The sequence below is a fragment of the Panulirus ornatus genome, chromosome 64 (assembly GCF_036320965.1).
Source record: "Panulirus ornatus isolate Po-2019 chromosome 64, ASM3632096v1, whole genome shotgun sequence".
NCBI lineage: Eukaryota > Metazoa > Arthropoda > Malacostraca > Decapoda > Palinuridae > Panulirus > Panulirus ornatus.
This window is the reverse complement of record NC_092287.1, coordinates 6,209,739-6,316,441: the sequence shown is the minus strand read 5'-3', so window position 1 is coordinate 6,316,441 and position 106,703 is coordinate 6,209,739. Positions and strand designations below refer to the sequence as shown.

The 106,703-nt window shown below is 39.1% G+C and overlaps 1 protein-coding gene across 8 annotated transcripts; it reads right to left on the bottom strand.

The window, feature by feature from the left end:
• Positions 1–931: 931 nt before the first annotated feature.
• Esyt2 (extended synaptotagmin-like protein 2) lies at positions 932–103,860 on the bottom strand. Of its 8 annotated transcripts, none has more exons than XM_071657134.1 (18): positions 103,510–103,860; positions 70,304–70,345; positions 68,931–69,145; positions 68,351–68,417; positions 66,642–66,787; positions 65,607–65,727; positions 65,119–65,289; positions 59,036–59,136; positions 42,028–42,076; positions 40,789–40,878; positions 38,844–38,939; positions 29,739–29,882; positions 27,013–27,168; positions 25,921–26,200; positions 18,184–18,325; positions 12,402–12,500; positions 9,194–9,437; positions 932–4,278 (listed from the first exon to the last, which is right to left on the bottom strand). In XM_071657134.1, exons 1-18 carry the CDS (start codon positions 103,843–103,845, stop codon positions 4,192–4,194), a joined length of 2,586 nt encoding a protein of 861 aa, XP_071513235.1. In that variant the 5' UTR covers positions 103,846–103,860; the 3' UTR covers positions 932–4,191. The 8 variants fall into 8 exon arrangements, with proteins under 8 accessions (XP_071513235.1, XP_071513243.1, XP_071513237.1 ...); XM_071657142.1 differs by having other exon boundaries at positions 26,146–26,200; XM_071657136.1 differs by lacking the exon at positions 59,036–59,136 and adding an exon at positions 49,808–49,899 and having other exon boundaries at positions 103,510–103,814.
• Positions 103,861–106,703: the final 2,843 nt, after the last annotated feature.

Genomic DNA, 106,703 nt, shown 5'->3' with positions numbered 1-106,703 from the left:
TGCAACATGTGCAAGGAATATAGTGAATTGGAACCATGTATACTGGGATGGATGTGCATTTGAATAATTGAATTATTTTGGACAATACTTTCCTACATCAGTAAAGTAGTGCCAGGAACAGACTAAGAAATGGCACACTAAGAATATAATTATCTAGAAAGTTTTCTGTACAGTGTTAGCTCGATGGATATGGCATGAACATTTAGGTGGGCGACTGGCTTTCTCAGGATAGAATGGATTGGATCTGTGGTAAATGTCGGGCAACATGTTCTCTTGGCTGATCCAGAGAATAACGAGGCAGTCAAGGATAACCACACAATAGTCTGTGGGCTTTGTTGTAAACAATTGATTATGATTTTGGTGCATTATGCACATCTTAAGTGTTTATAAATTTCCTAAGAGGCAGGAAACACACATTTATGGAAAAAATGCCAAACCCATAAGTGCACTGCAAAAAAGTTCAAAATATGCTTGGCCTGAAAATATTTCAAATCTTGTTAATCCATGTACCATCCTTGTGTTAAAAAGTTAGAAGGTTGATGCAGCCCCCTTTTATAGTGGGTAAAACCTAATCATGTGTATGGTTCTGCCTAAAATCAACAGCCAGGAACATAGAACAAGTCTACTAAGTAGGGTTGGTGAACTGAAGGATAATGAATATATATAAATTCATACGCATTAAAGGAATATATTATAAAGAAATGTAGTCAAGTCAGGCATCCCCTAACACCAAATCTACAATATTAATTGCATATACTCAAACCTAGAACTGTTACTTTGTTCCATAAATCTTAAAGCAACCAGTCAACTGGAGATGCTTAAGTAGGTGACTGTACTAGATGCTATTCTGTGATGAAAAGTCTAATTATAAACTTTAGAAAAATTTTACTTTCTCATCTGTCCATAAAAAAAAGGGCAATAACAAACACTAAACATTTCATTAAGCTTTATTAATCATCTGTAATTACCTTCACCATTACATAAAAATTCACAATCATGTGTGCACCAAATCTCGGATATTCTTCAGCAATTTTAATGAAAAGGACAGGGCACTGCAAATGGACCAATGCCTAAATAGGAATAGATTAATGGTGAAAATAAGGCTTTTCAAAGTATCTCATGAAATTTTAACACTGGTCTAGTATAAAGTATCCATAGTATATGAAGTTTAATGAACTCTTCCTGAACTTCATTTTTAGACAATTTTACGGTTTAAAAATTTTAAGAAACATGTTAGTACCACAAAGTTCATATAATTGTAAAAGATAACAGACTTCCTTGAAACTAATTATAGTCAGTACACTCTGATAGGTCTATTTCATAAATATGTAAATGTGTGTATTAAAATGAAGCAATAAATATGTTCAATATAGTTTCATACTACACTCTAGTATTACAAAGTTATTACTATTCTTACTGAGGAAGAGCCACTGAATATTGGCAGGCAATGTATTAAAATTCTATAAACCAACAGCTGGAAATTAATTGCAACATATTTGAAACAAAAATCAATAATAATATCTAGGCAGCTACTTTTTTTTTTAGCTTGCTTCCTACTGTTTGAAAACAACTGTGGTCAGCACTGGACAAGTGGAAAATGGCTTGCCATCTAGAAATGCACATCAGTTGTATGTAAATATTTTAAATTTCTCAGATGTTATGATGCTGCAAGTACTACCAGCCATATCAGTGTTCTTACATGTTGCACTTTCATTTTTCCTATTCAGCACACCTCTGTTAGAGAAAATCTAATTTTTACTGCTTTAATAAACATCCACCTTTATATTCTATAAAAAAATTCTTAAACTAAGGCACAAGAATACAGATAGTGTACCATAACTAACCATATACAAGAAATCTTGAAAATCCTTACATATCTCCTGTGTCAAACATCAGCATTCCATTAAATAAGCACATTACAAAGAATAAATGTGTTAAACTGACTTTCAAACAGAGCCTTTAAAGAAAATATATTTACTAAAAGATAAGCTTATCTTTTTTTTTTTTTTTGGCAAAAACATTAAGAGATGCATTTCCTCCTACAACATGCAACCTATTAATCTAAGAAAAAAATCTGGAGAGGTGACTGGGTGTACATCAATTACTTCTACTATGGCTTGTGACAAATTATCTAAAACCAGGTATCAATTGCCTTGCTAACTTAATTCAAATGTACAGAAATATGCATGACCAAGCACCTTCCAACAGTATAATCTGATGCGTATATAAGGAAAGGCAGGGCCTTCCAAACCGTGTATAACTGGACATTTATCAATATATAGACACTTAGGATGTAAAGTACAACAATTTTGGATGGCAATTAAAGAAAAAATTAATTCTTACGAATAAACATAGCACCAATTCCCAAACACTATATAAAGACTTTATTAATACTACTTTAACTTCAACCTCACCTTAAGCTTAAGTAACTGAAGCGTTGTGTATATCACTATTGGTTATCAAGACCAAGTAACAAGCATAAGGTTTACTAACCTGTCACAGAAGAGAGCATGTAACTAATATGTATCAAGCCTTATGGTCACATTCATGAAATACAAAAGTTAATTGTTTTTAGTGGCTACATGTGCTGTCTTAGAAGAAAAAAAATCTTTGAACCATCAGGGCTAAAAGCCTCAAGTTATACATTATGAAAACAGTAGTTAAATGTATTCTCTTTTTATTATATATTCTTTTTATAAGATTTAGGGCATTCACAATATTAATCTCATTTAGTAAACTTTTGGAAAGCACTTTCTTATGAAGATTATTAGCATGAATATAAATAAATATCACCTATCACCTTGTCCTATTTCAAGTCTTGAAAGAATCCATGAATAAAATTTTGTCCCAATAAAATGTACGAAAATGTTTTTAATGAATACAATTATCAGTATTATTTAAGACAAGCCTGACACATTAGAAACATCAGACAAGCAACTGCTACTTTTGATTATTCTTTGCTTCTCTGACCAGTGGCCACCAATCATAATTTCATAATTAAGCTGGCAAATCATGAAATCAATATAAGGTTTTATCTAGTAATACATGATTAAAATAATGCAAGAAATTATGTGAATTTTATGATCGTTAAAGCTTATGTCAAATACAAAAATATCAAATGTTTAGAATATTGTCCACTAAAGGACAAAGTTGGCACGTGTATAACCTACAGATTACTTAAAAATATATTACTCGGAAACTTCATATTTTACACAACCTCAAGTACAGTATGAGTAATATAAAAAGTGCCAAATACTGCTCTAAATATGGATGGAAAAGAAATATATTTACTACATCAAAACATGTGGCAAGAAAAATAATTTGCTATCAATATCTCATCTAAGTAAAACTTTAAGATCAAGCTAATCTATCTGCACTGCATTAGTTACACAGCACTGCTACAAACTATAAAAACAATCCTGGACTGAAAAACACTACTTAAGGCCACACCATATAAATCTTAATTGAATAAAAAAAAAAAAAAAAAAAAGACATCAAAACATACATTCTTTTTTCCACATAATAAACATTCTCATACTATTTGTCACTTAAAATTATGGTATTTCTTGAAATACATTTAACTATAGTAAATTTTATCTGTAGGATCCAAATGCAGGTGCTCAAAACTCCATTACACTTTTTGTTATAAAAAGTGCAGCACAAGTATGAAAATAAACTGCTTCCATAATCTTCGAGTTTTCATCCATAGTTACAGAAGTGTGCAGGCCGAGTGTGTTACCTCATTCCAGGAATTGCATAATCACTTTCATTTTGTTGAACACTTACAGTTTCTTTTCAAAACAATCGGGGACTTTCTGCGTTATCTTGTTTCGCTTGAAATTTACCTCAAGCACACATTAATTCTCACTTGTTTATGTATTCAGCAGACTATCCCACAAAAGGTACAATAAGGCATGTAAATGCTTTCAAAATTCTTCTCAAAATATTCTAGAAACTTTGTGCAACTCATGAAACAAAAAGCAAAGAATATTGTACCTGAAGTAAAGTTTCAAAATAAATAAAACAAAGCTCACAAATGAAGGTAATGAATAATCACTTCACATTCTGCTGCTACATAAATTCTCATACTTTCTTCTTTTTCTTCTTACCCTTGGCCAGATCAGCCAATTTTGTTATCCTGCGTAGGCTACCTCTCCAGCTCCCTACTCGACCCAGCACACTTCGCCTTCCTCACTCATCATCATCATCCATGGCTGGAGCAATATCATACCACTGAGTCACCTTGTTTGCATCAAGAAGCCCACAGTCAAGGAGTACCTGAGTATACATCAAAGAAATGAGAGCAATTTTCAACAGCATCCCAATCAGACATGTATGACAATCAAATCATGGTTAATGTGATTATATCATGCAACCCTATGGCCCCTTGTAGGGGATTTCTGCAACTTTGAGGCTTCACAACATGGGAAAAGGGTGATGTAGGTTAATATGGGGCAAAGAGGACCTTGACAACACATCTGTTGGTAACATTATACCTTTCCCAAATGGGAATTCTTGCTCAGGATGTTACCACCTGCAGGTAGAATCTGCTAATACCATGTTAAAGAAAAAAAATTATGACATGTTTGATTGAGTAAGTAATGAAAGGGTGAGAGAGATGTGGGGAAATAAAAAGTGAGGTTGAGAGAGCAAAAGAGGGTGGGTTGAAATAGTTTGGAAATATGGAGAGAATGAGAGAGGAAAGATTGACAAAAAAGATATATGTGTCAGAGATGGAGGGAACAAGAAGAAGCGGGAGACCAAATTGGAGATGGAAGGATGGGGTGAAAAAGACAGCGATCGGGGTCTGAACGTACAGGAGGGTGAGAGGCATGCAAGTAATAGAGTGAACTGGAACGATGTGGTATACTGGGGTCAATGTGCTGTCAATGGACTGAACTGGGGCACGTGAAATGTCTGAGGTAAACCAAGTAAACTATGGGGCCTGGATGTGGATAGGGAGCTGTGGTTTTGGTCCATTACACATGACAGCTAGAGACTGACTATGAACAAATGTGGCCATTTTCTTGACGCTACCTTGCTAAAGCAGAGGGTAGTGATGCCATTTCCTGTGGGATGGATTGGTGCCGGAATGGATGAAGGCAAGTAAGTATGAATATGTACATGTATACACACACTCTTGCGAGCAATTATGAATATGTACATTGTGTATATATATATTTTTTTTTTGCTTTGTCGCTGTCTCCCGCGTTTGCGAGGTAGCGCAAGGAAACAGACAAAAGAAATGGCCCAACCCACCCCCATACACATGTATATACATACACGTCCACACACGCAAATATACATACCTACACAGCTTTCCATGGTTTACCCCTGACGCTTCACATGCCCTGATTCAATCCACTGACAGCACGTCATCCCCAGTATACCACATCGATCCAATTCACTCTATTCCTTGCCCTCCTTTCACCCTCCTGCATGTTCAGGCCCCAATCACACAAAATCTTTTTCACTCCACCTCCAATTTGGTCTCCCACTTCTCCTCGTTCCCTCCACCTCCGACACATATATCCTCTTGGTCAATCTTTCCTCACTCATTGTCTCATGTGCCCAAACCATTTCAAAACACCCTCTTCTACTCTCTCAACCACGCTCTTTTTATTACCACACATCTCTCTTACCCTTACGTTACTTACTCGATCACACCATCTCACACCACACATTGTCCTCAAACATCTCATTTCCAGCACATCCACCCTCCTGCGCACAACTCTATCCATAGCCCCGCCTTGCAACCATACAACATTGTTGGAACCACTATTCCTTCAAATACCCATTTTTGCTTTCCGAGATAATGTTCTCGACTTCCACACATTCTTCAAGGCTCCCAGGATTTTCGCCCCCTCCCCCACCCTATGATCCACTTCCGCTTCCATGTTCCATCCGCTGCCAGATCCACTCCCAGATATCTAAAACACTTTACTTCCTCCAGTTTTTCTCCATTTAAACTTACCTCCCAATTGACTTGACCCTCAACCCTACTGTACCTAATAACCTTGCTCTTATTCACAGTTACTCTTAACTTTCTTCTTTCACACACTTTACCAAACTCAGTCACCAGCTTCTGCAGTTTCTCACATGAATCAGCCACCAGCGCTGTATCATCAGCGAACAACAACTGACGCGCTTCCCAAGCTCTCTCATCCACAACAGACTTCATATTTGCCCCTCTTTCCAAAACTCTTGCATTCACCTCCCTAACAACCCCATCCATAAACAAATTAAATAACCATGGAGACATCACACACCCCTGCCGCAAACCTACATTCACCGAGAACCAATCACCTTCCTCTCTTCCTACACATACACACACATATATATATATATATATATATATATATATATATATATATATATATATATATATATATATATATCCTGGGGATAGGGGAGAAAGTACTCCCCACGTATTCCCTGCATGTCGTAGAAGGCGACTAAAAGGGAAGGGAGCGGGGGCTGGAAATCCTCCCCTCTCATTTTTTTTTTTTTTTTTTTTTTTAATTTTCCAAAAGATGGAGCAGAGAAGGGGGCCAGGTGAGGATATTCCCTCAAAGGTCCAGTCCTCTGTTCTTAACGCTACCTCGCTAATGCGGGAAATAGTGAATAGCATGAAAGAAATATATACATACATACATGTATGGCTATGTATGGGTGTATATGTATATCTGTATATACATGTACAAGTATGTATATACGTGTGTACAAGAGTGGATGGGTCTTTCTTCGTCTGTTTCCTGGCGCTACCTTGGTGATGTGGGAAACAGCAATCAATTGTTCTAATAACAATAATAATAAATTATCTTTGGGGATGGAGAGAAAGTATACTTCCGATGAATGCCCTGCATGTTGTAAAAGGCGACTAAAATGGGAGGGAGCGAGGGGCCGGAAATCCTTCCCTCCAGTTTTTGCTTTTCCAAAAGAAGGCACAGAGAAGAGGGCCAAGTGAGGATTTTCCCTCTCGGGTTCAGTCCTCTATTCTTAATGCTACCTCGCTAACGTGGGGAATGGTGAATATATATGAAAAAAAATAATACATACACACACACTAGGGGCTGGAAATGTTCCCCTTGCATTCAATTTCTAAAACAGGAAACATCAAAAGCCAGGTGGGAAGTGCTCATCCTCCTCAATGAAGGTTAAGGTTGGGGTGTCAATGTATGTGGATGTAACCAAAATGAGAAGAAAGGAGAGATAGGCAGTATGTTTGAGGAGACACACCTGGATGTTCTGGCTCTGAGTGAAACAAAGCTCAAGGTTAAGGGGAAGAATGGTTTGGAAATGTGTTAGGAGCACAGTGTGAGGACAAGAGCTAAGGAAGGAGTAGCAGTACTCCTGAAGCATGAGTTGTGGGAATGTGCAATAAAAAGTAAGGAAGCAAATTCTAGATTGATGGGTAAAACCAAGTGTATGACTTATGCCCCTGGCCATGAAAACAGAGATCACAAGAGGCAAGTGTTTAGGGGGTAGCCGGGTGATTGTGTCAGCAGTTTTGGTGCATGAGATCAGGTATATGTGATGGGTGACGACTTTAATGTAAAGGTAAGTAATGTGGCACATGAGGGTATATTTAGTTCACATGGGGTATTTAGCATTATGAATGAAAATGGTTAGGGGTTTGATAAGTTGTGCTGAAGAAAGATTGGCAACTGGAAATACCTGGTTTAAAAAGAGATACACATGTATATGTATGCGAGTAGGAGAGATGGTCAGTGTGCATCATCAGATTATATATCAAGAGGGATGTAAATATAATGAAAGGGGCAGCTGGTGGTATTCCTGATCTCTATCTTGTGGAAGTGAGGGTGAAGATTTGTAGTGATTTTCAAAAAGAGGAAACTGATAGAAATACTGGTGAGATTTAGCAAGCTTGCAGAGGAGACTTGTAAGAAGAAATATCAGGAGAGAGAGAGAGAGTATAATAGCAAAATGTGAGAGCAAATGAAGTGAAGTGGGTGGATGAGGTATGGCATGTTGGGGAGAGGGGAAGGTCTACAGTCTGTCGGGTTTGGAGGTTTCCGAGTTTGGGAGTGTGAAATAAGATTGTTTAAAAAGCAAGGCTACTATGTTTAGCACTTAAAAGAGAGAGGCTAATCAAGGCAAGAGTTTCAATGGAGAGAATTAGGAGGAAGTGAAGCGTTTTATATATGCTTCCTGCCCCCGAGAGTCCCTTGCATATTTATGAGGATCCTCAAGATCTCAAGCCACTAAATATTCACCAACTAGGATTACAGGTCATAAAATGCAGTGGTTATGTGTGTACATTTATGTGCTGAGAGTGCAAGGTAAACAAGTCACAAGTGCTTGGTGTCTATTATGGGAGATGAATTGTAGGCAGGAAGGTCTTTGGGATATGTTAAAACTGTTCAGAGTTTTCTAGGGATGGGCACTATCCAGGTCATAGATGGAAATGCATGACTTATTTGTCTGGAGAATCTTACTATGTATGTCTGATGGGGAGGAGTTTAGGGAAGTTGGATTGCTTCAGTGCACGTGTGTGTTTTGTCAATTATGTTTGATGGGGACGTGGGGATCTGCAAGAAAAGGTTACTTTAGTACGAGGTAGGGGTAAGCCCTTTATCTCCACCTGGAGGTTGGTCAGTTATGGAGAGTTTTGGATCAGAGGGCTCTAATGCTACTGCATAGACTTGAGTGTTGAGCATGCTGAGGTGGGACTGTAATGGAAGAATATGTTTCACTGTGTAACTGTTGAGCATTTGTGGTTCCCAGGCACCCAGTGATTGTTCAGATTGCATTGTTTTGTGTGGTTTGAAGTTTTGTTACATTTGCTTTAGAGAGGGGGGGGAAAACCTGACAGGTGAGGCAGTGTACAGTGTACCAGATGAATTATAAAGGATGTTAAGAAATTATTTTTGTCCAAATCTGACACCAGTTAGTGTTCAAAGGGCATTTAGTATGCTGTGTTTCTATGTTGATGTTTTTAGTTGGTGTTTTGTTCAGTGGCAATGACTGTCCATTCAAGGTGACTAGAGGGTGTAAGCTAGACATCTACAAAGATGCAGACTTTGTTCTGGAAGAGCCTTTGTTCCAACTATGTGATGTAGTGCTGAAAGTTTCTTGCTGCTATTGTTGTGTCAGGGTGTTGTGGTGTGATCATAAAATCTAAGTGAAAGAACTTTCGTGTTGTGGTTTGCCAGAAAATTAGAAAACTCACCTGTCCCATTTTTGGTGAGCGCTGTAGGAATAAAAGTCCTTTCTTGTTGATGATATTTACTTCTAAGGTACGCTGAGTCAATTCATTACTAGGAATAGCATACTCAAATCTCTCATCATACTTAGGGTTGCAGGAATCTTTGATCACATCAGTCTTGCGCTTACTGTCCTTTGAGCGATCAGGAAGGAGGTATAGTTTCACATATGGGTCTGGTAGTTCTCCATCTTCCTCAACTGGCAAGTTTCTGAATAAAGACAATAATTCATGTATTAATTTCTTCTTATGCCAATGTCAATGGGTTCAAAAAAAAAAAGTAATATGATATGTAATTAACACAGCTAGTCACTTAAGCTGAGGTATCACAGCAATCTCACACTTATGACCTCTGTGATGCTATGTGAAAATGGAAAGACCTATACACTAGATATTCTGTATTCTTGTTTACAGTTAAGCAACATGCAGAACCATTCCCATGAATCAGGTTTCTGTTTCTATAAATTGCTTTGAAAGATGTAACACCTACATCCTTAGTATCGTCCATTCTACCCTTAACTTCAACTAAGCCCATCTACTTCCCTTACAATCCTGCATTACTCCCCACACATCCATACCACCTCTATACTCCACCTTTAATTAAATCAATTTAAAACATGGATTCTTTATCTTCAAGAACAATCTCATTAAGGACCACCAAAAAACTTGTACTACATCAATTCTAGTGCTACAGAACTTACAACCTTTGCCATATTTTCTTGAAAGGCACTGGTGAACACAAGCATGCAGGGTGTAAAACAGAAGCAATATGGGACAGTAGTGCCTTACACATGCTAGCTGATATAGAAACCTCGCAGGGAACACGAGGTGCTATCATCGCTCTTCGTAACGAAGGATTACAAACATGTGGAATGAGTACAAAAAAAATATACATCCATACATCAATGCTGGCAACTTGCAAGGATTACAGGGCTGCCAACATGTTGCCCGAACAACTGGCACATCCTAAAACCTATCATCGCTGGTTTGCACTAATACTTTCTGGTGCTAGTGTACATAATCTCTGCAGCTTTGACTGCTATCAAGTTGCAATTCCAATTCTGCCATCCTGGAGTTTAAGTGCAAATAATGCCATTCCAAATGTGACCTATACACACCTTTTTATGTGCTCACTGTAAAACAAATTTTGATCATTTCCTATGTGAATCTAAACTACCAGATCACCATAATCTCCTACAAAAACAATCATCCTAAACAATTTCCACTACTCAATCTGATTATATATGCAACAATCTGTAGGGGTAACCCTGTAAGAGACATTCACAAAAACAAATGTGAGGTGGCAAATGTATAGTTACTAAACAGGTGTGAGCCATCTTGTGTATTCATATCAAATGCACTTTCATGTGGGAACATTTTACAGGAGCATTAGGCAGAAACAGTAGGTTGGAACATTAGGTAGGAGCTTCTGGAAACTGCATCAGAGTTGCCCTCTTAGGGGAAATGCACTAACGGCTAAGAAACAGCATTGGAATTCACAAGTTATGGAGAAACTTTAGTCGTGGCCACTCCCTTGAGGAAGTTCCCAAAGGTAACAGGTGTTAGACATGGATGGATGGATGCATGCACTTTAATGAAATCTGTTGCAATAAAACTTTACCAACTGTTCAAATAAAACGAAAAAAAATCTTTTTTTAATTTTATTTTGCTTTGTAGCTGTCTCCCGCGTTTGCGAGGTAGCGCAAGGAAACAGATGAAAGAAATGGCCCAACCCACCCCCATACACATGTATATACATACACGTCCACACACGCAAATATACATACCTATACATCTCAATGTACACATATATATACACATACAGACACATACATATATACCCATGCACACAATTCACACTGTCTGCCTTTATTCATTCCCATCGCCACCTCGCCGCACATGGAATACCATCCCCCTCCCACCTCATGTGTGCGAGGTAGCGCTAGGAAAAGACAACAAAGGCCCCATTCGTTCACACACAGTCTCTAGCTGTCATGCAATAATGCCCGAAACCACAGCTCCCTTTCCACATCCAGGCCCCAAACAACTTTCCATGGTTTACCCCATACGCTTCACATGCCCCGATTCAATCCACTGACAGCACGTCAACCCCGGTATACCACATCGATCCAATTCACTCTATTCCTTGCCCGCCTTTCCCCCTCCTGCATGTTCAGGCCCCGATCACTCAAAATCTTTTTCACTCCCATCTTTCCACCTCCAATTTGGTCTCCCACTTCTCCTCGTTCCCTCCACCTCCGACACATATATCCTCTTGGTTAATCTTTCCTCACTCATTCTCTCCACCACGCTCTTTTTATTTCCACACCTCTCTTACCCTTACATTACTTACTCGATCAAACAACCTCACACCACACATTGTCCTCAAACATCTCATTTCCAGCACATCCACCCTCCTGCGCACAACTCTATCCATAGCCCATGCCTCGCAACCACACAACATTGTTGGAACCACTATTCCTTCAAACATACCCATTTTTGCTTTCCGAGATAATGTTCTCGACTTCCACACATTCTTCAAGGCTCCCAGGATTTTCGCCCCCTCCCCCACCCTATGATCCACTTCCGCTTCCATGGTTCCATCCGCTGCCAGATCCACTCCCAGATATCTAAAACACTTTACTTCCTCCAGTTTTTCTCCATTCAAACTCACCTCCCAATTGACTTGACCCTCAACCCTACTGTACCTAATAACCTTGGTCTTATTCACATTTACTATTAACTTTCTTCTTTCACACACTTTACCAAACTCAGTCACCAGCTTCTGCAGTTTCTCACATGAATCAGCCACCAGCGCTGTATCATCAGCGAACAACAACTAACTCACTTCCCAAGCTCTCTCATCCACAACAGACTTCATACTTGCCCCTCTTTCCAAAACTCTTGCATTCACCTCCCTAACAACCCCATCCATATACAAATTAAACAACCATGGAGACATCTACAGGATTATAAACTTCAGTGGTAATTTCATAAGCATCTAATGATCACATTATTGTTGACTATAATGTGCTGGCAATAATCATAAATTTTCTATAGACAAATTCAGCTGTTCAATCCATTTTAAAATGATTACCATTCACTAACAAAAAGTTCAAATAAAATCAAGTGCAATTCTGCTTATCTAATTACTATATAACAAAAATTTACATACTTAATTTGGTGAACAACAGTAACCAGGTTATTACGAGGTCCATACTTGACGGTCAGCTCAATACGTCCTAAACCATGAACACCAGCCTCATTTGGAGATCTGAAATCAATAAACCGTCATGAAAATGTGGATTAGAATCAAACAACACAGAGACAGACAAAGGAAATCAAAGGGAATATATGAAATAGCCGAAATGATACTGCAGGGGTTTTGCAAAGAAAGAAATGTCTAATTCACTGACTGGAGATGGAAGGATGGAGTGAAAGATTTTGAGCAACTGGAGCCTGGACATACAGGAGGGTGAAAGGGATAGGGTGAACGGGAAAAATGTGGTATACTGGGGTTGCCTTGCTGTCAGTGAACTGAACCAGAGAATGTAAAGTGTTTGGGGTAAACCATAGAAAGGTGGTGTAGTTTTTATCACACATGACATCTAGAGAATGGATGTGAACAGATGTGGACTTTCCTCATCTACTCCTGGCACTACCTTGCTAACACACGAAGAGGAGGGAGGATGTGTAGGAAATTAAATGTTTGAGGACAATGCATGGCGCAAGGTGGTTTCATTACGTAATGAAAGGGTAGGAGAGATGTGTGGTAGAGAGAGCAGAAGAGGGTGTGGTGAAATGGCTTAAACATATGGAAAGTGAGTGGAAAAGGTTGACAAAGAGGATATAAGTGTATATGTATGTTTATGTCTGCACGTTGATATGTATATGTACATGGGCATTTGTGTGTGTGCATCAATGCATGGGCTGTTCTTTTTGTTTCCTGGCACTACTTCGCTGATGCAGAAAATGGCAATATATATACATATTTATCTATTTCATTTTATTATACTTTGTAGGTCTCCCGCGTTAGCAAGGTAGCACAAGGAAACAGACGAAAGAATGGCCCAGCCCACCCACATACACATGTATGTCCAAGCACGCACATATACATACCTATACAGTTCACCATATACATACATATACAGACATATACATATATACACATGTACATAATTCATACTTATTGCATTTATTCATTCCTGTCGCCAACCCGCCACACATGAAATGACACTCCCCTCCCCCCGCATGTGCGCGAGGTAGTGCTACGAAAAGACAAAGGCCACACTCGTTCACACTCAGTCTCTAGCTGTCATATATAATGCACCGAAACCACATCTCACTTTCCACATCCAGGCCCCACAAAATTTCCATGGTTTACCCCAGATGCTTCACATGCTCTGGTTCAATCCATTGATGGCACGTTGACCCCAGTAGACCACATTTCAATTCACACTATTCCTTGCATGCCTTTCACCCTCCTGCATGTTCAGGCCCCAATCGCTCATAATCTTTTTCACTCCATCCTTCCACCTCCAACTTGGTCTCCCACTTCTTGTTCCCTCCACTTCTGACACACGTCCTGTCATCTTTCCTCACGTCCTGTCATCTTTCCTCACTCATTCTCTCCATGTGACCAAATCATTTCAATACACCCTCTTCTGCTCTCTCAACCACACTCTTTTCATTACATCTCTCTTACCCTTTCATTACTTTCTCGATCAAACCACCTCACACCACATATTGTTCTCAAACATCTCGTTTCCAACACATCCAACATCCTCCACACAACCCCATCTATAGCCCACGCCTTGAAATCATATAACACTGTTGGAACCACTATTCCTTCAAACCTACCCATTTTTGCTTTCAGAGATAATGTTCTCGCCTTCCACACATTCTTCAACACTCCCAGAACCTTCGCCCCCTCCCACACCCTGCGACTCACTTCAGCTTCCATGGTTCCATCCGCTGCCATATCCACTCCCAGATATCTATAACACTTCACTTCCTCCAGTTTTTCTCCATTCAAACTTATCTTCCAATTGACTTGTCCCTCAACCCTACTGTACCTAATAACTCTTTCACACACTTTACCAAACTCAGTCACCAGCTTCTGCAATTTCTCACCTGAATCAGCCACCAGCACTATCATCAGTGAACAACAACCGACTCGCTTCCCAAGCCCTCTCATCCACAACAGACTGCATACTTGACCCTCTTTCCAAAACTCTTGCATTCATAATTAAACAACCATGGAGACATCACACACCCCTGCCACAAACCGACATTCACTGGGAACCAATCACTTTCCTCTCTTCCTACTCGTACACATGCCTTACATCCTCAATAAAAAAATTTCACTGCTTCTAACAACTTGCCTCCCACACCATATACTCTTAATACCATCCACAGAGCATCTCTATCAACTTTATCATATGCCGTCTCCAGATCCATAAATGCAAAATGCAAATCCATTTGTTTCTCTAAGTCTTTCTCATATACATTCTTCAAAGCAAACACCTGATCCACACATCCTCTACCACTTCTGAAACCACACTGCTCTTCCCCAATCTGATGCTCTGTACATGCCTTCACCCTCTCAATCAATACCCTCCCATATAATTTCCCAGGAATGCTCAACAAACTTATACTTCTGCAATTTGAACACTTACCTTTATCTCTTTTGCCTTTGTACAATGGCACTATGCAAGCATTCCGCCAATCCTCTGGCACCTCACCATGAGCTATACATGCACAATATCCTCACCAACCAGTCAACAACACAGTCACCCCCTTTTTTAATAAATTCCATTGCAATACCATCCAAACCCACCGCCTTCCTGGCTTTCATCTTCCCCAAAGCTTCCACTACCTCTTCTCTGTTTACCAAACCATTCTCCCTGACTCTCTCACTTCGCACACCACCTCGACCAAAACACCCTATATCTGCCACTCTAACACATTCAACAAGCATTCAAACTACTCACTCAATCTCACATCACTACTTATTACCTCTCTATTAGCCCCCTTCACTGGTTCCCATTCGTCCTCTTGTCTTGCGCACTTTATTTACCTCCTTCCAAAACATCTTTTTATTCTCCCTAAAATTTAATGATACTCTCTCACCCCAACTCTCATTTGCCCTTTTTCACCTCTTGCACCTTTCTCTTGACCTCCTGCCTCTTTCTTTTATACATCTCCCAGTCATTTGCACTATTTCCCTGCAATAATCGTCCAAATGCCTCTCCTCTCACTAATAATCTTACTTCATCCCACTGCTCCCTATCCTTTCTAATCTGCCCACCTCTTCACTTCTCATGCCACAAGCATCTTTTGCGAAAGCCATCACCGATTCCCGAAATACATCCCATTCCTCCCCCACTCCCCTTACATCATTTGCTCTCATCTTTTTCCATTCTGCACTCAGTCTCTCCTGATAATTCCTCACACAAGTCTCCTTCCCAAGCTCACATACTCTCCACTCTTCTCAAACCAACATTTTCTCTTCTTTTCTGAAAACCTCTACAAATCTTCACCTTTGCCTCCGCAAGATAATGATCAGACATATCTTCAGTTGCACCTCTCAGCACATGAACACCCAAAAGTCTTATCTTTCACACGCATATCAATTAACACGTAATCCAATAACGTTCTCTGGCCATCTCTCTGACTTGCATATGTATACTCATGTATTTCTCTTTTTAAACCAGGTATTTCCAATCACCAGTCCTTTTTCAGCACACAAATCTACAAGCTCCACCATTTCCACTTACAACACTGAACACCCCATGTACACCAATTATTCCCTCAACTACCACATTACTCACTTTTGCATTCAAATCAACCATCACTATAACCTTGTTTCGTGCATCAAAACTGTTAACGCACACACTCGGCTGCTCCCAAAACACTTTCCTCTCATGATCTTTCTTCTCATGCCCAGGTGCACAGGCACCATTAATCACCCATCTCTCTCCATCCACTTTCAGTTTTACCCATATCAATCTAGAGTTTACTTTCTTACACTATCACATACTCCCACAACTCCTGTTTCAGGAGTAGTGCTACTCCTTCCTTTACTCTTGTCCTCTCACCAACCCCTGACTTACTCCCAAAACATCCCCAAACCACTTTTCCCTTTACCTTTGAACTTCGTTTCACTCAGAGCCAAAACATCCAGGTTTCTTTCCTCAAACCTACTACCTATCTCTCCTTTTTTCTCATCTTGGTTACATCTACACGCATTTAGACACCCCTATCTGAGCCTTCGAGGAGGATGAGCACTCCCTGCATGACTTCTCCTCCTGTTGCCCCTTTTATAAAGTTAGAATATAAAGAGGGGAGGGTTTCTAGCCCTCCGCTCCTGTCCCCTTTATGTGAGTAGATGGGCCATTCTTCATCTATTTCCTGGTGCTACCTAACTGATGTGGGAAACGGCAATTACACAAAAATAAAAAAAATCAATATTCTTTTTATTATGCTTGATCGCAGTTTCCTGCATTAGTGAGGTAGCACCAGGAAACAGAGAAGGGCACATCCACTTAAACACACACACATTATAAACATATAAGCTTATGTACATACACCACTTATACAACTCACAGGGGACAACCAATTTCAACCTCTGTACTTTCAACATTCACTTTTGTACACTGTTTTCTTAAAACAGCACAATATAGCATTCCACCAAACCTCGGTCACCTCAACATGAGCCATACAGACAAAATCCAAACTAACCAATTAACAACACAAACTCCCTCTAAGAAATTCAAGTACAATTTCAACCACTCCATTTGCTTAGTTCAACTTAATCCTATGCAAGGCTTTCATCACTCTTCTCTTTCCAACATAGCAACTGCCATGACTCTGCATACCTCCATTTCCAAAACATGCCATATGTACCATCCTATCACTGATCACTCAGACCATTCTTCAAAATACTCACACAGTCTCTCCTCACTTCTGCCAGTTATTGCTTTTCCATTTGCACCTTTAACCAAAGTTCCCATTTGTTCTAGTTTTTCAGACTTCCAAAAGAAAATTTCTTATTTTTCCTGATGCTCACCCCAGCCCTTGTTTGCCCTCTCTTTTAGCCACCACATCTCAACTTGGTGCCATTTTCTCTTGTGCATCTCCAACACAACTTCCCAGAAAGTAATGCTTGTACATCTCCTTTCATCATCAACTTCCTCATACCATATAACTTTCTCATCTGTCCAGCAACAAACTACCTGTATGCCACACACTTCTTTTGCACATGTAAGAAGTGCTTCCCTAAATATCTCCTGTCCCTTACCTCCTCTCCCTTTTTATTCACCTTCTATTCTACTTTCCGTCTTTCCTGGTACCTCTACACACAAGCCTGATTTTCAAAGCTCACACATTCATCACTATCTTTCCATTCACATTTTCTTTTCCTAAAGCCTCTAGAACCCTTATTCTCACCTCCAGCAAATAATGAGACATCCCACCAGCTGCCCTTCTATACACATTCACATCCATGAGTTTCTTCTTTGCACCCCTATCGGTTAGTACATAATGCAACATTGGCCACTTTCCATCACTAATACTCATCCATGTATACTCACAGATGTCCCTCTTTTTAAACCAGGTATTCCCTTATCTGTATGCAATTCCCCATGGGAAAGGCAGTACTAGAAACAAATGAATAAGCTTAAAAGGGAAACAGCCTCACTTGGTTGCGAATGGTAGACAAGAATATTCCATGATGTCTTACATTTAATCACTAGAGGCAAATATGCTGTACATCTTGAAAGTCAGACAATAACAGGGACAAAAACCATGGTGAAATACTTGTTTATTATTCCAAAACTAGTAGAGGGCACTGCATAATCAATATCCCTCAGTCACCTTTTCTAAGGTACTTGTAAAACAAGTACTGTATACACAATCTGCACACACAAGATTTAATAGGTTAAATTTCCACAAACCTTTGTCTGAGAGAAGAGTCCTCTCCAGATGTCACAGATGGTCCCATGTGCATGAGAGGTGATGCTGCTGATGACATAACTTCATCTATGCATTCATCCACAGATGGCTCACTAACCTTACTTTCTGACTTAACTAACACACCTGGAATGTTAACAGTCTAATGGTATTATGAACCTGTCATATTTCTGCATATTCAAAAAGAATCTCAATCTAACAAGCATGACATCTGAAAAGAAACCCTTTCTCCTATGCAACAATCTGAAGAGCACCACTAACCCAATATGTTACCATAAAAGTTTCTGGGTTGATGGTAAAATAGAAGGCAATAGCAGGAGTTTTGTGAGTATGGTGGAATATGGGTGTTAGGTAGACATAAGTTTAACTACAAACACTTCTTAATTTCCACAATGAAATACTCTCTCCATGAAAACTTTCATTAGAATTTTACCAGATTCCACTGTGTATGAAAGTTTTTTTTCTTTTATCACTTCTGAAAATCAATTTGCTACCTTATATGTATGCTAACAGTGTTATCTTATTCTGAAGGGTTTTCAGTACCCACATTTATATCATATATAGTGTCAAGATGAAGTCAATTTCCTTAAAGAAGGGAGCAGCTCAATCTTCATTCTGTGTAAAACTATATCCCATTATAATGCACTGTTCTGCTGGAACAGGATGCTCAATTATTGGGGTTTTCAGCTTTTCTATCTTGCTAACAAATTGTTAACCTAAATTAGTAAAACCGATCTCCACCAAAACATATACACCTAAGCAATTGCCATTATGCAGCATACCATCCCTGACTACAGGTTAGGCCAATACCATGCGTGTCTATTCCACTTATGTCAACCCAAAATAACTATGTAAAGTTTGGCTTGGATATACACCTTACCACATAAAACCTACACAACTGATTAAGCAAGTCATGTAGATTAATTCCTTTGTATTCAACAAATGGGGGAAAAAAGCACAAGTAAAAACATACCAGTCAGGCCATCTTTGGCAAAGAGTGTGGAAAAAACTAATGAATTTCAGCTCTTTGGGCATTTGCAGACCACATCATTAAATTTTAAGGCAAGAAGGTCATAAAAAGAGGGTTAAGAAAAGGGAAAAGAATCACATAGCTTCCCTACAAGAAATACGGTGTCTTGATCATCTCTATCAACGTGTGTGGTCTCCACACAAAGATTATGGCAAACAGCATCCATATATCACACTGATGCAGTCTTTGGATGGCACAGACATCTCGAGAGATACTTGGTCAAAATAATGTTTTCAGAAAAGAGAGGAAAGTAGCATCAAATTAAATGCTCAAAGATAGAGCATTTAACCCAGAGAAAATTTCAGAGGTGAAAATAGCTAATATATGTCTGCATACAGATGTACTGTAAAAAACTTAAAATCCAATACATACACAAGTTCATAAATCAATGTACACATTAAAAACACTATGTGCATGTAAAGTTCTAACTAAAAGACATTCTTATGGCTTAAATGCAAGCAGTAATATATAAATCATTTCATAAATACTAGTCTGCTGTTTCCCACCATAGTGAGGTAGCACCAGTGATACCTATTTCATAAATACTATTCTGCTGTTTCCCCACCATAGTGAGGTAGCACCAGTGATACACAACCAAGACTGAAGAAAACTTTCCAGCTCCTTCCTCAGATTCTACTTTTTGAAATATAATACACTAAGGAAAGATTTTTCAGCCTCTACCAATCCAACATGTCTTAATTATCTGACACACATCATATGACTAGACAGTATTCTCTCTCCTACTATCCCCTGGGATGTGTGTATCATCTAAAGGCCTATAAACCAAACATGTATACTACAGTTCATGCAAAACAAAAGTTATGTAATACAACCTTCCTTTAACAGAATGGAAGAGTATAATATTTAAGGACACAAGGTTTAAAGATTATAGAAATTTTATGGGGTAGGAAAAAGTAATATGACAGGATATGAGAGGCCCAAGATGGTCAGCACTGCCTCTAAAATAAAGAACAAAGTATACCTTAAGCCTTACAAAAGATTACTAGAAAGGAGTCACAAGCCATGCAATCTGCTTAGGTTTATGTTCAACTCACTATCCAGGGCTCGAAAAAAAAAAAAAAAAAAAAAAAATATATATATATATATATATATATATATATATATATATATATATATATATATATATATATATATCAAAATCTTTTTTGCAATTATGGCTACAATAATGCATGCAGTAAAAAGTGAAGCAGTTTAACACAATTCAAAGCAGTTACCCTTAAATCTATTTCATACAAATTATACACTCAAAGAGTATCTAATCTAGATAGAGCATCTAATCCAGCAAAATTTTCACAATTCTAAATCTTTGTGAATTTTGCATCAAATTTTGGATTGCAGTACATGACATGCAATAAATTACCTAAATCTCATCCAATTATGACCAGGCCATATTTCTACAGATGTTTTTTGTAGTTATTTCAAACTGCATGATACAGTGACAATCAGGAGTAAATCATATATCTTATATTACTTCAAAATGATCTAATCCATGGCAACACTATTTAGAAGCAGAAATCATGCCTTTGAACTGCTTTATCCCTCCCCCCCAAAAAAAAATCATGACAGACATGGAGAAAAAACTGAAATGCCAACGTTCTTTAATAAAAACATCTCCTTCCACACTATCAATCACTTAACACACTCCATAAACAAAAATTCACTACAAAGGTTTTTGCCACAATGCTATAGGTTCATGTCAAAGACCACCTTTACTACATTCTCATCTACTGTACACTATATTCACATGCATCAGTCCAATGACTACTACACCCTTACAATTCAGGTAAAAGGCCATCTTCCTTACATCCTAATTTTCATTATATCCTCTTGGGTCAGATCAAAAGAAAATTTTCAATACACCCTTACATTTGCCACACCATTACCTTTATCATACAGAGCACCAATATTGTTTGACCAACCCCCGAGGGGTCTGGTTATTCTATGTTAGATCAAATGCCACCTTCCCTACTGGATCATAAAAATATCCTTACAGATCAAGTCAAACCCCATCTTTAATACACCCTTGATCCTAAATGCCTTTGACCTGTCCCTCAAGAGGTTAGGTCAAAGACCTTACAGGTCAAGTGAAGTCCACCTCTACAACACCAGCCTTCGACTTGTACCTGCCTTTGATCTGACCTGTCAGGATTGGAACCAAAACAATCTTTGCTCCAAAGTAAGGACCACTGGCCTTTAACCCAACCATTACGAGTTAGGTCAGAAGTCCAGATAGTGATGGCACAAGAAACCTAACCCTTATGAGTCAAGTGAAACATTTCCAAAATCTTTTGGTTCATATATGCTGGCTGCTGGAATGAATAAGAAACATTGCAAAAAAAAGTTTTCCTCACTTGGAGCCAAAAAGTGGACTTAAGAAAGAGATTTTGGCATTTGTGATCACTGGCTCACATGAGACAACATACAGAAAGTAGAAGCAACTATTTGACAAGATGGATTTACAACTTCCTCAAAAAAGAGGCAAAATCCAATACCTCTACAATAATTCCTTATATAATGCTTGATACTTTTGTTCATAGCGTGGCACACACAAAAAAAAAAAAATCCATAGTTTTATATCAAGTGGACGTATGATTAGCTCCAAAATCTTAACCAAAGAACTACTCAAGGGCTTCAGGCACAAAATATTTCATCTTCCATTATGCAACTAATTCGAATAACATGCAAATATGACTTGCATTCAAAAATGCAAAATTAATACTAATCCATGAAGATACCTCTGCTGGCATGGTTAATTACCAAGTGTGGGGGAAAAGTGGGTATGTCTGGATATGGCAGTGCCCAAGAAGAGAAAAGGTGGTTTTAATTTTTTTTTCTTTTCTTTCTATTCACCTTTGCTTCACACTACTCGGTTCATACACAGGTAGAGCATTAGGTGAAATTTTTTAATATAGTTAGAAATATTACATTACTCCAAATAAACCTGTCGGGAATAGTGGCTGGCATTGTGTGGAAATATTCAAACTCTTTACCTATCATGTTACAATATCCCCAATCAATCAAGGATTAAACTATCGGGTGAAGTACTATTTGGTTATGATCTGGATGAAAAACAAGGTTCAAGTTTTCTCATTTACCATTATAAAATGAAAGGGGTAAAAGTGAAAAAAAAAAAAAGTATAAAAAAGTTAACCAACTTTACCTATCATGTTACAATATCCCAATCAATCAAGGATTACATTAAACTAACCATCAGGTTATGCACTATTTGGTTATGATCTGCAAGAAAAACAAGGTTCAAGTTTTCCCCAATTACCAGTATAAAATGAGGTAAAAAAAAAAAAAAAAAAAAAAAATTTAAAAAGTTAACCAACTTTACCTATCATGTTACAATATCCCCAATCAATCAAGGATTACATTTAACTAACTATATAAGGTGACATACTATTTGTTATGATCTGGATGAAAAACAAGGTTCAAGTTTTCCCATTTACCATTATAAATTGAAAGAGGTAAAAGTAAAGAAAAAAAAATGTATAAAAAAAGTTAAACTCATAACCCTGGACGTTTGTGGAGAAAGTTGTGCTCACTCAAACATTTCATTTCCCATTAAAAAATAAAAGTATATATAAAATTTAAGGATGCATTTAAATAAATGATCAAACAAATGGCCATGGTGTAGTGCTAGAGTATAAGCATAGATACCCCAGATGGGTGTGGAGGGTGTGTATCACTAATTCAGTTTCCAGTTATAAAATGAAAAATGCACAATCCCCTAAGGGGGAGGAGGATGATAGGCAGAGGACGGTGCAAGTCATTTACATTTTCCGTTTTCCATTAAAATATGAAATAAATATAAAAGTAAAAGATTTGCATAAATAAACTAATATACCTTAAGGTTGTGGTGTGGCTCTAAAGTAGAAGCCAGATCCATTAGAGGGTGTAAATCAACCACTGTTGCTCCAAGTTGCCTTCCATGCTACACTTAGTAGCCACACAAATGTCAAAAACAAAAAAACAATGAAACTTAAGCTTTTCATAATTCCCAGCACTCCATACATGGTCAGCTTTTTATGCTGAATGGTATTTAAGGGTTATGAGAAAACTAGGGAGAGCTATGATACAATTTCTGCAAAAAGAGTACACAAGCTGAGGTAGTTAGGGTGGCAACCCATGCTGGCCTATCTCATTGTAATCCTCCTAATGTTACATTCACATTACATTTAGCATGATCTTCACTGTCCTCACCAAATGATACACATGATAAATATGCCTCCATTTAAGTCATCCCATAGCCTATGTATTTTCTACAAAGTCACTGTACACAACCTACAGGTTAATGGCCTTGCACTTCTAATGGTGGCCACAGGAGTACCAAAGATTTTTTTCTGCACCTTCCTGGCAAAGGACGAGTTACCTATATGCTATCAGTCGTATTAATCAGATGAACATTCAAAGAGGCAGGAAAATCGAAATCATGCTACTTACAATATCTTTAGAAATATCAAACGATGTCAGTAGTTTAAGGATTTAACTTTATTCTAACAGTTAAATCCAAAAGTGCAAAAGAAAATTAGAGAGACCTGGAGACTATACTGACATAACCCTTTTAGCAAGCACAAAATAACATTCATTTCTTAGGATAAGCCATGCCCCTACACCTTAAAACAGTGTAACAAATTCAATGAAATAAACTGCAGAGCTTCACAAATAATACTAATCTAAATAGAAAAACAGCTTTTGAGTATGTTCAAGGAATAGTCCGCAACTCAAAATATCAATACTATTATAATGGAAATTCAGAAAAAGGTGAACATTAAGAGAATTACAGAATATAAAAATGTGCGAAGCTAGCAATGTAAGGAAAAAGACTATGTTTGCACCAACTTACTGAGTAGTTGGATACAGTCTAACAAAACATACGAAACAGCAGCAGCCTAGACAGCATGGGGACAACCTAATAGACAAACTAAACGAGCATCCTAGGATACACTTTAGTGCCAGGCATGCTAACTCATAAGGGATGTGTGCTGGCCCTCAAAGCTGCAGGCTTAAAATCATCTTGAACCAGCTTACCCTTTTTACAGGATTACGAGAAAAAAAATCTTTTTAGTACTCTCTTGGTTAACAGCACATAAAAGCTAATGATACTTGAGTAACAGCACTACAAGTCATACACTAGCTCTAGCTAACATGATCAAAATTTCACGTGTTCAAGAATCTATTGCATCTATAAAAGCACCTAGAACAATCTAAGATTAGTGATACCACACTTCCAATTCTTAAATGAATGAAATTTGAAACTAGGACGAATGAAACATTCAAACCCAGTTACTCGGGTCAGGCTCATCTAAATCAATGTATACTATTTAAATATTTTGTGATCAGCCCTCAAAAACAAAAAAAAAAAAAAAAAAAAGGAAAGGATCAATTGAAGGGCTGTTTTTGGGACTGGCAAACCACATCAAATTATGTATCAGCATTTCCAATTATGTCATATCCATTAGTAGCCTAGAGAGATCTCTTTCACTGCTAGGAAAACGCAGAAAAAAGTATGCTACCTTGGTACCCTACTACTATCACCATTACAAGAGCATGGGTATTGATCTTCAGGTTGTGTGTGCACAGTGACTAATAAACAAGTAGACTGCTGTAAACTATAAGTGATAAACACACATATGTAAAAGCTGGTGAGGAAAATGAAAAAAGTGTGAAATTTGAAATGGAGATTTCAGCAGGATTGCATATGGAAGACAGACATCAATATCTTTCTTTCCAATTTCAAATTTTCCAAAAATATCTTAGGCCAGAAGAAAGCTAAAATGGACAAATCTCAAACCCAACAGATCTGATTTCCAACACATCCACTCTCATCCTTTCTTTAACAAAAGACCAAAGCCTTTCCTGTGCTACTTTTACAGTACTGTCAGGACGACTTATACAAAATCAAAAATATATAAAGGTACTTCTGTGTCTGTTCATCCTAAGCCTGCAAACACTAAGTTATCACATGCAAAACTAACTCCCATGCACATTTACCAATAATCTATCTCCTTGATGAAAATACATGCTGAGGAGTCACTGGAGCTGTCTGGAGGCCTCAGTAACCTGGTTGTGACAATATTTAAGCAGCTGTGTGCCTTTCCTATGGGATTTCTAAGTGTCGAGTGCCAACCCTTACCTATAACACCCACCGCTACACCCAAGCTAATAAGGTTAAATGGCCAATTAGGTAAATAACATAGTTCTAAATTTCCTGAAATATAAATGTTTAACTAATTCATATAAGAAAAAAGTTTTGATAGTTTACCTGCACATAAGTCATGAATTGAAAATGCATGTAACTGTGTAGACAAAACTGTACAATCTAGCTGATAATGTTCCTAAACTTGGACTAGTCGACTCAAAAAGATATTTTCTTTGTACATCTTTTCACAAATATGATATGCAATTTTTAGAACACTGGAGGAGGCTGGAAATGTGCACCACAAGGATTGAAGCATGCATAATAGCTTTAAAAAAAATGGAAATCTTTTAACTTAAGACTTCCAAAAACACAAATTATATTTTTTTTTTATCAAAAGTCATGCCTGCTATTAATCACGCCACTTATCTATAGACAAAAGCCTCACACCTTTAATGCTGATGTGACAAGCAATTTTTACCATGCTTATTCTCTGAATGAGCCCTGGATATAATGAGAGAACCTTACCAGCATCTGTGACCACTCCTGGGCCTTCACTTTGTTCTGCCAAGGGCACAGACTCCTTTATGGGGGCGGATTTGCTGTCAGAAACATCAGCAGGAACGGGAATGCTGGGGGTTTCTTTTGGTGGGATTGGGGTTGCAAGGGTGGGTTGTGGGGCTGACGATGGGGAGGTGGGAGAAATGGATTCAGTGATGGCAGCAGGAGTGGAGGAATCTATGTTCACCTCACCCTTTTCTTCTGGACCACCATCACCATCATCTTTTTTAAGAGCAGTCTTTAGAATCTGTGGAATACAAAATCACACTGTCAACTAAGTTCCATGAATTGAAGCAGCATACCATGGAACCTCCAAACACATTAACCGTGTCTAAACATTCTATCAAAGTAACTGCTAATTCAAGCTTTGTGACTCACTTGGATACCTGTAAAGTTTTAACAAGTCAATCAATGAAGATGCTTTTTCAGCTCTTAAGAGAAGTAATGAAAATGGGAACAACTCAAAGTGTGAAAAATCCTAAGAATCAAGGAAAAATACAATAGATATGAATAATTATTATCTGAAGCATAGATGCAGAATCAATAAATGAACATTATCATGTTAACCAAATTATGTTGCAGCTCAGAGTTCCTTACCAAATATTTCATCTGGAGAAAAAATTAACACATGAAATATATACGAGAGACATTTAACATTCCTTTACCTATTCCTTGTATATTCAATGTGCCACCGTATCTTTGAAACCTAATGGCCCATGAAAGATATAATGCCATCACAATAGTATTTCTCAAAATCTTTCCTATGTTATCATATGCCCTAGGAGTTTTGCTGCACTTGCAAAACATTCTGATGCATCCTATCTCTAAAGAGTTTGTCATAAAATCACCATGTCCACTTTTTCCTTAATCAATTTTTAAAATTCTTTCTACAGCCTGCTAACCTACTTGTCCACGTTCTCAGATAACATATTTGATGTAAATGCTACTTCAGCCTACTTTAATTCTGGTCAAATTTCTCGAGTCATTCCAGTACTCACTGATAGCTTCACTGTCTAACCATGAAAAAACAATATGCAATGAGAGCAACTAATGACTCACCCTCAAGGTAAGATTGAGCTTGAGAGCTGCCAGACCACCACTTGCACCACTTAACGTGTGTTCTTCATTCAGAATCTCTAAGTTCCGCTCCTTCAGCAGCACATTCAGATCCACTTCTATCTTGCCTTGTAACTGATTTGTCTTATGATCAAGAACCTGAAATTTAAAATTTAGTCATCACACATGAGGTGCCTGATAACTTTTATACATGTTCCAAAGAGGGGAAAAAAAAAAAAAAAGTCTAAACTTTAACTATCCAATCTTTTCCCATTTACATGGAATGGGAAAAAGTGAAAATAGGTTTCCAGCTCATTCATACACATCTTTAACTTGTTTCTTGTATATTGAGGTCATTAAGTTACACATTTCTAGTAAATTTCAATATTTTTAAAGCTTATTACTGTTCACTTAATTTTTTCATATTTGCTCCCGCATGGTCAGTACACTAAAGATGAAAAAAGTTCATTTTTCAGTCTTGCTACAGACTCTTCCCTTACCTATCAAATTCCTTCATTTATACATAAGGTAGTACTCCTGTAAATGGCCAGTTGATGTTAATTTGGTAGAACCTAATATCTACAGTAAAATAGGAGTTCCATCCCCAACCAACTAGATATCAAAGAACCCCTTTTGCTCAACTTCTGTACTGTATCAAAGTTTTCATGCATATGGTAAAAATGAAACATTTTGAATGTTACTAAATGAACATTGTAAACTAGTATGCTTAACTCAATACAATGTTTTCTGAATGAGAAGGGTGACAACCTGCAAGTGGACAAAAGTTAGTATAGGTGCTGGGCTTTTGTGCAAGGCCAAGCACTTATTCTCCATCATTCTCTAATCTATTAATGCCGTCTTTATCTCAAGGCTCAAATAACTATCACTCGACAAATCTTTCCATCTGCACTCCCAGCCATACCATGTCTCCTATACATCCCCTTATTACTGTCTTCATTCCACCTAGTCATACCACATGATCGATCCTCTCAAATAACTTTTTTCCAAAGCCTGAATCCTTAACCTCTGTAACTCATCCCATGTCCATGTTTTGGCTGCATACATCAGGGTTGAAAGGACTATGCTGTCTCTTAAACCTTTCCTCACTTCCATACTTACACCTCTACCCTTTATCATGTAGTTAAGGGACCTCATGACTCTCATACCTTGTACTGCCTTCTCCCTTACCTCTCCTCTTCCAAATACTTAAATTCTGTCACCTCTTCTTTCTCCCCATATGTGTAACACAAGTTAGTACACTTTCAGCTTTCATGCTGTAGGGCTTTGCAAAATCAAAACTTTCACCACTTCCTTTAGAACACCATTACTTTAGTTTTCATCAAATTTACCTTCAATTGGCTATGGTTACACACACAACACACAATCTTCTGCAATTCCTCTCAGCAAACAACACAGTATCATCCACAAAGGCTTGTCACTAAGTCACCATACCCCACCACCACAGTCCATCTCTCCACACCTTTTCCATAATTTTGCTTTCATCCTTATCATCACTCCATCAATGTTTGTTAAAAAGCCATGCTGACATCCTACAGCACCCAAAAGTATACCCAAAGTTTCACTCAACTCTCCATACACTCTTACACATGCATTTTATCCTCTATATGAGGATTTCACACCATCCAACAGTTGTCCCCCAACCCCATATATTTATTAATTCATTTATTATAATCGCCGTGTTCCGCATCAGCAAGATAATGTAAGGAAACAGGCGAAGAATGGCCAAACCCATCCACATACACAAGTATATACATAAAGGTCGATACATGCACATATACATACATACACAGACGTATACATATATACACGTGTTCACAAATTAGTATATAGGGCTTATCTGTGGATGGTGGGCTGTAGCTTCAGAGACAGGATCCATGGAAACAAGGCCCTTGTTTTTCCTGATGCCATCTCACCAAGACAAGCAAGGCAATCAGGCAAAAGCGAATATGATAAAGCAATTTGGCTTTTTTTTCCATTTTCATTCAAGAGTACAATGTTTAGTTTTGTCAAATGTATCATTTATGCAAAACCATGCAAGGCCAAATCCTGGCTAAGAATAAATGGACTTTAGGTAGTGAAAAGTTACTCATCTATGTGCAAATTTATTTTTGGAAAATCTGCTCACCAAACAGGGACCATTATAGCAATCTCAAAATACCCAGTCTCTACAGGTACATCCCACAACAGTACACACTCCTTTGAATACCTTAAACACCACAGTAAACACACCTGAAAACTCGTTTGAAATACTTGCATCAAGAACTCGGTGTTAAAAATCCATGCTTAACTAGTATTCAGCAATGAATGTTTCATCCTTACTACACCAATGACCAACTATATATATTTTTCTTTTCTCATTAAAGCTCCAGTCATTCACTAACCATCAAGATCTTTTTAAATCAATGCTTCAACTGCAATATTTCCAATTCTTACAATTTCCATCTACATGCATGATATCATACCACTGTTTCCTTGAATACATACATCTTATATGCATTATTACTTTCCTGCTGGTAAAATTGCAATTTCACAATCATATCCAATTACAACTTCCAATTCCTACAAAGACAAATCTTGTTCCACTTACAGAATTTCATAAACACAAGAAAATTACTTGCCATTTCACTAGCAATATATCAAACTTGGATAAACATGAAAATTACTTCCTTGCTTCCAGCCTTCACAAACATTTCCTGAGAAATTCTTACCTCAATCTTGAGCTCTTGTGTTCGTGGATTTCGTACAAGGAAGGTGAACCCTTCCTCAAATACTGGGTCATTTGTACGCTGACGGACAGTGGTTTCCTGCTGCGAGTTTCCAACATGTAGTCGGACAAAAGGATCAGGTATGTTCTGTTGGGAATGATTGTTTTCTTAGATCCCATGAAGAGATTGAAAATAAATGTTTGAATAAACAATCAATACTTTTGTCAGCAATGTACAAACAAAATTCATAACCAAAGTTGGTAGTAGTCTCCATCCATTTTCTATCATAAAAGAACCAAAAACTACTATTAAAGTCTACATATTAGGTTTGTTATTTCTACAGCACACCACAACATCCCTTTACAGACACACATACCTTTTGCATTATGAGACCACACTTTAATACCATCAATGCTTTATTGAGATCCTTGTGTTTGAAAAGGCTTAACATTAATCCCTCAAAAAAAGCTATTACATACATGAACCAAACCTTTTATTTCATACTACTATGCAGTAACTCATCCAACTTCTGTAAAATATTCCAGTTGCCATAATCTAACAAACCACTTTGTTGAACTTCTGGGTGTATTGAAATTGTATGGACATATGGAGAAAGCGAGTGAGGAAAGGCTGACTAAGAGGATTTGTGTGTCAGAGGTGGAGGGAACATGGAGAAGCAGGACACCAAATTGGAAGTGGAAGGATGGAGGGAAAAAGATTGGGTGATCAGGGCCTGAACATACAGGAGGGCAAGAGGCATGCAAGGAACAGAGAAAACTGGAACGATGTGGTATACCAGGGTCGATGTGCTGTCAATGGACTGAGGCAGGGCATGCGAAACATCTGGGGTAAACCATGGGAAGGTCTGCAAGGCCCGGATGTGGATAGGGAGCTGTGGTTTTGGTGCATTACACATGACAGCTAGACCAAGTGTGAATGAATATGGCTTTTTTGTCAGTTTTTCTGGCACTACCTCACTGAAGCAGGGGGTAGTAATGCTGTTTCTCTGAAGGGTGGGATGGTGCCAGGAATGGATGAAGGCAAGCATGAATATGTACATGTGTATATATGTATATGTATGTACATGTATATATGCTATGTATATGTATACATACATATATGTGCGTGTATGAGCGTTTATGTACATATATATATGTATGTGTACACGAGTGGATGGACCATTCTTCATCTATTTCCAAGTGCAACCTCGCCGATACGGGAAACAGCAATTAAGTATAATATAATAATAATTACATTCTAATTAATCATTATCATTAAAACTCATCATTATCACTGTATATGAGGCAAGCTGTGGGGAGGGGGCTATGTATGTTCCTGGCACTACTTCATTTATGGAAGGGGGCGAAAAACTGAAAAATATTAACTCATTTTCAGTAGTCAATCACCCTTAATACTATAATTAAAAATTTTATCATTAATGTTACCATAATCAATTTTTCTGTCACTACTATAATTGTCAATCTTTTTTATTTTCTTTTTCACAAAACATTATCATGATCATCATCATGAACGTTCACATCAACCTATCACGTTGTCATTTCAGATCAGAAAATACTTTATCATGTCATTTGATAAAACAATGGATTAATCATGGTTACTTTTCTTATTATAATCAGAGTTATAACCACTATCCTTGTCATTTACAATTATCTTTTACTCACCAAGATGCAAAAATATATCAAAATGCTATAGCTATATACCTCTAACATGGTAACATCACTGTACATTTAATAACTTACATCAGAAGACAGTCATTACTACAAATTTTAAAAGACATTAGACCAGCTAACTCGAAAATAAGTTCAAATCAACTGAAAATATGGATCCAAGCAGTTACAGGTTTAAAGTTTCATGTATAGTATTAAGAATACATTGTTATAGCTAATATCAGTTTTGTATAGATTTCACCATCTCCAGACTCACCGAGCCATTTCTAGCGAGTATTCAAGGGCTTAAGAAGAAGAATGAAACTATACAAAGCATAAACTAGTTCCTGCAATTTAAGTAGCTACTGGGTCAAGTTCATCTGAAAACTAATCACATTATATATCATACAAATATTTGGTATCTACCTGTCCATCTGTGAAACTTACCAATTGCATGAAGCCTTAATAATAAAGCATAACTTGCAGAAGGAAAAATTCCCAAACAGGTAGAAACACTGTGTAAAAGTATTTTACACAACTGGGAAAAATGAAAATAAACTTTTTTGCAAAATTATTCAAACTATGATAAAACAGACATATACTAATTGAAATGTATTAATCCACTACTAGAAAATCTAAGAAACTGGCTAAATTCTTTTTAAAGCAATCATTGCATTCTAATATTTCATAAACTCAGATTTTACTGTTCTCTTAATGGATTCCTTCAATTCATTACATATACATGCAAAAATACATACATATACTTATTCATTTGCTGATAACTACAACGAAAAAAGTGTCAAGTGTAATTTCCTGTATCACATCAAGTATCACTCAGGAATTTTCTCATTTTTCCACAGAGGTATCAGCACATACTTAGATTATGTGCATCATTGTGGTCTCACTGCCAACATCATTCTACTTCTATCTATAATCATTCCAGGATCAGTTTCTAAGAATGAGTCCTGATGTTACCCAAAACCTTTCTAAAGGCTCTTGCAGCCCAAGGGTGCACTACTTCCAGTAGCAGAGATATGTAGACTCTTTTGGAACAAGTTCTTTAAGGAAGGGAGTTAGTTGTTGTTCGCTAATGATACAGCGCTGATGGCTGATTTGTGCAAGAAACTGCAGAAGCTGGTGACAGTTTGGTAGTGTGTGTGAAAGAAGAAAGCAGAGAGTACATGTGAATAAGAGAAAGGTTATTAGGTACAGTAAGGTTGAGGGACAAGTAAATTGGGAGGCAAGTTTGAATGGAGAAAAATTGGAAGAAGTGAAGTGTTTTAGATATCTGGGAGTGGATTTGGCAGCGGATGGAACCATGGAAGCAGAAGTGAATCATAGGGTGAAGGAGGGGGCGAAAGTTCTGGGAGCCTTGAAGAATGTGTGGAAGTCAAGAACATTATCTCAGAAAGCAAAAATGGGTATGTTTGAAAGAATAGTGGTTCCAACAATATTATATGGTTGCAAGGCATGGGCTATGGATAGAGTTGTGTGGAGGAGGGTGGATGTACTGGAAATGAGATGTTTGAGGACAATATGTGGTTTGATTAAGTAACTAATAATAGGGTAAGAGAGATGTGTGGTAATAAAAAAGAGTGTGGTTGAGAGAGCAGAAGATGATGTTTTGAAATGGTTTGGTCACATGGAGAGTGAGTGAGGAAAGCTTGACCAAGGGGATATATGGGTCAGAGGTGGAGGGAATGAGGTGAAGTGAGAGACCAAATTGGAGATGGAAAGATGGACTGAAAAAGATTTTGAGTGATCAGGGCCTGAACATGCAGGAGGGTGAAAGGCGTGCAAGGAATAGAGTGAATTGGAATGATGTGGTATACTGGGGTCGATGTGCTGTCAATGGATTGAACCAGAGCATGTGAAGCATCTGGGGTAAACCATGGAAAGTTCTGTGGGGCCTGGATGTGGAAAGGGAGTTGTGGTTTTGGTGCATTATACATGACAGCTAGAGACCGAGTGTGAACAAATGTGGCCTTTGTTGCATTTTCCTAGCGCTACCTCGCGCACATGCAGGGGGGAAGGGGTTGTTATTTCATGTGTGGCAGGGTGGCGATGGGAATGAATAAAGGCAGACAGTATGAAGTATGTACACGAGTATATATGCATATGTCTGTGTGTGTGTATGTATACGTTGAGATGCACAGGTATGTATATTTGCGTGTGTGGACGTGTATGTATATACATGTGGGTGGGTTGGGCCATTCTTTCATCTGTTTCCTTGCGCTACCTCGCTAACGCAGGAGACAGCAACAAAAAATAAATAAATGAATAAATACAACCTTTAAGGTGAATTTTTATTCATAGCATAACCTTGAGCAGGCAATTCTAAGTAGCAACTACATATACATATATACGAGTGTAGCCATTCTGATGTAAATGAGAGTATTGGCGATTGGCAATAAGAATGAAGAAGTGGGTCATGTAGTAAAAGAGAGATAACAGGAAGGCATGAATGAAAATGATGAACAGCTTGTGAAAGTGTATGCTGAAAAAGGACTGGTGATTAGAAATGCCATGTTTATAAAGAGGGACACACAAATGTACAACTAGGCAAGTTTGGTACATGGTATGCAAGCATTACTGGATTATATATCCATTTTAAGGCAAGAAAAACAAATGGATGTTAAAGTACTGAGAGTGGTAACTGGTGGGATGTTTGATCACATCCTGGAGGAAAAGGTATAGGTTTGTAGATTCTTTAGGAAAAAGATTGAATATTATGGGTGGGAATAGGGTGGTGAAGTTAGCAAGTTTTAAGAAGAGAATTGTTTGAAGAAATACTCAAGAGGGATCAACGCAAGAAGGGCAAAAACTGGAAGTAAACTAACTTGTGGAGTGGGCAAGGAATGGAAAATATTTAGGATAGTACTGCTTACATGTGCAAGAGAATTGTGTGGGATGCATAAAGTCGAAGGTGGGCATGTGAAAAAATGTGGATGGTGGGACATGAAGTTAAATTGCTAATGAAAGAAGAGATCTGCATGGGCATTATTTGCAAGGAAAAGTGTACATGTATATGAAAGATGTGGAAGAGAAAGAAGAAAGGTGGTGCAAGGGCTGAAAAAGAAGGCAAATAAAAAGTGGGTCGAACTAATATTGGCAAACTACAGGGAGAATGAAATATTCTGGAAATGTGAGTATAGACAGAAAAATGGGAGAACTAGAGGCAAGATTTTAGTGAAACATTTTAGGGAGCAGATGAAATGGTACTAAGCAGAAATGGGAAAGTGTGTTTTGAAGGGCACGAATGTTTGACAGGGTAGCATATGTGGGGTGTTTTTGTTCATGGAGGTATACAAGAGAGAAGAGGTGGTGAATGTTTTGCATACAATGAAGTGATTGGAGTGGATGGCATAGCATCTAAAGTTCTTAAGAAAAGGGGCAGCTGTGTTGTTTCTTGGTTAGTTAGTATTTTCAGCACAAGTATGGATTGGCAAAATGCATGCGTATTGCCAATGTATAAAGACAATGAGAACAAAAGTTAATGTCCAAATTACCGAGGTAAACACTGTAAAAAGAAGTTGGATATGAAATGTCTGAGAACAGTATGTGGCATAAGGTGGGTTGGAGTGCAAAATAATAGTGAGAGGTGTGGCAGTAGAAGAGTATGGTTAAGAAAGCCTAAAATGTGCTTTTAGGATATGGAGATATGAAGAGTGACGAGAGATTAAAAAAAGAGGATATATGCGTCGGAAGTGGAAGGGAAAAGGAAATGGGGAGACCAAATTGGAGGCAGAAGAATGAAGTACAAGAAGTCTGGAGAAGTTGAGGCCAGAACAGGATGTAAGGCATGCACAGAATAGAGTAAAGTGGAGCAATGTGGTATATAGGGGGCAACATGCTGTCAAAGGACTACACCAGGGAATATGAAATTGGATAAAACCACTGAAAGGTCTGTGGGGCCCAACTGGGGATGGGGGAGAGCTTGTTTCCTTATACTATACATAATAGTGGATGCAAGCAAACTATTCCATTCTTCAACTTGTCCTAGTGCTATCTTGCCAAGTTAGAAACAACAAATGTGAGAAATCTCTCTAAGCATGTTTTACATCTTACAAGACATATACATTCCATTAGTCTAGGAGGGCTGCCTTCTCCAAGCTGCACAGTTCATTCTGTGTTTACATTCAACCAGTTCATCTATCTCATATCTCGGACACCTGCTCCCCACTGGAACTCCCTCAAGGGGTGGACACGGAAATATAGTCTCTATAACTAGTGAGGGTGGCCACAGAAATATAGTCTCTATAACTAGTGAACTCCAGTGCCACTTATTAGCCTTTAGTGCCTCACCTTTAACAGGCCACTGGCAGATGGCAACTAGTGCAGAGTTTGCAGAGGCTCCTACTTATATTCCTACCAACCACTTCTACCTAAATCTCCTGCCTAACATTCCTGCCTACAACTTATACCTATGTTTCTACTTCATGCTCCTACCTAAATGTTCCTACCTACCACTATCTATGGCTCTGTCCATTTTGCCAAAGGTCAGAGCAAACACACAGTTGTCACCAAAGGAAAATCTAGTCATGAAGAATGAGTTGTGCAAGAGTTCTCGTATTATGTATGATAAGGAGAATTGTACTTTGGTAGACAGAATGCCAATAGTCCATGTGTGGGTGACTACCCAGCAAGAGAGCAGCCATTCAACCCATGTCATTAACTCATTTCAATTCTGATCTTTTGAATTTATCAACTATCTGTTCATCATTCTTGTGCTTTATTTTCCCTTTAATTCTGATATACAGCAGATGTTTTTGAATAAACTACTTAACAGCTTTTTTCATGTTCATGGATAAAATTTCCAAAATGTTTTATCTTTCCATAGAAATTATGAATATGAACAGAAAGATAAATCTATAACCAAAACAAATGAAGGCATTTTGGACAAGTCTACAAAAAAGAGCGAGTGTTAGGACTGATAAATACTGCTTAAGATGCCACATCAGTGCAACTGGGTGTGAAAGAATTTCAAAAACCTGACTTCCATCAACCTGCTCAGCAACACGTTTCTGTACACAAATAGTTCAAGAATGTCCTAAGCCTCCCAAATCTAGACTGACATACAAAAGATTTGATATCTAGCCACACAGTTTCTAGATCTGCAATATTGCACATATTCTTCATTAAACCCAGATGATCCTAATTTTCAATGTAAATAATACTGTGTGATAATGATAATTTACTCAAGTACAACAAAAACATGGAAAAATTATGTACTTATCAAATACTTTCTGCTTTCCATAGAAGTTCCTTCAAGTTTTCATGCAAAATGATGCTACTGGATAAAGCATATTGGTTTTCAAATATTTCTTTTTCATAATGATCTTTGCCGTTTCTTATGTAATTCAGGGGAGAAAAAATTTCACATTTTCTGCATATCTTCACGTACATAATTCCTAGATCTAGAAAATATATCTTTTTAAACAGAAAAAGTAACAATGAAAAATTAATTTGACATTCGTGGATGAATGACATTTTGGGGGGGCAACCCCATGAAAATAACACAGAAAAGGGGTTCACAAAATAGGAATGAATATTGGGGGTGAATCTAGGATGGAGACTTATCATATTTAGTCTTATGCATTCACTACATTTACAATGTACTACATGTTCTCAGCTGGTACACTACCTAATCTCCAAGATTAAGAGAAAAAATTCTGGAAATTATGAATTTTAACATCTTAACCAGTTTCTTACGACTTTCCAAAATCTGTTCAAGTGTTATTTGTCTAAGCATTCGAAGCCAATACACAAGTCAGTGAACAATAGGTAAACATGCAAAAAATTGGTATATACAAGGTTACAATAGTTAAGAGAAACCAGTTTTACTATCAAAGCAATAAATACAGCTACAAGTTTGCTATTATCTACTAAATTTCTATCCATGCATGATCTTTTCTGAAAACAGTCAAAGAAATACATCAAACAAAAACAATGTACAGTACTAGTGCTAACCCCATGCAACAACCACACAGAAAGTAGTTTACCTTGTGTGATGGCTGTTGAGTGGACGAAGAAAATGATGATTAATAAACTGGTGACAATAATAATTAGCTTGCCTGAAATTACAGAGCATTGCCAAACAACTTTGGTAAATTCAAAATTAGGATGAATGCTACTTATGTTACAGAACAAGGAAACTGACAAAAATCGAATGTACACATGCTACAAGCTTGCACTGATGACAAATGAAGATATTCTCTTTCAATGTAGTTTTCCACCCAATGAAAGGCTAAATACCAGAATATTTGTCTTCCACTAACCTATTCATCATATAATAAGTAATCAATTATACTGCCTTCGACTTGCCTATTCATCACATCTTTTCACACACCTCGCTCATAATACAGACCTCTATCATATGCAGCTGTTGAACATCCACTTGAAATGTTTACATCTCACTGTTCTCACTTCAGCGACACTTCCAGACAGCAACTCCTTGATAACACCTAAAAATCTGTGATACGGAATTGGCAATACTCGAATGAAGCTACATTTTTACATACCGAGCAAGCAATGGATGATGCGTCTTAAAACATCTTGCCTGTTTTGGTTGCCATGCACTTAATGATGGCTACTACTGCATAATTAGTGAACATGCATAATCCCCTCTCAAACTATATTAACAGACTGTTTCCCTCCATGTAGATGCAGCCACACTTGTAATGATCTCCATTACAAAATATCTTGTGGAAACCCCTAACCACGTGCACTGACCCTTGCAGCAGATCCAGGTTTCAAGCACACATACACTCCATTTACAATGTATCTCTAACAATTTAATTCTATATACATAATGAACTTGCCATCCTGCTTTCTACTAACATCCTAAAACAATTCTACCCTTCAAGACTTTGGGTGATCCACTTCCCTTTCATGGCAGTCAACAGTAAAGCCCGTATTCCACATTGACTGTTAAATACTAGTTTTGCCTTTAGTTATCTCAACCAAGTATACAATTAAACTCATTCTTGGAATTTATATTGGCTAATCATTATTTGAACCAATTCATTCCTTCTACTTTGTATTTTTCAGAATCAATATTTACTTGCAAATAAAGTCATACCCAAATCTTATTCAACCTACTTAAGCATTTACACAAATTCATAGCTTACTACTCACATTATCCTCAATAATACATAAATGAAAGTATTAATGACAACAATTTGGACTCAAATTTGATTACAAATCAATTATGGCTGATATGATTAAAATATTAAGAAGGGTAAGAAAATGAAAAACAAAATTCTTAAAGAAGACATATCCCACTTAAAATATTTTAAACTACATTATTATCCACATTAATCAGGAAAAGGTACACTTTTCAGTATGCAATAGCCGAGACTATAAATTTCTTAATGAGTGAAGAAAGAACCAAATTATTGCAGACTACTTTATACCAGTCAAAAACAAAATTCACACTTACATTTAGTTTCTTGGCAGAATCTACCCAAACCATGAGAACAGCACTATGGAGAGGGTTCTTTGTGGAAGTTTGGAGTGCACGTATCTCCTCCAGTTGCTAGAAATCATAAGTTGTCTTAATCACAGAATGTATTTCCTTCTACAAACATTAGCATTCAAAATAAATATACTAGCATCTTGATCATGGATAAACTATTAGAAACATGACTACCAGCACATGCACAATATATACCTCTAACTTCCTTAAACTTTTCTAAGAACCAGCTGACTAACACTTCCACCATTTCTTGTCATATCTAGTTACATTTTACAACCAAACCAATTAAGAATATGCATATTTCAACACCGTGCTCCTTGCAAATGTTGTAAATCTTTCTTCCCTAAACTTTAAAAGTCATTTGGTTCAAGAAAATGTTTCATCAGATTTTTACCCTTCGAGTGCTCAAATTTATGACATTCCTCAACTATCTAACCTCATGCTAAAAAGCTTTGACATCCTCCTATCCTCAAACTTATGTCCTCTACTTTTGGACTTTAAAGTATACATGAAAGTAGCAGCTGAAATTCTACCATAAACAGTAAAAAGGGAAAAGGGTAAGAGTGGTGAGAGGGTCGACATCCTCACATTAACCATTCTTGATTTCTGATGATCAATAATGCCCCTCACATTGAAGACCATTACAAACACTTAACACAATTTGTTTTTCACATCTAATCCTTACTGTAGTCACAGAATCAGACCCAACTGATTAACCTCATAATTAATCTCTAATTGTTGCACCTTTAACTCCTAATAATGCCCCTTTATTTGCTTAGTGAAACTTTAGAGGTGTCAACTTCCATCATCTTCCTAGGGAGGAGTACTACCTTTGCTGAATTCATGTTTCCACCTCTACCACACACATAACTGGAGTTACCAGTGTATGAATGAGAACATTCAACTGTTGCTCTTCAACAGCTTTCCCAATTCAAGAATCAATCTTTCCTTCTGGGTCTAACTGAACATGGGATCACCGCATGAAATAACTGGAAATGTGCTTTTCATAAAGCAAACCACTACTCTAAAGGAAATATGAAAGCATGGGGCGATTTCTTGTCAAACTGAACCAGGGTACATGAAGTGGTAAGGGGAAACCACAGAAAAGTCTGTGGGAGTTTGGCAGTGGATTGGGGGTCTGATTCTGGTACATTATACTTTAAAGCTGTTGTGTGGATATGTCTAAATGAGGCCATTCTTGTTCCCTCCTGACACTATCTCACTACATGGGAAATAGCAACCTAGTATTTAAAAAAAAAAAAAAAAAAAAAAAAAAAAAAATTAAAGGCAGTGATGGTGATAACAGAAGTTGAAGAACGGGAGGGAGTTCACTAAGCACTTATATCCTTGCAAGTACTGGGTTCTGAACGTTGTCAATTTCTGGAATGCCGAGTCCCAGACACTGAACTGCCCATGGTTAATATGGTTACGATTGTAAGCAGCATATATGGTTACCACACCAACTGAAACTCTAATCACATTGAAAAAAAAAAAAAAAAAAGAATTAAGCTTAAGTTACTCAAATAATCATAGCAGTAGTATTCATGCCTCTCCCAATACGCCTCATCCTGCTGAGCTACAAGAGGTAAAGGCGGTTTTACATGGCAGCAGTGCACAAAGATTCACATACATTTACATTAACAAAAGGTTTTTATGTCTATGAGGCAAAGTTCAAATGGCTCAAAATATTTTTTTCAACATTTCAGATTGAGCCAATTCCATCCATCCTGAAAGTGTTAATATAAATCAAAATACTCAAAACTTAAGGCTATCTATATTTCAATCACCATTACAGATGTATGTCTACTATGAAGAATCACTGCCTTTTCATATACAATTTTGTTCAATACATATTCACTGTAACATTATACACTAAAGAAATAAACTACCATGCTGCTTTGATACAAACCAGTTCCAGGGAGCTAGCAGCTTCGTCCAAGTCTAGCCATGCTGCACGGATATGTATACGACCTGACTTGGCATCGGACAGTGGCACCCACTGGAAAAGAGAATATAATCATTTACCATATCTAACAAACATGTATTTCAACATGAACAGGATATTTGCACTTTCCTGATATCAAATTTACGTCTACCATTTCATAAAGTTGATATCAATTACACAATCATAATCTCTGGAATTCAATGATATTCAACTCCCAACTGGAGATATGTTAATACCAAGGTAAATATGGATTAACACACGGACATAATTGCTTTAGTTTGTAAGGGCATCTTCAGATAAAATACTATAGTAGTTTCCAAAAACCTACAAGATCCCCCCCCACCACTCTAAAGGAGAAATGTGGGGTTAAACCCTGCTGAAACCAAAGCACTAAGCAATTTCAAGTACCAATTCTTTAAATCTAAAAAGTACTCAATCCAAATGACACTGCAATTACAAGGGTAAAAATAAAGGCTGCTATGTTTTTCATTCTTAGTGTAGAATATGATCAGAAATACAATGTACAGAGGAAATGTTGGCAAGATATGGTTGTCTGGGTATTAAAATCCACAACAAATATGATATCTGAAGGTAAATCACCATTCTGCAAGGCAGACAAACTGCCAGAGTTTGAAGTAATTACACAAACACTAAACTTGGTGGTGTGAAGGTTTAATACTTGCTGGAAATTCTGCTGTCTCTTGCCAACAAAAGCAAACTGTAAATCTAACATTGCACTAGTTAAGTCATATTTCAGGCAATCTGAAAGCTAAGTGTGTACTTAAAACTTCAGGTATTAGAATAAGTAGAGGTACATTATGCACAAAAAGGCATCAAACCATCAAAAAGTTACATTTAAATGCAGCCAATTATAAGTAAAAACTGAAATTAAGGAGATATTATGGGGCACTTAAAACTTATCTACAAAATCCAACAATGTTCCTGAGATGTTATGCATCTATCATGTACCTCAATAGGTTTCAGATACAAAGTCACACAATCTTCGTGTTAAATATCAGTTGTCTATGGAGTACTCCAATCTCTACATCACATTTCAATATGTATTTCTCAATCTTCATTCCCTCTGAGACCTGCACTTGCACTTTCACTAATAATGGGATGATGTTGAAGCTAAACGACACCTCAAAATGTAACTGGCAAAGACTGATCTACCTTATACTCCATAACAAATTTAAGACTTACCATATCCACTTCTCCATTCTTCCAAATATCATGAACATCCAGATTGGCTCTGAAGGGAAAAAATCAAATAAATCACAAGACTGGCTACTTCCAGGATAAGCAGTCATAAGATTCTAAATACACTGTGAATTGCTATGGATTCTTTAATGTTAAATTACACTACTGATGCATCATGCCATCAGTATGATATCTAGCATATTACTAAATGTGTACTGGTTCATCTGTAAGTCCAGCATATACACAAAAATTAATTATTCAACTCAACAAATGGGTCATTCAAAGAGTGACTAAGCTAATTTTGTTTTAACATCTTTGACAATTTTGTTTATAACTTCATTAAAAACCTGCATATACTATTTCAATTATCCTTTTTATCAAAAAGTATTGAAATTACAGCAAATAGTTTGAATGTAAGGCAAAATCTTCCTTAAAGCATTATCTATTTATGTTTGTTCTGCTTGAAAGCAATTAAGACTACCCAAATCCTTATTAAGTAGCAGAGAACAAACTAATCACTACAAATCAATGCACAAGAAGTACCTTAATTTCCATGAGAAACTTATGATTGCAAGGCACATTTCAAACTTCAATTTTGACCTTTGTGCATCTTAAATCATTCCTATGGATATATGATCTTTAAGAGCACTAAAAACAAGATGTACACAATTTCTCCCGTAAAAGTATCATAAGTCTAAAAACAATCTATGCAGCCATTCTTTTATTTTATCAAATACACTATATATACTTGAATAACAGTAAATCCTCAAAGTAACTGGGAAATTTTTTATCAAAACCACTATAACATGACCATCAAAAAAAAAGGGGGAAAGGGGGGAGTTCAGAAACTAGGCTCAAGCCAGCCCATTCAAATCACCACTAATATAATGTTAATGAAACGATCCTAGATATCATATCTTTACATTTTGCAAAAATTTTATACTGGTTATGAAAAAATTACAAAACAAAAAAATGGCCACAAATTCACCAACCCACATCATATTTCCTTACTATCATTCATGTGGACAAAGGGCTTATTTACTAAAGCAGTGACTGTTGTACAAGCTTTCAAATATTATATACAGAAAGAAAGGATGCAAGTTCTCTGTCTTGCAAGCAATAAATGCAATATTCTTTTTAATTAACTAATTCTAAGAAATAAACTAATGAAGTATCAGAGTATTCTGAATTACTGCAAATTCAAAAAGGAAAATAGAAATTCAGAAAAAAAGGAAGGCAAGAAAGAGTACACTGAAGTAATGTCTGATGTGTCAAATCTTTATCAGTGATACTTAGGTCATGGTTTGCCAAGTTACAAAACTGCATACATATCACTTCCCAAATATATAAATTGTCAGTTTATTAGACTACCATTACTGTTTTTACTTGTCTCTAAGACCTACCAACTGGGGAACAACACACAACTCTGAAAAAATCATGCAAGGGAAAGACATAGACTTTACAACGATGTTTACCTTGCTTTTATTTGAACGAGCATGCCATGCATTATGAATTATCTAATAACTTCAACATGATTTGCTGTTGAGAACTTGGTACAACCTATCCCCTTTATAAAAACTATTCAAAATATAAACTTGTACCCTCTACCACTCCTAAGTGTACTAATAAGACTTCCCAAAATATCCAGGACAATGAGAAACTGCTCATGATAATCCAAGTTCAAACCTATGTACTGCAATCAAATGTGTATATAAAACATCAATACTCTCTCTAAAACCCTTAATTCTTTTTTTCTTTTATCCATGTTTTCATGCCTCCTACACTTAAGTTATCCTATTCTTGAGGCATGCACTTTTTTTGCTTATTTCTCAGCACGTCATTTACTTCACCTGTGACACTCAAACCAACATAAAAAAATACAGAACTACAGTTAGATCTTTTACAATAATGTGGAGATGCACGACAAAAAACTATGTGAACAATGCTATGAGCATCTTCTAATGTGTGAAAATGTGCAAAAACAAACTTATAATATTCTACTTGCTGTTATCAATAACCGTTATCATTCAACTACTGTGATTACTATGGGGTACTACATACTGGTGTGTGTTTTATTATATCACACTAAACAGTATACACTAATCCTTTTGAGTATCTAAATGCTTACATGCAAATACATCATATGGCTAATTCTAATAAACCTTTTCTGTTTATCGAATAATATATCCTGTTGAATCAAAACAGCACAAAGAATATTCTCCTTGCAATCCACTATATACCTTTGCTGACATGTCAAGAACCAAACAAAATCTAATTACTTTATAATGGTTCCCCAGATTTGTTTTGGACTCGGAATTTCTCTTCTGTCTGCAGCATATGCAGTGACCTTAACAGGTACATCTTTAATCCTAATAATTTCTGCAAATTCATCAACATGCCTAACTTCAATACAATGCAGCATCTTACAATTATCCATAATGCAAAACTTGAGACCATCTCCACTAATCCTCCTATACCCATACCTCCACTAATTATGAACAACCTGCATCCCCCTTACATTCACCTTCAACTTTTGCCTTTAATATTTCCATGTCTTTACTGGTCTACTTCTTCCCTTATCACAGATTGCCACCACCTTCAGCTTTATCAAACAATATCCCTTCAGCATAAAGTCACCTCTATCACACAAACTTTATCTCTTCTCCAGCATACTTGCACTCTTATGAACAATTTCTTTGAAAAGGCCTACATACTTTTTTTACTATTTGGAAAATCACAACTCCCACGTCCCTCTTAACAGTTCTAAGATCAATCGAAAAAACCCAACTACAATCAGTTACAACAGGAAAACTTTATATAATCACAAAGTTGTCAAATTTAGCAATCACTTACTTGTACCAGGCATATTCATTTTCTCATGTCTTTATACTGTAGGAGTTTGGATCGATTCTAGAAAACACAATTACAAACTAAAAACTTTTGTTTCAGAAAATAAAGTTTAAAGATGAAAATTATTATTACTTAACTGCAAACATTGGTTTTCTCTAAGGCAGCCAAAGTACATTTTTCCCTTGAATACAATAATCAACACAAGCTTCAAGAAACCAAGCTATATAAATATCAGCTGCCCATCCAAGCAACAATTGTTTATTCTTATTTCACCAGAGCTTAGTTATGTATACCATACAGAGATAATAGTCTATCGAGTATGAAGTTGTGAATGAGGGGATGGTGGCATGCACAGATTATCTAATGGAAGGAGCAATATGGCTTCAGGAGAGGTAGATTGTGTGGACAAGGGGTTTGCTCAATAATGTTTGAGGACACTTGAGAAAAAGAATGATATAAATAGATCTAAAGAAATAGGCTGACAGAAACCATGTGGAAGTAAGGGAGAGTAGTCAATGGGTCTCAGTGAAGGTGGGGCTGCATCAAGGATGAGTTATGTCACCGCAGTGCTTTAATCAGTTCATGGATGGTGTGATGAGGGAGGTCTTAATGAGAAGGGCACATCTGGTTTAATGAAGGTAGAAAGGGAAGCACAGGTAGTCAATCAGTTGCACTTTTAGATGGCACAGCTCTGGTGCCAGAATCAGATAGAAGCCCCAGAAGCAGGCGAGTCTGGGTGTATATAAAAATTTCCTGAATAAATGTGAACAAAACTGAGGTAACGAGGTGTAGCAGGGGGATAAAACAGGATGGTTCGAGTGCAAGCCAGAGGATCAAGAGGAAGTGGGGTACTGTAGGGAGTGGACAAGGCAGTGGATGGAACAATAAGGGCTGAAGCAACTCACAGGAGATGGGGGTTAGGGGTCATGTGTACACTAAGGTGCGTGTGGAGGGAGAGGTCAGCGCCTGTTAGGTTAAAGACTTGTTCATGCTTGAAGTTACAGTAGTCCTTACATTGTTGTATGGATGAGAGTCTTGTGCCTTACATGCAAAAGAAAGGAAGACAGACATGTAGGGAATCAAATGCTTGAAGACAAGTGATGAGAGTCCAGTTGATCAAGTAAATAATGAAAGTAAGTAGTGTGATATCAAGTTCATTCTAACTGAAAGAGATGATGAATGAAGTGGAGGAGGCTCGGGGATATGTATACGTTGGGTGGATAACAAAAACTGAAAAAAAGGTGGTAACACACTGTCAATGAGCTGAACCATGGCATATGAAACTCTCAAGGTAAACCACTTAAAACATACAATGGGGCTTTGGCTATGGATGGCAAGGGTTAGTTTCAGCACATCTTAATGATGCCTTGGGAATGGATGCATACAAATCAGGCCATTGTTCTGTTCTAGACATTTCCTTACTCTGATGGGAGCAGCAGTCAAGCACAAAAATTATAACAATGGCATGATAAATAATGCAAGCATTTATCTTACTCACATTTACATTTGACTTCCTCCTTTACACACACACACCCAAATGTCAACTTCAGAAGTTTCTCTTTAATCTGCCATCAATGTTTTGTTAACAGCAAACAACAACAGACTCGCCTCTTAGTCCCCCTCACCCCCTACAGACTGCATATTTACCCCTCTCTAAGACCCTTGCATTTACCTCCCCCACCACCACATCCATAGACAAATTTAGTGATCCTGGTGACATCAAACACCCATGCTGCAAACCCACCTTCACCTGGAATCATTCACTCTCCCCTCTACATACTCTCCTTTTGATAAAAACCTCCCACAGCTTCCTGTTGGTTTCCTCTCACTATACAGTCATAGACCTTCCACAAGGCACCTCTATCACTATAATATGCATTCTCCAGATCCATATATGCCACAAACATACTTTTATTCCAAGAACTTCTCAAATATTCTTTAAAGCAAATGCCTGATACATACAACCTCTACCACTCCTAAAATAATGTTTTTCCCAAAGCTGATGCTCTGTACATGCCTTCACCCTCGCAATCACCACCCTCCCATACAACTGAAGTGCACTCAAACTTATACCCTTGTAGTTCAAAGACTCATCTTTATCCCTCTTACCTTTATTTACTGGCACTATACACTAATTCTGCCACAACTCTGGCAACTCACAATGACCCACACATACGATGAAAATCCTTGCTAAATCAAAACAATCATCCCCATTTTTATCAACTGCAGTATCATCCACTCCAGCCACCTTACCACATTCCATTGTACACAAGGCTTTCACCACCTCTTCTATCTTCAAAACACCATCCATGACAATCCACATACCTCTCTGACCCAAACACCCTACATCTGGCACCATCTCATTTAACCAGCATCACACACATTCAACAATCCTTTAAATACTTGCTCCATCTCCTCCTCACTTCATCACTACATGTTACAACTTTCCCATTTGCCTCCTTCACAGACATGGATATATACATCTTTGCAAGGTTATGTTAATGCTATCAACTAATTGGGTAGGATTTAATTTTTTCACATGAACTAACATCTTTTTGGGAATTCTCCCATTATCTAATGAGAGCAAAAGGGTTAAACGGGATTACAATCTTTTAAGAAGTGGTAAGAACAAGCCGAGGAGAATCACAAATTGGATTCAGCCTAAAACCTTGAAACAAGAAAATAAACTTTGTTAAAAGGGCCATAATGTTACCATGTATCGTCCAACAGAAATGTTCCACCATGATGCAACAATCATATCTTCAAACTTTTTACATGTGAATCTGAACAAGTGTAAAAGATTGTGAATATAGCATTTACCCAATGTTTAAACTGCAGTTACCAGACTTAATCACCCTTCTAGCTCTTTTCTGAAATTCAATTATCTCATCCTTTCACATATCCAAGTAACCAAAGTTTCTGGGGTCATCGGATATTTACATGCTAATAACGATGCGACTGCAACTTACGATACACAACAAATTTACAAAAAATATACAAATGCTACCGATAATTACTGATGTATTACCGCCTAATTCCTTAGAAAATTGTCTTATATAGAGATAAGCAAGACTTATAGACTAGTAGGCATATTCTAAATCACCATGTGTATATCACAATCGCATCAAAGATCTGAAAAACCAGAAAAAAAAAAAAAAAAATTAAGATTCATATTTACAGTTTCAGTGCAATAAAAAAAAAAAAAAAAAGATGGAATAGGTTAGGCCGCAGTAAATGGAATTATCAATAAAAGTTCCTTTTAAGAAATAAAAACTTCCAGAAATGAAAAAACTTTATCGAGAAATGAACAAACGATTTTGTCAATCTCGTTACTATCAAAATGAACGAACAATTTTATCAATCTCATTATCATTTTCCTGTAGGGGTAGAGGAGAAGGGATTCTATCCATGTACCTCATGTGTGTTGTAAAAAGCAACAAACATAGATGGAAATACAAGGTTTGAAGCACTTCATTTTCATTGTAAAACGAAAAAAAAGGGCCAAGATTTCTACAAGACTCAGGCTTGGTGCTAATGTGCATGGATGTAACCTGGATAACAATGGAGAGAGATGGTGTGTTAGATAACAGGAAACTGGATATTCTGGCTCAAAGTTGAAGGGGAGGGGTAGAATGGTTTGGAAATGTTCTAAGAGTTAAGCCTGGGGTTTGCAGGGGCAATGGCATGAGGAAAGCATTGGGGAGGGGGAAGCAGCTTTCACATATGTCTGTTGAAATGTGTCAAGATGAATTAGAAATTGATCTGGATTAAAAGGAACAACTGAGAGGTAGGCAACTGCCAGTGCTTGCCTAGATGATGGCAGGTGCAATAAGTTATTTTGGGAGGAAGCATTTGTTTTGGCAGCTCTGACACAAGGGAATGAATCTTAGTGTTCAGATATCTGAATGCAAAAATGGACAATGTGACGGTAAATGGTTTAACCTTTTTTGGGGGGTAGATATGGTAGAGCTTGTAAAACCGATTTCAAAGAAAAATGGCGATTGGAAAAATTTTAAGAAATTTTCATGTGCCTGAGTGGGGCTACAGGTCAACAGGCAGTACTACATTGAAGAATAAGTGGAAGGCATGCAAAGAACAGGTTGTTCGATATTGATATACTAAAAAGAAGCATTTAGTCATTTCTTGGAGGATGCAAGTATGCATAAGAAAGAAAGTGTGGTCATGATACAAATGAAATACCTGAGGACAGCAAAGAGGCCACTTGATCATGCAAGGAATCACAATGTATGAGATAGGTAAGGTAAAAATTGCAATGTAATTGAGTGAGCTGACCTGGGTGTGCTGAAATTATTCAGATATTAGGAGATTAACCAAAATTTCACATACTAGGAAGGTCTATCTATCAGCAGTGGAGGAAGTGGAGGAGAGGGAAACTAAGGAAAGATAAAGCGAATGAGTATTTGGGGGTATACTGGGGCCTAAACTTTTTCAAGAGTCATGCATGGAAAAGAATTTCCTCAATGCTGTATGCAAGGGGTTGGAATATGTTAATGGGCTACACCAAGGAATGAGCTGCTAAAGGAAAACCATGGAATAAGTCTGCAAGGCTTGTTTGTATATGTATGCTCCAGTTTCGTGTATTATACATGACAGCTAGATTGTGTGTGCAAGGCCATTGTTTGCTCTCGATGCTACCTAACCAATAAGAGAAGCAATTAGTAATATAGATAAATTTAGTATGGCAAACAAATTCTGAAAAACTAAAATTCAAAGAGGATTTTTCAGTTAAAAAAATTAACCTTTGAAATTGAAAACACCTACAAGCCACCCTCATTCCTTTTTCAGTACCAAGTTAAAGATTCAACATTCAATACTGAAGTGGAATATGACATTTCAATTAGGTAAGGAAATTAATCACAGAGATGATTAAAAATATCAAACCATGAGGCAATTTTACATTTATTATAGTTACCTGAGAATGATGTCATCTTTTGTGATTGTGTCATGATCTAATACCTCTAATTCTATTTCCACGCCATATTTGGTATCAGATCTACAAATGTACTGTAAAAGCAGGAGAGGCTGTGTTAGTAATTAACATTCATTCATGCATGCCCACTCTAGTCCAAGTTAAAGTCTGCTTTATATGATGACCTGAATGCATCTTACTGACCAGTTTTGCAGAAAAAAATCTGAATCGGACACCAACAGGTTTCTTTCCCGTATACAATAAAGCAGATTTTAACTTCCATATATTGCCATTACAAGACTAAAGCATACCGAGTGCTTCACCAGTGCAGCATGCACCTAGAAGAAAAAGTCAGTCATAAAGCCATAAATAACATTCCATGGTATTAGTCTGATGATGCAACCTACTTGAAAGCTTTAAAAAAGCCTTTACATAAGCCAAAATCTATAAGTACAGGTACATACAGTGTGTTAGTAATCAAGCAATATTCAACATTCCACTTATAATGAAGCCTTCTACCTCAATGTTGTAGGTATTACTTTTTTTTAAGTAATAAATGCAAATTCATATACAAAATGTTTGAAGCATATTAAGTAAAGAACTAAGCAAAATACAAAAGTAATGTAATAAAGTGGCAGGTTAAATACTTAAAGTTTAAGTAAAGCTCTGCTGTATAAAGCTCTGCTGTATGACAGCAACGTCTTTAAATGTTTGAAATCATGATTTGGCTACATGTTTCAAATTTTATTTCCAAACCTCTAAAGTCGTCAATGTCCCAACAAACAAATTTTTCACTTTTTGTTACAGTAAACTTTTCCTCTGTTACATTATCTATGCAAAATTCACAGTACCATGCAGGTTGTGAAATGCTACCTTTTAAAGTAGGCTCATGAACAAAGACAAATTTCACCTTTTCAAATACAACAGCTTTAGTGTTTGTTCACACACTACCTTATGACTCATTGTCAAAACCAAGGTTTATATACATATATTCACTTGCCCCCACCCATTCTTGGCACCACCCTGCCCCACAGGAAACAGCATCACTACCCCCTGCTTCAGCGAGGTAATGATAGGAGAACAGACAAAAAAGGCCTTGGAGAGGCTAGAAGTCCTTCCTTCCATCTATCTCTAATGCCAGTATTACTTTTCAAAAGAGAAAGAGCATGGAGCCAAGTGTCAAATTTTCTCTCCAAGGCTCTATCATTTGTTCTTCATGCAACCTCACTAACAAGAGAGATGGCAAGCATGTATAAAAAACAGCAATGCAGTTACTTGTGGGGCAGGGTAGTGGCAGAAATGGATGAAGGCAAGCAAGTATGAACATGTACACGTGTATATATGTATATGTATGCATATGTACATGTGGGCATTTATGTATATATATTTTTTTTTCACACTATTCGCCATTTCCCGCGTTAGCGAGGTAGCGTTAAGAACAGAGGACCGGGCCTTTTTTGGAATATCCTCACCTGGCCCCCTCTGTTCCTTCTTTTGGAAAATTAAAAAAAAACGAGAGGGGAGGATTTCCAGCCCCCCCCGCTCCCTCCCCTTTTAGTCGCCTTCTACGACACGCAGGGAATACGTGGGAAGTATTCTTACTCCCCTATCCCCAGGGATATGTATATATATATATATATATATATATATATATATATATATATATATATATATATATATATTTTTTTTTTTTTTTTTTTTTTATACTTTGTCGCTGTCTCCCGCGTTTGCGAGGTAGCGCAAGGAAACAGACGAAAGAAATGGCCCAACCCCCCCCCATACACATGTACATACACACGTCCACACACGCAAATATACATACCTACACAGCTTTCCATGGTTTACCCCAGACGCTTCACATGCCTTGATTCACTCCACTGACAGCACGTCAACCCCTGTATACCACATCGCTCCAATTCACTCTATTCCTTGCCCTCCTTACACCCTCCTGCATGTTCAGGCCCCGATCACACAAAATCTTTTTCACTCCATCTTTCCACCTCCAATTTGGTCTCCCTCTTCTCCTCGTTCCCTCCACCTCCGACACATATATCCTCTTGGTCAATCTTTCCTCACTCATTCTCTCCATGTGACCAAACCATTTCAAAACACCCTCTTCTGCTCTCTCAACCACGCTCTTTTTATTTCCACACATCTCTCTTACCCTTACGTTACTTACTCGATCAAACCACCTCACACCACACATTGTCCTCAAACATCTCATTTCCAGCACATCCATCCTCCTGTGCACAACTCTATCCATAGCCCACGCCTCGCAACCATACAACATTGTTGGAACCACTATTCCTTCAAACATACCCATTTTTGCTTTCCGAGATACTGTTCTCGACTTCCACACATTTTTCAAGGCTCCCAAAATTTTCGCCCCCTCCCCCACCCTATGATCCACTTCCGCTTCCATGGTTCCATCCGCTGACAGATCCACTCCCAGATATCTAAAACACTTCACTTCCTCCAGTTTTTCTCCATTCAAACTCACCTCCCAATTGACTTGACCCTCAACCCTACTGTACCTAATAACCTTGCTCTTATTCACATTTACTCTTAACTTTCTTCTTCCAGTATATATATATATATATATATTCTTTTCTTTCAAACTATTCGCCATTTCCCGCGTTAGCGAGGTAGCGTTAGGAACAGAGGACTGGGCCTTTTTTGGAATATCCTCACCTGGCCCCCTCTGTTCCTTCTTTTGGAAAATTAAAAAAAAAAAAAAAAAGAAGAGGGGAGGATTTCCAGCCCCCCGCTCCCATATATATATATATATATATATATATATATATATATATATATATATATATATATATATATATTTTTTTTTTTTTTTTTTTTTTTATACTTTGTCGCTGTCTCCCGCGTTTGCGAGGTAGCGCAAGGAAACAGACGAAAGAAATGGCCCAACCCCCCCCATACACATGTACATACACACGTCCACACACGCAAATATACATACCTACACAGCTTTCCATGGTTTACCCCGGACGCTTCACATGCCTTGATTCAATCCACTGACAGCACGTCAACCCCTGTATACCACATCGCTCCAATTCACTCTATTCCTTGCCCTCCTTTCACCCTCCTGCATGTTCAGGCCCCGATCACACAAAATCTTTTTCACTCCATCTTTCCACCTCCAATTTGGTCTCCCTCTTCTCCTTGTTCCCTCCACCTCCAACACATATATCCTCTTGGTCAATCTTTCCTCACTCATCCTCTCCATGTGCCCAAACCACTTCAAAACACCCTCTTCTGCTCTCTCAACCACGCTCTTTTTATTTCCACACATCTCTCTTACCCTTACGTTACTCACTCGATCAAACCACCTCACACCACACATTGTCCTATCCCCAGGGATATGTATATATATATATATATATATATATATATATATATATATATATATATATATATATATATATATATATATTTATTTATATATATTTATTATACTTTGTCGCTGTCTCCCGCGTTTGCGAGGTAGCGCAAGGAAACAGACGAAAGAAATGGCCCAACCCCCCCCATACACATGTATATACATACGTCCACACACGCAAATATACATACCTACACAGCTTTCCATGGTTTACCCCAGACGCTTCACATGCCCTGCTTCAATCCACTGACAGCACGTCAACCCCAGTATACCACATCGCTCCAATTCACTCTATTCCTTGCCCTCCTTTCATCCTCCTGCATGCTCAGGCCCCGATCACACAAAATCTTTTTCACTCCATCTTTCCACCTCCAATTTGGTCTCCCTCTTCTCCTTGTTCCCTCCACCTCCGACACATATATCCTCTTGGTCAATCTTTCCTCACTCATCCTCTCCATGTGCCCAAACCACTTCAAAACACCCTCTTCTGCTCTCTCAACCACGCTCTTTTTATTTCCACACATCTCTCTTACCCTTACGTTACTCACTCGATCAAACCACCTCACACCACACATTGTCCTCAAACATCTCATTTCCAGCACATCCATCCTCCTGTGCACAACTCTATCCATAGCCCACGCCTCGCAACCATACAACATTGTTGGAACCACTATTCCTTCAAACATACCCATTTTTGCTTTCCGAGATAATGTTCTCGACTTCCACACATTCTTCAAGGCCCCCAGGATTTTCGCCCCCTCCCCCACCCTATGATCCACTTCCACTTCCATGGTTCCATCCGCTGCCAGATCCACTCCCAGATATCTAAAACACTTCACTTCCTCCAGTTTTTCTCCATTCAAACTCACCTCCCAATTGACTTGACCCTCAACCCTACTGTACCTAATAACCTTGCTCTTATTCACATTTACTCGTAACTTTCTTCTTCCACACACTTTTCCAAACTCAGTCACCAGCTTCTGCAGTTTCTCACATGAATCAGCCACCAGCGCTGTATCATCAGCGAACAACAACTGACTCACTTCCCAAGCTCTCTCATCTCCAACAGACTTCATACTTGCCCCTCTTTCCAAAACTCTTGCATTTACCTCCCTAACAACCCCATCCATAAACAAATTAAACAACCATGGAGACATCACACACCCCTGCCGCAAATCTACATTCACTGAGAACCAATCGCTTTCCTCTCTTCCTACACGTACACATGCCTTACATCCTCGATAAAAACTTTTCACTGCTTCTAACAACTTTCCTCCCACACCATATATTCTTAATACCTTCCACAGAGCATCTCTATCAACTCTATCATATGCCTTCTCCAGATCCATAAATGCTACATACAAATCCATTTGCTTTTCTAAGTATTTCTCACATACATTCTTCAAAGCAAACACCTGATCCACACATCCTCTACCACTTCTGAAACCACACAGGAGGGTGAAAGGAGTGCAAGGAATAAGAGTGAATGGAATGATGTGGTATACCGGGGTCGACGTGCTGCCAGTGGACTGAACCAGGGCATGTGAAGCGTCTGGGGTAAACCATGGAAAGTTTTGTGGGGCCTGGATGTGGAAAGGGAGCTGTGGTTTCGGTGCATTACACATGACAGCTACAGACCGAGTGTGAACGAATGTGGCCTTTGCTGTCTTTTCCTTGAGCTACCTTCACACACGCGGGGGAGGGGGTGTGCCATTTCGTGTGGCGGGGGAAACAGATGAAGGCAGCATGCATGAATGTGTACATGTGCGTATATATGTACATATATGTATACACTGAAATGTATAGGTATGTATATGTGTGTGTATGGACGTGTATGTATGTACATGTGTATGTGGGTGGGATGGGCCATTCCTTCCTTCTGTTTCCCCGCACTACCTCGCTAACGCGGGAGGCAGCGACAAAGAATAAAAAAAAAAATGTCTATGTATGTATACATTGAAATGTATAGGTATGCATATGTGCGTGTGTGGGCATTTATGTATATAAGTGTGTATGTGGGTGGGTTGGGCCATTCTTTCATCAGTTTCCTTGCGCCATCTTACTAACGCCGGAGACAGCGATAAAGTATAATAAGTACACAAGTGGAAGGGTCATTCTTCATGTTTCCTGGTTTCCCGGTTAGAGAAGGAAGTGGCAAAGGGGAGTGATCTAAGAGAAAAGAGGTTTGTGTGTAGATAGAGTGAAGAAAGGCATTGGTTGAGTAAATGAAACAAAAGGAGTAGAAAATACAAAGGCAAGTTGTTCTTATACAAGTAGATCAAGTGTGTGACAAGTGGAAGGGGAAGGTAGGCATACAAGAAATGGTATTACAGTGGTGAAATAAACAATTGCTAATGAATAGAGTATAGTTGTATGGACAGTATCTGCAATTAAAGAGTGAAAGCGATTCTTTGGTATACGAGAAGAAGCTGCAGGAGATCAATTATCAATAAACTTCACAAGTAAAAAAAAAAAAAAAGAATATTTGGAAGAAAGTGAACAGTGCAAAAACATGAGGCCAAACAGAAGCATCAGATAGAGCAGACAGGGAAGTGGTAACAAGCAATGAAGAAGAAGAAAAAAGTTCTGAAGGCCAGCTGAATGTGCAAGATGATGGGGTCAAAGATATGAGGCATTTCAGAAAAGGAGGAACTCGGAACAAAATAATGGTGAATGGTTTGGTATGAGGATGAATTTCGGTGAATCTGTAAGAATAGATGGGATTGCAGTTAAACTTCTGAAGATAAAGACAGGCATGAAGCCTGTTTAGTAAAATTATATAATGGTATGGTGGATAAAAGTAAAGATTCAGTCTTAGGAGCAGTTCCATCTCACATATAGTAAAGATGCTGATAATAGATGCATTAAGATATAATTTGCCAATACAAAGCTCAGGAAATAAATCTACAAATGAATGTCTACAGCTTCAAACAGATAGAAAATAACCAACTGGGCTCATAGGTGGCAAATGAATTTTCATATTGGCAAGTGTAAAGTTCTGCATATTGGTAATAAAAATGAAAAAGTAAACTAAAGTATGAATTCTGTTGAACTGTACAAAGTACATCAGGAAAAAGACTGATACAATAATCTCTGCTGACCTAAAACCAAGTAAGCAGTACAAATAAATGGTGAAAAGGGGCATACACATTCTTGTATTCATAGGCAGGATTTCAAAATCCAAGTCCAAAGAAATCATCCTTCCTTTTAAACTCACAGGTTTGTCCACATCTTCAGTATTGTGTTCAGTTTTTGGGAAAAAAATTACAGCATCAAGCTACGAAGAGGATTCCTTGACAAATCCTTGGAGAGCAGATAAAAAGACGAAGCTATTTAGCCAAGAGAATGTTTTGAGATGATCTAATACAAGTATTTAAAACTATCAAAAGTTTTTGAAATTAAGACTTGATTCATCTGATTTCAGTCTAAGCAACAGATATAAACTCATGGGTAAACATTTTACCTCTAATGAGAAGTCTTTTTCTTCAACAGGACAATAAACACATGGAATGATTTGCCAATAAGAATGGTTGAAAGCAGTACCATAAACACGCTTAAAAACTGACAAGATAAATACTTTGCTTCATGTCCACAACTTACATTCTTTTCACCTCTGTCATGGACAATGTGCAGATTATTCTCTATGAATTATCTGTATACTCTAACTTTTTGCCACACTAATTTGAGTGCAATATCTTCCAGTATCTCAAACAGCCTTGACCCAATGGTCAATTACAGTTTGAATTCCTTTGTATTACAACCACAAAATGTCATTTCTTTTGGGAATTTCACTCTTCAGTCAATTATTAAAACCCATCCCAAGCATCATAATTACATACACAAAACTTAAGACAAGCCCTCCTCAAACTGAAGTTCAATCCTGAGGCAAATGCACTTTCTGATGAGGTTTAGACAGACCTTCCTCTTAGCCACGAGGGTGAAAAATGCCAAAGGCCTGAGCATGGCTCGTGTAGATTTCCTAAAAATGTTTTCCATTACCTAAGTACAAAGTGGGTAACCACATTCTAATAAACCCACTAAGATCCTATAGTAGGACAGAAATGAGCTTTTGAAAGGTAAGTCTAAGGCAAATGTTTAATCATGATCTTTTATCCAGGTGAATAACTGCACCAAAGGATAAAGTTACCAATTTTAAGTTGACTAGTGAAGAAAAACAAAATCAGGTACCCAAACTACGGTACTACTGCATTAATTGTTACCAAGTAGGCCAAAAGTGTAGCAAACTGCTTAATGCCATACCTGAAATCTTGTTCAAGTTGCTGAAAGTTATACAAGGTCAACATTAGTTCTTAGTTATTGAATTCCAAAGCAACAAACAGCATCTAATCAAAAACCAAAATAGTTAATAAAAAATTTGTAAGAGTATTTTCTTTTACAGTGTTTTAACACTCACTATACTGCATTGGTTTGGGTCATTACATATGAATTACACAACCCACAGAAATCCAAAATTCATTAGGGTAACAGACAACCAAAAGACCAACAATGGATGTCATATCATTCCATTATTTCTGCCATTTGGAACTTTTAAAATACAGGAGAAACCTAAGCCAGTATATTCTTACAGGAATGCATGCAGGATGACAATAACCATAACACAGCCAGAAGATTTAGAAGTTGCTTTACCATAAAGCTCCTGGCTAAAGTCTATGCTAGGGTATGGCTTTGTGACATCTCATTTTAAATCACTGACAGCAATCTTTGATTGCTTTTAACACTGTAGCAAGACTACTGCCCAGGTGCTCTGAAGTAGGAGGATCATTAACAGATCTAGATGCAACTCATGCCAGACAATGAAAACAACAGAGGGAAAAGGTGATGTTTTGTGCCCATTATACTGGCAAAATTAATAAATCAATTAAGCAGTACTGGGACAGTAATCAACTTAAGCCCCTACACAATACCAGTGCGATCATTTGCATAAAAGCTCTAGCACGCCTTTAATTTCATACAAAAGCATCATCTTAACTGGCTACATGTATAGTAATCCCCAAGGAGAACATGCTTTCTGTTGAAACCCCAAGAACAGTTACCTCCCCAAAAAATCATCATTCTTAGCTCCTGGAATGTTAGCATCCCAATCCCAGCAATCAATACAGAGGGTCTGACGACGAATCTCGTTGCATACTGCCTGTGAGGGGCAGCAGAGGGAGTTTAATTTAAATTTCATTCACTATAAAAAAAAAATTAAGTATAATGTAGAGGTTAATTTCAGTAGTGAGGAACAAAATTTCCATAAATACAAAATTTCCATACTATACCTGACTATGAAATGTGTACAACTTTACTGTGATGCCTTCCAATTTTACAAAGCAAGAAAAATGCACAAATTTCACACCAATTTCAACTCTTTACATGGCATTACGTACTGGAAAATTCCTTCAGTTAGTCGAATATCAAATTCCAGGTTTGGCAATGGAGGGTAATATATTAAATGTTGTAAATGACATTTTCAAAACACTATTAGTTGAAACCTTTTGGTAAATGGAAGCTTATTACTCAGCAATTAAAAAATCCTGTGTGTATTATGAACATGAATATTTCAGAGGTACCAGTGAGCACTAAGGAGGGCTTCATTTACATAACTTGGCATTCATTTTCATGGCATGAAATAACCGATATTCGTATCAACACAAAAATATAAGACAATTCAGACATTCAAATCACTAGTTGACCAAGTTACAATTATTTACACGTCTGAATACTTTACATCTACAAGTATGAAGCCCTGCCTTTATGCTCTAGCATAAGGAAAAAATAACACTATCAGGAAAAACATGCAATCTCTCTCCTTGCCACTTGAAAAGCTAAAGTACCTGCCCAAAAAGTCATCATTCTCATAAGACTTCAAGGGACTATAGTCATAGTCCCAGCACTCAATTGTCACACGCTGTCTTCGAATCACATTTGCTAAAGCCTGCACAAAAACCAATCATGATTATTTTGAATATACATTAACTACTGAAGATGCTTCATCAATTTGGTAATGATACAACTACACCTACATCTTATTAATACATACTGTCATAGTGCATCTTTATAACCTGTAAAAAGAAAAATCTTAAACTACAAGTATAAATGCCACAGCTGAAAAATAAGCACCATGGAAAGCCAATGAAAAGCCCAATACTGCCATTTATAACAAAGCAAATATACATAAATGCATAATTGTTATCTACATATTCAATCTTTACATGTGCCATGCATCCTTCATTTACACTTGCATGATAGATCTCAAAAGAGCAAAGGTTAAAATAAGGAGAGAATAAATTAATTACAATTTATATGCATTCCATAACCAGTTTTCAGTTTTATGGTGTACTGTCTGTGTAACACGTTCCTCTATGTGAAAATATAAGGAGGAATGACAATTATAAAAAGATAAAGACATGAGTGAACTCTGGAAATATAAGCCCTTGTCCATACATACAGACTAAAATATGCTATGGCCTGAATGTCAATCTTTTTCATTGGTCAAGCTCATGTAGAAAGACCATCTTTTCACCACAAAGATGTCTACCTTAACTGCTGGTAACATTACTGATATGATTTACTATAAAATGTACACCTGACTTTCTCACCTCCCTAGTAAATCGTCCTTGGTTGGTCCATCATCTACATCGAAAACCTCAAATTCTATTGCTTGGCTTCGAATTACATCAGTCAAGAACTGTCGAGTATTAAGTGAAGGAGGGAGACAAAATGACATTTACATTATAAAAATAAAATTTAACAAGTGAAATTCTAAATAAACGTTACTGAAAATAATAGCAGGAAATTAAAATTCAAAATCCTAGAATACTGAATTTTCATTATTCAGGCAGACCTCACATTCAACATACCTTTACCTATGATATTAGATTTAGACAATACAAGCATAACACAAAGGTCATAAGCCAAAAACCTCCAGATGCAAACATTTCTAATCTAGTTCATGTTACAGACTTGCATTTAGTTATAAACCAATTTCATCAGGTCCTTTTTATCCAATGGGTACTGCAAATGTTACCCAGAAGACTAACATCTATGTGATGTGTTAAATTCTTTCAATTTCTTGAGTGTGTTTAATAACTTTGCAACTACCAAAGGGACCATAATTGATTTTGCATAAAACACCCCAAGTAATGTTATAAAATGTCAAAAAGGAGGTATCCCTTTCTATGTTAAGGTACACTACATCCCTCCAGAACTAGTGTAAAAATGAACTTCAATGTAATATGTTACTAGGGAGATTGCAAGTGTGAAACATCCCAGTTTAATCAGTATCATGACCTATTAACATTAAGGGTACACATTCAGAAATTACAATATAAATGAAGGTTTTTCACTTACACTTGAAGATCAAGAGGATTCATTTTCTTTGTATAACAGTGTGTTTTCAATTCAAACATAAGGAGCTTAACATAAAAAGAAGTATCTTGATTCCCATCTACGTGGGGTGAAGAAAGTGCACGTATGCATCTTTTGCGAAGATTAACAGTGCAAAACCATACAAGCTGGCTATTAAATCAATATATTTATCTGTCAAGAATTTCATAACTTTTGAATCAAGCATTATTTGGCAATTCACATTTTCATCAATTTCCTCAACATATTTCAATATCCAGTTGAAGACAGTCAAAAACTTGTTTATTTCATATGACCTCCAGATACTTGAATAACTATAAAATAGCCAGCTAATCTATGTTACTTTTACATACAGCCATATCTGTGTCCTCATTCTATGAAAGTTTTAATTTTAAATACCATTTGCTTATTCATATCATTAGCATACTCAAATTGTATTTCATCTTAATGCATACGTATAACTTTTTAAGCAGAAAAAACTTCATGGCTGATAATATACTACATCCTATTCTCATAGTACATGATGAGTTTGAGAAAATCAAGCTAGATAAGTACAACAAAGTAATCCCCATCTTGCAACAGACATTATCAAATGCACTTCTATTTCATCTCCATGCTGTTTCATCATTAACGAGACTTCTCATGAGGAAGCTACATCTTTCAGTGTCTTAAAACCATAAGACTATCAATGGCATTTTACCATTGTGTTAAACTATCATACAGAGTGAACTTGCATACTGTACGTTTTAGCATATACACATTGCCTTTTTCCGTAAATTTGAAACTGCTACATTTATGATGCAGCTCAGGAAAACTTTACTCTAGTCATTACCTAAAGATAAGGTTTTCTTACCTTTTCTTAATTCTCTCAACCCATCAAAGTTGTCTTTGATGACAAGAAACTACTAGCCCTCTGCTTTGTGCTGAAGCAAAGTTTCTCAAGACATTATCAGCATTCATTTCAAGATGCAAAACTAATCATTAATTTGGACTTGGGATAGATCAAGATGGTCACAAGCATTTTCACGCAATAGCAATCAAGTTTTCCATCACAAGCAAAGCAGAAAGAAAACAAAAGTTCTAAGGAAAAACAATTACATTTAAAGAAAGAAGTAATAAAACCTAACCCTTTAGCTATTTAATTACCCAAGACCTGTTGCAAAGTAAGTGAGAGGAAATAACCGTCTTTGCAATTGAGAGGAAATAACCATGTCTTGTGGTCGTTGTCATCAATTTTGTAGTATGTATGTATAATGATAAAGCAGCAACAGAATTAAGTATCATGCATTCAACTGTCTTCCAAGATAAGTATATATGCACATAACAGGAAAGAGGGGCAAGTATGAAGTCTGTTGGGGATGAGAGAGCTTGGGAAGTGAGTCAGTTGTTGTTCGCTGATGATACAGCGCTGGTGGCGGATTCATGTGAGAAACTGCAGAAGCTGGAGACGGAGTTTGGTAAAGTGTGTGGAAGAAGAAAGTTAAGAGTAAATGTGAATAAGAGCAAGGTTATTAGGTACAGTAGGGTTGAGGGTCAAGTCAATTGGGAGGTGAGTTTGAATGGAGAAAAACTGGAGGAAGTGAAGTGTTTTAGATATCTGGGAGTGGATCTGTCAGCGGATGGAACCATGGAAGTGGAAGTGGATCATAGGGTGGGGGAGGGGGCGAAAATTTTGGGAGCCTTGAAAAATGTGTGGAAGTCGAGAACATTATCCCGGAAAGCAAAAATGGGTATGTTTGAAGGAATAGTGGTTCCAACAATGTTGTATGGTTGCGAGGCGTGGGCTATGGATAGAGTTGTGCGCAGGAGGATGGATGTGCTGGAAATGAGATGTTTGAGGACAATGTGTGGTGTGAGGTGGTTTGATCGAGTAAGTAACGTAAGGGTAAGAGAGATGTGTGGAAATAAAAAGAGCGTGGTTGAGAGAGCAGAAGAGGGTGTTTTGAAATGGTTTGGGCACATGGAGAGAATGAGTGAGGAAAGATTGACCAAGAGGATATATGTGTCGGAGGTGGAGGGAACGAGGAGAAGAGGGAGACCAAATTGGAGGTGGAAAGATGGAGTGAAAAGGATTTTGTGTGATCGGGGCCTGAACATGCAGGAGGGTGAAAGGAGGGCAAGAAATAGAGTGAATTGGAGCGATGTGGTATACAGGGGTTGACGTGCTGTCAGTGGATTGAATCAAGGCATGTGAAGCGTCTGGGGTAAACCATGGAAAGCTGTGTAGGTATGTATATTTGTGTGTGTGGACGTGTGTATGTACATGTGTATGGGGGGGTTGGGCCATTTCTTTCGTCTGTTTCCTTGCGCTACCTCGCAAACGCGGGAGACAGCGACAAAGTATAAAAAAAAAAAAAAAAAAAAAAAAAAAAAAAACAGGAAGTATAAGGTCGTCTTGTTAATCACCCACATACACTAGTCAATTGACTTTAATCACCTACATGTAATGTACCGGGAAGGAGTTTTACATTCTTGGGTCCTCATCTCCAATATTTTCTGCTATGTAATGTACCGGGAAGGAGTTTTACATTCTTTAGGCCTCATCTGCAATATTTTCTGCTATCTGAAAATCTCTAAATTCTGAATGCAGTACTATTAATGTCTTCAATTTAGTCCTCTCGACCACCTCTCACTGTAAACGTACTTTTTTACATCTTTTAAAACAAGTTTCTTAAATTTCAGGTTATCCTTTTTACACCTAGATCTCTAAAAAGACTTAACTGTCCATTTCATCACTCTTAAAATTGAATGCTGTGATGATTAGGTCAACCCCTTATTCTTTCTCTTTCTGGGTGGACAAATCCTATCCTTGAGCCTTTCTCTGCAACTCTGCTCAACTCTAGGAATATCTTGTTGCCCTCCTCCGGACCTTCTCTATAACTCTGAGCTTCTTTACGTTTGATGACCAAAATTCTAGTTTTGGCTTTAAGTACGATTTGAACAGTCTGCCAAATAATTCCTTATCCATAAACTTGAATGCAGTTCAGTAATTTAAAAGACAGTTAGCCTCCTTAACTACTCTAGGGTGAGAGACTGGTGTAGAAAGTTATGGACACTGTTGACTTTCTCAGATTCCTGAAGCTTATTTTCTGCATAATGATAATCACATCATGGCCTTTTGCTGTCACCCATTCACTTCATTTTACATTTACTCAGGTTTAACTTCATCAACCATGTTTTCAATCAGCTCCAAGTCAGTAAAGATCCCTTGTAAATTAATGCATTCCTCCAGGCTTTTCTTCTCCTTCAAGACCTTTGTATCATATGTTCACATTTAGGTAGATCATTTCCATGGATCAATAACAGTAATGGTGCCAGTAACGGTGTTATGTTAATCTTTGTATTACACAACCATCGGTCAGTATCCATTACAAGTGTATGCATGTAAATGTTTTATCATTCATCTGTACAATAAATACAGTTCAACACATGGGCACTCCATATCAAACTTGGTATCAAAATATTTATTCATAAAATCTACAATTACAGCTATTTCACCAAATGCTTCATGAACCTACAACTGTTCCTATACAATGATTTCCTTAATACTCTTGAAATTATTCTTATTTTTTGTTCTAACATACCTATTTTTTCCAATTCTAAAGTTGCTTAATTTTACTATAAATCTAGACTTATCCAGACACTTTTATGTTTTAAACATTACTGCCCTTTTTCTTACAGTACAGATGATATGCCATGCCATGCTTACTACTTGCTGATCACCTTCCACCACATCTGTCTCCAAACTGGATAACAATTCATGTCTAATGTATGATGTATACACTTTCTTAGTAATTATGTCAGTCATGATATGCAATTCTTGTATTGATCCAGTATGAGAACCTCAATTCTCTTGGCGAAGTTCTAGTAACAGAATAACCCAAAGTCCATTATACAGTGCATTTACTGACCATTACAGAATTGGTCGAGTTCCATACTTGCAAGATTCAATCTCTAACTTTACAAAACTTCTCTCAACTTTTTTGTTTGCATTCAGTCTCTCCTCTCCCAGTAAGTTGGCTTTTATTTTAGGTGCATTCTTTGTTAACCTCCTGTGGACTTTCAGCATATCTTAAATCTGTCTTATAATGGGGTAAACAAGCTGTCGACATTCTACATGTCTATGTACATATGTGTATCCACATCTGCATCAACTGTTGGCCCTGCGCATATGACTGCGTCCTTTTACAAGTTTTTGCTTTAGCTTCCTACCTTGATTAATTACAGTATAATCGCAATACAAAAATGTCCAGCATTAAGTAAACTACAGTTGACAAAAACAAAAATGTTCAGCATTAAGTAAACTATAATTGACAATCTCCCTAAAATGACATCCAGCTTTAAAGAACTATCACCATTTTGGATATATTCACCTAACTGATGGCCATAATTATGAGGCCCATTTGTTGCATTTCATTGATTTTTGGCAATTCACCTTACCCTAAGACCATCATGGAAATTATATGAATTTTGCTCAAATCAATGAAGAGACATTCTATTGCTGTCATTTTGATGTACGTCTCAAGTGCAAACAACGTTTAATATGACTAACCTCACAACAGAAATCCCATTTGGGGTTGACGGTATTATTGATAGTCTTTGTTTGGAACTTCTGTGCACCTAAACGAAGGATGCAGTAAGGATCAGACTTGCCCATCCCCATCAGGCCAACATCTTTCTTCATCAGATTCTGTGCTTCTATGACATGGATTCGTAGCACACCCTAGTGGAGACAAAAATCATACCTGCTTATATAAATCAATTATATAAAGTATTGAATATTACAAAAAGTTTGTGGTATACAAATGACAAAGTAATGCAATATTCAGAGCATTATGAAACAGTACTTAAGCAACCCCATCTTATGGTCTACAAACATGTATGAGGACTGGAGCCATGGGAATACATTAAAGCAAGGGAAAATTATTCCTCTTACAAGTCAATGCATAAAGTGAATATTCTAGATTATCAAGCATACAACATTTTGCTGTGTTAATTGGTTATACAGATTAATGAATTCAAGAATGTATTTCAACTTACAGCAGGAGATGGGCATTTCAAATCTGCCGTGTTGATGTCCTCCACAAGTTGAATGGGGTATCTGTTGGGCAGCACCATCATGTGTGCAATCTGCTCTATTACTATACTCCTCAGTATGTCGCTGCAAAAAAATAAAATTAAAATCCTCAAGGAAAATTCCAAGGCTAATTTTTTCTGCAGCAAAAAAGCTAGTATCCCCTCCATTCTGATGAAACCTGAAGGGCTATGCAGAACCTAAAGGGCACTGTCCTCAACTGCTTTGCTTGGTTTCCTGTCTTCAAAGCAGAATATTTTCTGGGATGAATGGGAATGAGCTAGTATGCACCCTTCATATCCACACTGTCTTACTGTTTAGCTTTAGAAACTGATGGATCACCCTTTATAACCACACACTGTCTTACTGGTTAGCTTTAGAAACTGATGGACTGTCTATAAGGAAGCCATCCTGAATTTCTTTTGCAGATGGAGGCAGATAATAAATACATGTCTAGAATCACTACTTAATGTCCTATTTAGTAATAGGAAATAAAGTGCTGACAAAAGGGAAAAAAACTATAACTTCAAAGTATTTATGTACACAGGGTTATCAACATAGCTAGAGTTATGAAGCACTGGAAAGACAATAGATTCCGAGCAATCATTAGATAAAAATACAACAATTCTAAGCTTTACTTCAATACATCTTAAATAACTGGGGAATGTGTGTGCACAAATGAACCAGTTTCTTCCTCCTTATATGGGAAAAGCAATTATAAATATACAAAAAGTTTTGGTCTAAATTCATTCAGGATTTTTCAGTATTGTTAGTTCAACTGGACCTGGGGACAATGTTTAAAAATCTCTGCTCACTGTCAGGCTTGATGTCAAGAAAATGGAAATAAAAGTGTAGAATACAGAATAATCATACTAATCTAAAAAGGGTTATAATATCAAATTAGCACCTTAAATGTGGCAAAGGGACTCAAAATTAATCAAATGACCCATTTCACAGTCATACTCTAAAATTACAATATACAGCAGTTTCAGTACACTCACCTTAATCCAGGCATGTCAAACACATCAGCCAGCCCAATAAGGTTGAAGTCGACATCAGGATTGTTGAGGAAAAATACTTGCAGGCCACCCACAAGAGGAATCTGTCTCACTAGTGGCTTCATCACCACCCGCATCCTTCCAGAAATCTGAGTTGTGAAATAATATATATATCCATGAACAAGTTTTGTTCTGAATGGTGGCTAACACACGAGTCTCTTCCACAACCAGTATTTACATACATCCTCACTGACCACTTTTTATCAAGAAATTCCCTGATTTGTTCTTTCCACAATTTTTCATTACTTGTAAAAATACCCTCAAGAATTACCCAACCTATAAGCAGTTGATCAAAGTCTTATTTGCAAGCAGAGTATGTTTTATACTCGCATCTTCTTTCCTATGGACAGACACATTCACAATAAGTTTTTCCTTCTTACCAACTATCAAAGTTTTACACCATTCCTCAACTTTGGGGTAAACTGACATTTCTTTTAGTAAGCATGAACACTAGTTCAGTACACTAACAAAACCTTTTCACACAAGTCTCTTAGATGATTTCATGATGGTTAAACCCTAAACATGAATAAAGAGTATTAGCTTATCTTATCTAAATCAATAAAGAAATACTGTACAGAGAAATCCTTCAACACAATCCATAAAATGCACAGGATAAACCTACTTTCAGTCATCTCTACTGTTCTTCTAGTGTTAATAGCAACTTAAGACATTTTGGGTATTACTGCCACATTTCAGCCTTTTTCATAAACTATGACAGATGAATTTTAAATGCAAGACATTGTGCATCAAACTGGTAACTGACCATTTTTGGCTCTTTAGGAATAAGAGTTCATAAAAACAAGGCCCTTCCCCTACCATACTTTGACCAGCTGTCATATTTGGCCAAAACTCATTTTTTAACATCTACAGTGCCAATTACATGTGTCACCTACCTTTTCCCCTTCTCTCCCTACACTATATCCTCCTAAACCCACACAGTGCTGGATCCACCATTAGTTGAAAATTTTGAAAACCTGCTGTGCCTGCATTTTGTCTGGATTAAAAAAAAGCCAATTTAGGTTGTGAATATACCATAATCCATCTAATTTCCACTGGTGTTGAATGTCAGTAGAAAGATACTTTATAACAAGTCCCATGAAATGAATGAATTGGACCAAATCATATTTAGACCTTTTATTAACATCCCACTGGGGTCAAATGCATACTTGTAGTTTCTGCCCCATTCTTCTACAGAAATTCGGCTTATGTTGCTGAAACTTGTCACCAGTATCCCATCTTATGATTCCCTTGTTCAGTAAAGTCTTAGCACAAATATGTTGTATATGAATAACAATAAGCAAGCTGCATTTGCCTGCAAATGTTGGCCTTTCTAGTTTCTTTCCTTTTTCATTAAAGGCTGTGGCAAATAACATTCCTTTCAAAAAAAGTTTCTCCAAATTCATCAAACTCTGCCAAAAGCACAAACGAAGTCTTTAACCTCCTCCCCTTTACTCTATCAAAGATTATCTACCATTTTCAAATTCACAATCTGTGCTTTATCGATTCAGTTTTGATACAAAAGGTAAAAGTATGAGAAAAGTAATACATACTGCTGCAAGAACAAACAAGAGCTAGCAAGTCACCCCTTATGCATTGATAACTAATGGATGCAAAAAGTCTCATTAATACCAGGAGTAAATGTCATACTATACCTGTAAATCCTTGATGCCCATTTTGAATTTGGAAACACTCACTTCAAATTTGCAATCTCCAGCATAACTGAAATCATAACACGATAGTTCATTACAAAATGTACTGTATCCAGTGATTAAACAAACATTTCCATTTCAAATGCAAAAGAAGTCTAAATCTACTCTAATCTACATGGGGATTATATAAACACACTACCACAACCAGAAAATCTGCAAGTAGCAAATTCAACTTTATATTTCAAAAACATTTTACGTACGAGTTTACTGGAAAACGAATGTTTTTGCATTAGGTGCTACAAGTTACAACAATTAAGGGCACTTTCCTATCTGTACCATGTATGCATCTAAATACTGTCATGGTAATAAAAAGACCAATGACCACATTAACTTCTAAAATTTTGTACATAGTGGGACTAAACAAATTCACCAGTAGAATTTTGTAAATTTCAGTAACATTGGAAATGCCTTTACTATCATGAAATAATTTTTATAGTGACAATGTTGCATTCATTCATCCTTTTATTTAACTTTGCTAAAGATAAGAAGCAACTTTCAAAAGTTATATTTCGACTGTACTCACGCAAAATCCATATCCATGATTATCTCATGTCGTGAAGTGTCATCATAAACCTTAACACCAGAAAGCCTTGGTGGAGTGTCTCCAAGAATGATCTTCTCAAACTTGAAGCCACTGAGTTTGTATTCCTCCAATGCAGTACGCATGCTAGGTTCAATGGAAAACTTGCAGAGGTCTTGTACATAGTGTCCAGCATAGGGCCACAGTTGACGAATTATCTGCAACAACAGGTATATGCACATATATAAAAAAACTGTACCTGCATTTTGTACACACAAAAAAAAAAAAACTATAGCCACAACTGGTTATGGTGAAAACTTCACATTAAGTCAATATTCATATCCAAAGGACAATGCTACACCTTTTTAAAATGTGGAGAATCACTCAAGCAACAAATTACAATATCATATGATAAAAAAGGAGCCTCTCGATGAACCCGAGGCCCTAAGGCAGCACCCTCCCCACCTGCCCCAGTTCCATTAGGCCCACAGACAGGATGTTCTTTAAGCAACTCTCCAAAAATGTATAACAGCCTTCAAAACAAATATATATAAAGACAGGCTTTTTGCCAATCGAAACATTCACAAAAGCAAGATTAATAGAATAATATAAAATTTAGAATCAAATTGAAAAGTGAAAAAACTAAAACCTGAACTACAGAAAAATGGATTCCTGATAGATTTCTATCACGGATGTTGTCCAGTATCTAGACATGATGACCAATTGCCCTATACCTTAAGGAACTAGTTTCATACACTATCAACAAATTAGTAAAACAACTTTGTCCTTGTAAAAGGGATGATACAGCTTATTTTTACTGCTGTCTGTACCTACAGTGTATAAGGAACAGTACAGGATGCTATTAAATGTTAACATTCAATATTTCAACATACATTACCCTTATCAAGACATTTAATGTAATTTCAATGACTATGTATCAAAACCCTACTCTTTTTACCTATATAATCACCTTGCCTCAATATACTGTATAAACCTAAAATATTGTTCAATCTGACGATTGAAGATATTCATGATCAGCAAGAAAAGGTTAAGAAACTTGTCTCAAATTGAGATAATCCTGTTCTCACAGGAACATGTACATGCAGTACTTACAAAAGCAACTATCATACTTTACTTTCCTCCACCTTACATAAGGTAAGGTCCTCTGGTCACCCATCCTCACCTCTCCCTCGCAACAATGCGAGGTCACAAACCTACTTGAGCTCATCCTTCTCCTATCCCTAGTGTGGACAACCTACACGCTATGGCCACGGTTTCACCCCACAAAGACCATGCCATAGCTACACAAGCACTATCCTGAACCCTGACCTCAACATGACCATACAAGCAATACCCAACTTCACTTCAGCACCTACCTTGTTGAGCCACTCCACACGCTCCATGTCTGGGAACGTTACCTGCAAATAGAATACTTGCATTAATATCACACACTTAACTTGTAAAGTACATATAGAGTTATATGCACCGATATATTGTGTGTAACCTGCAATAACCACAACAGCAAATCAAAACAGTGACTTCTAAACAAAACCAGTTAAAGTAGAAGGGTTGAAAATGATCAGTGCCCTAGTAATTAGTAGTGGTGGTAGTGGTGGCTGCTGTAATTATGATGGTTGTGGTAGGGTGTGGCAGATGTGAGGGCTAGAAAGGTTCATCATGAGTGTTCACATGCCAGTCACGGCCCAAAAGTTCCCAGCCTTAACAGCTGCCTACCAAAATCTTCCAGGTGTCCCACGGTATAACTTGTACACACACACCACCAATTTCATATCTGTTCATCATAACGCTACACTGCACATTCACCATACACCTATGCAGCACTCAAAGTGTCTAATGGAGTAAATTAATCATATCCTCAAACATATTCACCAACCCTACGCTGTGCATTCATCAAATCTCAACATGAATGTTCTTAAAATCCACATGTCCCACATTCAACGGTCCCCGTGTAGCACAGCACGTTCATCTGGTCCCCATGCAGTACGTTCATCATTTCCCTACACAGTACAGTCATCAAGACCAATATATTCAACAAACATGTTCATATCCCAATATGCTCCTAACACCTAAGAAGCTTATGATGTCATATCCCAACATCTTCAACATATCCTAAGACATTCATCCTACGGTAATTGGTTCATCATATCTGCGTGCAATTACCATAACCCTTTGTTCGTAGACCTATACATTCCTATCCCTGTAAGTTAACATCCCTTTAACAGTCACATCCTTGTATGCTAATACTATACATTCATACACCTAGTTTAATGGACTTCTCAGCAGTAGTGGCTAACGTTCCTAACGTGACGCATTCATGAGCCAAACAGGGTCGAGCGTAAGTTCGAATCCTAGTGGCAAGAAAACCTTTCCACAGTCATCCTAACTGTTCATCCACCCCTAGGGCGTTAGCAAGGTAGAGCAAGGAAACAGACGAAGGAATGGCCCAACCCACCCACATACACATGTATATACATACACGTCCACACACGCACATATACATACCTATACAATTCAACGTGTATTTATATATATATATATATATATATATATATATATATATATATATATATATATATATATATATATATATATGCACATGTACATAATTCATACTTGCTACCTTAATTCATTCCCGTCGCCACTCCGCCACACATGAAATGAAACCCCCCTCCCACAACACGCGCGCGAAGTAGCGCTAGGAAGAGGCAACAGAGGCCACATTCGTTCACACTCAGTCTCTAGCTGTAATGTATAATGCACCGAAATCACAGCTCCCTTTTCACATCCAGGCCCCACAAAACTTTTCACCGTTTACCCCAGACGCTTCACATGCCCTGGTTCAATCCATTGACAGCACGTCGACCCCCGTATAACACATCGTTCCAATTCACTCTATTCCTTGCACGCCTTTCATCCTCCTGCTTGTTCAGGCCCCGATCGCTCAAAATCTTTTTCACTCCATCCTTCCACCTCCAATTTGGTCTCACTTCTCCTCGTTCCCTCCACTTCTGACACATATATCCTTTTTGTCAATCTGTCCTCTCATTCTCTCCATGTGACCAAACCATTTCAATACACCTTCTGCTTTCTCAACCACACTTCTTTTTACCACACATCTCTCTTACCCTTTCATTACTTATTCGGTCAAACCACCTCACACCACATTGTCCCCAAACATCTCATTTCCAACACATCCACCCTCCTCCACACAACCCTATCTATAGCCCACGCCTTGCAACCATATAACATTGTTGGAACCACTATTCCTTCAAACATATCCATTTTTGCTTTCCGAGATAATGTTATCCCCTACCACACATTCTTCAACGCTCCCAAAACCTTCGCACCCTTCCCCACCATGTGACTCACTCACGCTTCCATGGTTCCATCCACTGCTAAATTCACTCCCTGATATCTAGAACACTACTTCCTCCAGTTTTTCTCCATTCAAACTTTCCTCCCAATTGACTTGTCCATCAACCCTACTGTACCTAATTACCTTGCTCTTATTCACATATACTCTAAGCTTTCTTCTTTCACACACTTTACCAAACTCAGTCACCAGCATCAGCAGTTTCTCACCCGAATCAGCCACCTGTATCATCCGCGAACAACAACCGACTCGCTTCCCAAGCCCTCTCATCCACAACAGACTGCATACCTGCCCCTCTCTCCAAAACTCTTGCATTCATCTCCCTAACAACCCCATCCATAAACAAATTAAACAACCATGGAGACATCACACCCCCCCTGCCGCAAACCGACATTCACTGGAAACCAACCACTTTCCTCTCTTCCTACTCGTACACATGCCGTACATCCTCGATAAAAACTTTTCATTGCTTCTAGCAACTTTCCTCCCACACCATATACTCTCAATACCTTCCACAGAACATCTCTACCAACTATCGTATGCCTTCTCAAGATCCATAAATGCTACATACAAATCCATTTGTTTTTCTAAGTATTTCTCATACATTCTTTAAAGCAAACACCTAATCCACACATCCTTTACCACTTCTGAAACCACACTGCTCTTCCCCAATCTGATGCTCTGTACATGCCTTTACCCTCTCAATCAATACCCTCCCATACAATTTCCCAGGAATACTCAACAAACTTATACCTCTAATTTAAACACTCACCTTTATCCCCTTTGCCTTTGTACAATGGCACTCCGCCAATCCTCAGGCACTTCAGCATGAGCCATTCGTACCTTGAATATCCTCACCAACCAGTCAACAGCAGTCACCCCCTTTTTGAATAAATTCGACTGCAATACCATATATATATATATATATATATATATATATATATATATATATATATATAATAAGTTGGCCTTGATTAGGACTGTTTACCGTGCAGTTTCAGCTAAAATCCCTATACATTCATCATATTCATATCGCAATATTCATTATATTCCTGTATGCTGTAATGACCAACACTTCCAGGCCTGGCTTGCTCAAGTGGTTATACTTACTACCCGTATGCTGTCCCCCAGTACTGGGATGTAGGTCACCCAACCAGTCACCCTCACCAGAGGTGTTGACTCACTTGTCATAATTGCCCACATGATACCGAATATTTGGTAGTTATATCCAGAATATCTTTCGTGAAGATTTATAAACATGTTTTACACGGTTTACCGTATTCCAACCAGACTAACTACTAAAGGATCTCCTGCACAAGGATGCGCTACATTCCGTAGCTGGGATAGGATCGACGCCCCTGAAGAGAGCATCTCTAACAAGAGTACCAGCACTGTTACTTCAAGCAGGTCGAGTCTGAATATGATTTCCCAGGAGGAGGTCGGCTTATGCCACACCCGTCGTCTAAAATCGCCGCCCACCAAACCCCAACAGATAGTCCAATCAAATAGTGTAGCACTGTGTACCTCCGTACCTCTATAATGCCCTAACAGTAGGCTGCTCCACCGCAACCTTAGTCCTGGCTGCCTAACATGGTCCTCATCTCTAATCTACAAATCTACTATATCAATGAAGCAGCTCGAGTGCATTTCACCATAATCTAAACACGACATTTTCCACTTCTGTGGCATGTAATTGCCATAATTTCATATCCCTGACTACTGTCACCTTGAAGTATGACGGTGCGTGGAATCATATCCTGATACATTTCATGTCTCAGATTGCTTGCGCCACGCCTTGTCAACTCCGCCTCCAACACACCACCTACTGGGATCATCATTCCTCTAACGACAATTGACAAGGGGTTTTCGATTTCCAAATCATATTTCAAAAATTTACATTTCGTAATATGCGACAAACAGAGACAGCGACAGTCTCGTACCATAAACTCATCTACGCTTCACAAACAGGGACCCGTCAAGATGTTACCAGGATCTATAACATACATAAAGTTGTATTTAAATCCGGGGTGTCTGCCATGCAGAGTAACGAGGGGTTAGCGAGCTCAAGACCCCTTGTCTGATATAAGGCAGCATCTACAGACGGGAGAAGACTAGTGTCAACAGCAGGTTCTGTCTTGGCCAGGCCCCCGACACCCGACTAGCACCACCACAACGCTCGGCAGTTCTCGTGCATATATTACTGCCATGCGTCACGGGGCTCCTCCCATCATTAAAAGTTTTGTGGACAATAACCAACATGCAACACAATCGCAATTTCTGTCCTTTTCGTTCGCTGACCCCTAAATTCTTCATTTCGTTCTTTTGGGCATCAAACTCGATTGCAGACTTCTTAAAGTTACGTTTAAATTCATTCATTCACTCCTAACCCCTTGACGTCTAAAGTCAGATATCATACTAGGTCATCATACGCATGGGTCGTCTCGTCATGCTGCAAAGGGTAAACTACCCTTATGCCACCACCAGGAAATGATAACGACCCTCTGCATGGGAGTACAATACGTCAGCATTGTTCCCACAAACTTCCACAATATATACACCCGTTGCGCTACAATGCTCCTGGGATGATCTTTCATGGCGTACTGAAGATCGTATGGACACCAGTTGTGTTGTGCTGTTCTGTTACTTCACTGGTGGCGAGCCTTCACGAGCTGGTGCTTGCAATGTGCCAGCTTTGCGATGGGGATTTCTGCTGTATGAAAATTCCCTCCTAGTTTCATTTTGTTTCTCATTTCACCCAAACTTATCCAATCAAAAAAAACCGCCTGGCCTCATACCTCACTATTCAGGGTTAGGTCAGAGGCCAGGCCATCGTACTAAAGAGTCTTATGGTCGTGCTCAAGGATGTTGGGGTTCAACAAAACCTCGTCAAGCAGTGTCAGAAACGGTAGGTTTCATTTAGAACTTGGTAACAATTCTGGTTAACGTCTGCTGCTGGAGGCGTGGGTCCCTGAGCCTATACCAGCCTGCGGGATCCGCAAAATTATTAGAGAGAGAGAGAGAGAGAGAGAGAGAGAGAGAGAGAGAGAGAGAGAGAGAGAGAGAGAGAGAGAGAGAGAGAGAGAGAGAGAACCGTCTGTCGCAAGCCATATAAAATGGATAGGATCTGATGCAAGAAGATAGTAGTAGACTCTACCTTCCAAAAATCACGCCAGCACAGATATCTCTTCCATCCCATATATGATGAAATAGTCATCACTTGTATCTATAAATGTAACTTTTAAGACAGATAAGAGGGCAGAGAACGAAAAGTGGTGTCTCGGGTGACTGTGTGTAGTGCGGGAGATCGATGAAGGCGGCCGACGTGGCAGGAAGGACCAGCCTAGCCTCGACTGGGTTAGACACACACACACACACACACACACACAGATGTTCACCTTGTTACCCATTTGACCTAACAACCACTCTACTGTGCCTATGTGCCAGCAATGTTATAAATTCATTTCTAAACGTTCTACTTAAGTTTAGGTGATGCACTTGGCACCGCAAATGTCTATCAACGCACTCTTGGATAACTCGAGGGGTCATTAACCTTCCCGTAGCAGTTTCCACATTCACAATGAGACTAGCATGAACGGGACGTGACCCAATGTGCTCTGTGTTTAGGTTAGCGTTGGCTATAGAGGAAAATTCATACAACAACCGATCGCCAAAGAATCTCACGAAAACCTGAACCCTCCTCCACTGCCCCCCTGCAGCCACTTGGAGGTGTGGCAGCAAGGGACAAGCGAGTGCCACGTCTCCCGGAGCGTTGTGTTTGCTGGTTAAAAATAAAGGCAATACTGCAGCCGTGGCTGTATGGTGCAGCTTAATGACGGCACCAACGACGGGCCGCCCCCACCCACACTACCCCCCGCCAACACACTCCTTGGGTACCCCCGCCAACACTCTCCTTGGGTCCACCTTCCCGGACGATCAAGATGGGAAAGGTCGCGTTCTCATGTCTATCACAATGGATGACGACCCTTAAGCATAACGGGCTGTGCCCTCTGACCAGTCCTTTAACGAAGAGGTCATCGTACCTAAGCGTCGACACCGCTGTGTTCCACGTCCTATTGTGTTCCTATCGATCGAAATACCAGTAACGGCAGTTTAATGTATTCAAATAGAAGCAGGTTAGTGTTTCATGTCCTCGCACGAGGACCAATTGTATCATTGAGACTACTGGCCTCCCCGTCCGTGCTGTGAAATGCTTGCCAGCCTGCTGGCCTCGCCGTCCGTGCTGTGAAATGCTTGCCCGCCGGCTGAGCTCGCCGTCCGTGCTCTGTGTTTTGGTCGGTGCCCTACCACTCGCGACCACTATACAACACGGCTCGCTGACCACGCCCGTCCCGCCTCCCACACACCAGTCTTACGAAGCCATTAAGATAATGATCTATGTTCTTTAAGGGCACGACACACCTCAGGAGTTCGTTCAATACCAGGTTCCATGGGCTTACCCAGTTCTCTGGAGCAATCCTTTAGTGCCTCTACAGTCTACAGGAACCATATGTTGTTCCCGCGTCTGGTGTAGCAGTAATCTCGGGGCATCACTTGTCTAAATAAATAGTAATGAACGCCTTAAAAATAACTGTACAACGCTAGCACGACGGGACACGTTTACCACCATGACTAAAATCGATAAATATAGGAACCTGCGCCGCGCTACACAAAGTTAACGTGGCAATATGTTCCACAGCCGTACATGTAAACTACAACTTTAATAGCCATGTATGCAAACCATACAGCTAAAAGCCAGCCATACATGTAAACCATACATCTCAAAACCATACATGTAAACTAAAACTAATGCTCACCAACATCAACACAGAATAAGATGTTGAACTCTAAGTGATCAAAAAGTAAGAAAATGTTGGAATAAAAAGTCGCTCATATATAACCTTTACGAATTAAGATTTTTGTATGAAATCAAAGAAAAATCAAAAAATATCCCAAAACTTCCAACTGAAAAAGAGAAAGTTTCAACATCCAAAACAGTGTGCCTTCCCTTAATGCACACACTAGTCACACACGCTCCGCCTCCGGGAGCCGCATACATGTCCCTCTTCATGATTTTCTCATGTAATCGGCTTTCACAGTCCCAGGCTGCACGATATCCCCTTACTGATTACACGAGGGGAAATTTTCGACACATTTTCTCACGTAACACTTCAGTGTAATCATATAATTTGAAATTGATCTGCTCTGCCGAAGACTATAGCGTTCTTGTTCATTTTACAATCATAAAATGTTACGTTGCCATTTCTACATTATGAATGCTTTGAACTTTCATTCCAAACATTTAACAAGTCATACATTTCAAGCATTAGAATACTAAAATCTCTTAAATGATATTACTTAAGACTTTCAGAGATCGAAAGCAGCACAAGAGTATGAGCGATATTCACCCACACGCAGTAGTCAGTTCCCAGCGGACGACAGGCAACACCACAGACAGACATAACGGCCGGTAAATGAACCATTAACTTCGATTTCCCGTTCATTTTAGATACGTGTGACCATGCAAGCCTTAACGGAAGAATTCAAAATACTGAATTTCGACATTTTTTCTTTCGACAACAGGTTGAAACTGAACGACCTAAAGTAAGGGTATGATATTAAAAGAATGTAATCCGGAGACAAAGGTTTTTACAGCGACTTTTAGAGCGAAATTTAACTGTCACCAGATAATGCGAGGACCGGTCAGCGCCTTTCAATCACAGCTAAAATGCTTTAACATTTATTCAACAAGCGAGATCAAATAGATAAATAAATCCGAATCTTATCTCAGATTTGAGCTGCCTCCCTGTAGCAGCAAGTTTTAAAACCAATATAAAATCATCCCATTAACACTTCTATACAGTTTACAAGACAGTACACCAACATATTACGGTGCATTCTTCCTTAGCTATTTTTCTGCTTTACTGTTGATCAGGAATAAGCAGTGGTGGCGAGAAACCTTCAGCTTCACTCTCTCGTCCGTCTTTCAAGAGATTCGGATCTCTTGATACTTATACTGCTCTCTGGTGGAACAACTCGTTATGGACCATCAGACTTCCCATTTACCATCCTCCCCACTTGGGTAAAAAGCCATGACCGACCTGACCTTCAAGGGTCGTGCTAAAAGGTTAGGCTACCACAGGGTCGTCCCTCAGTGTTCAAGGGGGGGGGGGGGGTTGGATTTAGCGTTGGCAACATACGACCGAACCTATCTTCCAGAGGTCGTTTGCCACGGATGACAGAAGCTCCACCGCCCACCTCAACACCCGGAGCGAGGTATCCGCCAGCCAAGGCGCGGGATCTGCTCCTCACCAGAGCTAGGGAAACGGGTTTATACTACTGCCGGAAGTCTCGTACATCCGGTAATTTGCTGTACACGTGTGACAATAATAGCACGGCACGGCAAGCTGCATCTAAGCCAAGCGATGCACGGCATGCTGGAACCAGACAGGGAAAAGCACGGCGGGCCAGAACAGCATGGCAAGCTGCGTCCAACCCAGGCGATGCACGGCAGATTCGAACCAGGCCGGAAGCTGTAAACAGGCCTAACTAGGAACACCTGTTCTCTACCTAACTTCTTTTTCCACTCGCCACACCACAATACCTACAGATATATAACCCTGTAGCTCCTACACTAGTACATGACATACTTCATTAGGAATCCCCCCCCCCCTACACCACACGTCTACATCTGAAAAATTCTAAGCAATTCGCCTGCACGAAGATAAAATATCGAGAGATTAAACATTGCTGGTGTGGTGATGTAGAGGTGCATGACGACCCACCACGCAGGAGTTGGGTGCGTGACAACCCACCACGCGGCAGTGGCGAGCGCGAATGACAACCCACCATGTAGCAGTGGGGAGTGCATGTGACGACCCACCATGCAGCAGTGGGAGTGCGTGTGACGACCCACCACGCGACAGAGGAGTGCGTGACGACCCACCACGCAGCAGTGGGGAGTAAGTGACGACCCACCACGCAGCAGTGGGGAGTGCGACCCTATACAGCTGTGGGCCAAGTGACGCCCCATACACCTGTGGAATTACCAATTACCCATCGTTGTTATCAGAACTTTTCCCAGCAGCCAATGCACGTAATCTTCAAACCATCTTTAGCACCAATCTACTTTTCTCCAACAAGGCCAATGACTTCCAAACTATATTCCTTCAACATTCTTGGTATACTAAAATATGTCAAGGGAACTTTTAAGGTAAATTTACTTGAGTATTTGAACTCTGCAACATTTCGGAATATATGCTTTGACTTCGGTCAAGTGCAACGCTCGTCAGGGGAAATGACTGAACACACAATATTCATGGTTCATACCTTAGGTCGTGTCGTAAGGTTAGCTACGTCGACAGGAATAGAGGTGATGCTGGGCGCGGGGAGTGTGGGAGGCAGGCGGGTGGCTGGGGGCTGTAGGAAGGGCCCGAGAGGGGTGTGTGTGTGTGTGTGTGGGAGGCTGGGTGTGTGGGGTGGTAGGATGGGCCCCTGCTTGTGCATAACCTACTACACTCCCCCCAATCTCTGGGCCGCTACACCACTACCATCACACAATCTTCGATTAAATTTGACCCATTGCTCTCTTCAGCGGTACGGGACGACCCTTAGTACGACAGCCTGGTCTTTGACCCATCATAACGAATGGTCGTCATGTCGTCCTTATGACCTGTGCCACTTCCCACTTGCTCCCGAAACTGCAGTCTACAATACGGTAACAATTCATACATGCCTGCACCCCTAGTGATTACAAATGGCAAAGCAATGGCACCCCCTCGCCTGATGTTTTATACATTCAAGGCCAAGCATGACGTAAAGTATACATTTACGAGTCGTCTGTGAAAGTAGCAGTTCACGCAAAGTTGCCAACTGTGACTGCGTCCAGTCAACAGTTTAACGATTTTTAGTTCTGAGGAAATTTTCCAGCCAACGATCTCTCCAGACACAGCTCTTGATCAACAAGACAGCGAGCAATAAAGATATCCAAAACGTAATATATACAAAGTCTATTTCCAATAAAGTATCGACGAGTACCTTGTACGTGGGACTAAGGGGAAACCTGGAGCTCCGTCATGCAAGTGGCCACACAAACTGCGGCGGGACCATCCTCTAGCACATCCAAAAAAGGCAGGGTGTGTGGCGTCATGACTAGACTGGAGGACGCGTTGGGGATTGATAGCGGCCCACCCTCGCTAACCTGACAACACTGCTCGTACTGACCGCTATCCGCATGGCAACACTTACCTCCCTCCCTACTCCTACCTACCCAAACAAGGGACAAACTTACTCCAAATCGCAGTCATCCTACCCGTTAACCTGCTAAAGATGTCTTACTTAAACTTCACATTACCAGACAGATCCACCCCGAGGTTAAGCAGTGTCGTCAACTGATGCAGTCATATCCGCTACAATTGAAAAAATTGCTATACTTCATTTCTCTCGACCAAAAACAAACAGAAATGAGCCGAACTGCGATTGGCCTTTCTTCCACTTGATACACCAATGCTTTCAAAATTCTACCAACCAGTAACTAGCCTATACGAGTGTTACCAGAACAGCGAGGCCGCTTGGTGCATAATGTTCCCAAGCTTACGTTCAAAACCTTGGGGGAAAAAATGATAATGTGTGATGCATGTTCATCAACCATTAATATTTATAGTTTTCGATATTTGTTCTAAGTTTCCCCGCAAGGTTGGGGAAGAGTTTCGAACGGACGAACGAAGTATTGCTCATGTTTATCGTGTCATGTATAATGCACCGAAAGCAGGGCCTCAACCACATTGTCCCGTGCACGCCTCGCACCCTCCTGCATCTTTCACTCCATTCTTCCATCTCCAGTTCGGATTTTCCCTACCTGTCCCCTCCACTTGTGACGCGTTTACCCTCATCCTCTTATCCGTGGGTTCTCTCTGCACCCATCGTTCCATCTGCAGCCACGTTCACTCCTAGAGTCCAAATCGCGCTTTCTTTCTCAGATTATTTCTATTTAAACACTCTCTCTCTCTCTCTCTCCTCTCTCTCTCTCTCTCTCTCTCTCTCTCTCTCTCTCTCTCTCTCTCTCTCTCTCCGGTAAAGCAGCTTAACGGTCAAATCGGAAAATCCAGTGGGGGGGGGGTGGTTCCGCTAGTGACGAGGTTTACAAAAAAAAAAAATAGTTTATGAAAAAAATATCTATTTACATTATACACATTTATGTAACAAGTATACCCGTCATATCTTGCCCCATCCTGTTGTATGAGGTGACTAACACTGGAACACTTCCCCCGTGCTAAATGCAATTCATCACAAGACAACGCTGTATACAGATTAATCGCGCCTTTCAATTCTAATGACCAAGCGAGAAGGCGTTAACGCGTACAAGAACAGCTGTTGTTCCCAGAGGTGTAGTAAACATAACCTCAATGTCTTATATGGGTAAGTGACACAGTAGAATTCTCTTCCGGTGCTAATTATAGTTTGCTTGTGACGTTATGACACCTCTGCGTACCGATACAACAACCTGCCAACGTAAAAGAGGCCAGGAAGAAGGGATCTAAACAAGTGAAAATCATAAATGAAGCTATACCGTCCCAATTCCATCTAAATAAATTTCAAGTTTCTTAACAGTTATCAAAAATATATATCGACAAAAAGGGATCACGAAGTCATTCGCGCCACCCTCCCATCCCACAGCTTCTCAAACTTAGGTTTGTATTCGAACGAAATTAACCTTACCTACAAAACCCTTAGGGGAGCAGGGCAATATGAAGTTTATCCAAGTACAACAGACTCACCATTGCACATTACTAATGCACATATAATCAACAAAAAATGCGAGCATCTGTCAAATGCAACTGGGCAACATACAGGGTACGATGGAAAAACAACATATGTGCTGTCTGGCCATCTATCACCGTAGCTTCATAATGAGGAAAACTTTTAACCTTACATGGAAGATAGGAGGGCGAAGGCCACACGCACCTCGGGGAAAGGCCAGGTGCACCTTGGCTAGGACGGAGGAAGTGGATGGAAGACGAGCACCTTAGGAAGGGGACCGGCCACGAAGAATGGTTTGGCAGACATGGGGACAGCACAATACCCACATCTACATCATATTACATCTGCATCTTTTTATATTTTCACTTTCATCCATAAGGTTCACGTATGGGTAATTACCGAGGCAGCGAAGACCTGCTTTCTGAAAGGTGGGAGCCATTGTGGTGCATGAAAGCCTGGTTACCACATCCTCAAAGCAACGAGGAAAATATGGAAAATCTAAATTAACCTCTTACCACCATGGGTAAGATTACATGACCTCTGACCTGACCCGAAAGGTCAAGGGGAAGAGTCATGTCATCACAACCAAAGGTTCTAAACATCGAGCTCAAGAGGTACAACCGCATCACTTCCTGGTGGGAAGGCTTGAGTGAAGCAGAGGGGGCGGCAGACGACCCCAGACGCAGACAGGCTGCAACATTCTTGCCCCCGCCAACCATTTCCTCTGCCTGCTTCTCCACTCTCTCCCGCCGAAACCCAGCCATCACCGGCTTGGTTCATACTCAGTCACGACTTCCCAAGCTGCTGCCATCATTAGGAGCGTGCCGAGACTTCTCACCGCTTCACCAGAACGTGATTCAATTCGATCAGGGACCAAGTCAGGCTCGGTGGTCACGTCAGCCACGTCCTCCTGGACACCGGGAATTAAGACGCAGCTAAGGGTAGGCTGAAGTAACACTGCCATGATAGCAGAAATGATAGGCTTTCCCACCGACCCAAACGCCTGCTGTCTCAGTCATGTTCAAACAGGCCTGCAGGTCTACAACATAGACAGATACCAAAAATAGACAAGTGACACAGCAAGACCCACCTGCATCACCGTCACAACCGACCACTGTCCGCGACGTCACCAGTGGACATAGTCCAAGCGTCACCACAACACATTTATTCATTACCTCGTCCGTGGCAAGTCCCACCTCCCACACACATCCGTACCTGAGCCCTTTGGTTACTCATCGTAACGCTGTTAATAATATATCAATATATATTCCATTGAAAGAAAAGCCATAGGTCATTGAACGTTAACACTTAACATGAGAATCAGTGTCATATATACTGTAGTGTACACGAGAGCCAACAAGTATGCTAAGACGCATTTTTATATAGATAATCAGATTCCTTTCCACGATGTTCACAAAATATTACATGGACGGCCTAGATGTTATTTTCAAAACAGCAACTAGCTACCTTGCAGCCCTCATCCACGTCCAGCATTCCTTCAGATCCTTTATATAACACCCGGATCCCACTATTATATACCACGACCATGTTGATTATCCCATTCACTAGGAAATTTCAAACCCTACCATGAGTTGCGCTAAAATTATCACCAAGTAAAATTACTTAATAAAAAATAAACGAAGATTGAAGTACTTAGATTTCTGTAACTGACTGTGTGGCCGAGGCTGGCCATCCGCCAGCTGTAGCCAGGCTTACTCCTGCACCCAATCCCCCCCTCACATTCACTACTCGCTAGGGTAACATAGTATCCGACACTCCAGGTTAACAAAGCCACCACGATAACATAGTAACCCCCCATCCAGCACTGCAGAAAACTCGCTAATGATACTGGACTACCCATACATATCCAGCCATCTCGGGCAATACAATACCCAATAAACTACCGTAATAACAGCGGTAACTGAAAGTACTGTCCATCCTGCACGTCCCACACGAGTAGCAACTACGAGGAAGGCTTGACGACGGCTTCTCCTCAGACTTACCACTAAAATCTATTACGGTCATGGCTGCCTGTGCCAGGACGTTAAGAGATTATTTTCAACTTCGCACGCAGGCGTCCCACCACATAGTAGAGATTTTCATCGAGTAAATGGAGACATATTTCGTGAAGATATGAAAGTGACTAACACGAGGCAACCTAACCATCTTAAGAACTGTATTACAAGTTATCTCAAGAGTGTCCTAGAAATAACCCCGCAAAAATCAACCCATTTTGAAAAATTCTCGAATGAAAAAAAAATAAATTGAATGAATTATGGTTTCTTTTGATAACTGCCAGAGGAGTTTGTCATGCGAGCCAGCATCGTTGTCCCACATGACGCCGCGCCCTACCGTAAGTAAACCTTACATGACTGGGAGGGTAACATTATGCCCTAATCATCACAACTAAGAGGCAAGGCCATCGTGCCCTATGGGCGAAAGGCACTGTTACCAGAATGTCCAAAACAGTACTGGCGCCAGCCATGGATATATACCGAGCAAATAGCCTTCTTCGCGTTCCATCAACGAGACAATATTAGGGTCCGTGAGCCTTCTAAAGTTTACGAGTACAAAGTCTTCAGAAGGCAAGATACTTATCATTGGTAGCAAGTGTTATCTAATAAAACATTGTTAAAATGATACAGTATTCATGGTTATACCCTTCTACGAGTCAGCAACGATTTAAACCTATATATCTAGACACTACTATGGGTAATCAACAAATGAAACATATCTCAATGGAAGGGAGAGCAATGTATTGAAGGTCCACCTCCCCATCATGATAGAGGTACACATTGCATTTGGTCCCGGGAGTGCCACTCTCGCCTGAACCTATATCGTGCAACCATCTCATAATATATAACAGAGGACTTCGTTCCAGTCAATGCATTTCTCTTTCTGGACCACAAACATTCTATTTTTCAGTGTATCTACATAATGCAAAACATATCCTTTTACCTTGGGTAGCTGGCAATAAGAAGGTATAAAAGGTCCTTCAACCTTACTGACAAACTAGCGCCCATAAACCCGTCACTAACAGAATAATTCTTAATTTTCCAATTGATCAGGGGTCCTTAGTCTACGAACGTGGTAAGAAAAAAAAAAAAAAATGCGCATCCCAAGTTGGCAACGCAAATGCTGGCAGTGAACTGCTTATTATATTAGAGACTAAGAAAAATTACTCAAGCTTCGGACTTTGATATGAAACACGTTCCAAGTCAACTTTATCGTCACCGTCAGAGAAAGACTATAATTACGCTTTTATGATTCTTCCTTGATGCCTACGTCCTCCTGAGCTTCTAATTCACTTACATCATAACATTCCTTAACATCAAGGTCAAATTGTCAGTGTTAAGATCTTAATGCTCATCTTATCGTAATATACATATTTCGATCATTCATGGTACTGACAGCATACTGCTGTACACCATTTCAAAACTAACTCGACATTTGTAGCACAGATCTTTTCTAGAGAGAGATATATACCGCTTGTTAAGTCATCGAGACACACAAATGGCGAATCTTCAGTCACTCCACAATCTACACCTTGAATGGCCATTTACACAAACATCAATAACACAGTAACCCTAGGATGTTCTTGGTTCCCGTCTGCCATCATCGTTAAGATGGTTGAGGCAGGGCAACGTGCCTGGGTTGTATGGTCAGAGACTCCGAGCATTATCGTTAGCATATGAAGGAGAATCGCGTGTTCAGGTTTATATATTCATCTACTCGCTTTTCATCTCAAAGTCGTGGTCTTCATAACAATGCTGAGACAATTTTAGCCCCTATAGCTATCCAAGAGGGAATGAAATCCTTTGTTAGAACTGCAATGCAGACGAAAAGTACAGTGTTTAAGAGGGCTGATATAAACCTGGGCCGAGTTCAGGAGAAAAATTACAAAAAAAAAAAAATTGCTGAAAAAAATAATTTACCCTAACGAGCAACCCATCTCCAACCTAAACCGTTACACCCCAAAAATGATTTCATTAAATATTCATATATTCAATGACGAGATCAGCAAAAGTACTTTATGTACTCTACGAACATTCGCTTAAAAAAAAAAATCGCATTTCCAAATGACAGAATCCCTGGCTTACTAGGTAGAGTTTTTAGGTAGAGTTTCAACATTTGTCCAGACACGCAGGCCATCAGAAAGCAGCTTTTCTCCAACCTTACCGTTATATTTTGCCAAGAGTTAAAATGCCCAATACCAAGCCGCTCACCAAGCAGCTGCTAAGACCTAACCACGTCTCAAAGCAAATCCAATAAGTATTTGGGATTAACAAGACAAGCCCCTATCACATCCAAATACACTCACTCCCTTACTTTTATTTTCCATCTAACATCTGCGATAAAAATTCAAGTACAAGCAACTCAAAATTTCTGTCCCACGTATAAATACAAGAGAGAGGGTATGGCAACGCCGCATGACATCATCCCGAGTTCAGGCGGGCCGTATTGGCACAGTTTCCTCCCGGACACGCAGTGTAGCCCTTCATTACATAATTCCTAGAAACCCAATAGAATAAGTATCAATAACTTCGAAGTTCAAGGCGGCCTGAGCCTGAACACCTGCCAACAGAGGCAAGAAGGTAGCCATACCGAAGCGGTCGGCGCACGCCATCACGAACTCAACACGGGTCCCGCCCACTCCCTTCCCTCGTCTGCTATACACTCATACACACCCATTTGTTCGAATTATTAACAATACACTCATACACACCCATTTGTTCGAATTATTAACAATGTTCCTATGAACCCTAATGTAGGTTTTAATACTTCAGTCTCCCCTTACTATGCTGTTTCAGACAAATCTCATTCTGGCTTTACACAATGTAACAACCTCGAGGCAGGGTTATATAATACATAAATATCTTAGGATATCCCGGGAAAGCAGAAGATGGTGGTCAAGTGTCGATGGAAAAGCGAGAGGGTCGTCCCGGCATCCGAGGCGGCACACTGGATGCTGGCCTGTCATGGTCCAGCCGCTACATCATCAATATGCAGTTTGACATAGACCGATATTCTCTGAAGCGTACAGTACTCTCTACTGTGCTGACTCGTTATCAGCGAATTCCCTCAAGAAAAATACTAGTCAGTAGATCTTTCCTTGGTTCAACGATGAAAGGACAGGGGGACGCTGTTAGCACAAGTATAACATTCATAAACATTGCCACAAATCTCATTTCGGCAAGCAACATCAAGCTTCACACAATTCCAGACATTTCTTTTGTACAGTGGTTTGGGGATAGGCGTTGGACCCTAGTTGTAGATTTCAAATGGAAGAGTTAAACAAGTATGGTGTAGGTTTTCTGGTGTGTGGGAAGCTGCTGGAAACTTTAGAGCATTATTCATATGTACTCCCGGCAGACTGTGGGTATGTGTGTAACGGTGTTGGGAAGAGTAAATTTCCGAAGTACAGTGGACATATACAGATGGAGTCTCCCTTCGTGCTCTGATGCTCCGTGGGAACCAAAGGTGTTAATTCCGTGTTTGTCGTACTGTTCTCGTCTCGGAAATGTGTATAATTGGTCGTAGTTGTCTTCTAGCCTTTGCCATATATAACGAGTCGCTTCTCGTAATTTGAGCCAATATGTTCGATTTCAAGCCGCCTTTTATTATGTTTCAATGTCTGGTACTTCTTGTTTATGACCAATTGTAGAGCCTATTTTCTCTCTCTCTTATCCTAAGTAGCTTCAATATGCAAGTTTTGGAGGCGAGATGCATGGGTATAGGAGGATAGGCAGGGATAAGTATGATCATGGCTTTTACTACGCTCTCCAGAAGGTGCCACATTCTCTACAGACTGGTCAGGGCAGCTTATCTTGGTGCGGTTCTTCAACAGATATGATGATCTACCATCAAGCCTCGTCATGGTAGCGAGTAACCTGGGGTTTGGTTGCTCTTCTGGTGTGTTATCCCGTTTCCCCCCGTGGTAATGTTGCCATCCCGCTTGCGGTATTACAGGAATGTGTTAGATAACCTTGAGCACGACGGTACGACCCTTGGACATTTTTCGAACGTTACCCCAATCAAACTCATGGGTCTTCTTTTGCTCCAGAGGTTTACACTTGACCTCGTCAATACCAGCTAGTCCTCAAGTGTTAACCACTGGACAACCAGACTACCAGCTACACGTAGCCCAATATGTAAACTAACAACTAACAAGTTAAAAAGATCCAAAATTCATTCGCTCCACATACTCCACGAGAGAATAACTGTTCGAGAAAACATTCTGCTGATGAGACGCTAGCTTGCTCCAAAGAAGCCAAGAACAGGTTGTGAAACCGAACAGACCAGGATGTGTCAGGCAGCAGCGGCAGACGGATACAGAAATCATAATGAAGGTACATGTCTTCTATGCATCAGTTCGTACTGCAAACACTTCCATCACCATCACTAGAAATACACAAGGTAAAAGTGTCGAAAAGACTTCAGGCACAGATGTACAGAAGATAGACACTAGCACGTCACACTGCTGGTGTAAACATAAGCAATTCACCTGATACGGTTGACGGAGTTTACCGGTCATACCTAATGGGCTGCTCAAATTGTCTAGGACGGATCAGGTTACCTCCACCATATCGCTCATAATATAGCCTATAATAACCCAGCTCCTACCAACATACACAACATTACCCTTCTTGAAAGCTAGATGAAAAGGCAGAACTGCACGCTTCGTCACGACCGTATGACCAATGACGTTCACTCAACCTTTGACCTGACCCTTAAGGGTAGGAGCAAACAAACACCAAAGGGTCGTACGGTCGTGTTCAAGCACAGAAGCAAAAACAAAAACAAAAAAGCTGCGGAAATCAGAGTGCGGCGAGAGAGCCTGGAGGGCGACCAATGACAGGCTGGGCCGGGCTAGGCGGCAGGTGTTGGTGGAAAGGCAGCTCAGGTTACACACTTGTTGCCCTCCTGGCTCGCCACCCACCCACTACCGCTACACAACCTGCAACACGTACCAAGAGCCTCGTCCTATACCACCATAAAGCACGAGACATGCCAGTCGACTTTCTATCAATAAAAATTCCTGTGCAATCGCATCACAACGGTAAACCACCACACATCGGAAATACCAATGATATTCAGACAAATTGCGATCCAAGGCACGCGCGTCGTATGCATACACGGGAAAATTCATTATACACTAAGGAAAAACACGCACAAACCCGAGATTTCCCAAAGAAAAGAATTAAATGGTTAAAATGTTTAGCGCTATGGCAACGGCTGAGCGCCATCATGCACCAGTCGCTCACCTGCACGTCAAGAGTAGGTGACTCACCAACCTTAATGAGTCCCTCGAGTATGACTGTACGACCTCATGGGGTTACCTATAATCTATAAAAAGAACAATATTAGTGCAAACAGCCGGATTTTATTAAAATTCCACCGGTTCCTACTTGCTCCCGGAAAAGAAAGTTGCTTCGCAGTCCTGTGGACTCTGCATTCGCGAATAAGAATATCAATCAAAATATCCTACATATAAATTCCAAAGTAGCGATACTTAGATAAAAGTCCAAACTATATGAATTTTTTATCTATTAAAGACTGAGAGATCCATTTTACTTAGAGGCTATTCTACTACATGGCATAGACCAGGAGCAAGAGATACAACGGAACAGTAAGGCTATGCGTGGTTTACATACCACAAGTTCAAAACAGACGTGCCCATCGCCTACACCTGCAATACATTCCCCTGGTACAGAGCGCATTATTTCATGGTCATTGCCAATAACGTCACACGATATATGTTTGTCTGAACGCGAAAAAAAATTACTTAGATGGTGGGGGTTCAGACACCCCAGGATAGAGTAACTATAGCGGAGACCAAGCTCCAGCATCGCCTCACTTGGCGATATATGTATTTACCAGGTTTACAGAAACGGAGGCCATCTTGCAGAATGGTTGGGATCAACAGACACCTCTGAAAAGAAACTTTACCCAAACGCCAGCCCTACCAAGTTTGTTTCAAATTGGCCCAGCACCTTCAAACTCTTCCAGTACTAAAGCTTTAACCTGACCTCGTACCAAACTGGCCCAGCACCTTCAATGACAAATGTTTTTTGTTAAACGACTAACAAGACAGATACAAACTAACGGTAAACTCTCCTTGAATACCATCACCATCCATGGCAGCTATATATTTATGGTAGGTACTATACAAGAACAAATTCTTCAAAGTTATTCGCTGCTTGATAACATGACCACAGCCATCACATCTTCCTATACATCGGGTGCAGAGATGGGTGTCAATATTTATAAAGAATTTCATTCTCCAGACGATGGGTATCTATATTTCAAAATATTTTCATTCTCCAGACCTGGTAGTTCAACCCCCCCTCCCAAACCTCAATGACTCATATCCCTATCATAAACATTAACCTCTCCTTACAAAATGGCTATACTTAAGCCACAACTTTCCCCAAGGCTTCCAAGATTACATATAGATCTGATTACGGATTTACGGTTGACGTTAAGCCAGACGAGGTATTCGGGGCCGGCCCCAGCCTAGCCTGGTTAGAGAGAAGTCGATACTTGGAAGGCAAATTTATCAACCCACCACATCTATAACCTATCATATATATATATATATATATATATATATATATATATATATATATATATATATATATATATATAATGCACAATCACCACTGGAAAGAAAAAACCGCTTGTGCATATATCTCCTCAAGAAGTGAACGTTCGGCATATATATATATATATATATATATATATATATATATATATATATATATATATATATATATATATATGGGTACGTTCGATTAAAAGTTTAAAAAGATCGGCTCTTTGGGCGTCGTGAAAGTTGTCAGTCATTCTGACTGAACATTAAACTTATGCCTTAGGTAACAACTTAAAAAAAAAAAATTCATTTACCGTCAAAAGCATAACGCAAATCACTCAAACTTCCAGCATAAGTTAAATACGGCCACAGTGTAGAGGTCATGAGGAGCGAGTGGTGCGGGTCGACCTGTGCTGGGGACTGGCCCCATTGCCTGCAGTCAATGACCCACCACAGACTGTTAGCCTCCCACCTGTCGTTTCTCCATTAACGGATTACCACTCTCAAGTCTTCCTCAGGTAAACCTTGACCACACAACACCGCTGGTCATCTCAAATATTCGGATGGCGAAAGAAAGCGAATTGTCCAAGTTAGAAATTTCTCACGACGCCAATGTCGGTTGTCTGGAAAGCGGATGTTGCTTGTGCGGTTACACTGTGGCGGTGACAGGCTGAGTGGGGAGGGCAGCTGCTCCCACACAAGCCTACAGGGAAAGTGACAAAACTTTAATGTGACGACACACCGGGCGATAGGGGGAGTTGTGACGACATAGCGAGAGATATACGGGGTTGGTGACGACACGCCGAGCGATATAAGGGGGTTGAGAGGACACAATGAGCGATATATGCAGGGTTGTCACGACACAGAAAGCGAAATACAGGGGTTGCTTATCTGTGCAGGTGTTTCTACAACTAGGTTATCTCAAAAAAAAAAAAAAAAAAAAATCACTCCTAGTTTACCTTCAACATTTCAACCTTTTCTCTATTTGGTTATCTCCAACATTTTAATATTCACAAGTACCTTACCTCCAACATTCTAACATTCACAAGTACGTTATCTCCAACATTTTAGCCTTTCCATTTCCTCCCTTCCCCTACCATTATAGTTCGATAAATGTTCAAAACTATGGACACTGGTAAATCATTTCCTAGGAGTCTAATACGATTATCTCAACCCATAACACTAGTTTCCTAGGAGTCTAATACGATTATCCCAACCCATAACACTTTCGTGGTGTCCCCTAAACTGGTATATTAGAATTTTCATGTAAAATGTCTACAGCAGCAAGAACATTACGCATCACAACCGTTGGTACAATGCGTACGACATGACCGGTGATCACTGTGACCCTCCTAGCTGTTATCAACTGTAACTGTGGAGACACTGTGGGTTATCACAAGTCGCCAAGCGACGTAGGCGACCGAAAGTCCGCGCTAATGCGTTTGATAGGAGCTTGGCAACACTGATACCCAGTGATAACGACGATCCGGTAGCGATATAACTTTGAGAGGTAATGGTGCGAGTGGTGATTGCACTCTGGAGGAGGTGGTGACCAATCACCACACTACGATAACCGGTGGTGATAGCCACGAGAGGTTAGGATAATGGTGATAGTAGCTCTTTACCCAATGATAGCGGCTTTTGAATGGCGATATTAACCCAAGAGGTTGTGAAAGATTTCACCCGAAGGTTGGTTAAATGGAGCTGTGGGAAGGTGTAAATGAGCGAGCTCCTGTTAAGTCGTTAAAAAGGATTTTTTTTTTCTTTTTTTTTCAGAAGTGAGCGATTGTGCCGATGCCTGGTGGCAAGAAGTGAAGCATTCATGTTTTGGGATGAGCGCCACTCAGTGCGTCGGCAATTTGGGTATGATATGAATGATCGAATATTTGTGATGGGAGACTTTAATGCCTTGAGTACATGAGGCTGTTGGGGTGTTAGAGTTAGGGAGCGTGGGGTATCCACTGTGAAGGAAAATTAAGAAAAGTTGGTAAAGTTGTGCGATGGAAAGAGGTGGTGGTGTTGGGGAATACCTGCCTTAAAAAAGGGGACGAACAAGTGAGTGTCGGTGAATGGCACAAATGGTAAGCGGAAATCATTGGAATTTGCCGTAATTGTTCGAGACTGTTGCTGGGAGGAGTAACTGGTATGTGGTGGATCATTTCTTTGGTAGAGGCGAGGTTTAAATTCTGTGGAGGCTACAGAAGAGGGAGGTGAAGAAGCTGGAAAAGAGACTACGCGAGGAGATACAAGGAGGGATTTGGGCAACGGCAAAATGTGAATATGGATAAATTACGGGACTGAGCGAGGAATGATATTTTGGAAAGCAGTGTTTACAAGTGTGGGAGTAGGTCATGCGGAAAGCGGGATATGGGCACACGAGTGGTAGGATCAAAATAATGCTTGTTAAAGACGGGAGAGAAGGGAGTGATGTTTGCAAGTAATGAATGTAACTTATGCAAGTAATGAATGCAAGCGATTGGGAAATGTAAAAGTAAAAGCGGCACGAGATCAAGAAGGTGCAGGAGGAAACGAGATGAAGCGAGAAAGTATCGGCCAACTTAGAATGTATGCTTTGGTATGAGAGACGAGCAAGAACAAAAGATCAAAATGGGAACATCAGTGAAGGGAGCATATGGGAGAAGCGACAACATGCAAAATAAAGAGGATATGGATGACTCTGAAAGACTGTTGACTGTGTAAACGATAGGTAGAAGTTTGTTGGGTGTTTGGCACCTGAAGGTACACGGAAAGAGACATGACAAATGGTTTGGCGAAATGAATAGTTAATGCTGTACGTAATGTGAAGTATGACAAGGTAGTTGGAGTGGATGGGATTGCAGGCGAATTATTAAGGGGGATAATGCTGCTCAATAGCTAACGAGAGGAATGGCATTTGCGGTCTAAGTGTTTGCTTTAGATTTCAATAATGTGTCGAATACTTCAGAAAAAGATAAGGATGCACGTGTGGTACTTATGGACCGTATGATAAGGTCGATAGAAAAGTACTGTAGGAAGTGCTGCGAATATATGGTGTGGGAGGAAAGTACTACATACAGATATTAATCTGTAGAAAGGCGTGCGTTAAGTATAAGGGGGAGGTGGAAAGTAATTCCATGTAAAATGTGTGTCGGAGTCCAGTGTGTGTAATGTCACTATGGCTGTATAATCCTTTAATGGATGGGGTGGTAAGGGAGGCGACGGCAGTGTCATAAAAGGGCGGATCAACGGTATGGTGGGGGTTAGGGGGTTTGGGAGGCGTTACCTGCTGTTTGGAGACAAAACTGCTTTGACGATTGATTAGACAAAGAAGTAGCACAATCTAGTGTCAAAAGTTTGACAGCTGGTGTCAATTTGGCATAGCAAAAGGTGAGAGTAAAGAGCCAAATTCAATAAAACCAAGGTAATGTGGCTCAGCTGGAGAAGGGGGGGGGGGGACTAAGGTTTGAGTGCGACTGAATTGAGGAAACTTTGAAATGAGTACTTTGAGCGTTTTAGGTTACGAACTGGACATGACAGCGGTTGTAACTATGAGTTCTGTAGTGAATCAAAGGGTGGGACTGGGGGGTAAAAAGCCCCTAGGTCCACCGAGGGATGCATGTGGAAGGAGAGGTAACTATGGGCAAAGGACATGTCTAAGGATATAGTAGCACCAATGGTGTTCTGATGGCGAGAGTCTTGAGCAATTAATTCAAAGGAACGGAAGAGGAATCGCTTGTTGGACAACACATGCCCGAGGACAGTTATATGGTGCACGGATGATCGCTTATTAATGAATGAAAAAGATATAGAGTATGACGGAGCTGACCAAGGTATGCAGAGACAGTCTTGTCATATGGAAACGATGAACGAAGGAAGCAACAGGACATACATCGGAAATGGAAAGAGCAGGAGGGGGTAACCAAGCACATGAGGTCAAAGGCATTATCAGGACCTGAACATGCAGGAGGGCGAGAGGCGCGCATGGAATAGATCGAAATGGAGATATTTGACATACGGAGGGGTAATTAATGGGGCTGAACCAGGACATATGAAGCTGTCTGGGGAAACCACGGAATTGGTCAACAGAAGCCTCGTTCAGCAAGGGAGTCATTGTTTCGATGAACAATGCATCATAACCAGGATGAGGAAGAGCAATTAAAACAGCTTTGTCCCTGGCGTTACCTCGATAGCGCAGGATACGGCGATTTAAGTATTGAAAATTTATACCATACATCTAACCCGAGATCTACATTACAAACATCCCTTTACAACGAGGAACGACCAAAACCAGTGTACGTAAGAGTTCCTACGACAAATGATTCCCGAGGCAGACTTGGCATGTAGGGATGAGATAGCTACTTGAAAGGCAATTGTAGTATAAACAGATGTCTTGTGGAATCCCAAGGTTGTCATATGAAGACAAAACAGTTGAAAAACAAGTGATCAGTCTAAAGGCAGCGGTGAGACGTTACGAAACACACTGCAGCAGTAAATATATGCTACGATACTGGCAAAAAGAGAGAGGAAAGTGACAGCAGTATCAAGGTGGGAGAAGGATTATGGGTAGGGGCTTAAGCTTCCCTCCACGAACACATTCCAGAGTCAGATTGATCAAGTTTTGATACGGCCATTAAATGCAGAAAACAGGTACAGTATTCTATACCTGGTCAGTTACATATACCCTTTGTATACTGGGATGACATACATACCTCTGCCACTCCATCCCTCGTATGTGGCTGTAATTATAATGAACAATAAAAAACAAATGACGATAAAAGCGGGGGTGGAGGAAAACATACTGGTTCTAACCACTTCCACCCACACTATGTTGCAAGACTCTTACCCTCCACTGTCTACAAAATGTACTACAGGGACGACAAACCTCAGATATACGAATCAGGCGACAGATCAAATTGCTCAATACCCAATATATCAAATATTGAGCATGATCTTTTTTTTTTTTTACAGAGGCGTGTCCAACTAGTGGCAACCAGATTATATTTGAAAAGTCAAAACAAAGTAACTTTATTGGTGTAAACCGACAGTGGGTGTGCGAGTGAGGGAGGTAGAGGCCCAGTAGATACGTCCGTATCCTACCTGGTGCCTTAAGGTCACGGTTCAATGTCAGGGATGGTGAACAGACTACACCACAACCACCCCCACACCCTACCCATCATCTCTGTCAAGCACATTACCCCATGTCTCTAAGTGAAAATCGATGTAAAACTCACTAAAAAAGACAATATATGATGGCGTATAGAAAAAGTTTGAAATGAGAGCTCTACTCAAGCTACGCATCTGTTCATACGTAAAAAAAAAAAAAATCGTCAAAAATAGCGTACGCGTTAAGGAACCACCAATATGGGAATACTAAATAGCTTTTTGAAAGGTAAATATAAGTATACACTGGGAATGGTAACTTACCCATGACGGTAGATTTGAGAACCTTTGTATCTCTTGGAGAATGTCCTTTTCGTCAGCGTTGGCGATCGATTGAATGATGTCAAACTTCATCTTCTTTTCCTTGGCCCTCTTGTCTCTCAGGACAAGGAAAAACAGAGGCGCCATGAGCCATCCAAAGCTGATATTGTAGTAGCCAAACAGGAATACAAAGAACCATTCGAAGAATCTTCGAGTGAACGTGTGCATATACCTCCTGAACCACTCGCCATAGGCGTGGCCCACGTCCTCGGCTACATCTTTGACTTTCTCTGCTTCCTCGTCACCCATGATTACACGATAGACGGAACACTACAGAAGTATAATGGCTATAATAACTGCAGCAGCGATCGACACGACTGGCTTAGGTTGTATGCGTACGTCCTCCTGCTCAGTGCACCAGCCGGCCTGCCTCCCTCCCTCCACCTACAGTTGCCAGTTGCCATTTTACACCACTCCCCTTCACAGTAACGAAATTTACCTTCGTAAATGTGATTTTCGTAGTTACTTTAGTATATCAGTGTGTTGTTAAGTTTTAAGCTTCGGTATCTTGTGTTTCCGTTCAGTGCATATGCTTTTTTGAGTCATTTTTGAGGCAAATGATTGAACAACTGGTAAACTAATACTCTTCGAGCCGCTTTTATTGCCCGGAGATATATAGAAAGATAGAAGGTTTATTATTTCAAATAGAAAGATAGAAGGCTTATCATTTCAAAATCATGGGGGACACTCTTAGATCGGTAAGATGAAATCTCTTCGCGAATTAGTCAAGTTGTTTTATAAATAGCATTATACTTCTTAAAGTAACAGATTAACAGCCTCACTACTTTAACCACCATGTGCGTCCCTTGTAGTGTCACCGAATTTTTACTAGGACAGAAGTTGGCACGTTAGTTGGTCTGTATCCATTCATATTACCTTAATGATATTCTGAGAAATAATATAAATGATTTGGAGACGTCTAACACCGACAAATATGACCGGATCCGCAGATGGATACACAGCCAATATATATATATATGTATATATATATATATATATATATATATATATATATATATATATATATATATAATATATATATATATATATATATATATATATATATAATATATATATATATATATATATATATATATATATATATATATATATATATTCTTTCTTTCATACTATTCGCCATTTCCCGCATCAGCGAGGTAGCGTTAAAAACAGAGGACTGGGCCTCTGAGGAAACATCCTCATCCAGCCCCCTTCTCTGTTCCTTCCTTTGGAAAATAAAAAAAAGAGAGGAGGATTTCCAGCCCCGCGCATATATATGTCTGTGTGTGTGTGTGTGTGTGATAGCTACTTGTGTATTAAGGAAGAGTGTCTTAATCATTTGTACCTTCATGTATGAACCATGTCTTTCCTCCTATGTATCAATACAAACACACACTCACCCTAGCTTAAGCCAGGTGTCAAATCTATCGACAATACACATAGGAGGTTAAACAGCTGGGTCACCTATGGACCGGATGCTGCGACCGGGACTCGAATCATTGGGGATTCGATCCATGGAGACCGAAGCATGCATGACGGTCAGGTACGATAACCGATACGCTATAAAGTCGCGCGTCAAATTATATAATGATTCTTTAAAGATTCCTTTCAGAAAGAAAGTTAGGTTCGTAGTACCTCCCTCTTGGGAGAGACTGAAATGCGTTTCTCTAGCTTGTTTACGTTAATGAAAACTTTAGTTCCATTGTCGCCCGCTGCTTGAATCAGCGCCAATTATGACCTTATAGAAACTTATGGCTCATTATATTGCACTTGTTACGCTATCATAATATCCATTTCACTTATGCAACTGATGAGGATCTTGTTGTGAGATTTAAATCAAATACTAACCCCATTTTAGTTAAACCGTCAGTGTAAGTTCCACAGCCGCTCGCTTACCCAAAATACAGGGAAATTAAGACGTTGTGGCAACTGTCGCCAGCATGGGGGAGGGAACGGGAATGGGGTCTGGGTGGCATTTCACGTTGCCACGCGCTATTTTTCTCGGCCTTGTAGCTCTCCTTGCGGGTAACAAGGGACGTACTTTTCATGGGCAAGCCATGACAGGTGTTATAAGTATGCAGAGTTTTGTAACAGAGAGAGAGAGAGAGAGAGAGAGAGATATATATATATATATATATATATATATATATATATATATATATATATATATATATATATATATATATATATTGTTCGTGATACTCCACAGGAAATATATATAGATATTTATATCTCAAATTCATTGTCTCTTGCAAGTCGAGAAAAGTCAGTGGCCGGGAAAATCTTCAATAAAACCATATATAGTACATACAGGATATATTGTTAAGCAGAATTATGCAAGGTTTACATTGTTCCAAATTCCTGGAACTTTCCAAGGTAAATACCAAATATAAAGAAACACTATCAAAACATACCACTATGTGTGCTTGACATTAATGGCCTACTTGTTACATCGCTTGAATTATATCCGTTATCTATCGCATGTAACCACGAGAAAAATGTTATGGTGAAATAATAACCACTAGGGTACAACAGAATCTTTATGATTTTCGAGTTTATCAGGATTAAATAAGTTACATGGCAACTCAGGAGCCAGACGGGTTTGGATACCATAAACACAGACATCAAAGGCAAGTCAGCACTCATTTTCTAAGGTCCCTGGGCGATCGAACCCAGGGATAATCTAATGAATGTAGAATCTTACTTTCTGGGATCATCGGACACCGAGTTGATTTAGGAAATATCTACCATATTTTCTGTCCACCCTCCCCCCCCTTAACTAACGAATTCCCCCCTCCCCCATTTCCCTTCCTTCATAAGCCAGTAAGAGTAGTCAAACGCATCAAAATGTACAACAGGAATCACCACGTGCTCTCTGTTTCGTGGGGGGTACTTGAATGGTTCCCAGCTGCCAGAGATACAAACACCAACAGAATCCGTTGTCGCCCCACCCTGCCAAGAGCCACCGGAAGTTTACATATAGCAACAGTTTTATCTTGGCTTCCTGTTGATAGCAATATACGTTGCCTGCTTTCCGCTGCCCCATGCTTTTGACTTAATCTTTTCATGTTAGGGCAAGCAGCAAGCCATCATGCCCAAGGTTCGTACTGTTTAATGGTCGTACCCATGTGGCCGAATGATTAAAGATGACGGTATTATAAACTGGCCTCTAGGATATGATACAGTCACCTGCAAATGATGGCTTCCTATTCATAACTAAAATTCATAGCCTCGATCTTTCAGGATCTACTGAAAACAAGTACATTAATGTTTCCCTTTTCGTAACATTTCGCAGATCCTTGGGTGACATTTAAACATCTAAGTTAATTCGGTTAAGTGGTATATTTAAGATGGTTCCCTGAGAAATTGTATATTCATATAAATTGGCACAGACGACAAGCCAAGCGGGATACCATACCCCCCCCAACCTCAGTATGTCCGAAAGTTCATCTTGGGTGCTGAACCCACGACTACCTGGCTTTTTAAAAGGGTCTCCCTCCAGCACTCCCACCTGCAGGGAAATCCTTTCCCTCTTCCTCCATCCTAATCACTCCTTTGCTGACCTTGTTGCCTGCTGACGCCGAAGGGATGCCAAGAATTCCCGCCTACTCAACCAGTTCCTCCTCTGACTGAATGCTTCACTTTAACGGGACTCTCTCTCTCTCTCTCTCTCTCTCTCTCTCTCTCTCTCTCTCTCTCTCTCTCTCTCTCTCTCTCTCTCTCCGGGCCTCCCTCTTTTTTCGACCGTTACAATGCTGGTGGCGTCCCTACCCCACCACCCTCGTATAAGCGTACGGTTACCTCAAATCTAGTTACTGGAAATAAGGGTCAAAGAGATGGCTGGAGTGCAAATCTGAAGAGTACTTGTACAGTAAAGGCTAAAATGTCTGAGAGAAAATATTCATGGTGGGTAACATCATCCATTTAACAGTAACTGACATTAATAAGTTTATAAGAGGCGCAAATCCAGGATTTGGTCATTGGGGACCAGTTAGGAACTTTCAGGGGATGTGCGAATTAGGCTTTCTCAAGAAGGGATTAGGACTTTCAATAGGATGGGGAGCAGCGAACTAGGAACTCGTGAAGACAATGACGTAAAACAAGAGAAACATTGGATGTTAGATTTAGTTACTAATATTAGTCATTTAATCACAGCTCTTGTAAGGAGGTTTTATCGTAAGACTGGCGACCAATATGTGTATGATATTTGATAACATAAAACATTTCATAACAATAATCAGAGGAGTTTTGTTCGATGAAACAACTTAATATTCGTCTGCAGGCAAAGAATGTTTTCAGAAGGTGGTGAAACTGACAAGGTTTCAATAGTCAGTCACTCGTACTTCTTTTCATTTCTATGGATTAAAAGGAACGGAATTAAGCAAGAATATGTCAATTATCATCATCTTTGTTTAATGTATTTTGCATAGCTCAATGGGCTTAGGGGACTTCCCCCTAAGATATGCAAGAGGTTTTAGTTACCTATTTGAATTGTACGAGTGAATTTTATGCTTGTAAGGCCCATCTCTTGGTGACCAGCCCTTCCTGGCCTTGAAGAGCAGGCTGTGATAACCTTGAAGTTTGCCTCATTTTGAGGTGTAGTACCTTCAGCATACTTTAATTAGGTTGCTCTGTCGCCTATTTTGAATCAAGGCAGTGATCTAAGGCTTTTGAAAAGTAGCCTTTGATGATCTTAAAAATGGCCTTTGAGGCCACTGTGTGTTAGCTAACCTTTGCTCACACTGTGAAATACACCCAAAAATCTGCCATGATTCGGTCGTGGAAGAGTTACAGTGTAAGCAGAAGTTAAGCACAGGAGCAAAAGCACTTGACAGTATACAAAAGATACATTGAGAAATCTGCCATTAAACTGAGACAGTGGAATGCAGACGTAACAAGTATATTACATGAATATATAACTAAGACCTTCAAGCTGACATTTGCGGTGTTTGGCCCGAGTGTTAGCATGAGAGGGATGTCAAGGAACACACACACGAGTCCAGCTAGGAGAGAATATCCGTATCATAAATGGGGTTCAAATATTCACATGTTAACGGTTTCAGTATAATAGCCTGTATTGTAAAGGCTTCAATGCTCGCTTGTGTAATTATGTATATGGCCTTTTCTTTCTGAGGCTGTTACCCTAAGGGGAATGGTTAATGTCAAAGGAATTCCATAAAACTTGCAAGTATTGATTTTTTCTTTAGATGGTACTTAATCTTGTATTGTGGTATTTATGAGGCTTTGAGAGCTAATGAATATTAGTATTTTTTTTTACAGAAAAATATCTTTAAAATTAAAATCATTTACCTAGTTTTATATTTTTGTTTACTAGAAAATATATCTAAAATGTTACTATAGAGACATTGTGTTTTCTTTAAAAGACATATAAAAACTTAAACAGAATGAAATAATTTGGTTTCTAAAATATATCTTAAAACTTTAAGCTATTTGTGTACACGTATTTTCTCCTGTTAAAAAAATCACTATTTCTACATTGTCTGTCTCCAATAATTCTATCATTTTCCTTTGTCATTACATATTCATATTTAACTGACACCTAAATTTTTGGCATTTCGTTAGCACGTCCCACAATAATATTACATTTCAGGTGGCGCAAGCCAATCAAATGGTAATATACAATAGCTCCTAAACAAAGAATTTTATTAAGCTTTAATTCGACCACGTCAAGAAACAGATTACCCTTATCTACGGAGATGGCATCCACACCCTTGTCTATGTTCGCCTCACTCAGCGCGGCTATGAGGTTATGGCCGCTCTGTCTGGAGAGGCTCTTCAGTTTAAAATACACACGATTCAGATTCAAATTCCTTCCACTTACAACACAAGATTGCAATACGTAACTTGGCGTCTTCAAGTACTCATATCTATTACATATTCAGCTTTAACGCGAAAAATGAACCTACAGTTCGTCTCTAAATCATTTAGTTATTAACAGCGAAGGGAAAACGCAGGCTGAACGATTGAGTTGCCTCAGGAATAGAGTTGTCAGCCTTCCCGATGGCTATCGTCCTGGTCGTACGCCAACCAGTTATCGCCGCAATATCAAATGTATTAGAACAGAACAAGATCAAGATAACACCAAATAGTAACAAGTTATCTCAGTGATAAGCTTCGGAAAGAACACTTTCAAAAGAATTAAAGACTTGAGGGTATTAAAATATTGAAGTCTTTTTACATTTTCGAAAGCTTTTGTGGATCATATAACACACATTCATAATGCTATTGATGATGGGAGAATGCGTTAGGCATGTTCTGTAAAGGGTTGTAGACCAGTTGTTACTGTGATACACAGCCTCGTACTTTGGCAAAGTGTTCCAGAAAGAATGAAAAAAAAAAATGTAGCAGGTTCTCATCAGAGGACTTCCGATATATATCTGGTTCCAGGTTTTACAATAGTCCTGCAGTCTATTTCTACAGTCATTGTGACACTTAGCAGAAAATTATCAGGCAAATCTATCTCGGTCATGCACTTAATACACCATCTGGACCAACCGCTAGCTCTCTGTGTTGTAAAATTTCTGAAGCTCCATTCGATGAAAAAGATTTGAGTTATGAATATAGTTTAAGATTTTTTGAACCTGTAGACCTGATGAAGGTATAACGATTCTAATTCAGTGTCATGGGCTGTAAGGACGTGAACCGAGATACACACATCAACCACTTTGTTATGATATGAGCAGATGTCATGTCTTTGATATACCATGAGTGGAATCCTCGTTCTGACAATGACCTTACTAGTTTAATGTCCACGCTCGAAATTCGTAACTATAATGGAGAAGTACTTTACATCTTCAATGATAATACTAGAAGCATGTGTAACAATTCTTTTAGCCAAGTTTGATCTCTTGAACACGACAGTACGACCCTTGGGAATGACTTGACCAGCACCTTCATAGTAGAGTTGAAGGCCAGGTCTTGATACTCAAGGATTGTACCATCGTGAACAAGGTCTTACTCTGTAATGTCTGCAGCTAAGAGATAACTGAAAGCAGCTTTCCATTTTAATGCTTTTTTTCTCGTGTATCTGGGCATCTTTTAACACTGTGGGAAAATTCTCCCAGTGGGCCCCTTTCTTCTCCACTAGTATTTTCAAGAGCAAAATGTAATTTCTGACCGAAGAAACTGGGCCCTTTTATGGCATAACACTGAAACTAGGCTCTTAATGGCATAACACTGTAACTGGGCTCTTTAAGGCATAACACTGTGAAATGTAATATTCGTCGTACACTCTTTCTCATTATGGTACTTATCTATCCCATCGTACATATATGAATCTTCATGAAAATTTGCTCGTGGTGAAAACTCGAATTCAAAGATGTCCTGCCCTGTAAAACAACAATGACGGCATAACTTACCCAGGCTGGCATGAGTTTCTCGGCCCGAGACCACAGGGTCTTAAGCGTGTCTCCATCAGCGTAGGCCAACTGTAGTCTGGTGCGGGCCTTTCTGCGGCGATCCTGGCACAACACACAGTACATGATCACCACCGTCATCCACCCTACCCCAACACACAAGATCCAATGTATCGCTAACGATGTTACCATATACTTGGAGAACAAGTAAAAGTTGAAATGCGACATGCGAGTGTTGGTGTTGATGATGGTTTGCTGAAGGTAGAGAAGGAGAGGGTCTAGGGCGCTTGTTAGCCTAGTGCCCCAAGTCTGCGGCATAACATGGGGGTCGACCGCCATAGTATCCTCAGCCCCAAGCGAGACACAACCTTCTTCTTCCCACCATCATGATACTCTAGCTCGCACACCAAGCTAACCCGATAAGAAACTTATCAGTGAGTACAATTTAGATAACGAAGCCTCCACTTGTCATATCTATATTAAATAATTCACGATAAAATATTTCGAAATCAGAAGTTTTTAAGCTTTTGCTTAGCTTGATAGGAAAAAAAAATTGGAATCTTTTGGTTTTGTCTCAATATTAATGTCTATCACTTCTCACTTATGCATTACTTATAAAAACTAAATTTTCAGCCTGAAACAAGAAATGACAGTCAATAGATATAAATAGCATCCAAGAAATTGGGCAGTTGTTTAATTATGACTTACCAAATCCCTTATGAAATCATTCCAATCGTGTTATTATACACACACGTAATCTAGTATTTGCTGATAACCACGATGAAAAATGAAATACTATGAGTTCCAAATGCACTTTTGTACATACGAGAATGTATCTTCCCAGATGTTAATCACATGAAAGTGCACTTGGGACCTATCGCGTTCCTTTTTTCTCGTGGTTATAAGCTTATATATATATATATATATATATATATATATATATATATATATATATATATATATATATATATATATATATATACATATATATATATATATATATATATATATATATATATATATATATATATATATATATATATATATATATATATATATATATTGTGTGATTACCAAGATTAAAGCCATTTCTTCTCATGTTCCTGGCGCTATCTCGCTTGCGCGGAAAAGTGCAAATGATTGGGAAGATTTACAAGAGGAGGCAGGTCAAAAGGAAGGTGCTATGGTTGAAGAGAGCACACGTGGAGTTGGGGTGAGCATCAGTAAACTTCATGGAGAATACGATGCTTTGGAAGGAGGTTAACAAAGTGCGAAAAGAAAATGGGAACATTGATGAAGGGGTAAAAGGGGAAGTCGTAGCAGGTAGTGATGAAATGAGGAAACTGAGTATCTTGAGGGGTTCTTGAATGTTTGATAAGAGTAATAGATGTAAGGTGTTTGTATCAGGGTGGTACACAAAGTGAGTCATGGAGAGTGGTTTGGTGGGAACGTTGCATAAGTCTTGCAAGGAAGTGGAACAGGTGGCATTTTAGTTGAGTTAGGGGTGACTCTGTTGTTCACTGGTTAGTTTGGACTTTCATTGTTTTCATGGGTCATGGTAAAGTGCCTGAGGATTGGCGGAATGCATGCATAGTGTCACTTTATAAAGGTAGGGGGAACAAAAGTGAATATTCAAAGTTATGTCTGAGTGTACCTGGTAAGTTGTATGAGGAAGTAGCGAGTGAATTAAGGCATATAAAGAGCATCAGATTGTTGAGTGTACCTGCTAAGTTGTATGGTAGAGTAGTGATTGAGAGAGCAAAGGCATATACAGAGCATCAGATTGGGGAGATACAATGTGATTTTGTAAGTGGCAGAGGATGTGTGGATCAGGTGTTTGCTTTAAAGAACATAGTACAGAGAAAAACATAAAGCTTAATATGTGGCATTTATTAATATGGAGAAAGCATAAGAAAGGGCTGATACAGATACCTTGTGGAAGGTCTTAAGAATATATGATGTATGAGGAAAGAAGCTAAAAGCAATGAAAAGTTTTCATCTATGGTGTAAGGCATATACATTTGTAGGAAGAGGAGAGCGAGTGGTTCCAAGTAAATATTGGTCTGGGGTAGAGTTTGAGGTGTCACTATGGCTATTCACTTTCTTTGTGGATGAAGTGGGGGAGGAGGTAAAAGCAAGTCTTGGAGAGAGGTGAATACTCAGTCTGTAGGGGATGGAAGGGGCCTGGAGAAAGGGTCAGTTGTTGTTTGAAGATGACACAGCACCGGTGACATTTAATGCAAAAGCACACTTAGTGATTGAGTTTGGATGAATGTGTGAAAGGAGGAAGTTGAGAGTAAATGGGAATAAAAGCAGATTTAGCAGGGTAGAGACAGGAGGAATGTTTGAAAGGAGGAAGTTGAGAGTAAATGGAAGTAAAAGCAGGTTTAGCTGGGTAGAGAAACAGGTTAGGTGGGATGAACATGAAGAGAAATTATGGAGAAAATTAAGCATTTTAGAACTGGAAGTGTATGTGGCAGCAAATGGAGCAAATAAGTGAAAATGAGTCACAAGGTGGGTTAGGGGTTCAAAGTTTCTTGGAGCAATAAAGAACATGTGGAAAGAGATGTCATTATCTGGAAGAGTGAAAATGGGTATGTTTAAAGGTATAGGTAAAGGTAAGGTAAAGGTAAAGGACAGAACTCGAGAGTGTGCTGAAATGGTCTGGACATATGAAGAGAATGAATGAAGGAAGGCTGACAAAGAGAATATGTGTCAGTGTAGTGGTTAAGAAGGGGAAGACCGAATTAGAGATGGAAAAAGATTTCGCGTGATCAAGGCCAGAACATGGAGGGTGAAAAGCATGCATGGGATCAAGTGAACTGGAATGACTGGTATACAGTGGTCCATGTGTTGTCAGTTCCTGTTGAAAAGCTGTACTTCAAAACCTATCTTGAATTTTTTTCCTCCCATTGCCATCTTACAGTTTTTCCCCTCTGCCATAAACATCTACCATTGTTGCTTAAGCAAACTGTAAAATCATTGAGGTATGACTTTTTTTTTAATTTTCCAAAAGAAGCAACAGAGAAGGGGGCCAGGTGAGGATTTTCCCTCTAAGGCCCAGTCCTCTGTTCTTAACGCTACCTCGCAAATGCGGGAAATGGCGAATCGTATGAAAAAAAAAAAAAAATATATATATATATATATATTATCCCTGGGGATAGGGGAGAAAGAAAACTTCCCACGTACTCCCTGCT

Bases quoted from the DNA above. Each gene is read 5' to 3' on its own strand.
- Esyt2 (XM_071657134.1), bottom strand. From the start codon at position 103,845: ATGGCGGTCGACCCCCATGTTATGCCGCAGACTTGGGGCACTAGGCTA. The intron at 42,077-59,035 runs GTACTTTAGCTT...TTTTCCCTTCAG, and splicing joins AATGATGACTTTTTGGGCAG to AGCCAATCTGGATGTTCATG. The intron at 29,883-38,843 runs GTAAGTGTGAAT...CATTCCCAACAG, and splicing joins ATTCTGCCAAGAAACTAAAT to AACATACCTGATCCTTTTGT.